The sequence below is a fragment of the Malaya genurostris genome, chromosome 3 (genome assembly GCF_030247185.1).
Source record: "Malaya genurostris strain Urasoe2022 chromosome 3, Malgen_1.1, whole genome shotgun sequence".
Taxonomy (NCBI): Eukaryota; Metazoa; Arthropoda; class Insecta; order Diptera; family Culicidae; genus Malaya; species Malaya genurostris.
The window spans coordinates 182,646,980-182,791,158 of NC_080572.1; the positions used below are offsets into that span (position 1 = coordinate 182,646,980).

Below are 144,179 nucleotides of genomic sequence, written 5' to 3' on the forward strand. Positions count from 1 at the left end.
AGGTCAATAATGACAGATATTGTCAAAAAACTTCAGGATCACAATTTTCAGAGATACAAAAATTCTACTGTTTCAATATACGCTGCTAATCAACCGCAAAAACTGTGGCGGTTTAGAATCATCCTCCCCTACTTCTTTAGTACTAGAAAATATGTGGGATCTATACGTGGGTTGCCTCCGGTAGAAACCTGTTCTATTAAAATGGAATCATTGTTGTTCTGAAAGCAAAATTGGCATCTAACTAATTGAAATGACTACTAAACGTCTAAGCGTGCCCACGAACGAACTTGTAGACCACAGACAACCTTGTAAGCCAGAAACCGAAAATTTACATCCAAAACATCAAAAGCCTTTGGCGTGATGCATGAGCTGACGTTTTATCAAATATAGCGTTCCTTCGAACATATGGATGCAGCGGTGACATTTCTAATGAAAAAGGGATTTTAATGCACTGTGAAAAATAAAAACAAATAATAATAATCTATCGGAAATACCACTTTAAACAATTGCTAGTCGTGCATATTTCCTCCAAAAACTTTGGGCTGTTCGGATTATCCATCTTAAAAAGTTGTAACTGAAGTTGTATTTTTTTATTATAGGTCATGTAGAATCTGTTACAAATAAATCCCAAAGTTCAAAATTAAAAAATAAGTAAAATTAAAGATCATTGCTCGCTGACGCGATATCTAACGAACAGATGTTCCCTTTCTCACCTAGTTCCAGATTCGGATTTATCGCATAGCACATCCGTTATGACCCTATAGTGTGGACAGACACCACGCATAGGTCAAGCTGATTATGTGGGCGACATTGATGAGCTGGATGTTGTCTGTTTAGGGATCCGAGCGGAGACCGAGGGATGAATGTTCAACTTTTCAGCACAGCACTGTCTGACGGACGGCGAAGAGCAACAAGTTGCCGCTGTCAGTTGGGAATTTGTAATAGTTCCTTTCACCGGCTTCGACAGGCCGCTACAACCGGTCACGGAGATTAAGATGCTACTTGGCTTCAAGGTCACCAAGGTTAGTGCATACAATGTTAAATCAATTAATTCCTACGATACCGTTTTTTTTTAACGGGGGCGACTTCAAATGTTTCAAAGAAAATCAATGTCCTCAGTGTACACCTTAGCTGGCGATTGAGGAAACATCCAATAGATGAACCACTAGATACTGAAAACACTTTAAGCTTGAATGTCGTATAGTAAAGTGTGTTGTTAAAGTACAGAGTTCAAAGATTCAATGGCAAAAATAATTGAATCCTGTTAACAAGCTGCTGATTGCTTCATTATGAAGAAGCAGCCCACAGTCGGGATGGAGGCGCAAGGCGAAGCATTTCGAATAACGATTCGAACAAGTAAACTTTAGACATGCATCAGAATGGATCATATAAGTGAACCATGCTCATTGCATAATGAAAGGAATTATTGGAATTTTGAACTATCTTATCTATTAATTGTTTTGAGAGCAGAAATAATGAACTATGGAAATGGTTAGCGAATTGTGCTGGCAAATATCAAAGGTCAAAAAAAGCTGTAGAAGAACCTATGAAGCGCTCGTTGGCACCATACAAAGCTGAAGTAGAAGATCTTACAGAAGACATTCGAGTTTCTAATGAAAAGCACTGCATTAGAGTGAAAGATCTGAAAATGAATAAGGCTCCAGGTCCGGACGAAATCCCCAACTGTGAGCCTGACGTTTAGACGGACATGTTTAGAGCAACACTGCAAAAATGCCTGCAAGAAGGCTACTTTCCTGACTGATGGGAGGTCCAGAAGCTGGTACTGATATCGGAAACAAGGAAACCCTCCAGAGCAGTGATTCCCAAAATGATTCCTACAACCCATCAGTCAAAATTGTCAACATTTTGGCAATGAGTAGCAAATAGTGGACTTCGTTACTTAAAAAATCTATCTGCGAATGGTTCAGAGCAAATGTATTCATAACAAGCTTATATAAACATGTGGGATCCATCCAGGATTAAGCGAATCTATTAGTCGCAAATATAATGTGAATAGTGTGAATCATTCGATTTTTGAGATTTATAAAAATAATGCAAGTGAGCAGATGAAAACTTAAGGGGTGTTACGGTTTAAAGTTTATGGAACAAGAATCAGTTTAAATAGATTCAATTCAAATTCCAATCAGATTTCTATTTCTAATTCAATTCATTTGTTTATTTGTTTAGCAAATGTGAGAGACACAACAAAATCTCACATATCATTACCCAGGCGGAGAATCAAATAGAGATTTGATTAGTAGGAAAAAGCAGTACTGGATCACAGTTGAAACCCCTGTTGTGTTTCATCACGTTCACAGTAGTTCAGTTGACAGACTGATTTCCGCAGATTGGAGAAGGTTGCGAATTTCTCTCTGTCTCTGTTTCTGAAAGCTTGTGTTTTCGTTTTTCGATATTTTCAATTTACTAGACATGGTTTTAGTCTGCCTTTTGTGTGGAACAATGTTATAATACTAAAGTAGAAGGGTCAGAATACGTAGAATCTTGAAAAAGAAATTATTGTTTTTATTTACTTTGTAACGTTGATAATTTAAAATGACTTTTTGAAAAAAGTCGAAAAAAACAAAGATTTTTTTTCTGAAAGTTATAAGTAAAATTTTTCGTCGCATTTTTTATAAAGTCATGTCATTCTTCAACAAACAAACGTATTTGAATGAAAGTTTCACAGATCGTAGATAATACAATAAACTTTAAACTTGTTGTATAAAAATTACAAAAAAGGCGAGTGGGTAATGTCAGAGACATAACTGGATGTCGTGAATACGAAAAAACTGGCACACTCCCATCACTTTTCCGAATATCAGTTAGTTGATTGATTGTATGAATTGTGCAATAATAATAATAATAATAATAATAATAATAATAATAATAATAATAATAATAATAATAATAATAATAATAATAATAATAATAATAATAATAATAATAATAATAATAATAATAATAATAATAATAATAATAATAATAATAATAATAATAATAATAATAATAATAATAATAATAATAAAAATAATAATAATAATAATAATAATAATAATAATAATAATAAAGATTAATCTGTATATATGGCAACACTGTTTCGCATGGCATATTTTCACACGACCCCATACTAGTATAAAGATGTATTCAACATCATCACTTCCATTGCCGTTCGTAATTGGATGTGTTAGTGACGGTGGAAATTATTTTAAGTTCCAGCTTGATGAATCTTTTGGTAGGAAATATTGAGATCTGAGTTGGTTCTCGTGTGTATCTTGTTTCGGCAACAGTTGCTCAGAAAATGGTAGGAAAGCGACAAAATTCAACTAGTTTTTTAGGATGATCTTTAGCACTGAAAAGTGCTTTGAATGGGCCTTGCTGGACTTTTTGGCTACCTTTCTACCGGTTTTCGGTGCCGTCGTGCTGACGGTGTCTCGTGCGTTCAGAGTAGCTGATTCAACTTAAATCACGCTAATTCTCACATCACATTTCATTTTATACCTGCTACTGGCAGCGGTGTACGGACAGCCCTTGCCAAAATTCCTTTTCTTGTACGCAGAACGGGAAACAGTGAGACGACAGGTCCTCGATGTTGCTCTCGTGTGTCTTGTTTAGGGAACAGTTGCTCAGTAAGTTGTAGGAAAACTGATCCACTCAACTTTTATATGGATGCTCTTGTATAGATGCAGACATCTCGCGTTCTGATTGGCTGGTACTGTCATGGGTTAAATCAAACAGGTTTGAACTATTGAAAAACTTCAATGTTGTTGCAATACACGTTCCAGTTGGAAATTTTCGATTCTATTGGTAGTTAGATTATATAAATCCTTCTACAGATCACTGAGCTATGAGCTTTCAAAATACGAGAAAAGCAAACGCGCCTTATGAATTATCCTCTTTGATACTCGTTTATACCAAACATTTCAGAAAAGTTTAATTTTGAACTATTTGAGATTATGTCACACAACTGAAAATTTTATCATAAAATTGTGATCATATTTCCGATGGCATGTAGTAAGAATTATGTTGATTCATTAGATACAACAGGAGATATTCACGATCAAAAGCTTATCACTCTCTCAGAGAGTAAATTTTGAACAGGTGCCCCATAGTAAAGTAGGTCATATTCACGACAAAAAAATGAATTACAATTATTGGGAACGATTGATTTTTTTTCTATGGTTTGAATATTTTAAAAATCGAAAAAATATATCATAACACAATCGAACATCGTTGAATCTAAATCAATTGTTTTCAAAAATTGTATGGAAAAAATATGAGAATAATTGTTTTTTGTAATTATATACAATAAATTTAAATTTATTTTATTATCTACGATCTGTAAAAGTTTCATTCAAATATGTTTGTTTGTAAAAGAATGGCAAGACTTTATAAAACTTACTTACTTTACTATGGGGTGCCTTTTCAAAATTTACGCCATACAAGAATGGGCAGAATTTTATTACGAATATCTCTTGATGTACTTAACCCAACAACGAAATTTTTGATGTGGAACGCATCTTTATTTTCTATATGGGGGTGCAAATTAGAAACTCAAGGAAAAATACACGTAGAAGTGTGGTCAGGATTTAAGCTCTTACAGTTCAGTATATTTTGTATCAATTATTAATATTATTTCATCATTTGATTAGAAATATTTATAGGATTCGATTTGCATGTAACAAGCCACGTGTTTTCAATTATAAGTGATTGAAATTTTGATTAGTAGTGAGTAATGTCCTATTTGGTCTGCTAAAAATCTCCGGCATACCGGATTTCCCTACCATAGACGACGGTTTTGAAGGAGTAAGCGATATATCAAAGGAAAGGCATCGCTCTGATTGGTCAACCGATGCAAAAGCGAAGCTGTTGGAAGCACGTGAATCTATAAATAGAAGCAAAATTATAGCTAACGTTTCAGTCCTACGCGTAGCAATGCTAGAGGTAGGTTGTTGCTAGACAGCAAGTCAAAAAGTGCCATAAAACGATTTGAAGCTTTAATTGGTATACTCTGGTCTTGAGACATGCAAGCTCGAATGAAATTCCATGTAATGTGGTTTCGCCTGAGAAATTGACATCTACAAAGGTAAAGTGCTTCAGATTAATTTCTAATTTATATAAGATGAACTCGATTGATAATGAGAATAAGTTTATCGCTTCAACCGAAATAGCAGAATGGTATAGAAACTTAACGCTATAAAAATAACTGCTTGCATACAAAACTTGAACACAAGCTTGGCGAAGAGACGCTTTAATATCAATAGCGTATCGCAAGTATGTATAAAGATATAATTGCAAACATTTGGGATATTGGTGTAATTTCGACGGCTATAAAACAAACAATGTTCGGTGTTGGTTCCTAATCAAGATCAAGCTAGGCAGACTCTCGTGCAATTGCGGATTCAAAAGTGTGACGATTGATTGAACTGTTTGATTATAGATCATTAGAAATTTTGGTTGCCTTGTTCCACATCAATGGCTCGAACAACCCCATGGGGGGCTGATCCTTGTAGTTTTTCTATAAGTTATCGGAAGTATGATCAGGAATTTTTGATTAAATTTTCAACAGTGTGAGATAACCATAATTGAAAAACAACGTTTTCTAAAAATTTTGAAAATATCAAGGAAAATTCATCACACTTGCTTGCCTTTTTCGCACCCGGACGACGGTTTTGAGGTAGTCAGACACAGATCAGTTCCGATTTTCTACTGGACGAGTATGAAAGGAACTGGATGTCGAGGTGACATTTTCCCACCAACATCAGTAAGAACAAACCAAGTATGAATGAAGCATGAAACGCTCAGGTCGTGCTCACATTTGGACGCCGGGAGGAGAATTTGGTTTTGCCTCTCTCATATAGAAAGGCTATGCAATTACTGTAAAAACCGACGTTTTAACCCAGGCTCTGAGGTCGAAATGTCTTACACCATTCGACTCAGCTCGACGAACTGAGCAAATGTCTGTGTGTGTGTGTGTGTGTGTGTGTGTGTGTGTGTGTGTGTGTGTGTGTGTGTGTGTGTGTGTGTGTGTGTGTGTGTGTGTGTGTGTGTGTGTGTGTGTGTGTGTGTGTGTGTGTGTGTGTGTGTGTGTGTGTGTGTGTGGGTGTGGGTGTGTGTGTATGTATGTATGTGTGAGTGTGTGTGTGTGTTCAAATGAAAGCTGTCATGGTCCCATAGTATGCTATTGAATTTCATCCCGATCCGACTTCCGATTCCGGAGATATAGGATGATATGCACCCACAAAATGGAAAAAAATATGCGCTCACTTTTCTCAGACATGGCATAAACGATTTTCACAAACTAAGATTCAAATAAAAGGTCTTATGGTCCCATTGCAATTTTATTTGGATCCGACTTCCGGAGCTACATGGTAATATGTGAAAAATTAAAGAAAAAGTGTGCACTAAATTTTCTTAGAAAAGGCTCAACCGATTTTCACAAACTAAGATATAAATGAAACGTCTAAGTTTTCTAAAAATTGATAGAACATTTTATCCGGATCCAACTTCCGCTTCCGGAACTAAAGCGTGATAAGTGGCAAATTTTTAATTTCATTAGTATTTTTCCACGAACGATGGCCAAAAACAGGTACAAATCCCATAAAACTGTCTGATAAATTCTTGTAGTTTGCAGAGCTTGTTAATTTGTGGACATGAAAACGTAATTCGGCACTACTGGTCCCCCCTTTTCCTGTTCCGGAAGCGCCGAAAGTGGTGAAGAAAAACTCCAAAAATAGAGGCGAATTCCACAGTAATATTTATGATGTTATGAATAATATGAGAAAGGCATTATTACACCACTAGGTGGATTAAAACAGGTTTCAGGAACTTAGTTCCAGAATACAGGTTAAGAATTCAGAACTTGCATGTTTTAACTGAATTCCGAAACTAAATTCACAAAACTGTAGTTCAAGAACTAAATTTCAAGTGAACTCTATTCTAAGGTCTGAATTTAGCTCTTGAACTCAGGTTCAGTCCCTTATTCCTGAATTCTTCGAATCGGTTCGTTTTAGAATCATTAACCATATTCTCAAAGAATTATGCGAAACTTGTTTTACTATATACGGTCCTTTTTCAACTGGTTGTAGTTCGTAGTTTTTGTAGGAACTTTCTGCTGATTTGCTATATAAAATGCATAGGACCGACTCAGTTTATTCTAGTAGTGAAGAAGGGGAAAGCTGGCACAATTTACATAATCGATCAACTAATTGATATTCGAAGGTAAAAAGAAAGCGATTCATTTTTTTTTTTCGTATCCACGACATCCAGTTATGTCTCTGACACTACACACCCGTACTTTTTTTTTATTTGATGTATAAAAACAGGTAGGTCATCGCTTTATGATTGTGATAAGAATTCTTGTTAGATAATTGTGATCCATTTTTGAAAAATTTCTTTCATTTCGTAAGAGATAGACCATTCTTAAGGTTATACAATGTTTAAACACGAAAACTAACAGTCAAAATGAGCGTTCCAGTATTTTTAAGACGTTTTTTTTAAGGTTTCACACTTTTTACTATAACTTCGGGTAGACAAATCATTTTGCAATTTTTATAATATATATTTTTTCATTCTTAAAACATTTACCTTTCTATTTACATCAATACGAGCGTTCCAACTTTTTTCACGAAGTGTTAATAAGGAGTGTATCGAAAAGTAGTTAGCAACATTGATTATTGAATAAAAAAGCGAAAAAAAAACATATTTTGACATCAGTTTTCGATATATTGTAGAAAATTTACAATTTTATGCATTTCACTGATTATATTGAAGAAAATCCTATTTTCTGTGAAACGCTCGCACTTTGGACTTGACATTCTTCATTGAATTCTACACAGTTACTTTTGTGACTTTCTTGGTGGTAGCTGTCCAGTTTTTTTTAACTCCTGCATGTTTTGGGACACTGTACCTTCCTTCCGAAAGTGCCGCTTGACAATTGCCCAATACCTTTCAATTGGCCGAAGACCCGGGCAGTTCGATGGGTTGATGTCCTTTTCCACGAATTGTACATTATTTTTTGACAATCACTGTAGAACGGAGTTGGCGTAGTGAGCTGAAGCCAAATCCAGCCAGAAGAGAGGAGGAGCCTTATGCTTTCTGTACAGTGGCAGCATTCTCTTCTTCATACATTCTTCCTCGTACACCTTGCCGTTAATTGTGCCCTTTGTGGAAAAAATCGACGACCGCAAACCACAAGTACAAATTGCTTTCCAGATCAACACCTTCTGCCCAAACTTTTCCATCGCCACCGTGGTGTCAGCGTGGTGTCAGCGTCGTACTGGCCCTGGTACGCCGGTTTCGTATAATATTGCTGTCCGGGCAGCGTTCGAGAGTCTTCCTTGGCGTAGGTTTCGTCGTCGATCAGGATGCATCCGTCTTTATTCTGTAGAATCCGGGTTTCTCCTGATGTACTCAACCACTTTTAAGTCCCGGCCGGTCTGTCTGGGACCCGTTTTCCTACCGGATCGGGGCAAATCCTTCATGGAAAGGGTCTTACCGAACTTCTCGATCATATTTTTGACACTGGTGTGGTGCACTTTCACCCGTTTTGCAATGTCGTTGTACGTGACACCACTTTCTGAGCACCAAGTGTGCAGAATTTTCTTTCGCGTTTCCGGATCAATTCGATTCATCATTGAAACGATATACCATACCGAAACCAATCGATTGCGCAGCTGTTATTGACATGTAAACAAACATGTCATCGCAAAACACGCTGCAAAAAATTAAGCCATTTCAGAGTAATACCTGCTTGAATGTTGCTAACTACTTATCGATACATTCCTTAGAGTAGATTTACAGCACAGATGCTACGACTCGCGGGAGCTCGTGATGAGCTCGTACGAGCTCAGAGCTTGTAGGAGCTGAGTTGTGCATGCCTGTGCAGCGCCCTTATTAAATTTTCCTTTGAATTTGCTAGTATTTTAGAAAAAAATAGGAAATTGTGAAGGAAACTCTCATATCAGCGTAGCCGCAACCTTCAGGTATAAACTTTGTTATAGAAGCGTGCACATTTTCGAGCATTAGTCATCGCAACGATGTTTAAGAAACTTTGTTATAAAACCATAGACAGTTCCGAGCATTAGTCAGCGCAGCAATGTTGTAAAAACAAAGCTATTATTTTCACGGACACTGGTCACTGCCTCTGGCCTAGCGACAGTGGTCTCGACTTTCGGTAGAACTTCGGGAGAAAGTCGGATGAACTTTCTACTTGAAATCACAAGCTCGGCTTGTACTAAAATCTTCGGGCTTCACCCGAAAGTAAATGTTAGGAGCTTAAAAACCCATAGTTGGGAAGAGTTAGGAGGCTAGTTCAATTTTAACGAGTGCGCGGTAAATAGCCGTTGGTCTCGGGCGTCGGCCCGTAGACAAATTAGCAGTTCAGTTTTACAGAGTGCGGTAGATAGGCGCGAGTCTCGGGAGTCGACCCGTAGACAGATTAAGTAATTTTTGCTTCGAGTATTCGAGTTAGTTCAGTTCGGAGTATAATACAGTAGCCATAGAAATATGCGTGCATGGTGAGGTTTGAGTATCAAGTGACCTCAAAATCAAGTAAGAAATATTGTTTATAATGGGATATATATTAGATTTCGAAAGGCATCTAAAGAATTGAGTGAAAGATTGCTGTAATGAGTGAAGATTTAACAGTTTCATGTGCAGGTTTGATAGTCACATGCAAAAGAAAAATAGTTAGACACAGCCATTGTTCGTGACACAAAAGTACGTGTTGAAGAATAACTTCTTTTATTAATGTAAACAAGTAAATGTGGAGACATATATCCGACGAGTTCACCATGAAGTGTTGTGAATAGATTTGCAAACTCGTGGAGTATGCAATAGACTGTACTGTAGTAGGACATACGTTCATATGTGCATAAACCTAATGATATGCCGAGCTTAGTGAGACTGCGTGAAGTGTTAGCCTTATTAACAATCGTTAGTGACTTTTTGTTAGATTGTAGGATTCCTAAAACAGCCTAATCCTGCACTATTGAGAATAAGTAGCTGTTAAGTGAAAAGCACAGAAAAAATTGAAACTCAAAAAAAGTGAAATTCGTGATATTAAACTCAAGTACATGGGTGAATCAATACAATGACATAAAAGAGAAACCGAATTGAAGAGTATTACTCCGTATAGAACTGAAAGAAACATCCTCTTCGTTATTCTTCTCCCGCCTCCGCTCGGCCGGGAGGATGCAAGTGGTGACAGCGGTACTAGCCGGAAGTGGCAAGGATACGCCAGGACTAAGGAATAGGAATTCGGAATTAAGGATGTTGGGCGAAGTTGTATTAGTATGATTTGAGTTTATTTTTAGAAAGGAAAAACAGGAACACGTGCCGAAAGAACCAGCTCAAGTAGTGGGGGAGAGAAGCTGCGGCATGAGCACTACACAACCGACCAGATGAAAGGACGGCTTCTGAAGCTACGCAAGCAAGGATGGTAAGACACCATTAAAATGAACACGGTATAGAAGCTAGTTGCGGGAAAAATTTAGAAAAAAACAGGTTTAGAAAAGATTCATTATAACCTGCAACAAGCATTCGCATGCCGCAACTTTAATAACAATTTTATATCCACAGACAGACGTATTGTCGACAGACGGGTTGTCGACCTGTATCTACAGGTTAAAGGTACCTCAACAAAAAAAAATATATAAGTAAACATAAAAACCTCTCGATTAATGGAAAAGTACACGAGACAACATATAGACAAATAAATATATCGCAGAAACACTTAATGAAAAAAACAAAAAAAATAGATAGAAAGAAGAAATATGATAATGGAAAAAAAAATTACGATGCACAAAGTTATGATAACGAAAAAAATATAAGAGAATATGATGCACAATGCGATTATTAAGAGAAAAAATATACATATATACAAATAATAACCATCACAGAATAGACACCAGATCACGTAAGACGTTTATAAAAATAATAACAAGCATAGAATAGAAAAATGTTTACACTAAAAGCACAGAATCATACAAAACGAATAAAAGTTTTTTTTTGGAGTCCCGAACTGTGTGTGTGCCCGAAAATAGTCGTCGCAGAAAGAAGGATGTCAGTAGCTTAGCCAAGCTACCTAAGAGAACGAGAGGGTGTGATCGGATGCGGTGGCAAGTTGAAGACAAAGGGAACCGGGGAATCACCAAGATGTCAGAAGGAAGAACAGTAGAGTCGAAAAATCGAGGCAGAAAATTTATTAAAAGACGGGATAACAAATCGAAATAATGGCAATGCTACAAATTGCTACATCAACAAGTACAAATGATAACAAAACAAGAAGGAAGTAAATGCAGTCAACACAGTTAAAGATGACTTGCGCGGGTATGCAACAGCGTTACAAACTGCTACCCTATAATTTATTCAGTGAGCATCGTCAAAGCTCAGCTGAATACCATAAACAATTATTGGAAAATCAAAGCTTATTAATACGTGAAAAAAATTAAACAGTTGGTTGTTTAAAAATACACTACGAAGAAGATAACCACGAAATCAAATGCAATGCATAAAAGTTGCTAGGAGCCTCAACACATTGTACCAAACGAGAAGCCAGGATGAGAAGCAACAATACAGAATACCAATATTACTACTGACAGCAATCCCAATGATGTCCAAAATGCAAAGGAGTCAACGGTCAATTTTCAACTATGCCCAATGAAGCGAGTTCATAAGCAATGAGAAGCCCTACTACGTATCACCAACACAGAAGAACGAACTATTAGGAACGAGAACGACACGGAACCCAGAGTCCGAGACTAGCAACCGTTCGATCACTCCCACAGATAAAGCAACAATAGAAGCATACCATGGAGCAGGATGGCGTCAGAGGAGAACACACACACACGCGGACCATCGTAAGGTTAGGAAATTTAACTAACGTATAGCCAACAACGAAAAATAAACCAATTGGCAATTGTAAATACGGAAATTTGTGATCCAGCTACCAACCTCAATGTTATAAACCAACGCATTCGACTTGATGTCTATCCTTCAGGTCACATCAAGCTCAGTAAGTAAGGGGGCATGCAGCGCCCTTATCAAATTTTCCTTTGAATTTGCTAGTATTTTAGAAAAAAATAGGAAATTGTGAAGGAAACTCTCATATCAGCGTAGCCGCAACCTTCAGGTATAAACTTTGTTATAGAAGCGTGCACATTTTCGAGCATTAGTCATCGCAACGATGTTTAAGAAACTTTGTTATAAAACCATAGACAGTTCCGAGCATTAGTCAGCGCAGCAATGTTGTAAAAACAAAGCTATTATTTTCACGGACACTGGTCACTGCCTCTGGCCTAGCGACAGTGGTCTCGACTTTCGGTAGAACTTCGGGAGAAAGTCGGATGAACTTTCTACTTGAAATCACAAGCTCGGCTTGTACTAAAATCTTCGGGCTTCACCCGAAAGTAAATGTTAGGAGCTTAAAAACCCATAGTTGGGAAGAGTTAGGAGGCTAGTTCAATTTTAACGAGTGCGCGGTAAATAGCCGTTGGTCTCGGGCGTCGGCCCGTAGACAAATTAGCAGTTAGTTCAGTCTCAGAGTGCGCGGAAAATATCCGTTAGTCTCGGGCGTCGGCCCGTAGACAAGTTAGGAGTAGTTCAGTTTTACAGAGTGCGGTAGCTAGGCGCGAGTCTCGGGAGTCGACCCGTAGACAGATTAAGTAGTTTTTGCTTCGAGTATTCGGATTAGTCTAGTTCGGAGTGTAATACCGTAAGCCGTAGGAGTATGCATAGTGTGCAATGTGAGGCTCGAGTATCAAGTGACCTCAAAAGCAAGTAAGAAATAATGTTTTCGGAAGGCATCTAAAGAATTGAGTGAAAGATTGCTGTAATGAATAAAGATTTAACAGTTTCATGTGCAGTGTTTGATACTCATATGCGAGAAGAACAAAATAGTTAGACACAACCATTGCTCGTGTCAAGATAGTGTTGATAAATTACGACAACAAAATTATATGTTGAAGAATTAGTGTTGATAAATTACGACAACAAAAGTATGTGTTGAAGAATTAGGGTTGACAATATACGACAACAAAAGTATGTGTTGAAGAATAACTTCTTTTATTAATGTAAACAAGTAAATGTTGAGACATATATTCGACGAGATCACCATGAAGTGTTGTGAATAGATTTACAAAGTCAGTGGAGTATGCAATAGACTGTACTGTAGTAGGACATACGTTCATATGTGCATAGACCTAATGATATGCCGAGCTTAGTGAGACTGCGTGAAGTGTTAGCCTTATTAACAATCGTTAGTGACTTTTTTTGTTAGATTGTGGGAAAGAACTCCCAAAACAGCCTAATCCTGCACTACATATTGAGAATAAGTAGCTGTTAAGTGAAAAGCACAGAAAAAATTGAAACTCAAAAAAAAGGTGAAATTCGTGATATTAAACTCTAGTATATGGTTTAATCAATACAATGACATAAAAGAGAAACCGAATTGAAGAGTATGACTCCGTTTAGAACTGAAAGAAACATCCTCTTCGTTATTCCTCTTCCGCCACCGCTCGGCCGGAAGCTATGCACCTGCCTTAAAGAATGCGTTTTATCCCCATACTACAAACAGTTAAGAGAACCCTTACAGTCGCTTTCCATTTGCTTTCACCATATTTCAGTTTCTCAGCCGGTCACAGTTCGGAGTGGAGTTGTGCTTCGACTTGAAATCTCCTCGATGATTCAACTCCAAAAATAGAAGTCCAGTGTATAGAATTTTCGATTAAAATTCTTCAATTTTCGGATGTCACACAACTTCTTGGCCAACTGCTTTTAAACGCATAAAAACCAATTACCTCACGAAAACACTAAATTTCTCGTTAAGAAATAACCAAAACCTTAACATGGTCATTTCGCTCCATCAAGATTGAACCGTCTAAATTGACACTGAACACATTGGCGCGTGATCACCAAATCAAGATTGTGCAGTTTTTGAGGAGATTTTTTCTACCCGATTCGTTTCCCATGTTCCAAACCGTGCGATAAAATGTAGTCGAAATGCGGAAATGCATAACGACAACAAATTTAGCATATAAACTGCCGTTAGCACTAAAACTAATCGTTCATTCGACACATGTTTTCCAAGGATCACCGCAAATCGTTTGGACGAAGCGGTGGTTTCTAATCTGAGGATGAGTCGCGTTCTAAGATAATTTGCATATTCAAAAAATCCGATTTGTATACAACGCAGGGTGAGAAAAAAATGTAGCCAATACCTTTCAACGGTTCTGTAGCTAAAAATTTGTTCATTCAGTCAACGCCAAAACCGGGATCCTGCATCTCATTGCGGAAATCGATCGACTATTTTGACAGACGTACAAGGACCCGACAAAGTTTAACTGGTCAATTCATTGAGATAATTAACGCATCCGCCCCGAAAATTTACCGCTTGTTCGATTCGGAAAGAAAACATTTAATGTCAAAGTACCATTGCATGAATCTGTAGAGCTTTGGGAATTTATTGTTCTGAATAAATGGACTTTTTTGATGTGTAAACCTTAGCCTTTAGAACAATCCGCTGTCGTTGTCAGTAAATTATCAGTAATAGTTTTCACAAAATGGCTCTCGGGACTAAGTTTTACATTGTAATACAATAGTTATTGTCCTCCGTTTAGAGAAGAGATTGGCGTTCAAATTGGCGTCATTTAGGACCCAAGACATCGCAATTGTGTTTAAGTGACAATTTTACATCATCAGAATCTTGAAATTTTGCAAATGCCATTGAATTTTTTCAGCTGAAACTTCTTTATTTTCGAACCAACCCAAAACAGGCTTTACGCAGTATCCATTTGGTGCAGCAGTCGGCTCGCGAGCCACATGCGGCTTTTTCTACAGTTCCGGTAAGGTCCATTTGAAAATTTAAATTATTTTATAAAATTATTGTATGGTGTAAGCCGACAAGAAAATATTTGTGGTTGGTGAAAAACGTGGATGTGTTGCGAATTTTAATTTTTAATGCTTTCGAGCCAAAAAATTTCCATTCCTACGCAGACATGACGCTCCCTTACTATTCTGGCCTGATTTGGCATCTTGTCACTACGCCAAAGACGTTTTGGGATGGTATAAAGCGAATGCAGTCCATGTTGTACCGAAAGAGGCTAATGCACCGAAATGCCTGGAGTTCCGACCTATCGAGCGGTATTGGACTCTCGCGAAGAGAGAACTCTTTCAATATAAACAACAAGCTACAACAAATGAAAAATGTCGAAAATCTTGAACAAAAGCAGCTAAATCTAATCGGCACAGACCCTAATAGCTAGAGTAAATTCAAAAGTATGTAGTTTCTTCATGAGGCCTATTTCAGTAACTGTAATTAGTTTTAAGATGACTAATAATGCCCAACTAAATGAATAAAAATGCATCTTAGTTTGACCTAACAGTAAATTTGCTTCACTCCAAATTTAATATGTATTATTATTATTAATATTGATTTATTTATACCCGGCTTTAACCTAGCTACGGTCTTTCAGCCTCAATATTAATATAGGCTAATATAGGCTGACAATCATTTTGCGAATAATTTTAACTCTGGTTCTTACCTGGCGAACGACCGCAACTTGGTTAAAGCCGGGTATAAATAAACGATATAAAAAAATACTCTGGAAAATGCACCAAAAGAGTAATTTTCACTTCTATGTAATTTGTTTTCCGCTTTCTTATAGAAAGGAAATGGATTTTTTTTGTGACATTCACTCTGAACGCAATGGACACTGGCAACCACGTAGAAACTCTTTACATCGACTGTAGTAAAGCTTTCGACCGTACTGACACACCATTACTTCTATACAAACTACAAATATATGGCAAAGAACATAACCTTCTGGAGTTCATACTTAACGATTCGTGTACAAGTAGTTCGCTTCCAAAACATAAACTCTAAGCCAATTAATGTAACATCTGGCGTACCTCAGGGCTCTCACCTTGGGCCTCTTCTTTTCATTTTACATAAAAACGACATTTCCTTCATATTCAAAAATCTAAAAGAGCTTATATATGCAGACGACATGAAACTCTTCATGGACATTAAAAATATCAACGACGCTGTAATATTCCAGAACGAAATCAATCTATTCCACATTTGGTGCTGCAAAAGTCTACTTCAACTCAATGTAAAAAAATGCAACTCAATAACTTTCAGTGGGAAAAACGAAACCCATTTGATAGACATATTTTTAGGAAATCAAATACTAGGAAAAAGTAAAATTGTACGAGATTCAGATGTAATCTTGGACTCCAAACTAACATTTGTGGAACATTATAACACAATAATCAATAAAGCAAACAGTATGCTGGGCTTTATCAAACGCTTCAGCCATAATTTCCAAGACCCATATACTATAAAATTGCTATACAGTACATATGTCAGACCAATCTTGGAATATTGCAGCCTAGTATGGAATCCATATAACATTATTCACAAAGAACCCATTGAATCGATACAAAAACATTTTCTTTTATATGCACTTCGTAAATTAAACTGGACAGCATTTCCTCTGCCATCATATGAAGCACGCTGCATGCTCATCAATATACAAATACTTAAAGAACGCCGCGACTTTGCAATGCTCTATTTTATCAGCGACATTATATCACAGACTAACAGACAGGACACTCAAATTAGATTCTTCAATCATTTTAACGGTCATTTCGAATATTCTTTTATTTAGGACAGTACTCACATGTGTCATGATGGCGCCACGTTACCCTATCAAAAACATCCTGTCTGTCATCTGGACTGTGTTTATTTTTTTCATTTACCAACAGAATTACCTGTAATGTAATGATTTGTATACGTCCATTCGAATTTCATGCAGGATACAGATTTAATACATATTGCCAAAACTATATACATAATTGTGCCTACTTCTCATCCTCCAACGCAATACAAAATCGAACCCGTTTTGTTACAATATTTACTTGCTTCTGGTCTGCCGCCACCTTATTTCGGGTGAAAACTACCAACACAATAAAAAATAGTCTAGATGAACAACGTTGAGTCAAATAAATGGTTACCTTCCCACATAGCGAAAAAGTTATATAATATATTATCAACGTAATCCAATAATTTATTGTGACGATTCATTTTCAAATATTTTGATGAAATCAGGCATGTACAGATAGTAAATAGTTCGCGCAGTACAATATAGGTGGAACTAGTGCATCACGAAAAATTATTTTTATAAGAATTTACTCATACTGTCATGTCTGTTAGTCTGTGGTTATATCTCAACGCATTCAATCAGCTCCATTATTATCGCAGTTAAATTTTTTATATACCTAGCCGTCAACTACGTTCCAGGAAATTATTTTTAGAAAAACATGCTAGAACAAATTATGCAAAATACAGTCCAGTCAATAGAATAATGCACCATTACAATCAATACTGCAAACATCTTTACCTTACTATGTCAAAAAATCAAATAAAACCTCAGCTTTGTCGTAGAAATAATGCGTAGTATGTAAGTGAACATAGTAAACAATTTATATGTAGTCTACATTTGCTTGACGAAATAAATAAATAAATAAATTGTTGGATAAACCGACTTTTGAGAGGAGCTCTAGCGGCCCTTAGCGTTATATACCATTCGACGAGATTGAAAAATGTCTGTGTGTGCACCTTTCGAAGAATTTTTCTATAAGCTAAATTTTCTCGGAGATGGCTGAGCTGATTTCAATAAGCAGCTACTATATAGCATTTGAAAGCTACTGTTGGGTTATTATTCCGGAGATATTATGGTATAAGTGTCGTAACCGTCAAAACGGTTTTTTTCTATCCGATTTTTTTTTCAGAAATAAACCCAATGATCAAGTTCAAATGCATTATTGCTGATAAATTTGAATTTGAATTCCAAAGAAAATAGTACTCAAATGGTAATAATCGATTTATGACAGGAATGAAAAATCACAACTTGTGACTAAAGCTTGAATATTAACAATACCAAATTAATTCAATGAAATAAAATACATGGAATCCCCTGTTTTTATCCTCGTAGTGGTGCGATGAAGCCTTTTTCATAATTGACAATATGAGAATTTGATATAAGTTCGATTTGAATTAGTTTGACTACTATTCCCGGTGGCGGAATAGCCGAGTAAATTTGGTTGGCCATAAACTTACAAGACCTATATTATGGCTTAGTTTTAACGATTTTGGTGTATTTTGTCTCATCATTTTAGAGGAAGACTTCAAAATTTTAACCCTCTTCAACCTATGATTCTGGGAGTCGGATTACACCAGTCGAAACTCATTCACGTTTGGCACGTCAGTAAGAATGATACACTTCGGTGTTTATTGAAAAAGTTTCAGCTCAGGTAAAGTTTGAGCTTTACGTCTGCTTAGCGGTTTATGTTAAACTGATAGGCGGCATAGTAGTTCAACATGAACTGATATGCACTGTTGAGGCGAGGACGAATCGTAAAGAAAAACATTAATAAAAACGCGGGTGGGTAATGTCAGAGACATAACTGGATGTCGTGAATACGAAAACAAATGACATGTTCCTTTACACTTCCGAATATCAATTAGTTGATCAATTGTATGAATTATGCAAGCATTCCCCTTTTCCACATTTTTCGCAAAAACAAAGAAGGCTTCACTTGATCTCGATTACTGTGAATTTTACACAGCGAAAAGTGCAAAAATCTAACCACACTGTTCTAGATTTGCACTAAACTGAGGATATTTCCTTTCGATTTGCGAACAACAAATCCTAATAGTTCTTCAGAAAACTTTTAGAGCCATTAGAACGACTGATTTTTTATAATGCTCTCCACCGTTGTTTTTTCCCAATGCTAATGACTGGCAGCTGTGACGTAATCGCTCTTGTCGAAAGCGAAACTAGCTTTGCAAACGACACAAAACACATCTGCTCGCAGTGGCGATAGAATCCAAACTGATTCAAATTTTGTTAAGAGATTTCCTTTTATGTGATTTCGTTTGTAGCTTTTTCACTAATGGGCGGTCCTAACGGCTATAAAAATAGCCGAATATAGAATTTTAATGTCGATTATTTCATTTCGGATTTGCATAATTTATTGAATGAAACTATCAATATGCTACTACCAAATTGAGGAACTCACTACGATATTCACCACTTTTCGGAACATTTTTCTTGAACGATTTGTTGTACAGCAGCAGCTATTTTCTTCTCTTCCTTAGAACGCGTTCTGATTGGCTGGTGTTGACATGGGTCAAATAAGATAGGTTTTTCAATAGTGTACTATTGAAATACTTCAATGCTTTTGCTATACACGTTGAAAAATTTCGATTCTATTGGTAGTTAGATTATATAAATCCTTCCACAGATCACTGAGCTATGAGCTTTCAAAATACGAGAAAGGCAAACGCGCCATATGAATTATTCTCTTTGATACTCGTTTATACCAAACACTTCAGAAAAGTTTAATTTTGAACTATTTGAGATTATGTCACACAACTGAAAATTTTATCATAAAATTGATGGCATGTCGCAAAAATTATGTTGATTCGTTAGATACAACAAGAGATATTCACGATCAAAAACTTATCACTCTCTCAGAGGGTAAATTTTGAAAAGGCACCCTATAGTAAAGTAAGTTGTATTCACGACAAAAGAAAAAAAATTTCAAGCCAGTTTGGAGGATCCGTTTTTTTGCATTGTCACTTGAAGAAACACACTCGAAAAAAAATTTGCGCTTACCACTCTTTTACTTACCTTACCCTTTGGAAGCAGAAGTCGGATAGGAATAAAATTTAGGTGTTTTTTTGCTAAGCTCTGAAACTAAGTTTGGAAAAATCGGTCGAATCATCTCCGAGAAAAAGTGAGGTACATATTTTTATTTTTTTAGCACTAATCACCCTGTGATTCTTAAATTATATGTCGGATCAGTATTAAATTCATTAATCTTGTGCGGAACAGTTTTTTGCGGGACAAGACACAAAAATGTTGCATACACTGGCACAATAGGGTGAAGTCATATAATACGCCCTATCAAAGAAAAATACACCCTCCCTCGTTACGATTTAAGAAGTTGAGTAGTTTTCAAAGCATAAATGCTTAGTACAATCTTTCTACTATAGTGCCTATAACCAGAGTGACGACAACTGTTCGTTTGGAATGACACCTTTGTTCCAAACGAGCAAACGACATGTCAACTACAATGTAAAACTATCGAAACTGCCAACAATTTGGATTAATTGTTCTGAATTGATTCCAACATTACGGATGAGATGTCGTCACTCTGGTTATAGGCACTCTACTTTCTGTTATACACTTTGACAGCTGTCATTTGTTGTGCAATATAAATAAACGAAAAAGTTCCTCGAGCTGTTTAGCGCTGAACAATTCGCGTTAATCAATTGTTAAATAGCATATATTCGGTTGGTATTTGAACATTTCGTGTAACAGTTGTAATGTTTCTGTTTATTGACTAAAAAGGTAAGAAAACAACACAGTATCTTCAGTAAATATACTTTTTATTACCAGTGCTTCTACGTACAAAACGCCCCATTGTCGATTCGTCTGTATGTCCTATATGTGGTTTTGATGTTTCTATTTCATATATTTTTTTTTAATTTTTATTGATTTCCTTCATTCAGCTGCCACGAAACACAACCCGCAAAAATATTCGCCGTTCATGGACTGTAGGACAAATTACACTGGCCATCAATTCGGCGCATCGTGGGATATCCAGAACATAAGCAGCTAAAATTCATGGAATTCCGAAACGGGCTAATGGGAGATATTTAGAAACAAAATCAGAAAGCACAGGGGATTTAGAGCAAGTGAAATTAAAATCATTGGGAAGTTTCAAACTCGAAACTTCAGAGTTCTTGCCAACAAAGTTCAAAAATGGTAAGAATAATGAAAGATGATTTTGCGTCTTGTGTTTGTTTTCCCTAATTCACGAAAAACTTCTGACAAACAATTGGTGGTATACCAATCAGAATTGACGATCTAGCGTTCCTCTAAAGTAACGGTAGCGACAGGCAAGAAGCCCTGGCCCCTCCCGAAATTGGACACATTTATAGATTGTAAAAAACATACTATTTATTACACCCGAACCTCCATTTACGTAATAATCGGGACTACGTAAATCGAATTATGACGTAAAAAAAGTTTACGTTATTTGGAATTTTCGACGTAAAAAAAGTTTTTCTTATGTATACGTATTATTAGATATGTATAATGTATTGGATAGTTATGGAACGAAAATTACGAGTATTTACAGGAAAAGGATGTTCTAAGCAGCATAATTTTCAAGATGGCGGCTTCCGGTTTATTGATATTCCTTGAAAACCCTTACAATATGGGTATTTTCGGAACGGGTTTGATGAGTAGTTGTCGGAAAATGATGATTGAGGTGGTTCTGAATTCCAAAATGGCGACTTCCTGTTTATTGATATTCCTTGAAAACCCTTACAATATGGGTATTTTCGAAACGGGTTTGATGAGTACATGTCGAAAACCGATATTTGAGGTGGTTCTGAATTCCAAGATGGCGACTTCCGGTTTATTGATATTCCTTGAAAACCCTCATAATATGGGTATTTTTGGAACGGGTATGATGAGTAGATGTCGGAAAATGATATTTAAAGTCATTTCAAAATCCAAGATGGTGTTTCTCGAAACCAGTAGCAAAACTAATGTTTTCGGAACGAGTTTAAAGAACAGTTCTTATCAAACGTTGTTTGAGTAATTATGACTTACTGTCGAATATTTTATATTATTGTTACTTTTGGAATGGATTTTACGAGTCAATGTTAGGAAGAAAGTTGTTTAAACTAAACTTCAGGAATTTTATTCCAAATTCAATATAATATTAGCTTGACACTTACAATCGAATTGTCAAACAAATACATAAATTGATGAAAATGCTTCGATGTAAATATTTTAGGGTTCATTCTTTGGTGAAAGAAATGTTAATATTTTTTTTTCAGTGTTGTAGTAAGTATAATTTATTTGAATAGATTCAAGTTTTGAACTGCTGTTAAAACTGTTGTTTTCGTTTTCGTTGACTGATTTCAATACCTGAACTGTTATTCATTCTTATGCACAAATCGGTTCATATCAGCATGGCCACGCTTAAGATTCAAATATAATGACACTCGCTAATGGCATATGGCGACGCACTTTCATACGCGAAACATTTGAAACAAAAATGGTGTGCACATTTTTTTTGACACACTCTACCCTATTATTTTGGAACTGGAAGTCGGATCGAGATGAAGTTGAGAAAGTTTGTAATGGACTATTAGACCATTTGAATCAGTTTGTGTAAATCGGTCGCGCCATCTCAGAGAAAATTTAGCACGCAAATTTTATTTTGCACATTTAACTCATAACTTCGGAACCAGTAGTAAGATCCAAACAAAGTTCAGGAATTTGCATCAGACCTGAAGAGTTTTTTTTAACTGATCCAAGTGTGTTAAAATCGGTTTATTCAACTCCGGAAATAAGGTGTACTTATTTTCACATTTTGTATGAGACCTCAAGACCTTTCATTTGAATCTAAGAGTGTGAAAATCGGAGCAGCCATCTCCTATAAAATTTAGTGTAATAAAACGTTACATATACATGCGCATATACACACACAGACATTTTGCGTACTCGACGAACTCAGTCGAATGGCATATGACACTCGGCCCTCCGGGCCTCGGATAGAAAGTCGGCTTGCACAACCTTTTTATACGAGAAAGGCAAAACACATTTAACAAAACTGTTTTCAATTCTAAAGTTTTCTAATTTTTAGCTGCATATTTTACTCAACCGGCAGTTTTTTTGCAAATGTTTCAATATTCTTTACGGATTTAATAGTACACAAAAAGTGATTTTTTTCAAAATTTTGATTCGAATTCCTCTTATAAAGGCGGTGAGGCATAAAACAATTTCACAAGTACATTTCCTACACTTAAACAATAAAGCTTCGGTTTAGACTGACCGATTTAAGAAAACGTACATCATATGGTTTGGCACTGTCAACCATATTCAACATCTATTTCGATTTTGATCACTGTTGAGTCGTGTACATTCCATTATTTTTGCATTTCTCTATAGAAAGAATATGGATTTGTATGAAAATAAAAATTTGTTTAAAGCTCGGAGACACTTATTGTTATATATCATTCAACTTAGCTCGATGAATGATGAACTAAGACATTTTAGTTCTATTTTTAAATAACCACAGTTTTCCATCCAAAAGCGTTCGGTATATGTTTGAAACGTCGACGACCGTATTAGAGAATAAACACAATAACCAAATTGATTTTGGCAAAAACTCATTGAGGATGATTTTCGGACCCACCTTCCTGTACAATTTTTGGCTATATAAAAAGTTTACTATCACCTCCTTTCGGGTGTAACACCTATTACCAGTCACCATGTGTTACATATATAGATAGTGGAAGGTATCAATGGAGAACTATGACTTAAACAATGAAAACCTTAATTATTCAATAAATTGAGAATTAAATTAATTAATATTTGCAAAATATAGCCAATATAATTTTACATTACATTGGACGGATTACAATAAATTTTTTATTCATCAAGTGTGAAAGTACTGGAGTACAGAGTGGAGCACTTGGACTCACAGTATATCACGTGATTTTTAGAGGCACAACATAGTTTGTTTTAAGCGACTCTTCCCATTTCGAAAATATTAATACAATATAGGATACGATCAGCAATCCATTAATATTCAAACATTATTCTCTACGCAATATGCACTAAACCAGCTCCGAAAATACCCATATTGTAAGGGGTTTCAAGAAATATCAATACACCGGAATTCGCCATCTTTGAATTCAGAACCATTCCAAACATCGTTTTCCGACATCTACTCATCAAACCCGTTCCGAAAATACCCATATTGTAAGGGTTTTCAAAGAATATCAATAAACCGGAAGTCGCCATCTTGGTTTTCAGAACCATCTCAAATATCATTTTCCGACATCTATTCATCAAATCCGTTCCGAAAATACCCATATTGTAAGGGTTTTCAAGGAATATCAATAAACCGGAAGTCGCCATCTTGGTATCCAGAACCACCTCAAACATCGTTTTCCGACATCTACCCATCAAACCCGTTCCGAAAATACCTATATTGTACTAATTTCCATGGAATATAAATGAGCCGGAAACGATTTTCATTGTATGCAAAAACCTCTTTTTACGAAGTATTTTCAACGTAAAAAAAGATTACGTTATTTGGGATTTATGTCGTAAGAAGAGTTACGTAAAAAAAAGGTAACGTAAAAAAAGTTTACGTAAACGGAGGTTTAAGTGTATTTTGTTTGCTATACATCTTATAAAACTTAAAAAAGAATTTTGGCTATGTTTGGAAGGCGAAAATTCAAAGAAAATCAATCAAAAGGTATGATAAGAGTTTAGTGCTCCTTTTGATTGCACCGTGAAATTGTGGTTTCGAGTGTTTGGTGGTGATCGAGCCCGCAGCATTAGGGGCTCCGATGCGCTTACAAGGGACAGCGTCAACATTACATGAAATGGTGCTGGATGACTGGAAAGGAAAGGTGCGCAGTCTATCAGATGCCACCGGGATTAGTACAGAGCGCACGTACCATAGTTTATGTAAGACTCTGCAGATGAAAAAGATTTTCGCTGGATTCCGCGGATGCATACTCTGGACTAAAAAGGCGGGTGGGTAATGTCAGAGACATAACTGGATGTCGTGAATACGAAAACAACTGACATGTTCCTAAACACTTCCGAATATCAATTAGTTGATCAATTGTATGATTTATGCAAGCATTCCCCTTTTCCACATTTTTCGCAAAAACAAAGAAGGCTTCACTTGATCTCGATTACTGTGAATTTCACACAGCGAAAAGTGCATAAATCTAATCAAACAGTTCTAGATTTGCACTAAACTGAGTTTTCTTATCTTCGATTTGCGAAGAAGAAATCCTAACAGTTCTTTAGAAAACTTTTAGAGCCATAAGAACGGCTGATTTTGTGTGATGCTATCCACCGTTGTCCTCTTTTCGTTGTTTTTTCACCATTGCAAACTACTAGCAGCTGTGTCGTAATCGCTCTTATAGGAAGCGAAACTAGCTTTGCAAGCGACACACAATACATCTGCTCGCAATGGCGATAGAATCCAAACGGATCCAGTTTTTGTTAAGAGGTTTCTTTTTACGCGATTTCGTCTGTAGCTTTTTCACTAATGGACGGTCCTAACGGCTATAAAAATAGCCGCATGTAGAATTTTAATACCGATTTGCATTTCATTGAAAGAAACTATCAGGATGCTGTACGGGATTCATTCCTGCCTTTCAGAAGAACCAAATTGTAGAACTCACTACGACATTAAGCACTGTTCGGAACATTTTTCTCGAACGATTTGTTGTACAGCAGCAGATATTTTGTTCGCTTCCTCAGAACGCGTTCTGATTGGCTGATGTTGACATGGGTCAAATGAGACAGGTTTTTCAATAGTGTACTATTGAAATACTTCTATGTTGTTTCTATACACTTTTAAGTTGAAAAATTTCGATTCTATTGGTAGTTAGATTATATAAATCCTTTCACAGATTACTGAGATATGAGCTTTAAAAATACAAGAGAGGCAAACGCGCCTTATGAATTATCCTCTTTGATACTCGTTTATACCAAACATTGCAGAAAAGTTTAATTTTAAATTATTTGAGATTATGTCACACAACTGAAAACTTTACAATAAAATTGTGATCATTTTTCCGATGGCATGTAGCAAAATTTATGTTGATTCGTTAAATAAAACAAGAGATATTCACGATCAAAAACTTATCACTCTCTCAGAGGGTAAATTTTGAAGAGGCGCCGCATAGTAAAGTAAGCATGTTTGGCTATGCTGATGCAGATTTGGTTAGACTTTTGGTGTGGGTTGGTAATTGTTGACGAAACCTTCATCTCAATCGAACAGAAACTGACGTCCATCTTGGATTGTCATGGCAAACTTTAGCGAATATCGCTACCACAGCAACATAAGAGCAACGCTACCATCTACGATTTAGGGTTCCAAGGGATGCTTGGAATTTTTTTATATATTACTAGAAATTATCATTAGGACCAAATTGTGTCTGTTGATTATACCTAAATAAATAAATAAAAATAAATAAATAAATTACTTCCCTACCCACTTTGTTCACCCAATTTGGCATCCTCGAACTATCACGAACTCCTTGCGCTTATTTGTTCCAAAATATTAAAAAATTGATGTGAGTTTCATTTTGAAGGTTTCGACCGACCGACTGAAATCGGGAACCACCTAAATAAGTTTGTTTGGCTATTAACTAATGTGTATTATAAATTGGAGTAAGGAGCTCAGAAGACTTTCTGTTCTTCACGAGATCAAACAAGGGAGTTACCTTGGACCACTCATTGTCATGCTGTTCACGTATGATCTTTGCAGTGAATTCTAAAAATCTACGCAAATCCTTGAGGATTGTGGTGGTCTTCAAATTAAGAGAGTTTTATACATATGTAACCGTATAAGCTTATGCAGTTTTAATACTCATCACATACTTGATGTGTGTTTTCTATGGAATGTTAATATTGCCCTAAGTACGCAGTATCATGGAATATGGAGCTACAATTTGAGCCTTGTATCACAATGTTCACATCGATCGGATCGAAAGGGTACGAACGTCAAAAGTGTTTCGCCCTATTTGATCTTCGACTACTTTGGCTTCTTGGCTTCTATTACGCTTTTAAGAAACAAGGTACTAAATGCGCACCCGGAATTAGTTACTTATGTCGTTTTCGCTTGAGAAAACTGAAACTGACCCAGGGTAGTTTCATCAAACAAATACTTCTCACGAAACTGTGTTGATTTCGCACTTAGCAACGGGGGTTTGAGCAAACCTGATATAACATCCAGGTTCGAAACTGACTCGATTTTCAGTTCAACAACGTTAAAACTAGGTTCGAAACTAGCTTCAAACAAACGGTTTGACAGCAGTTAGGGTGAAAACTGGGTTAAGTTTGGCATCAAACGAAAACGACATTAAAAAAGTTAGATGTTTTATGTTCGATCAGAGCCTGCTTCGGGCGCGAACTACTTTTGTTGGATTTGTTGGTTCATCTTGGAACACCCATACAGTCGACTGCTGTTTAGTTTCGGGCTCATATGAGTAAATCCATGTTACTTGACTTGTGTTATACACCAAATTTGAAGCACCACGATTGAATTATTTCTGCGTTTTTTTGTACCAGACGACACGAGAACGAGTGAATATCAAATTATGTGGGATCCAACGTGAACAATTTTTTTTCAGGACTAAAGGACTATTCACACATATCCGGTCCGGTTCAGTGCCGACACGACACCGTGCACGGATACTGATATTATTTCATTCGTTTTCTATTCACGCATTCACACCTATCCGGCACCGTACCATTTCAGTGCAGCTCGCCGTCAGTGTAGCGTCCGTCCGGCAAACACAAATTCGTCGTCACCGATATTTTTTTTATTTTCACTGAAGTCGGTATGTTACTGCATTTGCTGTGCCGGAACGGATACAGCACGGAAACAGAACGGAAGGATTCCGACAAAAAAAGAACACTGACGGCGCACTGAAGGCACTTTCACTGAACCGTCACGGAACTGAAATGTGTGAATAGTCCTTAAATGTTCATGCAAAATAATATATAAGCTTTTCACACTCATGCCCAAGGCTGCCTCACATGACGATCTTCCATTATCAGATATTTCACAGCATCGATGTTTTCTTGCAAAATAACGACAAGCGAACTACGACCACGATTGAATTCGTTATAGCAGATTTTTACAGTCGCATAGGATGGTGCTACACTACCAAAAGTCGAACTAAGTTGATTGAAGCGCTTTTGTCTTGATAATCCACGAAGAAAATCGTAATAAATCATTGCACAATTTCTTTTTTTTTTGCGGAGATAAAATTTTCAACTCACTGTAAACAAAACAAATAGCGCTAAAATAACAGAATATTCTAAATATGGTAATGGTTAAAGATGTCAAACTTTATGATGGGAACGTCAAATCTATCGGGCAACATTTAAGTGTTGCCAAGGTCAAATACATAAGTAACAACTTACGTAGATATATTTTGAAATTTTTCATCTTTTATCGTGCACATATTTGAAGCAGAAAATGAAATATACAGTTCATTTACAGTTCTTTGTTTTTCAATTAACATGCGAAGTGAAACTAAACGAAAATCCAATTATGCAGTTTAATTTTTTTAAGTATCAATACCTTTCAATATAGTTTTTCATTAGTTGTGGAATTTAAAAATTCCATTATTTCTTTCTATAGACATTTGGCGATTTAGGTGAACTGATTTGAACGAACTGATAAATGAAATTCGGCCTTCCAAGCCTCGGATCGAAAGGCGGTTTTCACATTGATTGCATAACCTTCTCTTATGAGACTACTTTGAGAAAATCTCCCATAAAAGCTAATTGAAATAGTTTCCATTTGCAATATTTCAATTTTATTACCACACTGAAAAAAGTAATTTACAACGTGACGTGACGTCAAAGGTAATGCGAAATAAATGAAGTTTTTTTTAGTTTCAATTATAGAAATCTTAACCTTAAAGTCATTGGCTTCTTCGGCCCAGAAAGCTTTCTGATCCTATGTGCGAGGTTGGGAATCGAACCCAGGTGGGCTGCGTGAAAGGCATCGACCAACCCATCAAGCTATACTCGTTCCTTCGAGGTCATTTTATATTTAATGTCTTGGCATGACAGAACTGTAAAATTTGAAAGAGTATTTTTCGTCCTGCATGGAATAATAAAGAAGGAAAAATCTAGCAGTATTTACGTTTATTATATTGATTCTCTTACTAAGCAACTTTCTTCATACATTTCAGTATAGTATTTCCTGTTTACTATATCCGATCCATTAACTGCAGATCGTCAGCAAAGCGTGCCGCACTATGAAAACCCTTCATTAACGGGGTGCTGATCATGATCTTCGGCCGCAGGCCCGCTCATTGGCACAACGAGGGAGGGTCTGAGGCATCCACCGAGGCACTCGCTCTTCTCGCTCATCAATGTGATAATTATCAGAATGTGTATCTTCACACAACAGCCAGTGGCAAGGGTGACAAGTTCACGCTTTTTTTATCTACTACCTAGCATAAACCTGATTCCCGCGTGTTGAATTGACTAGCAGACAATCACACAAACACAAACAGCGAAACAAGAAAAGACAGAGCACCGTGAAAGATAATCCTCGGCTTGTAAGTCGAAGCTTAGTAATCGTTTAGGTGGAAATGAGAGTCGCGATAATTTCCGTTCCGATCAGAAAAATGTCACGCGACATTTGGTTTTGTTGCTTGAAGCAAACCACGTGGCTTCAACAAATTGATGGTGGGTTCACTCAAATTGATGATGCTTGCGCCAGTGGACGTGACCGGATTGAAAATGCTAACGAAGAAGTTTGCTCGGTTTGTTCTTTCTCGGTCTTTTGAATAATAATAGGCAAATATGTACCTTCGAAGGCAAATTTCAGGTTAATGATTAATGACGATGTTTTGTTTTTAGAAAATACTAAGCTGTTTGTTGGACAACACTCAGTGTTCGCCTCGGCCAATTAGCCGAACCACGACGGGGTTAACGCGTTCGCCGAATGAAGCTATTGAAATATAACAAACGGCATGTTTGAATGTCGATATCTACATTGTTTCAAATCTGAAATTTACGTTCAGTTTTGCTTCAATACATCCGTTCAAATTTTAGTAAATATTTGTACATATTATATTTTTACGGTTAGTAAGAACTTATATTGCTTTCTGAAGGGAAGGGGGAACGAAAAAGTTAGTGACAAAACCAACGATCTTGTTAGTTCCAATGAAGGTGGTGGACAGAGACGGGGATCGAGAGAATCGGGCGGATGTTAGTGTCGAAACTGTGGGTGGAGATTATACTTTCTGAGCGAGATATAACAGATTATACTTGTACCTTATGATAAAAAAAGAACCGGAATTTTCATTTTAAAATTCCCGCGCTTGTCCAATCGGTAAACTTTTACTCTCTCAACGTTGGCCACACTTTTATACACATTCTGTCAAATTTTGACGCATATCGTACGATTGGTTTTTGTTTGGCGTCTATACAAAGAAGTTGAAAAATTTTCGTGTGGCGATTTTATAATGGATGACAATTTAGAACAACGGCTCGCCTTCGAAGCGCCATTCGGTCGATTGTTGTGCGGTTTCGACGTCATATTCATAGATCCACACCTTATCACCAGTTATGATGCTTTCGATGAATTTGGGGTCACTATCTCCGTTGGAAATCATCCCTTTGGCCACATCAACACGACGCTGTTTTTGAGTGAAATTCAGCTTTTTTGGCACCAACCGAGAAGCGACGCGTTTCAAACCCAAAACATCAGATAAAATGTGTTCGGCTGATCCATAAGAGATGCCCAACAACACAGCAATCTCTCTAATCGGTACAGAACGATTTTGCAACACGATTTGCTTCGCCGATTCAATGTTTTCTTCAGTAACAGATGTTGTTGGGCGGCCAGTGATCTCATCATGATCCAAGCTTGTACGACCACTTTTGAAGCGTTTATACCACTCGTATGCCTGTGTTTTTCCTAGACACTATTCACCAAAGGCCTTTTCTAACACTTTCACCGTTTCGGAACACTTAAATCCATCTGCAGCACAAAATTTGATGCACGCACGTTGTTCTAAATTTTCATCCATTATAAAAATCACTACACGAAAATTTTTCAACTTCTTTGTATAGACGCCAAACAAAAACTAATCGTACGATATGCGTCAAAATTTTACAGAATGTGTATAAAAGTGTTGCCAACGTTGAAAGAATAAAAGTAAACCGATTGAACAAGCGCGGGAGTTTTAAAATGAAAATTCCGGTTCTTTTTTTATCATAAGGTATAAAAATGGATGAAAGTTTGTATGTTTGTAACGCGATAACTTAGGAACTACTGAACGGATTGCTACCAAACTTGGCACAGATACTTCTTGTATTTCAGAGATGGTTTAGGGAGTATATTTATATGGAAGGGAGCGTAGCAGGTGTCATAAACAAGGGGTCATGGAAAAATTCATATAACTTGACAAGAATCGATTCGTTTTGAAGACCGTAGAACCATTTTGCATATGACTATATGGGGGGTGGATGTAGCAAGTGCCTTTAAATAAGGGGGGTGTAATGTTTAAAACGGCATAGTTCCGAAACTACTGAACGGATTGCCACCAAACTTGTCACAGATACTTCTTGCTCTTCTGAGATGATCATAAGGATATTTTAATGGGGGAGGAAGCGTAGTGTTATTAACAGAGGGAGATCATGAATAAATTTGTCTAATTTGACGAGAATCGATACTTTTTTAAGACCATAGAAACATTTTGCATATATAAGATATGATTATATGGGGGGTGGATGTAGCCAGTGCCTTTCAAAAGGGGGGTGTAACGGCATAACTCCGACACTACTAAACGGTGTAATGTTTGTAATGGCATAACTCCGGAAGTACTGAGCGGATTGCTATCAAACTTGGCACATGTACTTCTTGCTCTTCAGAGATGGTCATAAGCGTATTTTTATGGGGGGAGGGAACGTAGCAAGTGTCATTAACAAAAAGGGGTCATGAAAAAATTCATGTAACTTGATGATAACCGATATTTTTTGAAGATCTTAGAAACATTTTGCATACCGTAGATATAATTTAATGGGGGATGGATGCAGTAAAGGGGGTGTAATATTTGTAATGGCATAACTTCTAAACTTAACTTAACTTAACGGGTTGCTATTTAACCTGGTACCTGTACTTTTTGCTCTTCAGAGATGGTTATAAGAATATTTCCGTGAGGGGAGGGAGGGTAACAAGTGTCCTTAACAAAGGTGGTCATTAAAAATATCTAATTTGACGAGAATCGGTTCTTTCTGAAGGCACTTTTTGCACAGCTTAGATATGATTATAAGGAAATTCTGTGGAGAGAGGGTGTAGTAAGTGCCTCTAAAAAAGAAGTGTAATGTTTGAAACGTCATAACTCCGGAACTATTGCACGAATTGCTATAAAATTTGGAAGAGATACTTCTTGCTCTTCAGAAATAGTCATAAAGGTATTTTTATAGGGGAGGAAGCGTAGCAAGTATCATTAACAGGAGGCGCCATGAAAAAATCTTCATAAAATTTGACAAGAATCGATGATTTTTGAAGGTCATGCAAACATTTTCCATACCTTAGATATGATATAACAGTTCGGCTGAAAAGTTCGTATCGTTTAATAGAAACACACATTTTTTTGCCAAAATTCGTTTTTATTGTTCAACATAATTGCCATCAGAGGCAATACAGCGATTATAGCGATCTTCCAACTTTTCGATACCATTTTTGTAGTACGATTTGTACTTTGTCTCAAAATAGGCCTCAGTTTCAGCGATTACCTCTTCATTGCTTCTAAATTTTTTACCAGCGAGCATTCTCTTGAGGTCTGAGAACAGGAAAAAGTCACTGGGGGTCAAATCTGGCGAATATGGTGGATGGGGGAGCAATTCGAAGCCCAATTCGTTCAATTTCAGCATGGTTTTTCGTTGTTGTTTTTGATAGATTGTGAGCTCACGCTGCACCCATTTTGCACAAAGCTTTCTCATATCCAAATATTCGTGAATAATATGTCCAACACGTTCCTTTGATATCTTTAGGGTGTCAGCTATCTCAATCAATTTCACTTTACAGCCATTGAAAATCATTTTGTGGATTTTTTTCACGTTTTCATCGGTAACAGCCTCTTTTGGACGTCTACTGCGTTCATCGTCTTCGGTGCTCATATGACCAGTGCGAAATTTTGCAAACCACTTACGAATTGTTGCTTCGCCCGGTGCAGAGTCTGGATAACACTCATCAAGCCATTTTTTGGTATCGCCGGACATTTTTTCATCAAAAAGTAGTGTTTCATCAACACACGAAATACCTTTTTTCCATTTTTTTTCACAATAACAAAAGTAGCTTCACTCAAAATGCAATATCTCACAAACTAATAATCAGACAATTGTCAAATTTATACACGTATCTTTTGAAGGTTGGTACTAACTGAAAATGGTATGGATTTAATTCTAGTGGCGCCCTCTCATAGAAACGATACGAACTTTTCAGCCGATCTGTTATATGGGGAGTGGATGTGGCAAGTGCATTTAAAAAGGGGGTGTAACGGCATAACTCCGATACTACTAAACGGATTGCTATCACACTTGGCATAGCTGCTTTTTGCTCTTCAGAGATAGTTGTATTTATTTTTATGGAAAAGAGACGGTAGCAAGTATCCTTAACAGGGGTCATGAAAAAATTTATTTAATTTGACGAGAATCGATACTTTTTGAAGACCATAGATACTTTTTGCGCAACTTAGAATATTCGTGTGGGGTGGATGTAGTACGTCCCTCTAAAAAAGGGGTGTAATGTTTGTAACGGCGCAACTCCGGAATTACTGAGCGGATTGCTATCAAATTTGGCACAGATACTTCTTAATATTCAGAAATGATCATTAGGACATTTTCAGGGGGGAAAATGTGTAGGAAGTGTCCTTGACATGGGGGGAGAGGGTCAATGACAAAATTTGAAGAGAATCGATATTTATACTATAAGGAGGGGTTTTTGGAAATAAATTTTAATCTCCCATTTTTTATAAAACAAGAGAGTGGCAAGAATTTCAAGGTCGAATTTTTATTGAATAATTTCAAACGATATAATCTGGTTCAATTTTTCTGGGAAATTCAACGAACTAAGGGAATATAAACTTTATCTGCCTATGAACGCGAGTGTATTTAAGTATCAGCATAACTACGAAACAACTAAACGAATCGCTACCAAGTTTAGCACATGTACCAAAGGTGGGAATCGATTTTTTTTGAAAAGCCAGATACTTTCCACACTACTCAGGGTAATCATGAAGAAGATCCGTAGTAAGTTCACTGACAACAAGGAAGTTAAATCAAAATGGATTTCAGGATTATTTTGAGGGTGAGAGAGTGGAGTAGGTGTCCCGAACATGGAAAGTGTAAAGGAAAAGCGATTGGGTTTTACGAAATATTGGTACTTCTTTACGAGTACAGTATATTTCTAGCAACTAAGTGATGTTTACAAATATATTCACAAGAGGGAAGGGGAATAAGTATTCTCAACATTGATCTGAATTGGCGATCATACAATGTGCATTTTATTATGCACATTGAAAAAACTGTCGACTCAAGGTGATGGAAAAAATACATTTGTATGAGCTGAATCTTTATTCCATAAGTTTTCCTCCCCGATGAACGGCCAAAATGGTTAAAGCCTTGGTAAAATAAATTATACAAAAACTTTATTCCTTAGTACAAATGTAGTTATGATGTTCAACAGCCTTTCGTTATAAAATAATCATAATCAGATGGAAAATTATGAGCAATTAATGATGTAATAAAATTTTTTATACAAAAGGAGGGAGTACCAAGTGTTCATAGCCATGGAAGCCAAAGGTATTGTAGATCGAATGTGACGAGAAAGTACGGAAGCACGTTACAAGCACGTATACATATGAAACTCGGAGATTAATAAGAAGATATGAATAGAGATTGTGAGATCTGAGATGGGACACTGATCATTTGCAGTCTGAACATGAACGGAGTATTATTCAATCGGGTTTCCGTCTAAGTTATGTTTCACTACAATCAGAGTATTTCACTAAGCAGGACAACTTCGGCCTTGCCTTCACGAAACATTTCCGAGCAACGCCGGGTAATTCAGCTCGTCTTATATAAATTAGGAATTATTCTTAAGCACTCAAACTTTACCCTGGAGTAGTTGCAAATTTATCAGGTGAAAACGATATAACATGGAATTTCATCCGAACTCGCATGGCACAAGATCAGAGCATACCAGTTAAAGCTTCAAATCGTTTTATGGCACTTTTTGTCTTGCTGTCTAGCAACAACCTAAGTCTGGCATGCTACGTGTAGGACTGAAACGTTAGCTATGATTTCGCTTCTATTTATAGATTCGCGTGCTTCCATCAGCTTGGCTTTTGAATCGACCAATCAGATCGATGCTTTCCCTTTGATATATCGCTTACTCCTTCAAAAGCGTCGTCTATGGCAGGGAAATCCGGTATACAGAGATTTTTAACAGACAAAATAGGACACTGCTAGCTATCAATCAACATTTCAATGATATATAATTGAAAATGGCTATGGCTATGAACATTCAAATCAATACGTAGAAATGTTTCCAATCAATTCGTGAAATAATATTACTGATTGAAACTAAACTGAATGAGCTGTAAGTGTTCAAACCTGACCACATTTCTACTTACATGTACCCTAGAATTTATAATTTGCACCCCTATATAGAAAACAAAGATGTGTTCCACATCAATACATTTGCTTGACGAAATATTTAAATAAAAACGTGCTTAATCCACCTAGCAGTGAGATGATACCTTTTTTATCAATCCGCATGTGTTTTTTGCATGAATATTTTTCGGTGTTTTAGTTTTCATTAAATTATTCTAATGTCAGTATTTTTAAGTGGCAATTTGAGATTTTAATCACTCATTACTCTGTAATGTCGAAACGATGACGGATAAATTGCAATAGTTTTTAGTCCAACTTTGAAGCTTTTCGGGATTGTCATCGGCTATATCGCTTTGAATTTCAAAAATTCATCATCCTACAATTCGAGAATCGGAAGTCAGAATTGGATAAAATTGGATTTATTTTAATTTGAACTTTTGTTTCTGAAATTCGATTAGGCTTTTTTTTAGAAAACGACTGAGCTTTGAGAAACGATTTGATACTGGAACCGGAATTCTAAAATCGGTATGGCCGAAGTCAGATAAATTCACCTGAGAAGCTGTATAGTTTACATTTGTTTCAAAATGTTTGAGAATCAATGTAGACATCTTTGAGGAATCGTAGTGCTAAATAAATTTTTGGGTGCCTTACGAAACGAAAACTGAATACAACCAAAAATGAAATAAGTTTATTTGGTTATCGAGTATCCAAATCTGCTAACCCGATAAACCTGATTAATTTATGTGAAATAGACATTTTGATACTAATCACCCTGTATCTCCAAAACCGGAAGTTGGATTTGACTGAAAAACAAGATGTTTTATAGAATCTTAAAAATTTTCATTTGAGTCTTAGATGATTCTTAGATTTCATTTGATTCTTGGATCGGTTCAGCCAACTACGAGAAAAATGAGTTACACAGTTTTAATTTCGTTTCATCCTGTAGTTCCGGAACCAGGGGTCGGAACCAAACATAACTCAGGAACCTTGTTTGGGGGTATATCACTTTTCATTTGAATCTGAGTTTGTAGTCATTCGTCATCTAACACTAGATGTGGATAGACGAATAACCTACTACGACTAATTTCGATTTTGTTTTATTTTTTATTCGCAGTTGTCTACCTACCCAAGCTATGGGTAAAAACCGCCATAGATCCGAGAAGGATCCAAAGGATGCTAAGCGTCTGAAGCCAAGTGATGTACAGGTAAACGACCGTTTGCTGAGTAAAAACCAATATGCTGATCTGCCAGTAGATGTCGAAGAGGAACTGCAGAAGAAGGAAAAAATGCCGCCTTTCTACCTGAAGGGCTTCCCACCAACTCTACGCTCGGATTTCAACACACTGATCAGCAAAGGACTACAGGTAACAATCCGTTTATGTACTGAAGGCTACAAAATAACTGTTCCGGCTTTGAACCACTACAAAGGAGTGGAATGTTATCTGAAGCAGACAAAAGCGGAATACTTCACACACGATATTGCCGCCAACAAACCTATGAAGGTTGTACTTCGAGGACTACCCGACATGATGGAAGCCGAACTAAAGCAGGCACTGTCGGAGGCTGGACTGAAGCCTTTGATGGTATTTAAAATGAAGCGACATAATACGGACAAAAAGTTTAGAGATCAACTGTACCTGATTCATCTGGAGAAGGGCTCCTTCACCATGAGTCAACTGAAAACGATTAAATCGTTATTTACATAATCATCGAATGGCAAAAGTATAAACCGGTACATCGGGATGTCACACAATGCACGAACTGTTTGAACTACGGCCATGGAGCGAGGAATTGCCACATGAAAAGTCGGTGCGGGAAATGTGCCGAACCACACAATACCAACGATTGCCTACTAGATGATATCGCTGTAAAATGTGTGAACTGTGATGGCAACCATCCATCTATTAGCAAATCGTGTCCCAAACGTGCTGAGTTCACAAAAATTCGACACCAGGCGTCCCGCAAACAATCAACGCGCAAGAATGTTCCACAGAAGGATGAAGTTAATTTCCCACGGCTCCCACCGAAGAGGGATATTCCGAATTTGCCGCCACTTCCTCGCAGCAATCCAAAAGATTCAGCCGCTGGATCACAAAAAGAATCGTCCTCAAAAATCCCTCCTGGATGGGGCAATAATCAACCACAAGCAAAGGATGACTCTGGTGATTTATTCTCTGCTGAACAACTGATCGTCATTTTTGAAACAATGACAACAAAACTACGAAACTGCAGAACGCGGTTGGATCAAATCAACGCCTTAGGCAAATTCATCATCGAATATGCAATATAATGAGTTGGTTATAGTAAATTGGAATGCTTGCTCACTCAGGAGAAAAACTGCTGAATTGTCCGACTTTCTTCAAGAGAAGAATGCCGATATTGCTATTTTAACTGAAACTCATCTTAAACCTGAAATTTCTATTTTTATTTCCAATTACAGGATTCACAGGCTCGACAGGACAACTACCAGAGGAGGGGGAGTTGCCATTGCCATTAAACGATCCATTCAGCACAGGCTTCTGTCAGCCTTTAAATTGCAACTCATAGAAGCCATCGGAATTGAGATTACAACGACGATGGGACCCATCATCATCATTGCAGCGTACTGCCCCAAACAAACCAATCTTCGAGATGGTACGTGTGCATCATTGAAGCGAGATCTGGCTATGCTCACTCGACGACAGAACAAATTCATCATTGCTGGGGACCTGAACGCACGGCATGAGCTGTGGGGAAACAGAAGACAGAATCGAAACGGATTCGTACTTTCCGAAGATTACGAAGCTGGACAATACAACATCTTCGCTCCGAATCAACCAACGCGACTTTCCAAATCGAGAGTTCATTCCATTTTGGATATATTCATCAGCAACATCGCGATAGACAGTTCTCCGGTTGTCTTCTACGAGCTCTCTTCTGACCACTTTCCAGTAATATTGACGTTGGGATCTTCACCAGAAACGGTGCCTATTCAACCTTGGAGGAACTATTATCGCACCGATTGGGTCCAATTTCAACATATCGCCGACCAACTTATTAATATCGATTTACCACTTGATTCCCCGATGGAAATCGATGCAGCCCTATCTTCCTTCCAGCATTCAATCACAGTCGCTCGTGATAGGACGGTTCCAGCACAACATATGCCAAGTTCCTCTCTTCAAATCAACAGTGTCACCAAGAAACTCATCCGACTACGGAATATCTACCGGAGGCAGTATCAACGAACTGGCATCCTAGATAGGAAGACTACTTATAACAACTTAACTAGGATAATCCAGGAAAGGATATCTGAGCTTAGCAACAGGAACTTCCAGCAAAGGCTTCGAGAAATTCTCCCACATTCAAAACCCTTCTGGTCCTTAACGAAGGTGCTTAAGAAAAAACCGAAGCCTATTCCTCCTCTGATGTCACCCCAGTACGCAGCTGAAGGAATACCTTTAATCACACCAGTAGAGAAGGCAAATGCGCTAGGCCAGCAGTTTGTGTGTTCTCACAATTTAGGACTTAACATTGTTAGTCCATATGAAAGAGCCGTTGCTGATAGCGTAGCTGAGGTTGACCAATCAGACAGCTTGGTTCCTGAGGAAAGTAGAGTCACTGCGAATGAGCTGATGGCTTTTGTGAAAAAATCCAAAAATATGAAGGCCCCCGGTTTCGACAACACATTCAACATTGAGCTGAAACATTTGAGTATTCGTTCATTTGTCTTCTTAGTTAAAAATTTTAACAGGTGCTGGGAGCTTGGTTACTTCCCTTCAATGTGGAAGTTAGCTAAAGTTATCCCAGTTTTGAAACCGGGGAAAGATCCTTCCCTTTCCAAGAGCTATCGGCCCATCAGCTTACTCTCTGCCCTATCCAAGCTGTTTGAAAAGTCAATACAAAGGCGAATTCTTGCTTTCGCAGATGAACAGGATATATTTCTGGAAGAACAGTTTGGGTTCCGAAAAGGAAGATCCACCATCCACCAACTCACAAGGGTTAACAACGTTATCCAGCAAAACAAATCAGTGTCCAAAACGACTGCCATGGCAATATTGGATATTGAAAAGGCATTCGATAATGTGTGGCACGATGGACTGGTGTTCAAACTGCATCGGTATAATTTTCCCATGTATCTTATTAAAATTATCAAAAATTATCTTGCAGATAGAGCATTCCAGGTTTCTCTGAATAATGCACTTTCAGAAAGATTTACTATTCCTGCTGGTATACCCCAGGGAAGTATCCTAGGTCCCATTCTATACAACATTTTCACATCAGACATCCCACCTCTTCCAGGTGGTGGTGTTCTGTCACAATTTGCTGATGATACTGCCATTCTTTACAAAGGTCGTGTCATTAATGCTCTGAAGAATAAACTACAGACAGGTCTGGACGCTTTAACGGAATATTTTACAAACTGGAAAATTGTGATCAATGCAGCAAAAACTCAGGTCATCTTGTTTCCACATTCAAGATCTCCAAAACTTGTTCCATCAGACGAATGCCGAATACGATTCGGTGATGAGGTCATCCAATGGTCCGACGAAGTTATCTATCTAGGACTCACCTTATAATTAATATAATTATGAAATTGCTTTCAACTCGAAAATTATGCCATCATCTTGTTTATATATGTCATATTCGAACGATTATGTTGCCAAAAACGAACCGTGCTAAAATCGGTCCAAGGCAAATTGTCATGAAAAATGATGCTGTACACAGTTTTTTTGGTACTTAGAAACAATTGTATGTAACAGTATAAAAAATCGTGTTTTATGTTGCTCCCAAGCATTTCTTTGCCAAACAGCGCTCAAAACTTCTACTACTGGAATAAGGGAAAAACTCGCTTACACAAAAACTTCGATATCTCCGTTAAAAATGTACGGATTTTAACAATCTATGGTTTGTTGGATAGGTATTACCGTGCGGAATTTAAGTCTGAAAGTATATTCTGTCTTCATGGTCAATTGTGACAGATACTGTCAAAAAACTGAAAATTTTGACATAAAACTTCGTATAACTCAAAAAGTAAACATCCGATCTCAAAACCATTCAATAGCGTTCTGGGTGACGGGGAGACCTTTCATTTGCGACTAGTTTGATCAAAATCGGTCAAGCCATCTCTGAGATCTCGAACTCTTTGTTGACAACACACATACAGACACACATATACACACACACAACACACACACACACACACACACACACACACACACACACACACACACACACACACACACACACACACACACACACACACACACACACACACACACACACACACACACACACACACACACACACACACACACACACACACACACGGACATTTGCTCAGTTCGTCGAGCTGAATCGATTGGTATATGACATTCGGCCCTCCGGGCCTCGGGCAATTTTTCTAAAGTTTGAGCGAATTCTATACTTATTTTTTATATTTATAAAAAAAGGTACAAAATGTTTTCATCTAATTTTGACAGTGACGGACCGTCATATCGTACTTAACTCTCTCTTTAAACTCAAGATCAATCATCAATCAATGCATTCGAAGTGGCAACCCTAGTCTAATCGTTCATAATAATACTTCTTGCTTTGGTGCGTTACTGACGGGAAATTCTTCCGCACAGATTTTGGGCACCGTGTTCCGAACACCTGTTTACAGTCCTTTAGTTAAATAAATGAAACGATTCAATCATCGCTGACCTTTACATTATCGAGAAATCCAAAACGTATATTCATTTTCCATGCGATCCGAACTCAGCAAAAACTTGTCCACCGAATAGTCCTAGATCATCAACTGGAGCGTAGGTTTTGCCAATCTGCACATCAAAAAAAAAAATTTTTACGGACACTTCTGCCGCAACTTTTACGAGGCAAGAAATCTCAGCGATAAGCCACCGTTCGGTTGAATCAAGTTTTCCAAGACCCTAGGCACACCACATGCGAAACCAAGCGCCATGCGAAAAATGTGCTTGACCGAAAACTTGTCGAATGGATCATTCTCCCGCAGTTGATCCGAACCGCGTGACAGTCCGCGTATCTCTTCTTAGTACACAACTTCACAACCGCGAACCTGAGCCAGCCCAGCAGCAGCAACCTCATCAGCAGCAGCAGCAGAAGCAACAGCAGCCCGCGTGCTGCCCGGTGACACAAGAGTATAAATAAGTCTTCGAAATCAGCATCGTATTTCAGTTCGCTGCTAATTTTTCCGCGAATCGGTTCGTTCTTGTTTCTTCAAGTTTTGGGGGTAGCGCGTTTACGTTTCTGGACGAATATTTCGCGTGGTGGGTCTTTCGATGCCACAGCTGGCGACAAACGGAGTGGCAACACGAGGGGAGAGAGTGAGAGGACGAAATAAGACGTGACATCACTGAAAGGATTATGTGAACTTGGGCAAAGCTGCCAACCAATGGAGTGAAGATCGATTGTGATTGAAACAGGATTATATTGTGATTACGATTCTCCGGGCATTTCGTATAACTGCTTTGTGTTCTTTGTTGTTGGTTTTTTATTTGACAAGATTTAAATTCGGTGCCTGAGAAAATGGTGAGTGATAATGCTTTAAGGTGATATGATTTATTCTGGTCCGCCGATTCTGGTCACGTCGGCGGCAATCTGTTTGAATGGATCAGTGGGCCAAGTTCGGGAATACTAATTCCCGGAGCGGATTGTGTGCGGTGCGGTATCTTTCGGTATCAGCACGATTGACGCCGAAGCAATTCTATCTGACCGGTTCAGAGTTGGGCAATCAACGTGGCGAGTGAGTGTGCGAGTACGAATTTTGCTTGATCTGTGAATCTGGACATGAGCAAATCCCGTCCGCGGTGAAGGTGATGGATTCTGACTCTAGAACAGGATGTGCTCGAGAGTGAAACGGAAAAACTGTCGCCATAAATATGCGTGATTTATAAAGATGGACTCGGTATGCTATTGGCTACGGATGGCTGTGAGTCTCGAGGAAGAACAGTTGGTTGGATTCTGTGATTCACGCATTTGATTGAATCCGGGCACTAGAAGCGTTAATGGCGGGCACTTTAAAATAGGCATATGATGTAAGAAAGGTGGTCGTTGATCGACGCGATAAAGTGTCGCGATTTGATTAAAAACTCACTTTATAGTCAATTCCATTACCGTTTATAGTTCCGGAACTTGTAAGTAGATAGATCTGTAGGTATACTTGCAATCCCAATAGTTTTCTGCTTTTAATTACTGGTGTTCTGACCTAGTGCTAATTTAAATTTTACAAATCATTACAATCAAAATTTATGTGCGGAGGTCAAAAAACAAACCAAACAAAATCATATTCTCGTTAATTTTATGGGTATTTCTTCCAATCGTCGGCTCGCTGGGCTCGCAAGCAGTTTATAATAAGCTCAAGTCCCGACTAGGAAGGTATTTTCGTGTCGGTTGAATCGTAGCACCGGTCATACAATTGTCACGTATGCAGAAACAGAAGATCAAGTTCTGCATCGAATTCTCCTATCATCGATGACAATCTTCAACTGCTCATTCGGTTGAAGAATGTTCATTGACGACAATATCAACGCTTTCGTGATCCTGCTATGAAAAACATAGTTAAGGATTTTCAAAAAAGAAATTAAACATAGATTTACTCTTTTGCGAAATGAAAATTTCGCTAAAGAAATTGAACAAATTAAACCATATTCTAAACCTTTCTGGAAACTTTCTAAGGTTCTTAAGAAACCTCAGCAACCAATTCCTGCTCTGAAGGAAGGAAATCAAATACTTCTTACAAATGGCGAAAAAGCTCAAAAACTTGCTCAGCAGTTCGAGAGTGTACACAATTTTAATTTGAACGTTGTGAATCCTATTGAAAATGAAGTCTCACTGAAATATGATCAAATTTCAAACCAAGTGTTATTACAAGATGATATTATTGAGACGAATTCTGATGAAATTAGGTCAATCATTAGGAAACTTAAAAACATGAAAGCTCCTGGCAATGATGGAATTTTTAATATTCTTATTCAAAATCTTCCCGAGGTTGCCTTGAGACTCCTGGTTGAAATTTTCAACGAGTGTTTTTCTTTAGCTTACTTTCCAAAAAGATGGAAAAACGCTAAAGTAATTCCTATCCTCAAACCTGATAAAAACCCAGCAGAAACATCAAGTTATCGACCAATTAGCTTACTTTCTTCTATCAGTGAACTTTTTGAAAAAAATATCTTGTTGAGTGCGCAGTTTCCAAGTTACTCGAAATTATTGTCCTGGATTTTATCAATTGCAGTAACTACATCTCCGAAACTCAGCATGGTTTTATGCCCAATCGTTCAACTTGAACGAATTTACTCTCCTACACATATTTTATCATCCGTTCTCTTGAAGCACATCTCCAAGTTGACGCAATTTATACAGATTTCTCCGCAGCCTTCGACAAGATAAATCATCAAATAACAGTAGCTAAGGTCGATAGGCTTGGATTCAATGGATCCTTACTGAACTGGCTCCATTCATATTTAACTGGCCGCAAAATGTCTGTAAAAATTAGAAACTGCTCGACGACACCCTTCGCCGTTAGCTCTGGAATATCCCAGGGCAGTCATTTGGGACCATTTATATTTTTACTATACCTCAATGATTTCAATTTTTTGCCTCAATGCTATAAGCTGTCCTTTGCTGACGATTTCAAGCTATATCACCAGGTTAAATCTCAAGAAGACACAATATTTCTACAATCACAGCTTGATTCATTCGCCAATTGGTGTCAAATAAACAGAATGGCATTAAACGCCTCAAAATGCTCTTTTATTTCCTTTTCTCGCAAACACTCGTTTATAAAATACGAATACAACATTACGGGAAAAGTGTTGTAACGCGAAACATTTGTAAAGGACTTAGGAATTATTCTTGATGCCAAGTTAAACTTCAAAAACCACATTGATTATATAATTTCCAAGGCTTCAAAGCTTCTAGGATTTATTTTTCGTGAAACCGAAAACTTTGTCAATGTACACTGCCTTAAGGCATTATATTGTGCACTAGTCCGTTCGACGCTTGAATATGGCGCTATTATTTGGTCACCTTACTATCAAATCGACGATGAGCGCGTCGAAGATATCCAGCGAAAATTTGTTCGGTTCACTCTACGCAATCTACCATGGAACGACCCTGCAAATCTATCTAGTTACCAAGATCGCTGTAAACTTATAGGCTTGGATCTACTATCTGTTTGTAGGAATGTCTCAAAAGCAGTTTTCATAGCCGATTTGTTACAATCACGTATCGATTGTCCCGAACTCTTACAATCAATTAATTTCGACATTCATCGTCGTAGTCTGCGTTATCACCCCTTTTTAAGATTACCTCCCGCCAGAACAAACTATGGATTCAATGAACCATTTACTAGTATGTGTCGTTTATTCGTTAACTTATATAATGTCTTCGATTTTCATGTCTCGAAATGTAATCAAACGATTGTTCCTTAGTCACTTATCATGTTAGTTTTAGAATCAAAGATTGGTACAAATATGAGGAGGTTTTATGCCTGCTGGAGGCAGAAGTTAAAAAATTCTCAACTCCAGTGGGCTTTTCCCGGCTCCACATACATGCATACATACATTATCGTATTTTCGTTGAACCCCCACTCCTCTCCACCATTCTCCATTGGAAACTAACTAGATTCGTCGCCGAAATTAACCCGGTCGTCTCCTCTTTTTTCTCTCTATCTTCCACCATGCATTCTTCGATCACTAATTAGATCTACATGCTGATTCTAAACCCGTCGTTTTCTCTGCCTTCCACCATCTTTTTGGCCACTAATTAGATCTTCATGCCGATTCTAACATCGTTGCTAGCCCAAGCTCGTCTACCAGTAGTCTTACTGCCATGTAAGGCTTGGCTTCATCAACTAGTTATAGGGTTATAGATTTAGTTTTAATTGCTAGTTTCAATTGTTAGTGATAAGTCCAAATGTATCTGTTGGATCATTGTAATCTGATGATACAAATAATGAGAAGGTTTTATGCCTGCTGGAGAGAGAGATTAACAAATTTCATCTCCATCGGGCTTTTCCCTTGTTCCATAAATAAAATTAATAAAATAAATAAATGGGAATTAAATTTTTTTACCAGATCAGTTTGGATTTTGTCATGAACATTCAACTACTCATCAACTTGTCAGAGTAACGAACATGATAAAATCGAATAAATCTTCTGGGTTATCCACTGGAGTTGCTCTTCTAGACATAGAAAAAGCATTCGACAGTGTTTGGCACAAAGGTTTAACGGCAAAATTGTCTGATTTCCAGTTTCCTATTTATTTGATCAAAATGATTCAAAATTATTCAATTGATCGTACTCTTCAGGTTAGCTATCAGAATTGTAAATCTGAATTGTTACCCGTACGAGCCGGTGTTCCGCAGGGTTCGAGCGTAGCTCCAATCTTGTATAATATTTTCACTTCTTATCATCCGAATCTACCCTATTGGTTGTCAGAAATCGCTATTCTGTGACGACACAAGTCTGTTAGCCACGGGTAGAAATCTAAGAGTGATCTGCAGTCGCCTACAAAGTAGTTTAAATATTTTCAGTGATTATCTGTCATAATGGAAAATTAAACCAAATGCAGCAAAAACGCAATTAATTATCTTTCCTCATAAGCCAAAAGCTTATTTTTATAAATCAAGCAATAATCACATTCTCAAATTGAATGGCTTGGAATTGACATGGTCTGATCAAGCTAAATACTTAAGTTTAACGTATGACAAAAAACTCACTTTCAAGGATCACATTGAAGGAATCCAGGCAAAGTGTAATAAATATATTAAATGTTTATATCCTCTTATAAACAGAAATTCTAAGCTCTGTCTAAAAAACAAATTGTTAATTTATAAACAAATTTTCAGACAAGCCATGCTTTATGCAGTACCAATTTGGTCAAGTTGTTGTTCCACCAGGAAGAAAACGCTTCAAAGGATTCAGAATAAAAATCTGAAAATGATTTTGAAGCGCCTCCCTGGTTTAGTACAAATGAGTTACACAGACTCACAAATATAGAACCATTAGATGTAATGTCACATAATATTATAAGCAAATTCCGACAAAAATCGATGCAATCTTCAATTGAATCGAATCGCTCTCTGTATTAGTTAGTAAGTTAGTATATAAGTTCCTTTTCCCCATTACACAATATAAGTAGGTTTAGAATTTTCCCTACTCAAAAATCTCAGAATTGCGGAAGCAAATGATGTCCTCATGGTAATAACCAAATCATATATATATATATATATATATATATATATATATATATATATATATATATATATATATATATATATATATATATATATATATATATATATATATATATATATATATATATATATATATATATATATATATATATATATATATATATATATATAATAAGACTGAAATGTCACCATTTGTGGCTGAACACCCAATTTAAATCTTAATAATTTAATTTTAACTCATATTCCAATTAACAGTTATTTACAAATCCTGTTTTAATCCACCTAGTTGTATAATGAAGCTTTTCTCATGTTTAATACTAAGGTATTCTATTCAAAATGTTTCTCTTCAATTTTTTAACGAAACCAAAGGATTGTTTGTGCGTTAACTAGTATAACATACAGAATGTAACAGTGCTTTGCTCGCGACGACGATTTAAATTTTTATTGTATCCGAAAATATGCAGTAATATTTGGTAGGACCATAAGACCTTTTATTCCCCCCTAAGATTGGGAATAACGGTTTTGAGTCCAGTTTAGAAAATTTACGTTTACGTTTTTAGTTTCACCTGTTTAAGTGATGGTGTACAATATTTTACACACTTTAGCCTATAACTCCGGAACCGGAAATCGGATCCAAACGAAATTCAGAATCACTGAGAAAGAAGAAAAAGAGTAAGATCCATTTTGGAATATATGACCACTATTTTCGGTGCTTCCGGAATCAAAAATCAGGAGCCTGGATAGCCGAAATCGCTTTGTTTGGTTGCCTACTGATAATGGCTATCGATTCGTGTAGTTTTGAGACTAGTTTAGGAAATTTTTTACGATTTTTGTTTCACCTGTTGAAGTGACGGTATCAAATTTTGAACAAAATTTTACCCTATAGTTCCGGAACTGGATGTCGGCCTATTCAGGCCTATTTGCGTACAAGCTTCACGTGGCCGATTTAGCCGATTTTTTAAATAATTTTTTTTTTTTGAGTTGGATCTCGTTGTCACCCTTTTTCTAAGAGGGAGAGAAGGTTCCATTTTCTTCCTGCGAGGATTCGTTCGTGGTTCGTCTCGTCATCCATTGCCGCATCGATGGAATTGTTGTCGATTTCCGTCTTCTTTTCGTTGCTAGTTGCTCTAGATGCACCTTGTTGTACATTGGTTGCAGTTGCTGGTTGGTTAGATGGTTAGCTGTTAATTGCAGCTGGTGTACTTTGTTCTATAGGGATTACGTTGGATGGTTTCGTTGAAGGGGATTCTTCACTGTTGTTGGTGACTGTCACAGGCGTACTGGGGTTGCTTGGGGTTGGTGTGAAGGAAGCACTGTTGTCCTTTGGTATAGTTGTCTCCTTGTCCAGTTTATCACATGGCTTACCGTAGTGAACAGCTTTTTGGCAATATTGACATGTGGCCATCTGATTGTCATAGGTAACAAGTGATTTGCATGTAATTCTTGTATCTTGACCGAAAATCACAAAGGAAGTTATAGGCCTCTTCAAGTGTATGCGTAATAAACGTACGCCATTTCGAATACCGGGGAAAAAATTCTTCCACTTTTCTTTTTGGATAGAGAGAATCTATTCGTATTGGGACATACTTTTGATACCTTTTCTTTGACTCCAAGATTGTAAAAATCGATCACGCCATCTTTGAGAAAAGGGAGGAAGTAATTTGAAATACGATTTATTTACTTATCACCCTGTAATTCAGGAATAAAAATAAAATTCAGGAACATTGTATGAAACAATTATAGCTTTCATTTGTATCTAAGTTTGTGAGCCGTCTCTGAGAAATGTTAGTACACATATTTTACATCTATTAATTATTTTGCACATATCACTCTGTAATTCCGGAACCGGAAGTCGGATTCAAATAAAATTCAGGGCCTTTGTGTGGGGTTACAAGACCTTTCATTTGAATCTAAGTTTAGGAAAATCGGTTCAGTCATCTCCGATAAAAGTAAGTGCAAAAAATGTTACATACATACATTTTGCGTACTCGACGAACTGAGTCGATTGGTATATTTCACTCGACCATCCGGGTTTCGGTTCGAGAGTTGGTTTTCATAGTGATTGCATAACCTTTCTATATGAGAAAGGCAAAACATATTTTACGTTTTTCACTTTGCCTCCTTTAGTGACGGTATAAGTAAGGAGTATATCTAAAATCAGCTCTCCACATACATTTGTGTTGTACGCATGTATTTGTGATGGTTTTTTATACTCATATCACAGCATGCTGTGCGTTTAGCTGTCAGCTTTCATTTGTTTACTTGATTGTGCGGTTGAAATTCAGCGTTTTCTGAATGTCGCGTGTTGAAAAGGAAGTGAAAATTAAGGTTTTGGACACATGGCTTAGTGAGAAGGGTATTACTATGCGAAAATTAGCGAAGCGGTTTGGAATTCATCATGTCAGTGTTAAAACCATCATTAATAAGTTTGCGGAACACTATTCTTTGGATGAGCTACCAGGAAGAGGCAGAAAACCCGGCTTTTCCAACCCGAAATTAGTCCAGAAAGTGGTATCTCTAGCCTTGAAGTAAAAATCAATGTCAATACGTGATTTGGCCAAAAAAGCAGGAACGAGTGTCGGAATGATCCAGCATATCAAGAGGCGAAATCACCTGAAGACCTACAAGAAACAGAAAATCTCGAAACAAAGTGTAGAACAGAAGAAGCGAGCAGCAACAAGGGCGGAAATTGTATTCGCGTCTTCTACAGTGTTCGGATGCATGCATTTTGATGGACGATGAGACTTATGTAAAGGAGGACTCAAAAACCCTTTCAGGTCCACAATACTTTACTGTCGTCGTTGGGGAGGATGTGAGCGATGCGGACAGGTCGATTCAAGTGGAGAAATTCAATCAAAAGGTACTGGTATGGCAAGCAATATGTTTCTGTGGTTTGAAGTCAACCATTTTTTACACTACCGAAACTATAAATGCAGGAATCTATCGATCTTAGTATCTCCAGAAGAGATTGCTGCCTTTTTATAGGAAGCATAGTACACCTCCACTGTTTTGGCCGGATTTAGCGTCGGCTCACTATGCCAGAACCACTTTCAATTGGCTTGCGGAAAAGGGTATAAATTTCGTTGAGAAAAATATCAATCCACCAAATTGCCCTCAACTTCGATCCATCAAACGTTACTGGGCAATCGTGAAGAGGCTCTTCAAGAAGACTTCTAAGGCAGCTGGGAACATGCAGGAGTTTAAAAAAAAATTTGGGCTCAAACGTCCAAAAAATGCAATGCAACACTAGTCCGGAGCTTGATGAAGAGCGTTCGATCAAAAGTTCGAAAATTCGTGAAGGAATAACTTAAATTTCATCCGGTTTTCATTATGCTCAAGTTTAACCTCGTACAATAAAAGATCAATTTTTAGTTTGATTAAAATATCGTTTTTATCATAATTCGAAAGAAAAATTTTTGGATAGCTTATTTTCGATACACTCCATATTATAACAATCTTCACCCTGCAATTACAGAACCAGTTATTGAATCCGGATGAAATTCATGAATTCAATATGGAACCACGAGACCGTTCATTTGAACCGTGGTTTTTGTAAATCGGTCAAGTCAAGTGTGTGAGATCTATTTTGGAGTATATGACCACTATTTCCGGTGCTTCCGGAATCAAAAATCGGGAGCCTGGATAGCCGGAATCGGTTTGTTTGGTTGTCTACTGGTAATGGCTAACGATTTGAGTAGTTTCGAGGCCAAATAAGACACTTTTTTACGTGTTTTGTTTCGTCGCTTTAGCTGACGGTATCACATTTTTAACACACCTTACCCTATAAATCCGGAACCGGAAGTCGGATCCGGATGAAATTTGTTTTGTATGAAACCATGAGACCTTTCATTTGAAGTTAAGTTTGCTAAAATCGGTCACGCCATCTCTGAGAAAATGATGGAAGTAAATTGAAATAGGAAATCTTACACTAATCAACCTGTAATTCATGAACCAAAAGTCGGATCGAAATAAAACTCAGAAACTTTGTAAGGAATAATTATACCTCTCATTTGAATTTAAGTTTGTAAGAATCGGTTCAGCCGACTCTGAGAAAAGTATGTGCACTTGTTTACATTTTTTTTTGCACCGGAAGTGGAGTTCAGGAACTTTGTGTGGGACTACAAGACCTTCCATTTGAAAATCGGTTCAGGCATATCCGAGAAAAGTGAGTGCAAAAAATGTTAAAAAAAATACACACACATACACACATACAGACATTTTTCGTACTCGACGAACTGAGTCGAATGATATATGACGCTCGGATCTCTTGGCCTCGGTTCAAAAGTCGGTTTTCACAGTGATTGCATAATGCATAAGTGATTCAAACAAATTTTGTTTTCAATTTGAGTGGACTGCTGCCAGGCTTTCCAACGTGATTTCTACTTCATATCCCTGTAAACATTTTTAAGAAAGGCATCATTGTACCAATACAAGAATTCAAAAATTTGTAAGTGATGTGGTTCCGATCTATTTGCGAATCAAGAAGCTTGTGCACAAAAATCAAAAGTTTTTAAATTGCAAATCGAAAATTATATGAAGTTTCCAAAAACAGTCTAGATGCCAGTTAATATAACAAAAACAGTGGCTCAGCGGCCGGGACACTATTATTGAGGTATATTCTGTACGTGACTCTCATATATCATAGACTCTGTTTGGATAGACTGAAATATGACAGTCTCAAATCGAGTCACCAGGAAAAAAAACTTTTATTCGTTCGGTTTTGTACGGATATGCACCATTAAATTAGAAGTAAGTAAAACGTACACTTTGAGTGGCAATGGTACGAGACGAAATCATTTACAAACGAGATCATTATAATTATCTGTGCTCGTTTTATGTTCAGATACCAACGAGTCCCCAGTATAGGATTTTATAGGATGCAAGAGAAAACACGTTATCAAGCATAATTTACACAGTGCGAACGATAAAAAAATGTATTTTATAAGTGATCAAATGTTCTAACGTAAAAGCACTCGAAGATAGACTACATGAGAAACCTTTTTCCCATGCCGTTAAAGGAAATAGTTGTATGTTCAATCCTAATTATCTGAACTGATTTGCAGTAACCTTAGAATAAAATAGCTATAAATCATTCTCCAAACAAGTACAAACAATCACTAAACCATTCCTAAACAGTTCTTCGCCCTAGGCTAGTCCAGTTGACGAATTTAACGACTGTTTATTATCATAACACCGTGAAACGACTTTTACTACAACTGAGGGCTATAAAATGTCTTCTCGCTTGTTCATCCATCCATCAGCCGTGAAGAAATCCGTAGGAGTAATGTTGAGAACAAAGAAATAATTACTCTGTTATCCGACTGACTTGTACGCGAGTTGATCTGTGCTTTTTTGAACAACAACCAGAAAGTCTCTGTACCATGTGCCAGAGCCAAACAATTAGCTGGAGGAGAATCGTAAAAAAAGATATCAAATTTGAAACATTTATGAATGATGTTGTTTCAAAGCCATCGTGATATCTGATTGAAGACGGAAGCGGGGAAACGGGGTTAGTAGTCATAGTCGAAACAAACAACCGACAACTTTAGTAGATGAGAAAAACTGTGACTAAAAACTCATATTAACTTAATCAGATAATCCACGAACGGGGGTGAATTCCGATCGGAAAACGCTTACGGCTGTCAAATTTCAACTAAAATAATATCGTTTTAAGTAATCCTATTAAATGATACGCTAAAGAGTAATAGGATGAAAATCGGATCATCATCCTTCTCCCAAGCGTCGTTTGATGAATCTGTCACCTGATCGCCGGTCAAATGCGACTCAGCCAGTGGACATGAATTCGCACTTTTAAGATGGATTGCCCGTCTGAAAAGAAGCTCGAAATGAATGGTGTCTTTGACCCGAACATGCTTAGACTAAGCAGCCGGTTTAGTTCAAAATAAAAAATGATTGAATGGAAATGAAGAAAAAAAGTGGTTTCTTTTTCCTGCTAGTTGGGTGAATTATTTATTCGCTCTCCTGCAGGTTCGTCGCTTGTTTCCCAAGATCTTTTATTATCATGGCGGTTGAACCACACCTCCCGGATGCACAAGTCCCTCTGGCAGCGACACTTCTCTAAGGTGTTCCAGAGATTGTAGACTGGATTAGAGTTTGATGTTCGTATAGCTGACTTTATGAGATATGGACTTTGAGTGATATGTTGCCACCAGACACAAGAGTTCTGAGAACAATCTTGAATGGAATGCAAATTTTTGGTGGTTGAAAATATCAATTTGTCAATTTTTTTTCGATTTTATTGATTTGAAACGGCTCGGCATCCTAAAGTTAAACGGACCTGGCTCCCTGTATATCGTTGTTATCCTTTGCTCTCTAGCAAATTAAGAGGGACGATGGTTGGAAATGTAGTTATGTGGTTTTCTGTAGGTAAGAATAATCTCTGGTAAGCTCTGTTCTAGAGGTACTTGGTTTGATTAGCACCGGTTTAAAGGTAGTACCTCTTATTTCCTTAAGTGTAGATGATTTCTTGATCTTAAAGCTTCTGACCATATTGGCATTAGGCCAGTTGATGGTCGTAAGTGACAAACGATTTACATGAAAATCTTATGTTCTGGCCAAAAGCCACATGAGAAGAAATATAATTCTTTAAGCACATGCGTTACATACGTACTCCATAGTGGACCGATAAAAATCGAAGGGCACTTGCTCATTCAGTAGTACTGCCGGTTACACCTTTTGTTCGTTAAGTTCACTCTTTTCTAAAACGCCGAATTTGTCACACCCTGTATTGTCCATTAAAGGCAAGCAGATTATTCTGTTGACTGTCCGAAGCGGGCTAAAAAGCAAACTGGTCAATTTGTAAATGATAATCTTATGATTCTGTACCTGTATTGAGTGTCATTATTTCAAATGTATTGCATCGAAATTTCAATCATGAATTTTGTCTCATAGGAACAGTAATCTTTGATCACGGAGTAATAATTTTTGAAGACTTAGTCGAACTCCACTTGGACGACCAAATGTAAACATTGATCCGTGCAGGCCAATCTAGATACCAAAAATACCAAAAACAAAAACAAAATAATACCAAACATATCAATAATATGAAAAATACCAAAAGTAAAAAATACCAAAAATAAAAAATAATAACAAAAACACCAAAAATACCAAAAATAAACAAAAACAACATAATACCAAAAATACTAATACAAAAAATACCAAAATTATTTAAAATACCAAAAACACCAGATATACTAAAAATACCTAAAAATACCAAAAATGCCAAAAATACTAAAAATATTAAAAATACCAAAAAAAAATTTAAACAAAATAATATCAAAAATACCAATAATAAGAAAAATACCAAAAGTTAAAAATATCAAAATTAACATATAATAACAAAAACACCAAAAATACTAATACCAAAACTACCAAAATTATTTAAAATACCAGAAACACCAAATTTACTAAAAATACCAAAAACGGCCAAAAATACCAAGAATACAAAAAATACCAACTATAGCAATAATTCCAAAAATACTAGAAATATTAAAAATACCAAAAAAAACCTAAAACAAAATAATATCAAAAATACCAATAATAAAAAAAACACCAAAAGGTAAAAATACCAAAAATTACAAATAACAACAAAAACACCAAATATACCAAAAATACCAATAATAAGAAAAATACAAAAAATAAAAAATATCAATAATAATAAATAATAACAAAAGCACCAATATTACCAAGAATAAACAAAACCATACCAAATATTACAAAAACACAAAAAAAAAACAAAAATATCAATAATAACAAAAAGAACAAAAAAAAACAAAAATCCCAAAAATACTAATACGAAAAATACCAAAAATACCAAAAATACTAAAAATATCAAATATACCAAAAATCAAAACACCACAAACAAAATCGTGACAAAATCTGGACAAATTAAATTAAAAGTAAAACAAATTTGCTCTTAGTTCAATTCAAGATGCATTAGTTATTTTTGAACTGTGCATTATTATTCATCTTAAAACTATTTACAGTTATTTAATTAGGCTGCATTGGAGTCTGTGCAGACGTCTCTGGAACCGATTTAGCTGGAGCCCAATACCGCTGGATAGGTCGTTACTCCAGACAGTTAGATGGATTCGCCTCTTTCGATACAACATGAACTCCATTCGCTTCATACCATTTCAAAGTATCTTGGGCGTAGTGACAAGATGCCAAATCAACCTAAAATAGCGAGGGATCGCCATGGCTGCGTGGAAATAGTAAAAATCACTTCTATAGGTATTTTTCACGGTATAGTTTCTTTTTTTTATATCAGCTCCATAGTGCCTGCCAAGCCATATATTTTTTGGGAATCGGCCTTTTTCTGTGTCCTGAGATGCTCCTCTACGCCGTTCCGTTGCATGCTGTATAAAAAGACATTATGGGAAGCTGCTTAAAGTCATCCAGCACACAAGTTCCATCGTCTATCATCACGCAATAAAACTTCGTCAATTTTTCACGATACAACTTGCGGGCCCTAGTTTTAGCCGTCACATTCTGTTTATCAGTACGGTTCGGTGCAGGTTTCGTCTTGAACGACATCGTACCTTGCCAGTGCTTGAGGAATATGCACGAGAGTTGGAGGCATTTTTACTTTTCTAGCTATGTACCGGAAAACCTCTTCTGTTATATTTCCATCATTTTTGTGTTCTTCTGGTCGTTCCTGATCTTGTTCCACTCACAGCCTTCCTGGCTGTCAAACGTGTATCCAAAGATTTAGAAATGTTTTGGACAATGCTTGCAGAAAAAAAGTTATTTTGCAAGTTCTCTTACTGACAGCTCCGGATTTTCATTGCGACCGCACACAATTGCGTTTCGTACTTACTCTTCTTTTGACGCCATCTTCGATCTAAAAAGTTTAAGTAGCACCAAAAATTGATTTTGCACGATGAGCAAACATACGTTCATCATTCTGCGAAATAATCCAAGCGTACACAGTTCAAAAAAATATTGTCATTTTACATCGTATAAGATGCACATATTTCACACAAATTCATATTCAAGAACATGTAAAATTGTGTGATTTGAAAGTTACACAGCTTGAATTCGAATAAAATAATAAACAAAAGATCGATAGTAGCAGCGCGACTTGAACCGAGAAAAATTAGATCACAAGCACATCGGTTACTCGACCAAACCATAGAGCTTATATCTGTTCATTGATCCATAAAATCCATACAGCGGCAATTGGCAAATTACACTCGGAGCGTGTAAAATTCTGTGCGAGTGGAATATTGCGTCATTTGAAAAATTGAGTAGTTGTGAATTGTACTGTTTGTAAAATTATGTCACCTGTACAATTAATAATTATTTTCTGTGTAATTCCAGAAATATACGTATTTACGGGTATTCAGATTTTGTCGCGAACAAGCCTTACCAAAAATTTTTCATCCATCTAGTGGTATAATGATATCTTTTTCATATTACTCATGTTTTTGCAAATATAGTTAAGGGACTCTTAAAAAAACTTGTCTTTTAATCACAATTTTCACACAATTGTTTTCAAATTAAAAGTTCCAAAAGTACCAAAAATGCCGAAAATACCGAGTATAGCAAAAATACCAAACATACCAAAAATTATAAAAATACGAAAACTTTCATCAATGCTGGAGTTTTCAGAAATTGCAAGAATATCAAATCTGTGTAGAGTTTTCATAACAAACTAAATTCAAATGATAGATTCCCTTTGTTTATTTTCTCTTTCAATTATTACGGAATTCACCCAAACCTCCGTTCGCATACACTTTTTTACCTCCTTTTACGTAATTCTTTATATCTTTTTTACGAACCAAATCCCAAATAAGGATTTTTTTACGAACTAAATCCCAAATAACGTAAACTTTTTTACGAACCTACTTTATGAAAACCCTTCTTAATCCACCTAGTGGTGTGATAATGCCTTTCTCTTCTTTCATAACAGTCTCATGAAAATATGTTTCATACTTTTATTAAAAAATTTTAGATACTAATTTTGACACCAATTGATTCAGATTGATTCGAGTAGTTCACAAAAGCATGCTTTAGTGTTTATGTCACACAGTCAGCATCATTTTTCCAAACAAGTGCTTAACATTTGCGTTGCCTATTTGTATGAGAACAGTGATGCTAATCTAAAAAAGCCTTCTTAGTCCACTTAGTGGAATTTTCATATATCTTGAAAATTCACCATAGGGGGAGTACATGAAATTTTCGAAATCGAAAAAAAATTTTTGATGCCAATAGGCTTAGAATTGCATGAAACGTCGAGATTTAGTGTCATCTCGAAAAAAAATTTTTTGAAAAAGTCGAAGTCCCAGAAAGTTGATTTTTTCAAAAAAAATTTTTTTTTTTTGAGATGACACAACATTTCGATGTTTCATGCAGTTTTAAGAGTTTCGGCATAAAAAAAAATTTTCGATTTTGAAAATTTCATGAACTCCCCCCTATGGTGCTTTTTCAAGATCGAAAATTGTCAAACCTTTACCACCGGGCAGCACCCCTTACGCATGTCCGATTTAGGTCAAATTTTGCATGAAGGCTTTTTTCGAGGTGCTTAAACTTTTGAGCACTAGAGATTAACGAAAATAGAGGTGATTCCAAAATTTTGGCACCCTTATATATATAAGAGCGATAAAAATCAAAGTGTTTTGTCGGGTACGTCACTTATACAATCATATCTCCGGAACCAAAAGTCACAGTCATTTGATCTTCGAACTTGATCAATGGTCCGACAGTAGCTTTCAAACGAGCCCAAGTTTGTCAAAATCGGTTCAGCCATCTCTGAGAAAATTGAGCGCGTTCAAATATCTTCGAAAAGTGCACTCACACACACACACACACACATACAGGGTCCGGCACTCGAAGTGTAACCAATTAAAAAAGCCATAAATTCAGCTTGGAAAATTACTTTTACTTAATTCAAAGTACAAAATGTGTAAAAATAATACAAAATTCAGAATCAATTCACTTTTGCTCGATATGACCACCTTTTGCCTTGACTATGGCCTTGAGACGGTCAAAAAACGAATCGCAAGTTGCCGAATGTGACTTGCAGGTATTTAAGCCCACTCGCGGACAATAACTTTTTTCAGCGCCTCGAGACTGGTGTATCTTTTAGTTCGGACTTTGCTCTCCAAAATGGCCCAAAGAGAATAATCCATTGGATTCGCATCTGGTGAATTCGAGAGCCATTGTGTGGACGTGATGAAGTTCGGAACGTTGTTTTTCAGCCATTCTTGGTTCACTCGAGCTTTGTGAGACGGTGCCGAGTCCTGCTGAAACATCCATGGTCTGCCACCGAAATGTTTGTCTGCCCACGGCTTCAAAGCAACCTCCAGAATACTTTCCCGATAATATGTCGCATTTACCTTGACGCCAGGCTCGATGAAAACGATTGGAGAGCGCCCATCTGCGGTTACAGCGGCCCAAACCATTATCCGTTGCGGGTGCTGCCTCCTGGTGGCCAATCGATGACTCAAATTCTCGTATGGTCGGTCAAGTAAACCCTATCGTTTTGAGAGTTTACGAATTGCTCAATTGGAAAAATTTTCTCGTCAGAAAATACAATGTTCGGAAATTGACCGCTTTTGGCCAAACGAAGCAACTCCTTCGCTCTCTCAAGTCAAGATTTTTTTTCGCGTTTACTTTTGGCATAATGCTTTCTTGCGCTTGTAAACAATACAACTCCGAACTGTCATTTAGCAAATTTCTAGAGAGCTGATGCCCGTGCGTCAGCTGCGCGAGCGGTCTGAAGTTGGTTACACTTCGAGTGCCGGACCCTGTACACACACAGACATTTTCCGATCTCGTCGAACTGAGTCGAATGGTATATAACATTATGGGTCTCCGAGGCTCCGTTCGAAAGTCGGTTTTTCCAGCAATTCTAATACCTTTCTATAGAGAAAGGCAAAAAGTAGTTTTTGCATAAATTCAAAAGATTCCCGGGTCATTAATATTCCATGGAAACCACTACAATATGAAAAAAACGAGTTTGAAGAGTAGATTCCGGAAAATGATGTTTGAGGTTGTTTTGAAATCCAAGATGGCGACTTCCAGTTTAACAATATTTCTTGAAAACGCTTCCAATACTTGTATTTTTGAACGAGATTTAATGAACACATCCCTGAAAACGATGTTTGACCAAATACATATAATAATACCCCTAGGTTCCATACAAACAGATGACTATATTTTAGTTCATCGATTAATCAAGTTGGCCTAGACCATTCTTCTATTCGGTTTTGTAAAGGGAAAATAAACGAAAATATTAGCAACTGGCAACATTACTTCAAGTTGCTATGGTTATATTTAAATTTATTATTTTGTTGGAATACTTCTGATCATTCTTAGTGAAACAGATAAAAAAGTTAAGGTCCTAATACACAACCGGCTTCACGGAAAGTTTTTCGTCAATTTGTGTAGAAATTTGCAATTAAATTCATTAGGATTCCTAACTGGATTCGAATTTAAATGCAACAAACATCCCAAGCGATTATAGCGCTTGAACCGGAATCTATTTAGGAATCGTTATGAATTTCATTTCAAATTTATGACGACCTTAAATCTGTTTCGACCCAGATTGAAAAAAAACTGCAGGTACCAGTATGGGAGCCTTTAGATACTTATGTACAAAGGGAACCAAAACCAAATATTGATAATTGTGCACGCAACTGTACACAAAACTAATGTAGTTGATGTAGTGTAAATGTTTTACAGCGATGTATTTTTATTGAAAATTTGGAATCAATAGATAAGTTAAAAATTATACATTCTGTCGAACTATTGCAAAATGTGTGATCATTTACCAAGAAAGCATGTTTATCTTCCGCACGGATGAAGTTAGAAAAATTTTTATTCTCTTTAAACAACCCGGCTAGCTTTGCATATCTGCATTTAGATTCAATATTGCATTTATGTTATAACTTTCCTTTTGTTTCGTTTAAAAGACCCCACATTAAAAATCACTCATCAATTTCATCTGCTGATCTATGGGAAAATCCATTATTATCAAATTGAATCTATTAATATAACAAACCTGAAAAGAATCAGTAGGAGCAGCTGAACATATTCGTCGCTGAACTTTTTTTTACTTTTGCATAATAATAAACAGTAACTATGGTGAATTCCGTTGCCAGTTCCAAAGAAAATTCATGAAAGTACACTGTCACTTTGACAGTGTGCTATCCCAAGTAGCAATCCGCAACTAGTTCTGATACGACAAAGTCCAAACTATGTTGCAACAAGAGCACGAATATGTTTTTTATGTTATACTGGTTAAAACATGGTGACAGCAATGTTTCATCATAACATAACTAGTTACGAAATAGTTATTTAGGTTTCCAATAATAACATCTTTGTGTCATATTGAATTAAATATACTTTACAAGCTATCGTTACTTAATCCAAACATATCTTTAATCACAACAATGCTTCTAGCTACTAGTTGAAAATAAGTTTATTTGACTTCAATAGTAGCAACCCGTAACTAGTTTTGATACCACTTAACCCAACTGTGTTGCAACAAGAGCACGAACATGTTTTTTATGTTATACTGGTTAAAACAAGGTGACAGCAGTGTTTCTTTATAACGTAAACATTGAACTAACTATCATTTGTAAGTTATCGTTACTTGATTCTAACATATCTTTAATCACAGCTATGCTTTTAGCTACTAGTTGAAAAAAGGTTCATTTTCCGTTGCGAAATCATTATAAATACGTAAGCGTATATGTAAATCGTTACTGTGAATTGATGTAGTAATAACTTAGATATTATAAGATTATAACATATAATTTCTTCATTGATTCAGATAGTTATCGGTAGGTTTTCCCAACGTTATGATAACGAAAATGCAAACAAAACAACTTTTGTTGGCTCGAATATGGCGAACACAATATGGAGTCTCCAGAAGTGTATGAAACATAAATAAAACCAGGATAATACTTGTTTCAAAACTACTTTTTGCCGAAAATAGTGAAAGGCAGAATAGTCATTTTTGTTCTATGCACTGTCATAAACACGAAGAAAATAATATAGGGATTGAACATCGATTGTGATAATATTATAATTCTTATGATATATGATTTAAAAATGATGAGAAATCACTCTACTTGGAATAATTTTGAGCATTCTGAACATAGTGTTATTTTCCTGTTTTTTTGTTATATCTTTATAAACAGATTGATTGAAGGCGCATAAAAAACAGTTAAGTAAAATTTAATTCCGCTCGACAGTTTGAAAATCGTTGTGAAATTTGTACCTTGTATCAAGTTTGTGATTTAAAGTACTCTTCTGTTTTTTTTATTGATGATAGAAAAGTGTTCTGTATTCATTCAATGTTTATAATGTCGATGGTGACTAAGTTTCAACTAGTTTAATTGAAAACAAGTTATTTTCAAGTTATGAAAAAATAAGTTCTTTCAGTATGACATTACAACGTAACGACAACTTATTTTTAGCCGACCTAACAACTAGTAGAAACTGCGCTTTTTGAGTCATGCAAGTGGTTAGATATTAGTAACAATCACTCAAATATCTGGTTGCAAACTAGTCACAAACAAGCTAGCGTAACAAAAATTGTTACTTGGGATGGCAGTGTACCGCATATGATAAAATGTGTCCTCGAAAATATGTCGGAGTACTCCGTATTATAATTTGTATTTGGTTTGACTTCGTTTCGAATTCCAGCGAGCTTCGGTTTATCGATATTCCTTGAAAATCCTTACACTAAGGTTATTTTCGGAACGGATTTGATTACTAGATATCGAAAAACGATGTTGGATCTCGAAGTTTAATGAAACCATGATACATAGCAATCTCAGTTTGTAAAAATCGGTTTCCCTGAGGAAAATTAGTGAGTTTGATTTTGAACTTTTGTATCGCTATTGGCCTTCAGAAACCGAAATCGAAGGACCAGTGTAGACGAAATCGAAAACGTTCAAATGACGGATTGAAATTTTGATAACTCATAAACCCTTGAATTCCGAAACCACAACTCGGATTCGGACAAATTCTATGCCAATCTATTCATCTTTTAGAGAAAGCGTGAGTTCCTTTTTTTGAGGTTTCGACCACTATTTTCGGTATTTCCAAAGCCGGGAGCTGGGATCCTGTACAGGGTAACAGACACGTATGCTCTAGATATTGAAAATCTTCTATTTATCATTGTGCCACTCCCGAACCGGAAGTCGGATCCAGGTGAAATTCAATAACGTTTGATGGATCGGTAAAACCGTTCGTATGAACTTATGTTTGTGAGTATCGGTTCAGTCATTTACGAGAATAATCAAATGTATATTTTTTGCACATACACGTGCGTGAAGAAACAGATGTCAAATGGGTTAGTGCTGAGCTCTCATGCCATATTTTAAGCAGAACCACGTGGATGATAAAACCGAGCGCAAGTGCACTTCGGAAGCGTGTTTGGCTATGCCGATGCGAAATCGGACTAGCTTTCGACGTCGATTGGTAGTTGTTGAGAGAATCTGAATTCAGTACCTGGCATTAGATTGATCAATTCGGGATTAGTTTATTTGGTATTTAAGACACATAACCAATTTAGAAATTCTTTATTTTTCTTGTCTTAGACTGGTCAGCGAATAACAGTTTGTGTGGAACTGTTATAGCACCTAGCAGTTCAACATAAACCGCTCAAAATCTTCTTGGGTTAACTCTTTTGGATTACATCAAAGTGCAATGTCCTTGCTGACGTGGCGAACATTTTCTGTGAACATTGTGTCATATTTTTATAGGACTTCTCGAGAAAGGAGAGACTGTCAACAATATTTTGTCATTCCTTTCGTGACCGTCGTATCGATCGGATGGTAGTTTGCATTAGAGCAGCTGTGCGTTAATCCATTCTAATCCGTTTCAAGGTCATTTAATATCAAATCTTTTGTATTCGCAAGCTTGTGCAGTAGATCAATACAGTATAAACAATAAATACTGTTAGACAGTGCCGGGTGCTATTGTGTTAAAACAATACGAACAGTGAACGGACGTTTAGTGTGGTGCCGTGAACCGGTGCTGTGTGCATATTAATTCTCTGAGGCCGTTGTAACTAACGCTTGGCCTCAGCGGCCGAGTTGCTACGGATCATTAGCTAAGTATTATTTTTTTTTTCCTTCGTGTCCCTTTATCGTCTTATATTTTGACTCCCCCTATAATTTGCGCGGAACCTCAACCGCGCTATGGCAAGTCCATTAAATTCTACCCTGCCCCCCGAAGATAAAATGGAAACAGATTCTAAATCTGCTCCAAATAGTAAGACTCACCGGGTTAAACAGTATCCCGAAGAGCCTTCACCCTCGGCCGGCCTTTATGTGGTTTATTTTCGGACCAAAGAGAAGAATAAACCGCTTAATATTTTGAAAATATCTAATGACTTGACGTCGAAATATCCAACATTGAAATTTATCTCAAAAATTCGTCCCGATAAGATCAGGGTCTCGTTGACCAGTCTGAAACATGCTAATGAGATCGCTCGAAACGATCACTTTACGCGGGACTACCGCGTTTATATACCAGCTCGCGAAGTCGAGATAGACGGAGTGATCACGGATCCCAGTCTGACATGCGAGGACATTCTCAAACATGGGGTCGGATGTTTTAAAGATCCCTTGCTTAAGAATGTCAAGATACTGGACTGCAAACGTTTGCATTCAGTATCGATCGCCGCGGATGGGACAAAGTCTTATCCCCACTCGGACTCGTATCGGGTGACCTTCTCCGGCTCGGCTTTACCGAAATTCGTTCTCCTGGACAGGGTTCGTCTACCTGTACGACTTTTCGTACCACGGGTAATGAATTGCACTAGTTGTCAACAACTAGGACACACAGCTTCCCATTGTGGAAATCGGCCCCGCTGCTCGAAGTGTGGAGAGAGTCATGCGGATGGCGTTTGCGACAGAGACATTGAAAAGTGTCTTTACTGTGGGGCGGCCCCGCATGACCTCACAGCATGTTCTGCGTATAAATTGCGTGGAGATCATTTGAAACGATCTCTCAAGCAACGATCAAACCGCTCGTTCGCAGAAATGCTGAAAATCGCCACACCACCTGAACAGAACCCCTACACCTGTTTGTCTGCGGACGATTGCGACTCTGACGATCCTCAAGAAGGTACATCTTCAACTGTCCCTCGTAGTTTTAGGAAGAGGAAAAATATATCATCTCCTAAACTCCCTAGAAAGGGTTCGAAGATATCTCTTGAAGGCCCTCCAAAAGTAACAGCAGAAGGAAGTGTTGGTAAAAAAAACGAAAAGAAGAAGCCAAAAGCTCCTAGTTCCGGAGACTTGAAATCGGAGAAAGAATATCCAACACTTCCGGGGACACCCAAAACCCCGAAAGTCCCCAAGGAACCAGAAAACACATCAAGTGCTGGACTTGTAAAATTCAGTGACATTGTGGACTTTATATTTTCCGTCTTCAACATTTCTGACCCCCTAAAAGGTATTTTGATGACTTTCCTGCCAAAAGTTAAAATGTTTTTGATGCAGCTGACTGCAAAATGGCCCCTCCTCTCAGCAATCGTTTCCTTCGATGGCTAATTTTTCGAACGAGGTCAAGGATTCGATCACTGTTTTACAGTGGAACTGTAGAAGTATCATCCCGAAAATAGATCCTTTTAAATACTTAGTAAATAATCTGAAATGTGACGCATTTGCATTGTGCGAAACTTGGTTAACTTCTGATGTATCACTAAACTTCCACGATTTTAACATTATTCGCCTGGATCGAGATAATCCCTACGGAGGAGTACTTTTGGGGATAAAAAAGTGCTATTCCTTCTTTCGAATTAACCTCCCCTCGATATCAGGTATTGAAGTTGTCGCATGTCATGTCACAATTAAAGGCAAGGACCTTTGTATTGCTTCCATCTATATTCCCCCTAGAGCCTCAGTTGGGTACCACTTGCTCAGCAGTATCATGCAACTTCTTCCCGCACCGACGTTAGTTTTAGGAGACTTTAACTCTCACGGTACGGGATGGGGTTGTCTTCATGATGATAACAGATCAGCTATGATCCATGATATTTGCGACAACTTCAATATGACAATCTTGAATACGGGAGAAATGACACGAATTCCCGCACCACCAGCAAGACCAAGTGCGCTGGACTTATCCTTTTGCTCGACATCGCTACGGTTGGATTGCACGTGGAAGGTAATCCCTGATCCCCACGGTAGCGATCATCTGCCTATCGTAATTTCAATCGCCAGCGGATTAAGACCATCGGAAACAATCAATGTTTTGTATGACCTCACACGAAATATTGATTGGAAATGCTACGCAATATCGATATCTGAGAAACTAGAAACAACACAAGAGCTTCCTCCGGAGGAAGAGTATACGTTTATGGCTGGCTTGATTCTCGACACTGCGATTCAAGCTCAGACGAAACGTGTACCCGGCGCGAATACCAACATTCGTCCTCCCAACCCGTGGTGGGACAAAGAGTGCTCATCACTGAACGCGGAAAGATCTTTAGCATTCAAAAAGTTCAGAAAATATGGAACACCTGATAATTATAGAAATTACGCAGCACTAGATAAGCAAATGAAGAACTTAGTTAAAGCAAAGAAACTAGGTTACTGGCGACGGTTTGTTGACGGATTAACAAAAGAAACATAGATGAGCACTCTTTGGAACACAGCCCGACGAATGCGCAACCAAAACACAACGAACGAAAGCGAGGAATATTCTAACCGCTGGATATTCGATTTCGCTAAAAAAGTATGTCCTGATTCTGTTCCGGAACAGAAAATATCCCGCGCCGCGACTTCGAATACAAACGAAACACCGTTTTCGATGGTAGAGTTCTCACTTGCGCTCTTGTCGTGTAACAATAAAGCCCCGGGGTTAGACAGAATTAAATTCAACTTGTTGAAAAATCTTCCTGACTCTGCCAAAAGGCGCTTGCTGAATTTATTTAACAAGTTCCTCGAGGGTAATATTGTTCCACACGACTGGAGACAAGTGAGAGTTATCGCCATTCAAAAACCTGGGAAACCAGCTTCCGATCACAATTCGTATCGACCGATTGCTATGCTTTCCTGTATCCGGAAGTTGTTCGAAAAAATGATTCTCTTCCGTCTAGACAATTGGGTCGAGACTAATGGTTTACTTTCAGATACACAATTCGGCTTCCGCAGGGGTAAAGGAACGAACGATTGTCTTGCGTTGCTCTCAACCGAAATTCAAATGGCATTTGCTCGTAAAGAACAAATGGCATCAGTATTTCTAGATATCAAGGGGGCTTTTGATTCAGTTTCTATAAATATCCTATCTAAGAAGCTGCACCAGCATGGTCTTTCGCCGGTTTTGAACACCTTTTTATATAATCTATTGTCCGAGAAACACATGTATTTTGCACATGGTGATTTGTCGACAATACGATTCAGTTACATGGGTCTTCCTCAGGGCTCATGCTTAAGCCCCCTTTTATACAATTTTTACGTAAACAACATTGATGAATGTATCAACACATCTTGCACGCTAAGACAACTTGCCGACGACAGCGTTGTGTCCATTATAGGACCCAAAGCTGCCGATCTCCAAGGACCATTACAAGATACCCTCGACAACTTGTCGACGTTTGCTCTTCAAATGGGTATCGAGTTCTCTACGGAGAAAACTGAGCTGGTCGTATTTTCAAGAAAGCGAGAACCAGCACAATTACAGCTTCAACTAGGGGGTGAAACCATAGCTCAGGTCTTCACATTTAAATAACTCGGGGTCTGGTTCGACTCCAAAGGCAACTGGGGATGTCACATTAGGTATCTGAAACAAAAATGCCAGCAGAGAATCAATTTTCTTCGCACAATAACCGGAACTTGGTGGGGTGCCCACCCAGGAGATCTGATCAGGCTGTACCAAACAACGATATTGTCCGTAATGGAATATGGATGCTTCTGCTTCCGATCCGCCGCGAACACCCATTTCATTAAACTGGAAAGAATTCAGTATCGTTGTTTGCGTATTGCCTTAGGTTGCATGCAGTCGACTCATACGATGAGTCTCGAAGTGCTCGCGGGCGTCCTACCGTTGAAAAATCGATTCTGGGATCTCTCATATCGATTGCTAATCCGATGCGATATCTTGAATCCAATGGTGATTGAAAACTTCGAAGGGCTTATCGAGCTTAATTCTCAGACCCGTTTTATGTCCTTGTATTTTGGTTACATGGCTCAGAATATTAATCCTTCTTCGTTTGTTTTCAACCGTGCTCATTTCTTGGATACTTCTGATTCCACTGTGTTTTTCGACACATCCATGAGAGAAGAAATTCGTGGAATCCCGGATCACGTACGCCCTCAAGTGGCCCCAAATATTTTTTATAATAAATTCAGAACAGTCAACTGTGAAAAGATGTTTTACACTGACGGATCAAACATCAACAGGTCCACAGGCTTCGGAATCTTCAATCAGAACATCACCGCTTCGTACAAACTCAGTGATCCGGCTTCAGTCTACGTCGCAGAATTAGCTGCTATTCAGTACACCCTTGAGATCATTGAAACCTTGCCCAAAGACCATTACTTCATTGTCACGGACAGTCTAAGTTCAATAGAAGCTCTCCGCGCAGTGAAGCCAGGAAAGTATCCCCCATATTTCCTGGGGAAAATACGGGAACACTTGCGAACTTTATCTGAACGGTCTTATTTAATATCGTTAGTCTGGGTCCCTTCGCATTGTTCCATTCCGGGCAATGAAAAGGCAGACTCATTGGCTAAGGTGGGCGCATTAGAAGGTGATATTTACGAAAGACCAATCTGCTTCAATGAATTTTTCAGTATCTCTCGTCAGAAAACTCTCGAAAGTTGGCAAACTTCATGGAGCAATGGCGAACTGGGACGATGGCTGCATTCCATTATCCCTAGGGTATCGACGAAACCTTGGTTCAGGGGGATGAACGTGAGTCGTGACTTCATTCGTGTGATGTCTCGGCTCATGTCAAACCATTACACATTCAACGCGCATCTCCGGCGTATTGGAATCGTGGAGAGCGGTCTCTGCGCTTGTGGTGACGGTTATCAGGACATCGAGCATGTCGTATGGACGTGTACGGAGTATCGTGACGCCAGGTCTTTATTAAAGGACTCCCTAAGGGCCCTAGGTAGACCACCTGAAGTTCCGGTCCGAGATGTGTTGGCTAGTCGGGATATCTCTTATATGCTTCTTATATACCAGTACCTCAAACACATTAATATCCAAGTGTAATCTGTTATACCTCGCTCAGAAAGTATAATCTCCACCTACAGGTTCGACACTAACATCCGCCCGATTCTCTCGATCACCGTCCCTGTCCACCATCTTCATTGGAACTAACAAGATCTTTTTTTGTCACTAACTTTTCGTTCCCCCTTCCCCCGTCTCTTCACCATCTCGATGGCAACTAATTAGATCTCTGTAGTTTTCAGACATTTTGTTTCCATACCCCCTATTTACCTCGGTTTCCACAATATTTACTTTTTTTATTTTTTCATCTCTTCGTAACATCACCATCACCGCCTACGGTCCTACGCTCCAGTCGATGACCAGCATGCGGGCCACCCGCCGGGCCTTCGTAGCCTGGGGGTGTTTCCCGCGGTCCCACACGAACTGAAAGGAAGCGGCCATAGATAGCACCAACTGGAAGTCATGCAATATTCAATTCACCGACCACTGCCGAACGCCAGCTAAAAGCTTTTTCCAAAAATTCTACACGACATAATCTAATGATACTATTCTAGTTTTAAGTTAGTCGTTAATTAAGATTAGGAAATACCCTTGGCATCTTAGAGCTTAAGCAGTGTGCCTAAAAATATATATTATACTATTGAATAAAAAAAAAAAAACAATATTTTGTGAATTTACAACTATTTCCATGCACACATTTTGAAGCAGTTTAGCATCGATGATGGTTTCAATCAAACTTTCGATTCAACCCATGTCTATTTCATGTTACTCTTGATTTACATGTCGTGCAAATTTCATATTACTTCACATTTCGCATCGCTGTGGAGTGACCCCACATGAAGCTAAGAAAAAACTGCGAGATCACACGAAAATGGTACAAAACAAAGATTTAGGGCTACATTTGCTACTTCATCCACGTTTGTCGCCCAAATGGGTTCCATCGGAATATTATCTGTATCCTAACCTTAACAGATGGCAGATAAAAAAATAACTCAACTCGGCCATGCAAATTAAAGTAAGTTGATGGGTGTCGCCATGATGAATGAAAAACTGACCAGAATAAATACTAGCTTTTGTTACACGCAATTATATAGCTTTATCTGAATCTCAAACAAAATGTGCAAAAGGCAAATTATAATTTGATAAGTTGGCGTTAGGCAAAAAATAATTGAGATATACTGAGATCGAGCATGTTATTCGATGCCACAGCACTTGATAAAGTCGACCGACCAAACATTGACCTTTAACACTAATTACTTATTAATAGTCACACATTATCGAGTGGAATCTGTGTACAAATTACAACTTATGCAAGAAACTATTTAATTGCACACATTCGGTACTACGCACGCGAGTAACTGAAAATCAGAAGAAACCCTGACAAAAAAAACGCAACTACCACAGCAGACAGGCACGAAGAAGCCAAGGGTCGATTTATCGACAGCAAAAGATGATCTGCGGTGGACCAGATTCGGTTCAACCTGTTTAGCCTTGACCAACCTCAACTAGCAGAGGAGAAAAAAAGTGAAGTTTCCAATTCGGCGCTCCTCCTTTGGAGAAACCAGTTAAGCATCGAATCCAGCGATGAGTGATAAAAGTGCATCGATTCATTCGAATAGCCGCTTATTCGACGGGTCGCTTTTTGGCACTGAAACTTTACGTAACGCCCCACGGTCCGTGCTCAGACTTCTGATAAGGCCACGATGATTTGGTCCGACCTAGTGTTTGTGTATGCACTGTTGGCACTGCAACATGTTGAGAAGATGTAGATTGCTCCAAAGACGCTCCCATCCGATGCGGACAAGGTACGAGACACGTGACAACTTGTCGTCTCAATTAATCTCACCTAAATCTACAGCATCTCACAAACGTTGTGTTCGTCCGACAGTCACTCCGCCGGCTTGCCCTCTCGTCGAGCCGACCGAATCTAACCCGGCAGCGAGTGCAGAGACCCACAAATGGCCGGGCGCATCTTAAGTGCGCTCGGTTATTGCGGCTCTTGTTCGGACCTAACTGCGTCGGTTAAGCAAAATATACAACAACAACAACAACAACAACATCAACATTCATCATGTAAATATTTATGGGAGTAGTTTTCTATGAAAATAGCGCACTGGACTAGCATACGCAATTTGGAGAAGTTTTATGCTCGAAGCAGTTGCTTGGAGCTCTTTGATTGTGGGTTGCACCAGTTTTGGGAGCTATTTTGGGAGTCATGCGATGCGGGGATTGCCTGGCGCTTAGACGATTAGTTTCGCTGCGTGCGCCCTGAAGAGCATGAAGCCTTGAAAACAGTGACAACCAAATGGTGGAGTCAACAAAAAAAATGAAATATAGCGCTTCAAGATACTCACGTCGGTTCACTGGATTGTTCCACTTGACTGTTGAATACCGTTGATGAATGTGTATTTGGGATTTGATAGGAATTATAATCTTATATGAATAACGAGTTCTCTGATAATTCGTTTCATGTTAAGTCTAGGTCGGGTGTTAGAAATAAAGACTGTCCCAGAAAGTATGGACGCAACCAAAAAACGCTGCCAGTTCGCAATGGTTCAGAATCTGTCAATTTTTATGGCTGCGTCCTGTTGTTTACACTCTTCTCTAACCACTTGTGCAGTTGTTTATTCGTTTTCATTAGTTTGTTCCGAAATGTGTGGACTGTCAGCAGAACAACGTCGAAAAATTGTGTACAAATGGTGCACAGAACGCAGACTGTCACTGTGAAAGATAGCAAAAATGGAAGGAGTAAGTGAAAAAGCCATGCGAAATGCAATCAGGAAGTTCGGTGAGGATAACACCTTTGAGGATAAACGTATACTGAAGGCGTTCAAGCAAAAGAAGGAGGTTTCAGTTCGGGATATGGCCAAAAAAGTAGGCACTTCGAAGTCAAATGTTCTTCGTGCTAAAGAACGTTTGAATCTTCGAACCTATAAGAAGCCGAAACATACCAAAACGTAGTCCGAAACAAGAAGTATCGATCGGGCCGAGGGTTCGAAAGCTGTACAATACGATTCTTGCTGGAAATTTGAACTGCATAATCATGGACGACGAAACCTACGTGAAACTCGATTACAAATCCTTGCCGGGACCACAATATTATACGGTGCGAGAAGGGCAAGTGTTAAACCAGTCCGAGACATCGATTCAAGTCGAAAAATTTGGTAAGAAAGCTATGGTCTGGCAAGCAATTTGTAGCTACGGTAAGATTTCGAAACCCTGCATCACCACTGCTTCGATGAACAGCGAAATATACATCAAGGAATGTTTACAAAAACGACTTCTACCCATGATTCGAAGCCACAAGGATCCTGTTGTCTTCTGGCTAGATCTTGCTTCTTGCCACTACTCGAAATAAACGGTAGAATGGTATACTACCAAAAATGTCACTTTCGTCCCAAAAGACATGAATCCGCCAAATTGCCCACCCATTGAGGAATTTTGGGCATTAACGAAGGCACATCTTAGGAAACATGTCTCGGCAGCCGAAACCATTCAACAGTTCGAAAAATATTGGAAAAAAGTGTCAAAACTTGTCGCCAAGAAGTCTGTACGGAATTTAATGAGGAACGTTCGCAAGAAGGTGCGTCAGCTAGTCTACAATGGCTAAGTAGCAAATGTTGAGAATAATATTATGTTGCTGTAGTCTAAAATTATCAGTATATCGAATAAAATTTGAATATCTAACACTTGAGAATTATTTACAGCAAAATCAAAGTGCGTCCATACTTTTTGGGACAGTCTTTATGGTGTAAGTAGTGGTTAGTTTATCATTCAGCACTATGCATTACAAGTGTTAGTACTCATCATTCATTTCTCTATTTATTACGTCAGTTGAATCGAAAATTCGAATTGGGAAGTGGCTTTATGTTTAATTTCCTGCTTCAAATAATTTTTTTGTGTACTTTATCAGTGGAGTAATTCCATATCAAATCGAAGGTCGATTTATTTTTGTGTTTGGCTCAAATTTTGTATAGGTATTCTCTATGACTTTGACTCTTACCTTTGAGAAAGGCGTAAGCAAAAATTCTTTAAAAATTTACAAAATGCTATATTTCGTTCGTAACAGTTTATTCGGTTGATTAGTTGTTTTCGGCAATGTTGTTGACAATTATTCAGTAATTATACCATTCGACTCAGTTCGTCGAGTACGCAAAATGCGTATGTGTGTGTATGTGCGTATGTGTGTATGTAACGTTTTTTTGCACTAACTTTTTTCGGAGATGGCTGAACCGATTTTCACAAACTTAGATTCAAATGAAAGGTCTTGTGGTCCCATACAAAATTCCTGAATATTATTTCCGACTTCCGGTTCGGGAGTTATTATATATATATATATATGTGTTCTAACTTTTCTCATAGATGGCGGGACCGATTTTCACAAACTTAGGTTCAAATGAAAGGTCCTGTGGTCCCATGCGTAATTCCTGAATTTCATGCGGATCCAACTTCCGGATCCGGAAATATAGGGTAGAGTGTGTTAAAAATTTTACACTATCACTGAAAATGGGGAAAAACCTGAAAAAAAATTCTAAATCGACCTCAAATCTTTTCCAATTGATAGTTTTTATCAGTAGACGGTCAAACAAACCGATTTCGGTTATTCTTTTAAGAATCGAAGAAAATTATTTGAAGAATACCACAGTATTATATACGATAGTATGATTGATATGAGAAAGGCATCATTACACCACTAGGTGGATTGAAACAGGTTTTTAAGACTAACAATTAGTCAGCCTTTCAAGGCTATACAAAGAGTGATATTCTAATATATTCTAATATAAATTCAAGACTAAGAAATTAACCAGCCTTTTTTAAGGCTAGCCATTCAAAGAATTATTCTTCGAATTTGTCTACCACAAAATCAGTTTTTATCAAGACTTATCCAAATCAGGAGTCTAATCGAAGACTGATTAAGCCTAGTTAATTTATATTTTTCAAAAATGTCTGCGTCCAACCGGAAAGGCAATAAGCCTAAGGCTGAAAATAATTCAATACGGAAGTAATCTCAATCCGTTATTCTATTTTTTTCAAATAACATTGACGATTTTATAGAATCGGAATGTAAAAATAAAAGACAACGGACGGACTTCCCGTCCGTCCGTTGTCTTTTTATATATGGCAGTGGATAATTGCGATAGAATCTTTTTACTATTGTATGGCACCACAGTCTCTACACAATAACAGATCGGCTGAAAAGTTCGTATCGTTTCTATGAGAGGGTGCCACTAGAATTAAATCCATACCATTTTCAGTTAGTACCAACCTTCAAAAAATACGTGTATAAATTTGACAGCTGTCTGATTACACCCAAACCTCCGTTTACGAACACTTTTTATACGTTACCTCTTTTTACGTACCTCTTTCTACGAACCAAATCCCAAATAACGTAATCTTTTTTTACGAACCAAATCCCAAATAACGTAAACTTTTTTTACGAACCTACTTCGTAAAAAGAGGTTTTGTCATTCATCGAAAGCGATTTCCGACTCCATGGAAACTACTACAATATGGGTATTTTTGGAACGGGTTTAAAGAGTAGATTTCGGAAAATGATGTTTGAGGTATTTTGGAAATCCAAGATGGCGACTTCCGGTTTGTTGATATTCCTTGAAAACCCTTTCAATATGAGTATTTTCGGAACGTGGTTAATGAGTAGATGTCGGAGAACGATATTTGAGGTGGTTCTTAAAGCTAAGATGGCGACTTCCGGTTTTTTTATATTTATAACAATTTTTTATTCAGTTTTTGTTACACAATATAATTTGTTTATTGTTAGATCTCGTTGTCACCCTTCTTCTAGGGGGAGAGGAGCTTCCATTTCCTTCTAGCGAAGATTGGAGGTCATTTTGTCCGTTGCTCATATCATCCATTGCTACATCGTTGGAATTGTGAGTGGTTTCCGTTTCCTTGTTTTCATTGTTGATCGCAGTCTTGGGTTCATTTGCTGTTGCTGTAGATGCGCTTTGTACATTGATTGCAGTTGATAGTTGGTTAGATGGTGAAGGTGCTTTTGAAACAGGAGCACTACATTCACTAGTCTCCGTTGTTGGGTGGTTGTCCTTGTTTTTGTTTGTTTTGTTTGTTTTCGCAGTTTCAGTGCAAGGTTTGCCGTAGTGTGCAGGTTGTTCACAAAACTGACATGTAACCAATTGATTTTCATACGTAATCAACGTTTTACACGGTTGTATCCCGTCTTGACCACAAATGATGTAAGATGAAATTGCTTTACGTAGTTGCATACGTACCACTCGCACGCCATTCCGGATACCCGCGAAAAAATTCCGCCATACTTCCTTTTCGATGGAAAGAACTTCACCGTACTGCGACATACATTCCCGAACATACCCCTCGCTGGTCTGCGGGGGAAGGTCATGCACGCGTACTTCTATGGCATTGTCAACCATGTACACAGGGATTTTATATTTAACATTGTCATGATCAATACTGTGCACCCCGTTATTAACCGAAGCAAATGCAATTGCATCTTTTTCACGTTTAAACATAATGTACACACAGTTCGACGCCTTGTTGAATTGAATCTCACTTACATCATTAACGTTTAGATTCATTCGTTCCTTAAGCAAGATTTCAATTTCGGTTGCTGCAGGTCTAACTTTGCAGCGCTTGAAATCAATACAAATTGAATTTTGCCTTGTAGGCCAAGTTTCAAGCTTTGTTAAATCGTTTTTGCCCATTTCGTACACTCTATTGTTCACTGCACTGTATTGTCTTTGTTTCTGTCGTCGCGACCGTAAGAAATTTTCGACTGTGTCGTTTGCGATGCGAGCACGAACTGACTTCCGGTTGATTGATATTCCTTGAAAACCCTTGCAATATGGGTATTTTCGGAACGGAATTGATGAGAAGATGTCGGAAAATGATGTGTGAACTGCTTCTGAAATCCAAGATGGCGACTTCCGGTTTGTTGATATTCCTTGAAAACCCTTACAATATGGATATTTTCGGAACGGTATAGTGTTTTAAAGGAATACCAAGTTAAAGAAAAATGGCAAAAACTTTCAAAAGATACTAATAAACCGGAAGTCACTGTTTTGCATTTTAAAACCACCTCAAATATAATTTTCCGACGTCTACTTTTAAATCTCTTTCCGAAAGTACCCATATTGTAAGAGTTTTCAAGGAATATCAACAAACCGGAAGTCGCCATCTTGAATTTCAAAATTACCTCAAACATCGTTTTTCGACATCTACTTATCAATTCCGTTCCGAAGTTATCCATATTGTTAGGGGTTTTAGGCAATCTCAATAAACCGGAAGCCGCTATCTTGGATTTTGAAACGAGCCCAAACATCTTGCACTTACTCTTCACATCCGATCCGAAAATAAACATATGATGCGCGGTTTTCACAATAATCACACAAAACTTTTTTTACGAAGTAAATCCCAAATAACGTAAACTTTTTTTACGAACTACCTCTTTTTACGAACCCCCGTTTAGTTCGTAAATGGAGGTTTCGGTGTATTAGTTTGTGAGATATTGCATTTTGAGTGAAGCTACTTTTGTTATTGTGAAAAAATGGAAAAAAAGGAATTTCGTGTGTTGATGAAACACTACTTTTTGATGATAAAAAGTGCCGCCGATACCAAAAAATGGCTTGATGAGTGTTATCCAGACTCTGCACCGGGCGAAGCAACAATTCGTAAGTGGTTTGCAAAATTTCGTACTGGTCATATGAGCACCGAAGACGATGAAAGCAGTGGACGTCCAAAAGAGGCTGTTACCGATGAAAACGTGAAAAAATCCACAAAATGATTTTCAATGACCGTAAAGTGAAGTTGATCGAGATAGCTGACACCCTAAAGATATCAAAGGAACGTGTTGGACATATTATTCACGAATATTTGGATATGAGAAAGCTTTGTGCAAAATGGGTGCCGCGTGAGCTCACAATCGATCAAAAACAACAACGAATTGATGATTGTGAGCAGTGTTTGGAGCTGTTATATCGAAATAAAACCGATTTTTTTTCGTCGATATATAACAATGGACGAAACATGGCTCTATCACTTCACTCCGGAGTCCAATCGACAGTCAGCTGAGTGGACTGCACGCGATGAACCGAAACCAAAGCGTGGAAAGACTCAACAATCGGCCGGTAAGGTTATGGCGTCCGTATTTTGGGATTCGCATGGTATAATTTTCATCGACTACCTTGAAAAGGGAAAAACCATCAACAGTGACTATTATATAGCGTTATTAGAGCGTTTGAAGGACGAAATTTGAAAAAAAAACGGCCTCATTTGAAGAAGAAAAAAGTTTTGTTTCATCAAGACAATGCACCGTGTCACAAGTCGATGAAAACCATGCTGAAATTGAACGAATAGGGCTTCGAATTTGCTCCCTCATCCATCGTATTCTCCAGATTTGGCCCCCAGTGACTTTTTCCTGTTCTCAGACCTCAAGAGAATGCTCGCTGGTAAAAAATTTAGAAGCAATGAAGAGGTAATCGCTGAGACTGAGGCCTATTTTGAGGCAAAGGACAAATCGTACTACAAAAATGGTACCGAAAAGTTGGAAGATCGCTATAATCGCTGTATCGCCTCTGATGGCAATTATGTTGAATAATAAAAACAAATTTTGGCAAAAAATGTGTGTTTCTATTAAACGATACGAACTTTTCAGCCGAACTGTTAGTTTGGGTTCCGGCTCATTGCTCCATTCCAGGCAATGAAATTGGTGCTATTGTTGCTATTGAAATATATGAGAGACCGATTGCTTTCAACGAATTCTATAGCGCGTCTTGCCAAAGAACACTTGCCAGCTGGCAAGCTTCTTGGGATGAAGATGATCTAAACAAATAAACATCTCCTTCGAATTGGACTTTCCGCACGGAGAACCCTCCCATCAAAAAATTACGATATCGCAGTTTTTGATTTTTGTGATAGTTGATTCAACTAATTACTTTTTGATTCAACCAATATGGTTTTTGATTTGCATATATTCAAGTAGTTGAAAAATGTGTTGTTTTGAATGCTGTCAAATGCCGGAGATAGCTGAAAGCAAAACAATAATCGCAATGGAAAATCAACTTTTTTTTTAGTTGAAATTTGTTCGCGTCGCTTCAAAATGTCAATGAAAACAACATCGATGGTTAAAGCGTTTGAGAAAATTGTATTCTTTCGATGTGAAGAAATTTATGATTCCATGTGTTTATCGAACAGCGGTGTTGTGATAAAGTTAACCTTGTTTCAGTTGCAAAAGATTTGGTGACAAATTAGAAAACGTTTACTGATTTGGTGTTACAAAAATCGAACAAAAATCAACATCACTCAGAGATCAGATCAGTTGTGATTTCGTAACGATGATTTATCCTTTGGTTAAGATCACTTGTGATAAAATCAGTGGTGATTTTTTATGTACAAGATCAGTGATCTTAAAATCAGCAGCGATCGGTGTTTTTCCAGCCCTGTTAATAACTAATGATATTTCTAGTCAATATGAAATACTGTTTATATTGGAACAACGATACTTATTTCAACTAGATCATGACGTATATCACTAAGTATATTTTACTATCGCAAATCAATAACATTGTTCAAGTTGATTCAACTGTCTGCAATGTCTAAAACAACTAAAACCGATTTGTTTTTTCAAATAACAGAATTTTGTTTGAATGAATAACAACGCCAATTATTTCAACTAAAATATTTGTTGAAACTGAAAGGTATGTGTCCTCACTAATTGATAGCATTTTTTTTTCAACTAATTGAATTAGTTGTTTCAACCATCGTTTCTACTAATCGAAAAGCAAAAATGACAGTTTAGTTAAAACAACAATCGATTAGTTGTACCAAATTTTAACCAATCAAATTCAGAAAATCAACTCATAGTCTGGTTGAAATGGGATCGCGAGTGGTTCCGTGTACATGAAACTTCTTTATCATTTCATTGAGTTCATTGGAGTTCCAATTTAAATTTTGTTCTATGTTAGACTGTTTTCTCTTCCATGAGTTCAGCCAATTGCCAGCTATCTTATATTTAATAAAAGTCATGAACTTGAAATAGTTATAAGATCATGAACAAAATGAATGTATTTTATTTATTGTGTTTAGATTAACTAATGAATGTATCGATGATAGCCAATTTATCTAATGCCTCCCAGACGTGTGGTTTGACATCAATATTCTCGTGGTTAAAAAGAAGGAGCATTATTTGCGTAAAAGTTGAAAAAATGTTGAAAAAAATCGTTTCTTCGCGGTTTTGGTTGCGGTTAACTGCCGGATCTCGGCAGGATGTCAAAGCATTTTTTGTAAAAGGCAACATAGGATTGAAGGAATGATTCTTCCATTGAAACTTAACTATTTTTGTGTATTTTTGTGTTGCCATTTGAAATTTGCTCAATTTCAATGGATTCACTAAGTTGTTGATTTTAATATTTTCATTTTTTGAGTTTCACAAAACTTGCCTTTAAACAGCAAAATAATAGCATAATTTGATATTAATTGAAAATTTGATGAGTCGATATCACATTAGGATTGCAATCTGATGTTGCTATCATAATCAGATTTCAATTTGTTCACATTTTGATGTTAGACTTTACTCGGCCATCGTACTCCCAGTGATGCCAAATCCTTGCTCTCTTTTTCACGCTTCCGAAGTGCAATAAACTAAACTTGTTTATCTGGTGCATTATGTCGAAAAACGAAAAATATTAACGATGCGCATTGCTCAATATTCTTAACACACAACAGAAAATGTAAAAACTTTTTTTAACGAGCTTTTTCGATTTACGAACCCCCGCTTTAGTTCGTAAATGTAGGTTTTGGAGTAAAATTTTCTGCAAAGGATTGCTTGATAGATCGCAGTGCCTCTATTGACAGGTTGTCGTAGATTGGGTTCGTTTCCAAAGGATAGGTTAGGTAGTTTGATCACATTGGAAACACAACTTCTATTTATTATCTGTTCTACAACTCTAGTAGCTGAAGGCGATGATTGCTTTTACATACCTAATAGTGTCTCCTCTAATTGAGTTTCAGTAGCGTAGCTTCTTTGACGCAGCATCGATTCTATCAGCTCATCATGCACCGGGAAGCCAAGCGACGTGCAATTCCATGTTCAAAGTAGTTAATCGTGATCCTGGGGTGATCGGGGCATCATAAATAAGAAGTCATAAATTAGTTATGAATAAGCATTCCGACGCGATGGTAGACGTCAATCAATGAAACGTTGCAATTTGTGAAGCCTGTAAACGGAATATTCAGAAATTTGTGAGTTATTTTTGACAGTTTAGATTATAGCGTATAAAATTGTTTTGCTAACCTCCCAATCGACACATACTTGATTATCGATCCAGAACACATAATTGAAATTCTCCAATAAATTACCCAACCACATGCAATTTAAAAATGATTCACACTAAACAGGCCCGTAGCGCTTCTTGACCTTAGACTCCCACCATGCAAACATGGGCATAGACGGTCGGTTCGTATGTGTCCATATGAACCTACATGATGTACATCATCCACGACACAAACACGCGACAGCATCTCCGACATCATAGATTCGATGCACTGGAATTAAATTCGTATGCGGTGAGACATGCCATCGCTGCGATTTCAGTGATTGAAAAAGTAGCATAATCTAACTGATTAATTGAGAAAACGTGTCCAGATGGAAACTGATCAGTCGGCGATGGATGCATCATTGAAAGGAACTGTGCTAAAGTGTCGTCCAAGTTCGTTCGCTCGGATGATCAAATCAACACTTGTTAACAAGTTGTGTAGAAGCTTTCAACCTACTGCCTGCTACTACTACTAATACTATATTTAGTGTCCTACTATGTACCTGTCAATCGAAGTCTGCCGATCGCTACTACTTCGTACAGGCTGATTAAACGGCCTTGAGTGGTTATCTGAAATATATTAGTCGCGCTTCTAGCGACTATGATTAATTTGTCGCCGGCCATTTGTTACCCTTCGTCCTGACAAGACGAACGACGAATTACGCGCAGTGCTGATGGCGACGAGATGAGATTCGGTTTATGTACGGAAGTGCAACTCTAAAAGGGAGATCGAGATCGACATTCAAACATAAATCAAACGAAATTTTAGGAACGTTTTTATTTTTTTTAAACCTCAATATAAAACGAGAAGCCGTCAAATTTGACACCCTTCTACAAGGCTGGTGGTAGACATGTTCAAAGTCACATTTATTGGGCTTTGCCAGGCAGCAGCAGTCGATTAGACACTAAAACCGCCATTGCCATTAGCATAATGCGGTGGAAGCATGTAACGTGAGTAAAAACTAATTTCTATCCAAAGACCTTCTTCGACATCCTGTCAATGGCCAATTTAATCAAATTATCATAGTGCTGACCGAGTCATGCTCGCTAGTCTGAATGACATATTCAAAACAGCTCGTGGCCGGTGGGAAAAAGTTCCACCCGCTGTTGCGCATACGACAGAATAAGTAATTAGCATAAGCACTTGCAGTCGGGCAAACGCGCAGCATCGATCGCAATCACGTCATCGTTTTCCGGCAGGTCACAAACCTACAAGCTCTAAGGGAAAACTCAACTATGCGCCGTCAATGAATCTTGGCTGTGACTGTGTGATTAATCGTTTTCCCTCAACTTTCGGTTTCATCCAAGCTGGGCTCAGCTCAGCTTTGGATGATTAATTGGTCAATTTCTTACTGCGATTTGGAGGTCGTCCTTTAAGCACAATAAAAATGCCACCTATTGGATGATTTCTTGCACAGACCGTTTGTCAGGTGCTGTTATTCATCTCTCCTGCCTCCTGCATCAACCGCAACGAAGGTCACCGCTTGCATCTTCGGTAGGCACACCGAAGATTTCTCTCCCGACTGCGGTTGCATAATACCAAGCGCAATCGGGAGAAGTCCCCTTCGATGCAATTACTAGCCGATACGTCGCATTGTCGATGCTCTGATGTTGCTATCAGTAGCGTGGCAAGGTTTCAGAAGGTGGATAAAATGAGCGTAGAAAATACGTTTCTACACTATCCGAAGCAAAGAAAAGCTATAATAATACGTTTTGTTTGTTCTAAATGTATGCACTTATTACATGCAGTTTGGACATCAAACAACCACAACACAATGCACAGTGGGAAAAAAAACCAGGAATCCGGAAAGAAATAGGGAACCATGGAAAAAGGCAACAAACAAGAGTGTTTCTTATGTGAAAAATCCATGAAATTCAATGGAATGGTTTTTAATAGCCGCACGAATCGCCATGCTGCTCGTTTTACCCCATATGTCCAGCAGTTTTAGAGGTTTCTGTAGTATTTGTTCTGTAACTTGGAAATAAATCGAATGTGGTCTACTGAAATAGCTTGATTTTGTGTAAAAATGTCTGGAGAATCGAATGGTAGAATGTACACTGGCCGCAAGAAACGTTTTGGCGTCTATTTTACCCCATTTCCTCCATTTCATGAATGTACACTGGCCGCAAGAAACGTTTTGGCGTCTATTTTACCCCATTTCCTCCATTTCATGATATTTTATTGTAAATCGTCCTCAAATCTCGGTAAAACTTATCTGAAGTTTACTAAATCTAAAGACTGTCTCAGAAAGTATGGACGCAATCAAAAACCGCAGCCATTTCGCAATGGTTCAGAATCTGTCAATTTTTATGGCTACGTCCTGTTGTTTACACTTTTCTCTAACCACTCCGAGATTTGAGGACTTTCAGCATAACAACGTTGAAAAATTGTGTACAAATGGTGCACAGAACGCGGACTGTCACTGAGAAAGATAGAAAAAATGGAAGAAGTAAGTGAAAAAGCCGTGCGAAATGCAATCAGGAAGCTCGGTGAGGATATCACCTTTGAGGATAAACCGAAAACGGGTCAAAAAAAGGTCCTGCTAACCCTCAGTTGGATAAACGTATACTGAATGCGTTCGAGCAAAAGAAGGAGGTTTCAGTTCGGGATGTGGCCAAAAAAGTGGACACTTCGAAGTCAAATGTTCTTCGTGCTAAAGAACGTTTGAATCTTTGAACCTATAAGAAGCAGAAACAACCAAAACGTAGTCCGAAACAAGAAGCTTCGATCAGACCGAGGGTTGGAAAGCTGTGCAATACGATTCTTGCTGGAAATTTGAACTGCATAATCATGGACAACGAAACCTACGAGATACTCGATTACAAATCTTGCCGGGACCACAATATTATACAGTGCGAGAAGGGTAAGTGTTAAACTAGTCCGAGACATCGATTGAAGTCGAAAAATCTGGTAAGAAAGCTATTTTTTTTTTTATTCATTAATAATATATTTAAAGGCACACTGCTAATGCTCTAAGATGCCAAGAGTATTTTCTTATCTTGATTAACGACTAACTTAAAACTAGGGTATTATCATTAGGGTAGTGACGTATTCCGGTCGCAATGGTCGATTCTGGCAGATTCAGTTGCAGTTGCAGTTGGCGATCGGCAATGGTCGATGGATTGAATGTAATACGAGTGTCTTCCAGATGACGATTCTACGTGGGTCCGCGAGAAACACCCCCAGGCCACGGATACCCGTCGGGTGGTCCGCATGTTGGTCATCGATTGGAGCAGTTTTCCGTGGACGATGATGGTGATGTTACCTAAGAGATTGAAAGAAACATGGAGAAGTAATTTTGTGGAAAACGGAGTGAAAAAAAGGGAGTATGGGAACGAATGACTGAATACGACAAAGATCTAATTAGTTGACATCGAGATGGTGGAGAAACGGAGGAAAAGGGAACGAAAAAATTAGTGACAGCAAAAAGATCTTGTTATTTTCGACAGAGATGGTGGACAGACTAGGGATTGGGAGAATCGGGCGAATGTTAGTCTCGAACCTATAGGTGAAGATTATTCTTAGCCTCGACAAGAGAGAGGATATTACGAGTTACACTTGTATATTAATGTGTTTAAGGTACTGGTATATTAGAAGCATATATAAACTATCCCGACTCGCCAACACATCCCGAACCGGAACCTCAGGCGGTCTACCTCGGGCCCTAAGGGATTCCAGTAGCTGCGACCTGACGTCACGATACTCTACGCACGACCACACGACATGCTCGATGTCCTGATAACCGTCGCCACAGGTGCAGAGACCGCTCTCCGCGAGCCCAATACGCCGGAGATGTGCGTTGAAGGTGTAGTGATTTGACATGAGCCGCGACATAACACGAATGAAATCGCGACTCACGTTCATCCCCCTGAACCAAGGTTTCGTCGATACCTTAGGGATAATGGAGTGTAGCCATCGTCCCAGTTCGTCATTGCTCCATGAAGTTTGCCAACTTTCGAGAGTTTTCTGACGAGAGATTCTGAAAAATTCATTGAAGCATATTGGTCTTTCATAAATATCACCTTCTAATGCGCCCACTTTAGCCAATGAGTCTGCCTGTTCATTGCCTGGAATGGAACAATGCGAAGGGACCCAGACTAACGATATTGAATAAGACCGTCCAGATAAAGTTCTCAAATGTTCCCGTATTTTCCCCAGGAAATATGGGGGATACTTTCCTGGCTTCATTGCCCGAAGAGCTTCTATTGAGCTTAGACTGTCCGTGACAATGAAGTAATGGTCTTTGGGCAAGGTTTCAATGATCTCAAGAGTGTACTGAATGGCAGCTAGTTCTGCGACGTAAACTGAAGCTGGATCACTGAGTTTGTAAGAAGCGGTGATGTTTTGATTGAAGATGCCGAAGCCTGTGGACTCGTTGATGTATGATCCGTCAGTGTAGAATATCTTTTCACAGTTGACTGTTCTGAATTTGTTATAAAAAATATTGGGGGCCACTTGAGGGCGTACGTGATCCGGAATTCCACGAATCTCTTCTCTCATGGATGTGTCGAAAAATACAGTGGAATCAGAAGTATCCAAGAATAGGACACGGTTGGGCACAAACGAAGAAGGGTTAATATTCTGAGCCATGTAATCAAAATACAAGGACATAAAACGGGTCTGAGAATTGAGCTCGACAAGCCTTTCGAAGTTTTCAATCACCTTCGGATTCAAGATTTCGCATCGGATTAGCAATCGATATGAGAGATCCCAGAATCGGTTTTTCAACGGTAAGACGCCCGCCAACACTTCGAGACTCATCGTATGAGTTGACTGCATGCAACCTAAGGAAATACGCAAGCAACGATACTGGATTCTTTCCAGCTTGATGAAATGAGTGTTCGCCGCGGATCGGAAGCAAAAGCATCCATATTCCATAACGGACAATATCGTTGTTTGGTACAACCTGATCAGGTCTCCTGGATGGGCACCCCACCACGATCCGGTTATCGTACGAAGAAAGTTGATTCTCCGTTGGCATTTTTGTTTCAGATATCTAATGTGACATCCCCAGGTGCCTTTGGAGTCGAACCAGACCCCGAGATATTTAAATGTGAAGACCTGAGCTATGGTTTCACCCCCTAGTTGAAGCTGTAATTGTGCTGGTTCTCGCTTCCTTGAAAATACAACTAGCTCAGTTTTCTCCGTAGAGAACTCGATACCCATTTGAAGAGCCCATGTCGACAAGCTGTCGAGGGTATCTTGTAATGGTCCTTGGAGATCGGCAGCTTTGGGTCCTATAATAGACACAACGCTGTCGTCGGCAAGTTGTCTTAGCGTGCAAGATGTGTTGATACATTCATCAATATTGCTTACGTAAAAATTGTATAAAAGGGGGCTTAAACATGAGCCCTGAGGAAGACCCATGTAACTGAATCGTATTGTCGACAAATCACCATGCGCGAAATACATGTGTTTCTCGGACAATAGATTATACAAAAAGTTATTCAAAATTGGTGAAAGACCATGCTGATGCAACTTCTCAGATAGGATGTTTACGGAAACTGAGTCAAAAGCCCCCTTGATGTCGAGGAAAACTGACGCCATTTGTTCTTTACGAGCAAATGCCATTTGAATTTCTGTTGAGAGCAACGCAAGACAATCGTTCGTTCCTTTGCCCCTGCGGAAACCAAATTGTGTATCTGAAAGCAAGCCATTAGTCTCCACCCAATTGTCAAGACGAAAGAGAATCATTTTTTCGAACAATTTCCGGATGCAGGAAAGCATAGCAATCGGCCGATACGAATTGTGATCGGAGGCTGGTTTTCCTGGTTTTTGGATGGCGATCACTCGCACTTGTCTCCAGTCGTGTGGGACAATATTACCCGTAAGAAACTTGTTAAATAAATTCAACAAGCGCCTTTTCGCAGGGTCAGGGAGATTTTTCAACAAGTTGAATTTAATTCTGTCTAGCCCCGGGGCTTTATTGTTACACGACAAGAGTGCGAGTGAGAACTCTACCATCGAAAACGGTGTTTCGTTTGTATTTGATGTCGCGGCGCGGGTGGTCTTCTGTTCCGGAACAGAGTCTGGGCATACTTTTTTAGCGAAATCGAATATCCAGCGGTTGGAATATTCCTCGCTTTCATTCGTGGCGTTTTGGTTGCGCATTCGTCGGGCTGTGTTCCAAAGAGTGCTCATCGATGTTTCTTTTGATAATCCTTCAACAAACCGTCGCCAATAACCAAGTTTCTTTGCTTTGACTAAGTTCTTCATTTGCTTGTCTAACGCCGCGTAATACCGATAATTATCGGGTGTTCCATTTTTTCTGAACTTTTTGAACGCTAAAGATCTTTCCGCGTTCAGTGATGAGCACTCTTTGTCCCACCACAGGTTAGGAGGACGGATGTTGGTTTTCGCGCCAGGTACACGTTTCGTCTGAGCTTGAGTCGCGGTGTCGAGAATCAAGCCAGCCAACAACGTGTACTCTTCCTCCGGAGGAAGTTCTTGTGTTGATTCTAGTTTCTCAGATATCGAATTTGCGTAGTATTTCCAATCAATATTTCGTGTGAGGTCATACGAAACATTGATTGTCTCCGATGGTCTTAATCCGTAGGTGATTGAAATTACGATAGGTAGATGGTCGCTACCGTGGGGATCGGGGATCACCTTCCACGTGCAATCCAACCGTAGCGAGGTCGAGCATAAGGATAAATCCAGCGCGCTTGGTCTTGCTGGTGGTGCGGGAATCCGTGTCATTTCTCCGGTATTCAAAATAGTCATATTGAAGTTATCGCAAAGATCATAGATCGCGGTTGATCTGTTGTCATCATGAAGACGATGGGGTTAAAGTCACCGCACCGTGAGAGTTAAAGTCTCCTAAAACTAACGTCGGTGCGGGAAGAAGTTGCATGATACTGCTGAGCCAGTGGTACCCAACTGAGGCTCTAGGGGGAATGTAGATGGAAGCAATGCAAAGGTCCTTGCCTTTCATTGTGACATGACATGCGACAACTTCAATACCTGGTATCGATGGGAGGTTAATTCGATAGAAGGAGTAGCACTTTTTGATCCCCAAAAGTACTCCTCCGTAGGGATCGTCTCGATCCAGGCGAATAATGTTAAAATCGTGGAAGTTCAGGGAAACATCAGAAGTTAGCCAAGTTTCGCACAATGCAAATGCGTCACATTTCAGATTATTCACAAGAATTTTAAAAGAATCTATTTTTGGGATGATACTTCTACAATTCCACTGTAAAACAGTGATTGAATCCGTGACCTCGGTGGATGAGTTAGCCATCGAAGGATACGATCGCTGAAAGAAGGGGCCATTTTGCAGTCAACTGCTTCAAAAAAGTTCTAACTGTAGGTATCAAAGCCATAAACAGGCTTTTAAGGGGATCAGAGATATTGAAGGTGGTAAAAATCCAGTCCACAACATCAGAGAATTTTATGAGCCCAGCACCCAGCTGATTCTCTGTTGGGTTTTCAGGGGCACTTGGGGATTTTGGTGTCCCGGGAAGTGGTGGGAATTCCTTCTCAGAATTGAGTTTTCCGAAACCAGGAACTTTTTGCTTCGGAGCTTTTTCTCCACTACTCCTAAATATAAATGTTGGAGGCCCATCGGAAGACATCTTCGAACCCTTACTTGGGAGCTTATGAGAGGATTTGTTTACTCTTTTTCTAAAGCTATGAGGGACCGCCGAAGATGTACCTTCCAATGGGTCGTCAAACTCGCTCTCGTCAGTTGACAAGCAGGTATAGATGTTCGTTGATTGTTTAGGGGGTGTGGCAGTCTTGAGCATGTCAGCAAAGGAACGCTTGGAGTGTTCCTTCAGGGAACGCTTCATGTTATCCTTGCGCATTTTGTACGCAGGACATGCCATTAGGTCATGCGGACCCTCCTTACAGTAAAGACACTTTTCAGTGCGTTTACCGCAAGAGCCATCCGCATGAGACCCCCCACAGTTAGCACAACGGAGCTTATTGCAGCAATGGGATGTTGTGTGTCCCAGTTGCTTGCAGTTGGTGCAGTTCATTAAACGCGGAACAAAAAGACGAACAGGGAGGCGCACTCGGTCCAGGAGGACGTAGTTAGGTAAAGCCGAGCCAGCGAAGGTCACCCGATACGAGTCTGATTGGGGATATGATTTGGTACCATCCCCCGCGATCGACACTGAATGCAATCGCTTGCAATCCAGTATCTTTACGGTCTTAAGTAAGGGGTTTTTAAAGCAACCCATCCCGTACTTAAGAACGTCTTCGCATGTCAAACTGGCATCGGTGACCACGCCGTCAATCTCGACTTCACGAGCGGGGATGTACACACGATATTCCCGCGTAAAGAGCTCGCATTGAACGATCTCGTTAGCCTGTTTTGCACTGGTTAACGAGACCCTAAGCTTGTCTGGGCGCACCTTGTCGATACTCTTAACGGTAGAGTATCGCTTTGACAGTTCTCTCGATAATTGAAGAGTGTTCAATTTTTTTCCATTTAATTTGGGCCGGAAATAAACCGTATACGGTCCGGCCGGGAGTGCAAGTCCATCGGGATAATTTTTAACGCGGGGTTTGTTGCTATTAGCAGTTGTATCCATTTCATTATCTGGTGGATCAGGATTATGTTTCTCAATGTTTATCATGACACGGAATTGTATCCGTGCGGGTAAGAGATCTGGGGTACTATCAGGTAATTTAAACGACAGATAAAATAGGAAAAGAGAATATTACTTATCTTAAACAATAGCCACCAATGCCTGGCCTTGGTTAATCGGTGTGCTCCGTAGCAAAGCTCGGCCGCTGGGGCCACGCGTTGATTGAATTGTAACTGTGCCCGTGTGCAAAAAAACCTCTAGGAGGAAAAAAGCACACAGCACCGGGTCACGGCACCACTCCAAACGTTCGATCACTATTTAAAGTCTACAGACTTGCACTAGCACTTGAAATCGCCTAACGGTATTGTTTCTATTGTTTCGTGTTTGTCTGGTACACTGCTCACAGTAACAAAAGATTAATCTTTGATTGACCTTGAAGCGGATTAGCACGGCTATATACACACTTGCTCTACCACGAATTAGCATCCGAACGGTACGACGGTCGCGTTAGGAATGGTAAGAAAGCTATGGTCTGGCAAGCAATTTGTAGCTACGGTAAGTTTTCGAAACCCTTCATCACCAATGCTTCAATGAACAGCGAAATGTACATCAAGGAATGTTTAAAAAAAAACGACTTCTACCAATGATTCGAAGCCATAAGGATCCTGTTCCTTCTGGCCAGATCTTGCTTCTTGCCACTACTCGAAATCAACGATAGAATGGTATACTACCCAAAATGTCATTTCGACCAATTGAGGAATTTTGGGCATTAACGAAGGCACATCTTAGGAAACTTGTCTCGGCAGCCGAAACCATTCAACAGTTCGAAAAAGATTGGAAAAAAGTGTCAAAACTTGTCGCTAATAAGTCTGTACGGAATTTAATGAGGAACGTTCGCAAGCACCAGTCTACAATGGCGAAGTAGCAAATGTTGAGAATAATATTCTGTTGTTGTAGTCTAATATTATCAGTATATCGAATAAAATTTGAGTATCTAACACTTGTGAATTATTTACAGCGAAATCAAAGTGCGGCCATACTTTCTGGGGCAGTCTTTAGCATATCTTATGTAAACAAAGTCTGTATAATCGATTGCCAGAATGCCGCACCAAACGTTTTGGTGGCTATTTTACCCCAATTCCTATAATATGTGAAATTTTCATCTAAATCACCCTTAAGTCTTAAGCGAACCACGTTGAAAGCATACGGAAACTATCTTATATTATGTAAAAAAGTCTGGAGAATCGAATGGTAGAAACTAAATTGGCCGCACGAAACGTTCTGGAGACTATTTTACCCTGATTCCTCTATGTTATGATCTCTTATTGTTATGCTAGATTTAGTAAACTTCCAATAAGTTTAACCGAGATTTAAGAACGATTTACAATAAGATATCATGAAATGCAGGAAATGGGGTAAAATAGGCACCAAAACGTTTCGTGCGGCCAGTTTAGGTGCTTCCATTCGATTCTCCAGACTATTTTACATAAGATAAGCTAGATTTAGCAAACTTGGAAGAAGTTTTACCAAGATTTAAGGACGATTTACTGTAAAGATCTCATTAAATGGAGGAATTGGGGTAAAATAGCCACCAAAACGTTTCGTGCGGCCAGTGTGGATTCTTCCACTCGATTCTCCTGACTTGTTTACATGAAAGTAGGCTATTCCAGAATACTCGACTTCTTTTCAAGTTATAGAGCGAATGTTATAGTAAACCCTAAAACTGCTGTACATTTGGGGTGAAACGAGCAGAATTGCTATTCGTGTGGCCATTGTAAATCAATCCATTGAATTCCTTGGACATTTTTACATAAGAAACGCTTTAGTTTGTTGATATATCTCAATTGGTTCATGAGTTACAGAATTCTTTGCGGTTTTGCGGTCATAGATTTTTTCCCACTGTGCAATGTAGCATTTTTAAATCTGTACGATACAACATAAAGGGTGACAAAATCATAACATGCGTGCTTCAATTGTATGTTACTTTCAACACGTCTCCAGTATGAAGTAGAGATGGTCGGGTTTCGGGTATTTGTACCCAAAACCCTACCCGGACCCGACGGGTATTGGTCGGATTTGGGTACAGAAAAAGATATGTTTGTTGGAGTCGAGTAGAGAAAGGGTGCCGATTTTTTTCATTTTTAACGGGAACAGGTCGGGTTAGGGCTAAAAAATTTGGTCGGGTTTCGGGTTGTTTTTCGAGTTTCGGGACATTTTTTGGGTTCGGGTAAAGAGTTTTGTTTTTGGCGTTAAAAATGCCTTACTCTTCACTATATGGGGCCGGGTGTCAATTAAAAGTTTCAAAAATAGTCGCGTAACCCGGTCATTTGTTGATGGATTGTTATAATTTAACAACCAATCGATTCGAAAACTTTTAACTTAAACATGTATGACGACGTCGTTTCAGTATTTCAATAGCTTACTATTGAAAAAATGGTTGTAATCGACCTATGTTTTCATCCACCAATCCCTGTTGTACAAAATGATGTCAACTTCTTGTTCGGCATAGGAGGTTTTGCGTCATGCATAAAAAACACCGCATCGTTCTGCGTAGTATGAAGAGAAATATATAAATATATGCTGCACAATATTTCTTTGCCTAGTTGATGTTTGACTGCGAATGAAACAAGTAGCTCGTCCAGTGAGCTGATGACTGGATTGTATATGTGGTTATCGGTTCTTTTGAAATATCCCATGTATTTAGCAAATCGTTGGGACACTTCGCTTCCCGAGGCTGGGTGTCAATTTAAAACATGCAAAACTAATCGCGTAACATTTTTCTGTCATAATTTGGAACGCTCATAACTCAGTCATTTGTTGATGGATTTATATAATTCAACAACCAATCGATTTGGAAACATTTAACTTAAACTTATGAGATAACGTCATTTGAATATTTCAATTGCATACCATTGGAAAAATTGGTTTGAATTGAGTATTTTATTTTGGTTCTCTGGAAAATATCAGGCTAATTTAGAATTATCGGCGATAGGGTTTTCGGATCTAATTTGCAGCGCTTGTTCCTCGATGATTTGTTAATGGATTTTCCTCATTTAAATGATTCCAAAGCTTCAATATTGTTATCTTAAAAATGTTTTAATTTGTCAACGGATCGGTTTGCATACTTAAATCTTCATTCCCATACGAACAAAACGGTGGCGCAAAAATGGATTCAGTATAAAGTTGTGTTATGATGGTAATCACAGATACTTCTTCTTTATTATATGTGACTGAACAAGTTGTCCCACCAGGAATTAAACACTTCAAAAGATTCAAAATTAAATTCTGAAACTTATCTAAAAGCGGCCTCCTCGGTTTAGTAGAATAATTGAGTTCCACAAGCTCACATATACAGTACAATTAGATGCAATATCATATAGTATCAAAGATAAACTCAAGGATAGTTTACCTGCGATTTTACATGTTTCGTTTGAATAGGATCCCTCGTAGAATTTGATTAACCGCCAGTTTCAGTTTAATTATTATTTGCTTCAAAACAATAAGCGTCTGATGGCTACACGCGTTGTAACTATGACAATGTTTATTCATGTGTTAATAACATCAAGTTACAAAATTTCGGAATTTTGTTGAGTATCCATTCCGTATATTCCTAAAATGCCAAAGCGAAAATCAATGTAAGTAACTAAATATTTTATGCGGACTGTTTCACATTTTGCTTCCTCGTATTCAACTTTCTTTGCGTTTCGCCTTCGGCTCGTCAGTGCTTAAAGCATTGTCACATCTTCGTATTGTTGCCATATTATTTCATTTGTTCAGGTTTAAATGTTTAGGTTGTTTGTGTCTAAAATTGAGCTTTCAAGTAACTTTAAATTCATCATAATTGACTTCTAGTTAAAGGACGTTATTCAAAAACTTAACAATGTAAAAAATTGTGGACAGGGATCAAAATTGAATAGAATTAATTATCAAGAAAGAATCTAATTGTCAATTTTATCATTCGCTAACAATCTAAGCGCTTAAACTAGAGCAAGTTTGTAATTAGTCAATTGAAAAAGTTTTTAGTTTAGTGTATCATCATCATTATCATCTTTATTTTTGTATTTATTATGAAGACCCTAGAAACGTTCCATTTTTAATGTTATTGTGCTCGGTCGTGTCTTAAATACAACACTCTAATTTTTTTATCGGGTACGGGACGGATTCGGGTTTGGAAGAATAATTTTTGTCGGATTCGGGTCGGGTACGGGTAAAAGTTTGTGTAAGGATGGAGAAACCAATTCGACTCAAAATTGGTGGTCTTCAAAGAATGCACATCGTTCACATCGTTGTTACTCGGAAACTGTCAAGAAATATCCAAGAAGAAGTGTTTAGAAATCTATTATAATTCCGGAGCCCAAAAACAGGATCCGAAAAAATATCAACAACAGATTATGAGATCGCAAAGTCACTTATTTGATTATAAGTTTATGAATATTTGAGAAATCTTTATAAAATAATTGTAATCGATGGAACGATCAATATAATTAAATGTTTGAAAATGATTTTATGCAAATGTTGGCCGCGGCTCAGTTTTAGATGGCCTATGCACAAGGTCCAGTTTTGGCACACTCTCTCCAACATGTCGGCGGGTATTTCACGAATAATGCCACCGGCCTATAATCCACACCAAACAATGACTTTTTTGGGATGCATTGGTAGGTCTTGGAATGCTGGTCCTCACTCCAGATGCGGCAATTTTGCTTGTTGACGTATCCATTCAAGTACAGTAAAGTACACACTTAGAAAAAGTTACATCTTTATGGATGCACGTCACGATTCACTTACATTCACAGTACAAAGCATGTACAGATAAGATTCGATTTTCTGCGATAATTGTCAACTTGCGATTATCTCTTGGGAAATTCCACACAGCAACGATCATTATCAGACTGTAAATTTTTTAAGGGCCGTGAAATACTCAGAGTATGAAGTGGAGCGAAGAAATGTAGAAAAATTCTCTCGCGGTTCATGCATTGAGAGACACGAGTTCGTGTAGTATCTTCTACCGGATTGAAAATGTTGTATACAATATAGATAGCAATATAGCAGCTTCCCAAGTAGCAATTCGCAACTAGTTCTGATACGACAAAGTCCAAACTATGTTGAAACTATGTTGAATATGTTTTTTATGTTATACTGGTTAAAATATGGTGACAGCAATGTTTCATCATAACATAACTAGTTACGAAATAGTTATTTAGGTTTCCAATCATAACATCTTTGTGTCATATTGAATTAAATATAATTTATAAGCTATCGTTACTTAATCCAAACATATCTTTAATCACAACAATGCTTCTTGCTACTAGTTGAAAATAAGTTTATTTGACTTCAATAGTAGCAACCCGTGATACCACTTAGCCCAACTGTGTTGCAACAAGAGCGCGAACATGTTTTTTATGTTATACTGGTTAAAACAAGGTGACAGCAGTGTTTCTTTATAACGTAAACATTAAACTAACTAACATTTGTAAGTTATCGTTACTTGATTCTAACATATCTTTAATCACAGCTATGTTTTTAGCTACTAGTTGAAAAAAGGTTTATTTTCCGTTGTGAAACCATTATAAATACGTAAACGTATATGTGAATCGTTACTGTGAATTGATATAGCAAGAACTTAGATATTATAAGATTATAACATAATTTCTTCATTGATTCAGATAGTTATCGGTAGGTTTTTCCAACGTTATGATAACGAAAATACAAACAAAACAACCTTTCTTGGCTTGAATATGGCGAACACAATGTGGAGTCTCAAGAAGTGTATGAAACGTAAATAAAACCAGGATATTACTGTTTTAAACTACTTTTTGCCGAAAATAGTGAAAGGCAGAATAGTCATTTTTGTTCTATGCACTGTCATAAACACGAAGAAAATAATATAGGGATTAAACATCGGTTGTGATAATTCTATAATTCTCATGATATATGAATTTAAAATGATGAGAAATCACTCTACTTGGAATAATTTTGAGCATTCTGAACATAGGGTTATTTTGTTGTTTATTTTTTATATCTTTATAAACAGATTTTGATTTAAGGCGCATGAAAAACAGTTAAGTAAAATTGAATTCCGCTCGACAGTTTTTGGATCGTTGTGAAATTTGTACCTTGTATCAAGTTTGTGATTTTAAGTACTCTTCTGCTTTTTTATTGATGATAGAAAAGTTTTCTGGATTCAATCAATGTTTATAATGTCGATGGTGACTAAGTTTCAACTAGTTTACTTGAAAACAAGTTATTTTCAAGTTATGAAAAGATAAGTTATTTCAGTATGGCATTACAACGTAACGACAACTTATTTTTAGCCGACTTAACAACTAGTAGAAACTGCGCTTTTTGAGTCATGCAAGTGGTTAGATGCTAGGACAGGACCTAACAATTGTTAATCCACTTTTAGGACCAATTTCGGACCAGCTCGTGATTGGTTGAAATTGACATAAGCAAGTACAAGATGTTGAAATCAAGATTACTGCAGGGTAGTAGAAAAAGTGTTGTCAGTATCGTCGGTAACAATGTAGCTTGATATTGGATATTTTATTTTTCGGGTCATCTTTTCAAAATTATTAATTTCAATAGGATTTAAGTTCAATTTGTTTTTAAATCCTGTCCTAAATGCGGAAAGTATACGAGTACATTTAACAATCACTGGATGATACAAGGAGAAAGCCTGAAATCACGATGTGTGATATGGACAAGAATATTGATTATGTTGGTTGAGAATAGCACCGAATCTTTCGATACTTCTGTATGTTATTATTTTTCTCAAATAGAAAATGTTGAATACTTTAGTTAATAAAGCTGGAAAAATTAATTACCCAAAATTGAGTGTTTTAGAAAAAATTTATTTAGCTGTTTCAACTAAACGTTTTCTTCAAAACAAACATCTGATCAAAATGAATCCAGTGTTTTTAAATGATAAATAATTGCATGTTATCAGGGGAGAAAGTTTTCAGAATGAATAATTATCTCTACTGGCAACAGTGATCGCGAGGCATTTATTATTTACAGCCAGTGCGGTAGAATTTCATTTTCAATCGAATAATATAAGATGAAAATGAAATTTATGGCCGCTGACCGTCAGCATATCCCTACTAATTCATTTGACTTTTGCTGCCATTTTAAAGTGTAGCTCCCGGAATTCATCGTCAGTTGGTTAATCGTTGATAGTCGTTTGAAGTTTTGCTTGCTCAGTTTCAAGTGCCAAGTAGTGTAGCTCTTTCATTGCCTTCGCTCTTGGTAGTAAGCAGATTCGAACGAATAGAATTATAAATGGAGTAAAGTATTGAAAATGAAAACTGAAGGAGGAAACAATTAATTTATGTGTATTCTGTGATTGATATTTCAGCTATCTGGTTTGTCTTGAACCAATTCGAATATTTACATTAACCTCATTTGAAGGCCGCTCTCACCCTATTGAAAGAGATATTTTGTTACTTCAAGAGATCAACTGACGGTGGTTAAACTAAGCCTCGATTGAAGAGAAACGAGTGATGAACTGAATGCTGCTCGTTCGGGCCGTCAGCAAACATTGTGTGTGTCAGAGAGTGAAGTTTACTGCATTAGAGAGATCGTCAATTTGTTCCACATTCAGTTTCAATTGAATTGAATGAAGTTTTACAGCACTGTTTACAGCAGGGAGCAACCGGAATAAGAAGAGAAATATTTTTCTGGAAAAAGAAGCCAGTTGTCTGGTCCTGTCCTAAGTTAGATGTTAGTAACAATCACTCAAATATCTGGTTGCAAACTAGTCACAAACAAGCTAGCGTAACAAAAATTGTTACTTGGGTTCTGTCAAATTTTCGGCAATCACCAACACTGCTTACAGCTTTTATTGCTGGTAGAACAGAATTTCAAACAGTCAATTCAGTTTTACAAATAATAATGTAAAAAAATTCGCGTTTCTGGAATCATTGAATTTGTACTCCGAAACTGCACGAAAGGTGTAATTTATCGTTTTGCAAGGTTTCTCTAAATAACACGAATTTTGTTTGTAGATTTATTTCAATTAACATAGATTTATTCTGATTTTGAAGCTACTAACGGACTCTTAATCATAACAAACTGAATCACTGAAACATAGTAATAAAACATGTTATTTTCTCGTTAATGAATTTTACTCGGATAGTGGTTTGACAATCACAGTGTGACGTTTATATTTTCATTTATTATTTCCGGGATTGAACCAAAAAACTTGTTATAATAAAAAACACATCCGACGCTTACAAAAGCGAATCGAAAACATCTTTATAAGCGCTTCATTTATGATTTTATGAGCGCATCACAGCTGTAGCGCATCCTTCGTACCCGGGTAGAAGTGATTTGCAAACCAGAAACAAATTTTATTATTAAAATCAAATACCTCAACGATAGAAATTAACATTATTCAGTTTGGAATTAGCTCTTAAAATACCAAAGATCATAACAAAGTCTGCATGAGACAATGGCAACAAAATATAAAGTTCTGTTATTGTAATATCAAAATATGAACAAAATATTTATAGAGGACGAATATTTCAGTTATTTGATATTCTAGCATTTAGAATAGAAAAATATCATAACCATTTATCTTATCTGCTTCTGATTCGGTTTATTCGATGGTATTTCATTTCAAAACAGAACTACTGGATCAATTGAAGTTAATGAAATTTGAATAACTTATCATTAACGGATTTACCTATAAAAACTAAGTTTGATGCTAAACAGATATTGTAAAATTTCTTGATTACTTCAATGAAATATCAAGAAAATATCTATGACAGCACAGAAACATCAAGGCAAGATATGATGGTAAAATTTGTTATTATTTTGATCATTGTTTACTATTTACATCTACTCGGGTAATCTTAGAAAAATAATTTGAAACTAGTCTATTTCTTTTATTAGGCAAGGAATTTGAGATTCAACTTTTTGAATAATAAATGTTGATCTAACATCCAACCAACACAATAGTTGTGCACTCGACTAGATTGGTGAGCTGACATCCCACTTTGTTTTGATTAGATTTTTATCGCCCCTGAAATTGTTTGATAATCAATGAAACAGATGGCATTGAAAGAAAAAATGAACGACGTTTTCGACAACAGAAAAATGGCCATGAAGCTCAACCTTACAGATCGACTAATATGTTTAGTTTTGAGGATATAATTATCCGGAATCATTAGTCGGTGGCATCCATTAATCCTAGTAAGCGGGGCTGTAAATTATCGGAAAAATTGAATACAGATGCATTCAGTAGCTAACAACAACAACAATCGATGACGGAAAACGTGTTGTCACAAATAATGATGTATAATATTGACAGTTGCACACAAAAATTAATGTGTTATGTGATTTCGCTTTGCATGAACTGGATAAAGCTCGCTTTGTTAATGCTTGGAAATAATCACATCACATGCCATACGTGGAAAGTCCTTCAGTTCTTGCTTGGTGCCTAATGACATCTTATAGAAATTTATAATAAAATAACTTCAAAGATAGGTGTACAGTGTCAATCTCGACGGAATTGTTCTTGGCGACTGTTGATATACTAACGCTGAACACATTTGTTCCTAATGATAACATATATTGTTCAGCAATTTCTCAAAGCAACCAAATGTTTTTTTTTATAATTAGTTGGTTTTTATGTTTCCTTTTTCTGTCCTATAACAAAAGTTCCGGAGCTGTGGAAGCAAATTATTATCCAAATCAAGTAAACAATAGAGCTGGCATGACGCCATTATGGTTGAATACTTTACTTGAAAATTACAAATATAAATTATACCATGATCCAACAAATATATATTGGAAATACAAATTAGTTCGGTCCGTTTTCAAAAGATGACTCTGGCTGTTATGAATATTGAACGGTAACAGCTGATGTCGATAGTTTCAAGATGTTAGACATCGGTCATTAATATTCAGTTCAAATTGTTTCGAATTTTTTTTTTTTTTTAAACTTGTTAATTATGAGCAGTTTTGTGTTAACGGTAACCGTTTATACATTTCAAAAACAAATTACAAAGTAAAATTTCAAAATTATAAGAATATTTAGTTGTGTTAAATTTAATTGGGAAAACTTAAATGTTTTTGGTGTTTCGAATTTCTGTCTAATTTTTGAATAATTGATCACAAATGCGACGCACCCACTCCGCTACAGTTCACCTTAATGTCATCAATAGAACAAAAACTACAAGGATCAGCCCATGGGGTTGTTGGAACCATTGATGTGGAACAAGGCAACCAAAATTTCTAATGATCTACAATCAAACAGTTCAATCAATCGTAACACTTTTGAATCCGCTATCACGCACGAGAGTCTGCCTAGATTTATCTTGATTAGGAACCAACACCGAACATTGTTTGTTTTATAGCCGACGAAATTACACCAATATACCGAATGTATGCTATTATATCTTTGTACATATTTGCGATACGGATTTGGATATTAAAGCTTTTCTTCGCCAGCGTTAAGTTTTTCTACCATTCTGCGATTTCGGTTGAAGCGATAAACTATTTCTCATTATCAATCGAGTTCATCTTATATAAATTAGAAATTGATCTTACGCACTCAACATTTACCCTGAGGTAGTTGTCAATTTCTCAGGCGAAACGACATAGCATGGAATTTCATCCGAGCTTGCATGACACAATACCAATTAAAGCTTCAAATCGTTTTATGTCACTTTTTGTCTTGCTGTCTAGCAACAACCTACCTCTAGCATGCTACGCGTAGGACTGAAACGTTAGCTATAATTTTGTCTAATTTATAGATTCGCGTGCTTCCAACAGATTCACTTTTGCAGCGATTGACCAATCAGAGCGATGCTTTCCCTTTGATATATCGCTTACCCCGATATGCCGGAGATTTTAAGCAGACAAAATAGGACACTGCTCGCTACTAATCCAAATTTCAATCATTTATAATTGAAAATACGTTGCTTGATATATTCAAATCGAATCTTAGAAATATTTCCAATCAAATAATGAAATAATATTAATAATTGATACAAAATATACTGAGCTGCAAGTGTTTAAAACCTGACCACATTTCTACGTGTATTTTTCTTGAGTTTCTAATTTGCACCCCTATATCGAAACCAAAAATGTGTTCCACATTAAAAGAAGAAGAACTAACGAACAGTTTGAACCCAAATTTGAACCTTTGAGAAGGACTCCTATCGTACACTCAGAAAAATCCTCACTTCAATGCTACGTGAAAACGTATGTGATTTTTATCCATATAACCTTTCTTGTAATACTTATGTGAAGTATAGGTGGCACAGAATGAACTCATGAACTCTTAGTCCACATTTGTACCACGTAGTCCCTAGTGACTTTTACGTAGATTCTATAGAATAATTTTGTGAAATTCACACGAAGTTCATTTAAATTGCACTGTAAAATTACTTTCATCCGAACTTAATTTTTAAAAAAAATTTGTGTAATAGTGACATTTTTTTTATGTAATTGTTACTATATTGAATCATAATATTGCATGTAGATATTAAAAACTAATAGTCACAGTCTAGGGGATTTGCCTTTTGAACTGTAGAAAAAAATTGAATTGTGTTTCTGTTTCGTATTTTTGGTACACAGAATTTGCGTAATACCGATTGGTCAAGCTAATAAGTGGTTGAGGGTTGGTTTCGTAGATCCATTTAGTAAACTAAATAAAATATGCTATATTAGCTTATAATCCACACTCCTGCTAGGTACTATTATTAGATCTGAAAGAATAATAGAAATAAGCAATACTTCATAATTATTGATAAAACAAATGAACAATTATTTCCCTTAAAATCACTGTGATAAATATTGTAGAAGGGTCAAACTTAAGCCATATTGCGTTTGCATCCGAGCTTAAATTGAACATACGGTTGAAGTAATGAATTCAAGTAGGTACGTGACATATAAAATATATGTGACTACAGCAATATTTCTGACATACGGTCCATTTAATATTCAATCATGATCCGATGGTTGTTCAGAACATCACGTAAACTCCGGTGATAAAGCCATTTTTGGAATCTACATGATTTTTTTTCCATATGATTAACGTGTGGAATTTTTTGAGTGTAGGAGATCGATAAAGTCGTTTGAAATTCCTGGATACCAAACGGAGAACCCGAAGATCACAAAATTACAATATTGCAATTGTTGTTTCAACTGAAAATGTTGTTGATTTAACTAACCGAACAAAAATTTCACCTCTTCATTTCACCACAAACGTTTCATATTGAAAATTTCCAATGGCAAATGAACGTCATTTTTGTCAGTTACGTAGTGGCCGTTTCATGTAAGTGGAAGTATGCAGAATAATATAAGGGTTAATTGTAAAACAAGTTTTCCATTTAATTTAGTACAAATAACTGAATAATTGGTTCAAATTACTAAGACATTTTTGATGGTAATTTTGCTGCGATTGTATAATTGCTCAGTTGCACGAGTGACACCACATTGAAAAGTTCCATTTTCCACTTAGGGAGTATTGTTACGTTGCATTATTCGTTCGTGGTGCGTGTCCTTGCTAGATGTCATTGCTAAGCTGCCAGTACGATAAATCAAAAATGACAGTTTAATTAAGACAACAATCGATTAGTTGTACCAAAATTTAACCACTGGCTTTTCCGTGTAGGTGAGCTGCTTGAATATGAAGAAAACGAACTATCTAGGACGCTGCACTGGGTGATTTCTAAGATTTAAGAAGTGTGAAGAATTTTTAAATGATGATGGAAGTATATATCAGACTGAAAGTTGAATCTAGGCGAATTGTATTAATCATAAATGCAGTAAAACAATGAAAGGACAAGGATCTAAAAAAACTCTAAACATCTCAAATGTCAATTGACGGAGCCAGCGTTGAGATGGTTGACGATCTCGAATATCTGACTCAATGGTGAGTTTAGTAATCATTCGTTCCTACTTAAGAGTCCAAGAACAGTATTTCACCGTTCCATTTACTTCCTGCAGTCATGATGTCTGGACTATTTTGGCAGAGGAACAACGTGTTATCTAGAGAATGTTACAGCATATCATCAGTGAAGGAGTTCAGATGGAAGACGACTTATGAATTACAAGCTGGAAAAACATCTACCGAATGTCAAGCAAAGTATGGATGGCTACGATGGGCTGGACATGTCATTAGGATGCCAGTCGACAATCCAGTGGAAAGGGTTTTGGAATGCGATTCGGTATACACAAGGAAAAATAGTTTCTTTTTTGTAGCGAGCAAGGTGAACCGATGAAGTGGGTGGCATCGATTCTATAATCAGCTTCGAAGCCTTGGATGGCTGACAACGACCGACCATGGATCGAATTAATGGAAGACGCATAGTAGCGAATATTTGCATGATTTTTACACAACTTTACGGTCTCATACATTAAAATTCTATCCTATTTGACTTAAAAACCAGATCATTTAATAGATTAGCATAAGACCGAAACATTATGATTAAAAATGTTAAGTCCAATCGGATTGTCCGCCGAATGCCTGCACCATTCAAGATATGATGCAAATCTGTTTTAAAATCACAAGCTTCGAAGTTGTCAAAATATTCACCAGGACCTCCTAACTCGCGATTGGTTTGTGTACAACGAACTTCGGCATGATTAAAACCAGACTCCGGTTCCAAGGTCCATCGATCATATCAATATGCTAATCAAACATCGAACGCATATTCACTCTCGTTTTCAACCTTCAGACTTCAAGGAAGGAAGATTATCGGGGCTGCTAACTATTTTATCGCGATACGTCGTAAACAAATCAACGAAACTGGATGTTCCACGTTCCTCGACATCGACCGACGAGTTTCGAAAGAGAGTGAAACCGTGATCTGCTGGTTGATGGAGCGATGGAATCCTCAAGGTCTGCTGCACACGAGATAACTCCACCGAACCACACGCGTGCAGCCGGCGGAGGATGACTCCCGACCCGGTGCCGAAGGTTGTTTTGTTTGGATTTACGGTAGCTGTTGCATATGGACCGTTAATTATTTTCAACCGTGTGGAGTTCAATGATGCGTCTCAGCTGAAGGTTGATAAAAGCTAATCGTTTCATTATTGTTGGCCTCTGATGAGCTGGTGTTTCCCGAAACCGATGACGATGACGATGAACGGAACTCGGACGGAGATTGGATGATCCGGCCCAAACGGTAGCCGTCTGAGATCTCCGTTCAATGATCGATTGCTGACAGTCGAGTGATGAACGATCTGAACGAGAAAAATCCCTAACGGGGGGGCAATCGGCAAAGAGTACATATTGACATTTAACGAACCGATTGGCACTTACTTGTACGTACAAGGCAAAATGCACAATGATTGAAAAGTGAGGTGCCGCAGGTTGACCACAAACAGAACAACAAAACATATTAATTATTCATAAGTAGACGATAATTGAAAGCAATTAGATATTGTTGCTGCGTTCATATGTACGATGCCTTTTCAATCCAAATTTAACAAATCCCGTAAGTCGATCCGACACCTCGATCTGTTGGGAAGATCTGAAGCATTTGAGTTCTATCCGAGGAAATCTTCATTAGACTGGCGACTGATATTTCATAGAATTTGTTGTTAGCTGTAAAGTGATTGGTCATCGTGGACACAAAGCGATTGATGAGCGATGTCTGTTACGAATAGATTCAGCACCATTGCGTTTCTACGGAACAGGATCAAGTTCAAATATATTGTACAGTGATTTATTTGTGAATCCAATACCAATGAAAATCCTTCTTTTTCTTTTAAATAAATTTCATCTCCTTCAAAGTAATCCCCTGTCGACAAGATATTTCGCTGACGCTTTCCATTCCTCGTAGAATTTTTTAAATATATTATTTATTGTAATATGAGTCAAAATTTAATTATTTAGATTACATGATTTGGTTATTACCATCAAGACATCATTTGCTTCCGCGATTCTGTGATTATTTTTAAAAGGAAACTTCTAAACCTACTTGTATTGTGTAAAGGGGAAAAGGAACTTATATACTAACTTACTAATGTCGTTTTCGCCAAACCTAACCCAGTTTCCACCCTAACTGCTGTCAAACCGTTTGTTTGAAGCTAGTTTCGAATCTAGTTTTAACGTTGTTGAACTGAAAACCGAGTCAGTTTCGAATCTGATTTTTATATCAGGTTTGCCCGATGCTAAGTGCGAAACCAACACAGTTTCGTGAAAATTGGTAGTTTGATGAAACTGCCCTGGGTCAGTTTTAGTTTTCTCAAGCGAAAACGACATTGTCGGAATTTTCTTATAATATTATGTGACATTACATCTAATGGTTCTATATTCGTGAGTCTGTGTAACTCATTTGTACTAAACCAGGAAGGACGCTTCAAAATCATTTTCAGAATTTTATTCTGAATCCTTTAAAGCGTTTTCTTCCTGGTGGAACAACAACTTGACCAAATTGGTACTGCATAAAGCATGGCTGGTCTGAAAATTTGTTTATAAATTAACAATTTGTTTTTTAGACAGAGCTTAGAATTTCTGTTTATAAGAGGATATAAGCATTTAATATATTTATTACACTTTGCCTGGATTCCTTCAATGTTATCCTTGAAAGTGAGTTTTTTGTCATACGTTAAACCTAAGTATTTAGCTTGATCAGACCATGTCAATTCCAAGCCATTCAATTTGAGAATGTGATTATTGTTTGGTTTAGGAAAAGAAGCTCTTGGCTTATGAGGAAAGATAATTAATTGCGTTTTTGCTGCATTTGGTTTAATTTTCCATTTTGACAGATAATCATTGAAAATATTTAAACTTCTTTGTAGGCGACAGCAGATCACTCTTAGATTTCTACCTGTAGCTAACAGACTTGTGTCGTTACAGAATAGCGATTTCTGACAACCAACGGGTAGATTCGGAAGATCAGAAGTGAAAATATTATACAAGATTGGAGCTACGCTCGAACCCTGCGGAACACCGGCTGGTACGGGTAACAATTCAGATTTACAATTCTGATAGCTAACCTGAAGAGTGCGATCAATTAAATAATTTTGAATCATTTCGATCAAATAAATGGGAAACTGCCGAATGCTTTTTCTATGTCTAGAAGAGCAACTCCAGTGGATAACCCAGAAGATTTATTTGCTTTTATCATGTTCGTTACTCTGACAAGTTGATGAGTAGTTGAATGTTCATGACGAAATCCAAACTGCTCTGGTGAAGAAATTGAATTCTCGTTTGTATGAGACATCCTTTTCAAAAAGATATTTTTTTCAATAAGTTTACTGATAGAAGAAAGTAAATTAATTGGTCGATAAATTGATGGTTTTTATCAGGTTTGAGAATAGGAATTCAGCGTTTTTCCATCTTTTGGGAAGTAAGCTAAAGAAAAACACTTATTGATAATTTTAACCAAGTGTCTCAAGGCAACATCGGAAGATTTTGAATAAGAATATTAAAAATTCCATCCTTACCAGGAGCTTTCATGTTTTTAAGTTTCCTAATGATTGATTTGATTTCATTAAAATTCATCTCAGTAATGTTATCTTATAACAACACTTGAGTTGAAACCTGATCTTATTTCGTAGATACTTCATTTTCAATAGAACTAAAAACGTTTAAATTAAAATTGTGGGCACTCTCGAACTGCTGAGCATTTTTTTGGGCTTTTTCGCCATTTGTAAGAAGTATTTGATTTCCTTCCTTGAGAGCAGGGATTGGTTTCTGAGGTTTCTTAAGAACCTTAGAAAGTTTCCAGAAAGGTTTAGAATATAGTTTAATTGTTCACCTTTTAGTGAAATTTTCATTTCGCAAAAGAATGAACCTATGTTTGAATTCTGTTTTAAGATCCTTAACTATGTTTTTCATAGCAGGATCACGAGAACGTTAAGGAGCAAAACTTTTTGCAAGCGTATGAGTAATGTCAAAAATGTGTGCGTAAAAACAAATTCCGGCGCTTCTTTTTTGATTTTAAACAATAAATCTTTCATATGGTTGAAAAATAAACCAATCGGATCATCCTGCTTAAAATTGCAATTCAAGAAAAGAGAAATCTTAGTCTAAAACTCTTCCGCTTTCCTTAAAACTTCTTGAGAAAAAATATTTCAGTTTCAGCTTACTAACACATTTGATTAGCAACAAACACATTGCTATGTGGATATCCTTTGCAGCAATTATTGCGATATAAAGATTTACGTACCTTCTGTAAGTAAACCCGAAAAAAGGAACCTTTAATTCAACACGCGAAAGGTAATGGATATGGAATGTTGTCGTAAAACTATTTATTTTTCCTGAAAACTGCTTTTGTAACAGAAAATATTTAGTTTTGTTTATTTTGTGCAGCGCAATCTAATACAAATCCATTGAAGCAGTGTTGCTAACTTTTTTATTAGGGAATTATTATTATTATTACGTTCAAAAAATGTAAGCAATTTTCCATTAAACGTTGGTAAAAATTTATCAAAACTGATATTTCATCCAAAAAGTCATTACGTTCATTTGAGAATAAATTATTGCTCAAAAAGATTGTTTGAAAATCAATCGTGCAAGCCACTTTGATAAACTGGTTGCACTTCATATATGAATACATAGATCTATGACATACGTACCGAATAAAATGTACGTAATACACAAATTACCAACACAAGTTAACTTTGTTTACTCTTGATTCTTAATATTGTCATCGACGGACATTCTTCAACCGAATGAGCAGTTGAAGATTGTCATCGATGATAGGAGAATTTAATTTAGTTTGAGCTTTGGGAACTGAAAGATTTCTAGCTTCAATAATATAATGATTCAAATTATCAATTGCTGTGCCGATGTCCGCAGAATTTTCTAAAATAGTTTCATGATCCACATGATTTTCAATGTGAGATCTGTAATCCAACCAATTAGCTCTATGATAGTTGAATATAGAACTAATTGGATTAATTATAGCTTCGTTGGAAAGTCTGAATGTTACTGGAAGATGGTCTTAGTCAAAGTCAGCATGTGTAATGGGTTCACTACAAATGTGACTTTGATATGATAGAACCAAATCAATTGTAGAGGGATTTTTAACGGAAGAGAAACAAGTCGGATTACTGGGATGAAGAGCTGTGAAGTAACCAGCTGAGAGTTGATTATGAAGTATTTTACCATTACTGTTATTTTGCTACAATTCCACTGGACATGCTTTGCATTTAAGTTCACTATTACGAAATGATTATTAGCACAAACCGGTACCCACGAGGTACCGAAATCTTGATGAGAAATCACTCCTAACTTTTTATTAAATGATCAATAACGACGCTGGCTACGACCAAAGACTGTGCTACTGAGGGAAAGGAAGGAATGTTAGTCCGATACTCGTTGCTTCTAGAGATCGCGGGTACCACTGTACATATCTCCACGAGCATCACGGGATAGGAGATTTGTTAGTAGGGAGGGAAAGAGATCCGGATATGTTTTGGTAAACAATATGATCTCAACAAAACCTGATTTACGATACTCAGGAGAAATATAATAAGTAAGAAAAATATAAAATATCTCCAAGGAACGCTCTCACCAGTATCCCTTTTCTCCTGCTCGCTCTGCTGTCAACAACGCGAGATGAAACACGACCACTGAAAGAATAAAATAAAAACAATGGGTCAGCTGCAGACCAACCCTAGACCTTCAGCTGAATGACACGATCGACTTGTAAACTTTCACATATTCCATACACGCTCTTTGAACATAACTCATGGTTTGAGTTGCGATTACTCAAATTCCTAAACTGGAACAATATGTCAAAATTGTAGTATGGATTTGAGTAAAATAAACTCGTTGCAATGAGTTCTCTCGCATTTATTAATACATTAGAGTAAGTGTTGAGTTTTTAAACATTTGAGTGAAAAAAATACTTGCAGTTCAGTGCGTTTTCATTCTCGGAATATTCTTATCGAAATAAAGAATGCAAAAATACGTCGTTTTCCATTGCCGTTCCTAAATCCTGTTTTGAAAACATGAATCAACGTCAATCGAAGATGTTTGTGGTTTCAATTGTGTTTAGTGAAAAGCGCAACATAAGAATATCAAAATAATTCAATTTTGACTCCAAACCGATCAAAAGGAAACGGTTTTGAATCACTATTTTGCGCATTCAAAAGAAGGAAGAATAACTTTGTATATGAAAATTAACGAAGAAAATTTTTTTTCATTTTGAGAGCAAGGAACTCAAATTTTGAGTTGAACTTACTCAAATTTTGAACAAAATATTTTTTTCTTATTTTGAGTAAAAATTACTCAAGTTTTGACAATTCCGTCCCTTAACGCAAAAATGAGTAGATAGGTGGTAACTCAAGTTTAGAGTACGTGCACTTTTTATGAATTTGAGTGATGTGTCACTCAATTTTGAGTTATGTTCAATGAGGGTGTAGATATCCGACAACACCGGCAATGACATGCAGACAGCGCTTCGATCGGTTAACAGGTTAACATCGTTGAATTTTGGGGCGGTAAATTCTCAGTTTCCGCCGCTTGAGCATCTTTAGTTTCGCGGATCAATATTATTCAATAAATAGAACTCTTACTACTAAACACACACTTGCCACATCTGCACTATCACTAAAAATAACTGTTTCAACCAAATTTTTAACTATACGTATCAAACAACACATTGAAATTATTTTTTTTTGAGAGCAGCACCAGGACACCGCATCGCACTCTTAGTGATGCCACCTCTCACCCCTCACTGGTATTCAATACCCTAATCACTGGGAACTCAGTTTTACCACTCTTTCACTGAAAATTCAAGGAAGAGGAAACATAATGCGAAGCGTATCGTGTGCATCCGATATTACACTACTGCCAATAGTTAATACAATCCAATTCAGACAAAATTTCGTCAAACTCAATATAAAAATAATTCTAGTGTTATATTCTCTATAAACCCAGTAATTTGACTCCTTTTTGAATAAGAAAAGAAATTTATAGTTTCCTATAGTTTGATTAAATTCCTTCGAAATCGTTTCCTTCTGACTGTGCAACCGCATGAAGAAAGGTGTGTTAAAACTGCATTTGACAGCGAAATATAACCAAGGAATAAAAAATTTCGGCTTCAAGCCAACTGTATGCAGATGACAATCGTGTCACGGGGTGTAATTTACAAGTCTAAACTAATCACGGTTAGCTGTTTTGCTCGGATAATTTAATAAATATGAAATTTTTGGCGAAAACTAATTAGTAGTACGAAACTGTCAGCTGTTTTTATTTTTTTTTCATAAATACGTTTATTTCTTAAGGCAATTTACATAAGTTTTTCTTCGCCGTATCATCACTTTTACATAGAATTCTTAACCTAATATAATACTAATATAGTCACAGCGATTTGAGTTTAATAAAACATATTCCTCTTATATTTTAAATATCACATTAGCTATTTCGTTATTTATTATTAAATCTACTTAAGAACATTATTTGAACCAAGCGATTAACTGCTATAAATTATAAGATAAGCTTAAATTTTTATACATTCTGTTGTTGATTTCGTAACCTTTTTGAGTTTGTTTGTATCAGCACATCATTTTTATTAAAATTTTGCTATTGGATGAACTAATGGACACAGTAGGAGTCAGAACTAACCCTCAAAAGGGTCAATTATTAAATTGAAACTTCAATTGTCTTTATGAAATGATAAAGAAGTTTCATGTAAGAAAGGTCACGACAAGCAAGAATGTCTCGAACTGGGACATTGGATAGTCTACCTTGGGTACGCAGGGAATTTATTAGTTGAGGTCTGACATCACGATACTCCACGCATGTCCAAATGACATGATCAATATCGCGATAGCCTTTGCCACAAGTACAATGATTAGTTTCGGAAAGTCCAATTCGAAGGAAATGTGCATCTAAGGTGTAGTGATTGGACATGAGTCTGGACATCAATCGAATGAAGTCCCTACCCACATCCAGCCCCTTGAACCATGCCTTTGTCTATATTTTAGGAATAATTGAGTGCATCCACCGACCCAGATCATCTCTATCCCAAGATGCTTGCCAGCTAGCAAGTGTTCTTAGGCGAGTCGCGCTATAAAATTCGTTGAAAGCAATCGGTCGCTCATAAATTTCACCTTCAATAGCACCACGTTTGGCAAAACTATCGGCTCTTTCATTGCCTGGAATGGAGCAATGAGCCGGGACCCAAACTATTGTGATTTGATAATTATTATTCAATATGTCGTTCAGACACTGTTTTATTTTGCCCAAGAAAAACGGTTCATTTTTGCCAGAAGTGTTTGAGCGAATGGCTTCAATTGCACTCAGATTATCTGTGAAGAGGAAATAATGGTAAATAAAGGGATTTCCATAGAGCGTAGGTGATCCGGGATTCCACGCGCTGCATGGATGTGTCGAAAAATAAAGTTGAGTCAGGGACATTTAGGAGGCTGACACGGATAGGAATATATCTTGAAGGGTTGATTTCCTGTGACATATGGTTAAAATATACAGTCATGAATCTTGTTTGAGATTAGCTGTTTTTATCTTAGTCCTAAAAATTATCTTTAAACGATACACAGTTTTGTTCACATATGCTTCACTCATTGTAGAACTTTTCTCCATTACCCAACGGAAATATATACTAAAAATAAGACTGGTTAAGTGAAAATAACGAAAAACAAACACTGGCAATACAAGTTCTCAGAAACAGCTACTAATTCGCAACCTTTTTAAATCCGGGGAAATCGTTCTTCCAACTGAACTACTGTAGTTGTTATGAAACACAGATCAAGTTAACTGCAAAGGTGCAAAATCAATTGACATAGGATTTATTTTTTATTTTTTTTTAACTTGGTGGGTAGTAGAAAAAATAATATAATCATAATGGGCATTCCACCAAAATAGTTTGGGAACCACTGATCTGCATCAAACGCAATAATCTTATAGCTCTTACTATCCTGGATGATGAATTTGGCTTAAGAACTCACAAACTGTCTACTGAAAATTCCAATTTCTTCATTGCCATCTTTTCAGAAACGTGCCATTTTGATTTTGTGCACGTTACTTGCCACAGCTAAGGCAGATATTTCTACGATACTCCGAGGAGGTAACTCTCAGAATGACATCGGATTCGATGGGTATCATTACGATAAACCTAAGATACCGTTCGAAACACCAGTCCGACCTTCGCCTCCTTCACCACCGCCTTCGCCGACAACAGAGAAAAAATGTGCCACATCAGCTGCAAATCCCGACGGAAGTTGTGGCTATGACTACCCGAAACCAACGCAGAGCTTCACTCTGCCACCGAGACCGCCGAGCACGACAACTACGAGGCCGACTACAACGGTAATTAGATGACATGATTAGAATGGTTCATTTGAATAATTGTACGTGCTTTATTTACAGACTACAAGGAGAACCACTCCCCCGGTAGAATATCTGCCGCCGTCGACGACTAGAAGAACAACAATACCCACAAGGCCACCGACAACAACTACAACGGTATAGAAGACCATGAGCATATCGAGGTCTTATTCTAAGAACCACTTTAAAGCATAACTGATGAGATGACTATGCTTTCAGACTACTCGTAGGCCCCCAACAACTACACGAGGTCCAGAATGTCCACCTTCCTCGCGAAATCCCGACGGAAGTTGTGGATATTCCTATCCCAAACCTGATCAGTCTTTCGAACTGCCTCAACGGGAAACGACTACAACTACCCGGAAGCCCACTACGGCTACAACCCGCAGAACAACGCCTTCGCAAGAATATCTGCCGCCCACCACAACTACGAGGGTAAGGGATATTCGAACCACAGATGAACGTTTGATCGTAATAGTGTGTTTATATTTAGCGGACGACCACCACAACACGGCCAACCACCACAACCACTCGAACGACAACCACCACGAGACCTACTACTACAACAACCAGGGTAAGAGAGACACATTATTTCCAAATTCTTGATTGATAACCACCTTATGATCAGCGAACTACGACAACCACACGTGCTTCAACCACATCGGGATGCTCGCCTGGAGAGCGAAATCCGGATGGGTCTTGCGGATACGTTTATCAAAAACCTCAGCAAAGCTTCACTGTTCCTCAAAAAGTATCAACAACGCGGCCAACAACTACTACAACCAGATTGACAACAAGAAGAACGACTCCTTCACAGGAATATCTTCCGCCTTCGACGACAACTAGAACAACTACCACTACGAGGGTGAGTTCCGGTTTTGGTTAAATACCTTTGTTTCATGTTTGCTTTCTAGCGCACTACAACGACGACTCGAACAACCACAACCCCTCGTCCAACAACCACGACTTCAAGAGTGATTCAAACTACCAAATGTCCAGCATCGGAACAAAACCCAGACGGTTCCTGTGGTTATGTTTACGAAAAACCAGAGCAAAGTTTCACACTCCCTCAACGGGTAACTACGACTACCAAAGCCACAACAAGACCAACTGCCACGACACGAAGAACGACTCCTTCTCAAGAGTACCTACCTGCGTCTACAACGGGTCGAACTACACAACGTCCAACGACAACAACCACAAGGCGTACCACAACAACTACTAGGCCAACTACTACGACAACCAGACGAACAACTACAACGACACGCCCCACAACGACAACCCAACGGTTAACTACGACTCAAAGAATCGTTCAGACTACCAAGTGTGCCCCTTCGCAGCAAAATCCAGATGGATCTTGCGGATATGTCTACGAAAAACCGGAGCAAAGTTTCACATTACCTCAAAAAGTATCCACCACTCGTCCAACTACTACTACAGCCAGAACAACTACAAGAAGAACAACTCCATCCCAAGAATATCTTCCTCCGTCAACTACAGCCAGAACAACCACACGCCCACCCACAACCACTACTAGGCGCACTACAACTACTACTCGACCGACAACCACAACTCGTCCAACGACAACAACTCGAAAAGTTATCACGACGACCAATTGTCCGGCTTCACAACAGAACCCAGATGGATCATGTGGATACGTTTATGAGAAACCAGAACAGAGCTTCACGTTACCCCAGAAAGTGTCTACAGCTCGTCCTACCACTACAACAGCTAGAACTACAACCCGACGTACAACTCCCTCGCAGGAATATCTACCCCCGTCTACTACAGCAAGAACCACTACAACTACTAGACGAACTACCACTACTACCAGGCCGACGACAACCACAACTAGGCCAACTACGACTCGAAGAATAGTCACCACCGAAAGGGTAAAACCAACAACCAAGTGTCCACCATCGCAACAGAATCCCGATGGATCTTGTGGATATTTCTATGAGAAACCCGAACAAAGCTTTACACTGCCACAGAAGGTTTCAACTACTCGACCAACAACAACAACCCGAAGGACGACTCCATCGCAAGAATATCTACCGCCTAGTACAGCGAGAACTACAACACGACCGCCAGTAATCACAACTACTACCAGGCGAACAACGACCACTACGCGACCGACAACTACAACCACCAGACGAACAACGACTACCACTACCCGTCCGACAACCACAACGCAGAGGCAAATACAGACAACCAAGTGTGCCCCATCGCAACAGAATCCGGATGGTTCTTGTGGTTACGTTTATGAAAAACCAGAACAAAGTTTTACCCTTCCGCAGAAAGTCTCCACTACTAGGCCTACGACGACGACGACGCCGAGAACCACAACCACCACCAGAACTACAACACGACGAACAACTCCATCGCAGGAGTATTTACCTCCATCCACAACGGCTCGAACAACTACAAGGCCTACCACTACTACCACTAGGGTAAGCCTTTAACTTCAACATTTCCCTGAATAAATCGTTTGATTAAGATGTATGGCCATTCTTAGCCCACAACCACTACACGTCAAACAACAACAACAACAACGCGACGGTCACCTCCAACCAGCCAGTGTCCACCGTCTCAACAGAATCCTGACGGTTCCTGTGGATATTTCTACGAGAAACCAGAAAACAGTTTCACACTTCCGAACCGGGTGAGCACCACGAGACCAACTACCACTCGCTCCACAACACGTAGAACAACTCCTTCACAGGAGTATCTTCCACCTTCTACCACAGCTAGAACCACTACAAGGCCAACCACAACGACTACCAGGGTAAATGTCGAAATACTATTTATACACTAATCACTATTTTTAACTAATGTTTTCTCCAGCGAACAACTACTACAACAAGACCAACGACGACAACACGACGCACCACTCCATCTCAGGAGTATCTTCCGCCTTCAACAACGCCTCGTGCAACAACGACAAGGCCACCCACTACAACCACTCGGGTAAGAAAAATGTAATGAAAACTTCTCGTCGTTCAGATTACAGTAGTTTAACATTTGCAGAGGACCACCACCACTACGACCAGACCTACAACTACTACACCCCGTAGAACAACACCAGCTCAAGAGTATCTACCGCCAAGTACAACACCACGGCAAACAACCACTCGTCCAACAACCACTACAACTCAAGTAAGCCGCTTACAGCAACCGAACACTAATGAATTTTCTATAACCTGATTTCTTTTTTGTAGCGAACGACGACAACCACTCGTCCAACAACGACAATCGCACGACGAACAACACCATCTCAGGAATATCTACCTCCGAGTACGACGGCTAGAACCACGACCACACCGCCTACCACTACTACAACAACGAGAGTAAGTAATGTTTTAGTGATCATGCTACAACAAGCGATGTCAGATCTACGGAAATCTACGAAAATACTACGTAATTTTGTCTGATGAGCAAAAATAAGGTCTTCTCTTGTACGTTTCGTTGCTCGAGCATCGCTGGTTATAACAAACAACAATCGAAGAACTTCATTCCACGCTTCAAATTCTGATGGATCTCTTCTTACAGCGAACAACAACCCGACCTTTTGTAAGTACGACAACCGAAAAGAAATGTGCCACGGGAACGCTCAATCCCGACGGAAGTTGCGGTTATCCCAAGCCACCAACTACTTCGGCGCCTGAATATCTGCCACCGGAGCAAAGTACCGGATATTCCTATCCGAAACCTGCCATACCGTTTAACTTCTAAAGCTGCCGAATCGTGTGCTCTCAACCGCCACTCAACATGCGAACACCCCCTGTAAATAGACCTCTGTTTAATCAAAGATGAATCCTTTGTCGACTTTTCTGTTTTCATCATCTACCCGTCAAAACAACTTAGTTCTCTTCATTCCGAATTAGTCTAGTAAGCAGTCTTCCTCTGCATCAATGACATTTTGACGTACACTGCCTGAGCCGGTCGTTTGTCAACTCTGCCAGCAATACCAATACCATGGTTTACTCTTAAGTTCACGTTTACGATTTAAAGACTACTGCGACAAAATTTGCTTGCTGATGATGTTTCCAAATGTCACGGTAGAAGACGGAGATGTTGCTGTTGTTGTTGTTCTTGTGCAGTAGAAAAAAAAACAAGGAAACTTGATACTTGTAAAATAATACTCAATAGCAATAGTAGGACATTGATATGTTTGTGTAAAAACGGAAGAAATTAAAAAAAATATTGTGATTCTAGCTACGTGGTAGTGTTTCTACATGCGACACATGCATAAACTTAGATGGAAATATAATAAATTGAAAAATAATTCTCCGACTTATAAACTTTAGATGAGTGAACATACCAAATTACCTTGATTTGACGACCGCATGCTGGAAAAGACATTTGAAGCAGTTCTACGAAACTAAGATGGAAATTTTCGGATTATCGGATGCTTCCCGAATGTGTTTATAAATCCAACTACAAAAGTTCGCAAAGAATGTCGATAGACCGAAAGTTGACATCGTGGATTTTAAAACTACAAACTGCTAATATTGTATGTTACAAACTTATTGCAACTATTATACATTGAATCACTAAATCGATTTGCACCAGCTGTAATATCTGCAACAGTTAGCGAACACTGAAAACCACCAAAAGTTCAAAAAATTGAAAAAAAACACAGAACATAAACAGAAACGTTGGGGTCTAAAAAAACATCTACTCTATCTATTACCGTTTTCGTTTTAGAACCTACACGCGGGCAACTCTGACTCCGAGTAAAACGAACACATGGTACGCGCCCTAAACAACAACTCATATATAAAAAAATAAACAAACTCGCATGGATGCGTGGTGCGACCCGAGAAAAATTTCAGAGCGAAACTACGCGATTGGAGTCCGATCTAGAGCGACCCCAGGTTGCTAAAACAAACTCATCAAAAGTTGTTTTGGCGACTCTGGGTCAGCTCTCGGGCTGCTCTGATCAATAAACGAAAACGGTATATGCTGCTTCGATTTGTTTACTTCTGATTAGTCTGCGCTGAGATACAGTTGGTACCGCAAATCATGATTTTTAAGAAGCGTCTTCAAAAATACCTCTTCACCGACTTATTCCTCAATATTTTTCCACGATAAAATTTCAAAATGTTCTTCGAATGATGGTTTGTATTAACGTTTGAATTTATTTTGTTGCACGATAATTCTGAAAAAAAAATCGCAAAAAAGATGTTTTTTCATCATTTCGACCCTACCCCCGTAACCCCAGTTTTTTATCATAAACGTTTTCATGTCCAAACTGATTTTTTTTCCAGTGTCTTTTTATCTAAAACTAAACTAAACTGGAAGCATTTACCATTTCGTTAACATTTTGATGTGACAACCAATCGGTAATCGTATTAAGTAGTGCTAATATTGTATGTTACAAACTTATTGCATCTATTATACGTTGAATCACTGAATCCATTTGCACATTCGTAATGATCCTACAACATCAAATAAACTATGATAATCAACTGATAGTCAAGGCTTCCAGCTGTTAGCGAACACTGGAATTTTTGTAATTCCAATATTCGAATCAAAATCAATTTAAATATTTGAAATCGATTCACAAAAAAAAACATTTTGAATTTGGATGAAATTTTGTCCCAAGATAGGTCCTGTCCAAACTAACTTTTTTCCAGTGTCTTTTTATCTGAAAGCCGCAAACATCCAAGAATCGAATAGAACTAAATTTGAAAGGAGATTTCAAAGAATAATCTATCGCTATTTTGACGATATTGGAATACAGAACAAGGAAAGTTTTCATAAGAAAATTTTTTTTCCCTAAACTTAAAAGTGCCCATCTTGGTAAGGAGCATACAGGGTCCGGCACTCGAAGTGTAACCAATTGAAAAGGCCATAAATTCAGTTTGGAAAATTACTTTTACTTAATTCAAAGTACAAAATGTGTAAAAATAATACAAAATTCAGAATCAATTCACTTTTGCTCGATATGACCACCTTTTGCCTTGACTTGATGACTTGAGAGAGCGAAGGAGTTGCTTCGTTCGGCCGAAAGCGGTCAATTTCCGAACATTGTATTTTCTGACGAGAAAATTTTTCCAATTGAGCAATTCGTAAACTATCAAAACGATAGGGTTTACTTGACCGACCGTTCATACGAGAATTTGAGTCATCGATTGGCCACCAGGAGGCAGCACCCGCAACAGATAATGGTTTGGGCCGCTGTAACCGCAGATGGGCGCTCTCCAATCGTTTTCATCGAGCCTGGCGTCAAGGTAAATGCGACATATTATCGGGAAAGTATTCCGGAGGTTGCTTTGAAGCCGTGGGCAGACAAACATTTCGGTGGCAGACCATGGACGTTTCAGCAGGACTCGGCACCGTCTCACAAAGCTCGAGTGAACCAAGAATGGCTGAAAAACAACGTTCCGAACTTCATCACGTCCACACAATGGCTCTCGAATTCACCAGATGCGAATCCAATGGATTATTCTCTTTGGGCCATTTTGGAGAGCTAAGTCCGAACTAAAAGATACACCAGTCTCGAGGCGCTGAAAAAAGTTATTGTCCGCGAGTGGGCCAAAATACCTGCAAGTCACATTCGGCCAAACGAAGCAACTCCTTCGCTCTCTCAAGTCATCAAGTCAAGGCAAAAGGTGGTCATATCGAGCAAAAGTGAATTGATTCTGAATTTTGTATTATTTTTACACATTTTGTACTTTGAATTAAGTAAAAGTAATTTTCCAAACTGAATTTATGGCCTTTTCAATTGGTTACACTTCGAGTGCCGGACCCTGTAATTACCTATTTAGGGAAAAAATTCACTCCTATAAAAAATGGACCTTTGTGTTAAAATTGCCCTTCCTATACAGAAAGGATATGCAATCACCGAGAGTCGATGACTCAAGCTTTAGTTTTATGATCCTATAGAATGGTATTGAATTTCAACCCGACCCGATAGATGGTTCCGGAAATACAGAGTGAGTTGTGCTAAAGATTTCAAACTATCATACAGAGGGAGGATGCACAAAAGACAAAATATATACTAAATTTGAATCAAAACTGGTTCAATTTGTTCTCTAAAAAGGAACTCACTTCACTTTCTTAAAAAGCAACCAATTTTTACCAACTTAGATTCAAATTAAAGATCATACGGTCTTCTAGAATACTGCAGATTTCCATCCGAATCCTACTTTCGGTTCCGTAAATACAGGTTGATGTGTGCCAAATTTGAGAAAGATATCATCACACCAGTAGGTGGATTAAAACAGGTTTTTCTACCTTTTTTATATAAATATAAAACCTGTTTTAATCCACCTAGTGGTGTAATGATGCCTTTTTCATATCAATCATACTATCATATATAATACTGTGGCATTCTTCAAAATAATTTTCTTCGATTCTTAAAAAAATAACCGAAATTGGTTTGTTTGACCGTCTACTGATAAAAACTATCAATTGGAGAAGATTTGAGGTCGATTTAGAATAGATTTTTCGCTCTTTTCAGTGATGGTAAACATTTTTTAACGCACTCTACCCTATATTTCCGGATCCGGATGAAATTCAGGAATTACGTATGGGATCACAGGACCTCTCATTTGAACCTATAACTCCGGAACCGGAAGTCGAATCCAATTTATATTCAGGAATTTTGTATGGGACCACAAGTCCTTTCATTTGAATCTAAGTTTGTGAAAAACGGTTCAGCAATCTCCGAGAAAAGTTAGTGCAAAAAGACGTTACATACACACATACGCACATACACACACAGACATTTTGCGTACTTGACGAACAGAGTCGAATGGTATATGACACTCAAAAGTCGGAATATGTTTCAAAAATCGGTTTTCACAGTGATTGCATAACCTTTCTATATGAGAAAGGCAAAAATAGGTAGAGAAATCGTTCAAAGTTTAAAAAATTTTTCCGAGGCCCAGAGGGTCGAATGTCATACCTTATGATAAAAAAAGAACCGGAATTTTCATTTTAAAATTCCCGCGCTTGTCCAATTGGTAAACTTTTATTCTCTCAACATTGGCAACACTTTTGTACACATTTTGTCAAATTTTGACGCATATCGTACGTATAGTTTTTGTTTGGCGTCTATACAAAGAAGTTGAAAATTTTTCGTGTGGCGATTTTTATAATGGATGGTTTCGGCTCGCCTCCGAAGCGCCATTCAATCGATTGTAGTGCGGTTTCGACGTCATATTCATAGATCCACACCTTATCACCAGTTATGATGCATTCGATGAATGTGGGGTCACTATCTGCGTTGGAAATCATCTCTTTGGCCACATCAACACGACGCTGTTTTTGAATGAAATTCAGCTTTTCTGGCACCAGTCAAGAAGCGACGCGTTTCAAACCAAAAACATCAGTTAAAATGTGTTCGGCTGATCTATAAGAGATGCCCAACAACACAGCAATCGCTCTAATCGGTACAGAACGATTTTGCAACACGATTTGCTTCGCCGATTCAATGTTGTTGGACGGCCAGGGATCTCATCATGATCCAAGCTTGTACAACCACCTTTGAAGCGTTTATATCACTCGTATGTCTGTGTTTTTCCTAGACACGATTCACCAAAGGCCTTTTCTAACATTTTCAACGTTTCGGAACACTTAAATCCATTTGCAACACAAAATTTGATGCACGCACGTTGTTCTAAATTTTCATCCAGTATAAAAATCGCCACACGAAATTTTTCAACTACTTTGTATAGACGCCAAACAAAAACTAATCGTACGATATGCGTTAAAATTTTACAGAATGTGTATATAAATGTGTCCAACGTTGAGAGAATAAAAGTTTACCAATTGGACAAGCGCGGGAATTTTAAAATGAAAATTCCGGTTCTTTTTTGATCATAAGGTATACAAATCGATTCAGCTCGACGAAAGATAGAAAGATGGCAGTATTTTCAAATTCAAAACAATTTCGTATTTAAATTGATTTATACTGCTTGCAACAATAATTGTTGGAAGAACACAACTTCTTACACCATTATACCATTCGAAGAAGTCTGGCTTAACCGATTTCTACAAACTTAGATTCATATGAACCTATAATGACAAAAACTTTAAAGAGGAACTCACTTCTACATCCCATCGAATGCTCAATCGATTGTTACACGTTTAGATCGAAAGGAATAATTTTACGGTTTCATACAATTTCTATCTTCGATTCGTCTTGCAGTTCCAAAATTTTAATTATAATTTATTTAATACGACAGTCTTTAAAATAATTTCATGAAAACTAAACACAACGAAGGATATTCAGGCGAAAACCACATGCTGATTGGTAAAAAAAGGTAGATTAAGCACAGTGTTGAATTCGAATTGTTGTTGAAATAGTATTGGCAGTTGGCAGCACCCTCTCAAAATTCAATGAAACTCTCTGGACATGAAGACTTTGTCACAAATTCCACTTTTTCCAGAGATTGACTGTCTTTCAATGAGGGCCAAACTTTTTTTCAAGTTGTTACCTAGCTTGGGACAAAACATCATCAAAATAAAAAAAAATTACAGGGTTGTGTACGAAATACAACCGATAATAATGACATTAAAATGCAATTTTAAAACACTCTCATCAACAGATTTAAATTTGAAAAATAGGCAAATCATTGTGACACATTATTTAGGATTTTAACGCTAATTCTAACGTATGCACTGAAGAAAATCGACTTTTTCGGTCGATGCACATGATGCACAAACATTTTTTCGTTTTATTCATCGGTTCCTCCTCAGTTTTCGCGACAAAATTGTTGGAGTAGATTTTACGCTTAAGGTTGGTCAAGAAATTATCGATGGGACGCAACTGGGGGACAATGGGCGGGTTCGCCGACTACATCGAAATCCAGCCGACTAAAATAGCAAGAGTAAGGTTGCTGTCAGAGTGAAAGCGTCACGCGATGTGTCATGCGAGCTAGTTGCATTTGGTCAAAGCAAACCTGTCAGAGTGAATGCGATGCGAAAACAGTACATCGCATTGAATCGCTTCGCTTCGGTCCGCGTTCCGCGCTCACTCTGACATCAACCTAAGAGTTGTACAAAGTGTCTCAATTTACAAAGTGATTCGAAATTTCCCACGATTTTTCAACACCACGACATCGATTTTTTTTATAAACCTTATAACTTTGAAATGAACTAGAATTTTTAAATTCGGCCAATTTGAAAACGTTTGCTTCTAGTTTTACATTTATTTCTACAATTTTGATAAATTAACGTTTTCGGATGATTCATAATCAAAGTGTGGTACGAAATTCCCCAATTACCCCTGGTATAACAATTACAACACGAAGAGCGGAAGGGAAATTTCGAGCAAGACTTATTTTGATTAACAGTATTGTTTTATTTTATGTTGGAGTATTTTCTTTAACGAATAGTTTAGAAACAATTTACCCAAAAGTGATTATTTTTAATCTGAAACTTGCCATTTTCCGCAAGTTTTTGTTCATTCTATCGAAATAACTAGCTTAAACAACAATATTGTTCTCGAGCAGGGCTATTTTCGATAATAGAGAAATTACTTAGCTGTCAAAATTTGAACAAAAGTTAAAATTTTTCGTGCAATATTTCACATCCTAAGAATCCTCGAGAATATCTTTCTTAACATATGCAGGCAAATGTTAGGAATGAACCAGTGAAAAGTAGTCATGATACTGGGATATCAAGCAATCTGCTAAAAACTTTTAAGTCAATTTAAGGATTCAATCACTCCAGGAAGAACGATGAACCCTTCTGACTACAGCTCCATACCACATTGGGTGAGAAACGATAGAATATCCTTCAATTTTAAATGCCCATACACAGATTCTACCATTCATGGAGAACCAAAAACCAAAAATACGTAATTACGTCAATGCGGGACAGTTACATATTATATGATATGAAATAGCATAATCAAACATCACGAATCGACTAATATTCAGCACGCAGAACAGTAGTCATATGACAGTTGAGTTATCAATGTCCAGAGCTCTGATCAAAACATTGCAATGATGCTTGGAAAAATGCAGTAGACATTTTAACTTTTTTATATAGTTTGCAAGCTTCGCCAGTAGCTGACATGATTGGATGTAGCCCAAGAACGAATTTTGTTCTTTATCCAACCCATAAGAAGTAGGCAGCATTTGAAATACTGAGGTCTCCGGTTTGAGTTCGACATGCAATCACTACACACTTGAAAAAAGCGTGTAAATTTAGGTCTTCCGAGACCGATGCCCAGTGAATTCGAACATCGGATGGACCGTGCACGAAAGCTTATTATTGCTCTTCGACCAAATTTAACGATGACATTGTGTATCGCTAGAGTAAAAGAGTTAAGAGACACCAAACCAAGGGTATAGCGTAATGAGTTACTCTATGCCTTTCATGCAGCTGGGTTCCATTCCCAGCCCCAGATCAGAGTAAGAGTTTTTCTGGCTCAAAAAGGCGAATGACCTCAAGGTTAAAACCTCCATAATCGAAGCAAAAACAAAATGTCCGATGCTCTTTATCACGCAATCGGGAGACGTCGGACCGATAATTCCTCAATTTGGTATCTCTTCAGTCTTTTGCGCTAGCGATACATAATGTAAATGTTAAGCTTTTCAAAGGTTGACGCAAACGAAACAGAATTGTCCGATGAGGGCCCAACTGCAACCCTGCGATCGGGCCGATATCGTGCTAAATCGGACCGATGCGGTTTAACAAAGTTCACTGGGTATATTTGAGCGTCAAAAACAAGTCCCTGCTAGGCCGCCAGGTTTTCGTGACCATCATCTTTTCCGGAAAGACGAAAACAACGAAGAAGTATATAAGTTCGTTGTTGCTAAATATCTGTGATATTTAGCTGTGAAAGTTGATAATTTTATGTTTGATTATAAATGTGATATCGTTATGAAACGTGCGCTGCCAAATTGTAATACTGCCTTTCACAATCAATGAAGCGTTGTATTTTACTTCATTTTGTTTACTTTGCTCTCACGGACTTGCTAGCTTTGATGGCCCCGAAGGACTGAGATGTTGGTTACGATAGCACTAGCTGGAGCGCCTTATTGTTGCCACCGGGCTGGTCGAAAACGACCTCATTAAATTTTGACATATTTTCAAGGGCTGAAAAATGTAAACTTACACACCTGCAGGAAGCCGTGATATGTTTGATATATATATTTAAATCATTCTTTTTATATTCAGTCATTATTAAATGATATGATAATCACTCAAAACTATGCGAAAATTTACTATCATGCACAGCGAATGGTAACCATCTCAAAAAAAAATTAGACGTACTGAACATCAAATGCAATAATTTTCTTTTTTCAAGAAATATTGCAGATAAATCACATGTTCTTACATCGAAACAACGTATTTAGTACACTACATCACCTTAACTGAATGCTGTATATGATTCTGATATGAAAATATGCATCTTTCCGTGTAATATTACAACCTTTAGAACTACACAAAGATGACGATTAGATTTTAAAAGCCCGAAAGTTCAAGGTAAGACAACAAAATAAAGGGTGATTTTTTAAGAGCTTGAGAACTTTTTTAAACAATAAAACGCATAAAATTTGCAAAATCTCATCGGTTCTTTATTTTAAACGTTAGATTGGTACATGACATTTACTTTTTGAAGATAATTTCATTTAAATGTTGACCGCGGCTGCGTCTTAGGTGGTCCATTCGGAAAGTCCAATTTTGGGCAACTTTTTCGAGCATTTCGGCCGGAATAGCCCGAATTTCTTCGGAAATGTTGTCTTCCAAAGCTGGAATAGTTACTGGCTTATTTCTGTAGACTTTAGACTTGACGTAGCCCCACAAAAAATAGTCTAAAGGCGTCAAATCGCATGATCTTGGTGGCCAACTTACCGGTCCATTTCTTGAGATGAATTGTTCTCCGAAGTTTTCCCTCAAAATGGCCATAGAATCGCGAGCTGTGTGGCATGTAGCGCCATCTTGTTGAAACCACATGTCTACCAAGTTCAGTTCTTCCATTTTTGGCAACAAAAAGTTTGTTAGCATCGAACGATAGCGATCGCCATTCACTGTAACGTTGCGTCCAACAGCATCTTTGAAAAAATACGGTCCAATGATTCCACCAGCGTACAAACCACACCAAACAGTGCATTTTTCGGGATGCATGGGCAGTTCTTGAACGGCTTCTGGTTGCTCTTCACTCCAAATGCGGCAATTTTGCTTATTTACGTAGCCATTCAACCAGAAATGAGCCTCATCGCTGAACAAAATTTGTCGATAAAAAAGCGGATTTTCCGAATGGACCACCTAAGACGCAGCCGCGGTCAACATTTAAATGAAATTATCATCAAAAAGTAAATGTCATGTACCAATCTAACGTTTAAAATAAAGAACCGATGAGATTTTGCAAATTTTATGCGTTTTATTGTTTAAAAAAGTTCTCAAGCTCTTAAAAAATCACCTTTTATGTATGATGTAACATGGTTTTATCACAGGCCCGTACCCAGGATTTCGTTTCGGGAGGGGCCCAAAGATAAAAAAATAATGTTACTGAAGATTGATTATGTACCTAATTCTTGGTGTACCTTTTATGGGTGTTTTTAACATACACTTTAAACTTTTCTACTGGAACTGTTACATTTCTTTACGTTTACTGTCTTGTTATTTCTTTAACACATGTCTGAGACCTTCTAAATATGTATACATAAGTTTTTGATTTCGGGAAGGGCCAGGGCCCCTCGGGCCCCCCCTCTGGGTACGTGACTGTTTTATCAATTCACGAATAGTAACAGACAGTTCAACTGTCTTCGGTCGGAATCTTCGCTACGCTGGACAGTCCAACGAATTACAGATTAGTGCTGCAGCGACAATTTTAACATAATCATGGGCTCATGAAAGACAACCTTAAGTGGTAGTAAAATAACAAAAAAGAATTTTTGCAACTCTTTTTGATTTTATAAAACTCTAATAATACATCACAAGACTACTGATTGCATTCTAAAACAACAGCTAGGACGAATCATTGCCAAAGCAAATAAGGTCTCTTATCTAAGTAAATAAATAATATGTCATAGTTATGGTAATAATAATACTAATAATTTGATTCAGACAGCATCATTTGCATTGAAACTCAGGACGTTCAACTTTCTGGAATGATCTTCAATTGGACTTTCAAATGATCGTGCTTCGATGGGCAAGTTTGGGCTTTGCTGAACGTGTTTTCTTCCAACATGCTGATGGAAAATCGGATCAACCGTCGTACTATTCGCAGGTATTTCTAGCGACCTAAAAGTTTCCACGTTGACTTTCGGAAGCCGACGTGTGACTGGAACCGGCGGAAGACTGGTAGTGGTCGTACTACTAGTATTGAACAATTCGTACGGGAACACCTCGAGGTAGTTTCGTGGAGGTTCTATCGTGGAATCAGCCTTGTTACGTTCTGGGTCCGGAAGAGTATCGCCTCCGGGGAGACTAAGCCGATTGATGTCATAATCGCTCTGATCCGGTTCGTACTTACGATCTGCTTCCGAGGATGCTGTCCTGGGATAGAGATTTAAATGAACCATCAATTTTCCCGGTTTCATAGTGGAATGGTAAGACGAATGCGAGGAGCGGTGACGGCTCGTTGAACTGCGAAAATAGCTGTCCTCCATTGGGTACTGTTGGTTCGGAACTGCATGCTTTATCTGTGCAAAATGGTGGTTGTTGAAGTACGGGTGAAAGTTAATGCTAGAATAATTCGGAGTTGGTCTTTTTCTGGTGGTCGGGCGTCGAAAGCTGAAACTTCCGTCAGTCATCGGTTGAATATCTAGCATGATTGAAAACGGCATTCCCCGGGGAGGTTTCTCTTCTGTGCTGGGTTTCTTTTCGGGTGCGAATCTGAACTGATTGGTGGCAAGCAAGTTGATATCACTTGGATTTGCTGGACGGAAATTGTACAGAGGATCAGGCATGTACACACTGGGAACACTGAGCTGACTGTTGATGATCTGTGGTTTCGAGACACGGAGTTCGTGTTGCTTCGATGCATCGCCGAAAAGTGTTGTGATATCTCCGTTCTTTCTCGGATGACGATAAATTCCGGTGAACTTCACTTTGTGATTCCTATACATTGGATTGCTGAATTCTGATGGGTGCTGTTCAAGCTGCGGGATGTACCTAAGATTTTGATTTTTTGTAGACGAAAGTTGTTTGAGCACGTCCTGAATGTTGTTCACCAATCCACGGTGGTTTCGTTGTCTAGTCGGGTTCAAGCCTTTGAAGTCATCTCCAGCATAGGACCGATTCTGTTTTGTGAATCCTGACGGAATCGCTGCTTCGATAATTTTAGGAATTCTAAACGGGCGTGGAGTGTCAAGTGAGGCAGCTTGGAAATTATCTGCTAAAGGCGAAACGTCTGAAAATTTCCGCACGCTACCCAGTTTTGGTGGCTTGAGATATGCACTTGGAAAAAGTACCAAATTATCGTTCTTTTCTAAGGTTGGTGCTTCGGAATCCAACCGGTGCAATCTGCGCTGTACAACAGCTTCAGCCACTTCTTTTGACTCATTGCGGCCGTCAATGGATTGTTGGTGCAGCGAATTGATTTCATTAGCAGAGAATGGTGTCGTCAGTATGGAGTGAGCCATACTGGACTCAATGCTGGTTTCGTTGGAAAAACTTTCCGCTATTAGCTGCCGCCTGCTGGACTCCGAGTTATTGACGATGATAAATAGAATGAAGAAGATAACGAATGCCATAGCAAGAATTCCATACAAAGATATCTTTCGATGCCGGTAAGAAACATGACGGGAAACTTCATGTGGCGATTGGTATCTGAAACAACAAAGAAGAATTAGTTGAAAATCTTCAAAAGGTTCAAATATTCAGAAAAGATAATACAACATAGCACTGACAATACTAAAAATACATTAGACACAGTTGATTAAGATGATTCTTTTTCTGTGAAATTTTCACAGTTTCTGTGGTATACCCGCCATTAAATTCCGTACGGAATCTTCTGTTACGCCCGCGGTGACGATTCTCCATCTTGTCTTGAAATTATCGGTGCAATTTGCTTTATTCTTAGTTTCAAAGAGTTTTCGCTTAACTAGAGCCTAGTAAATCGCTAGTGGGCATAGCTCTGGACAGTTTGGTCAATTGGCTATTTATGGCACGTATTTGACCTCTTGTACATTATATGATTTCAGGGCGGATTTCGCATTGTGACTAATGGCCAAATCAGATCGGAAGAGTCTCGGTCTCTGATGAATGGTACAAACCACTTTCGCAGACAATTTTTCTAGTACTCATCCTTATTGATTGTGTCGATACAAACGAATCTTTTTCATTTTAAACCACAACTACATATGAGCCGCCAAATCAATACTTCTTCTACTACAATTTATTCGGAAAGTTGAGCGCTTTCTTTGTCTGAAAATGGTATGCAACCGATAAATTTTTGGATAAACTAAAATGATAAACTGTTGGTTTTAGCGTTTGTTAGTTGTGCCTGTGATTGTGAAGTATTTGCACCCACGCCTAAGTTCTGTCCAGTTAGAATCCGGAATCACTTATTGCAAGAATTCTTTTACAGTTGTTTGTTTACATAAGCACCCACTTTCTGTGGTATTAATTTCACGGTGTTTCGTGCAGTGAGTCAAAACATATTCCAGATGGAAGTCAAAAACAGAGAAAAAAATTTGCACAACCACTTTGATAATCCAAAGTGGTCCGCAATAAAAATCCCGTGAAATAACGACGGCGACGAGAAGATGTTTCTGCGAAGTTTAAGTTTGCTTTTATGGATGAATTTGTCAAAAAAACTGATGATTTGGCAAGGGATATGCAGCTGCGGAGCAAAAACCACTTGTTCTTGGACTCGAATCTGTACAAGAAAGAATGCCGCAAGAACTGCGTACTATCTTTTATTAAAGCCCGTAAAGGTCCCGTGAAGTGTTGGCCAGATTTGACAAGTTGCCACTACAGCCGGGAAGTACCGCGATACTAACGTAGATTTCATCGATAAAAACATAAATCCGCCAAGCAGCTCGCAGCTCCGGTCCATCGAGAAATATTGGGAAATAATGAAGCGGAAGCTTGAGAAGAGTGGATAAACGGCTTGGGATGCGACTCAGATGACCAAAATATGAAACAAATATGCCAAATAAGTTGACTCCGGAGGTGTGTAGCGTTTAATGGGAGGAATCAAGAAGAAAGTGCGAATTTTCATTAGAAACGAAGGGTAATTATTTGTACAGTGTAGTACAGTGAATTAGCTTTGTTTTGCTGTATTAACCTTATTGGTTTTGTTTTATTAAGCTTATTTCTACGAAGGAGTGTAACTCAGTTTTGTCATCCACTTACTAGACAAGCTACCTATTTCGTTCTCAGGAAGCCACCGACTAGAGTGGAAATTGTGACATAGCATATATTTATAGATTCCGTATTGTGCGAAGATTAATACTGTGAAGAACAGAGCGATACTTTTCCATGTATAACGTGAATCCTCCCTACAGCGATCGGAACAGAACTGCTACTGAATGAAATTCGGTGTGAAGAAACGATCGAAACCGTCGGCCGTGTGAGAGAAATCAAAAGGATGACATCATTATGGCTTGCTGTGATTGGTTCGTGCAAACATAGGTCGATTCAAACCAATTTTTCAATAGTATGCTATTTAAGCTAAACATATTTAAGTTAAACGTTCCGAATCGATCGGCTGTTAAATTAAAAATCCATCAATAAGTGAATGAGTTGTTATCGTTTAAAATTATGACATGAAAAGGTTACTCGACTAGTTTTGCATTTTGTAATTGATGCCTGGCCCCGTACAGTGAATAGTAAGGCATTTTTATTGACAAAAACGTTGTATTCGCGGCAAAACACAATAGAAAAATTAAGGCAGAATAGATTTCCGTCTAGAATCTATTCTCTGATCCTCTCAGCATAACACCTTTTTGACACAGGAGGACAACCAGTTTTGTACTTTTCGTGAATGGCCTATGCAGAGAACAGTCTTCGTCTGAAGTAATGTATGCAACGATAGATTCCCTTCAGTTACGGCAAATGCTTATGCAGTTTTAGGACTTGTAAAACACAATACCAGGAACAGTTTACGTCGCCTTAGTACGCAGTATTTTGGGATACGGACTCTTTTTCTAAGGCTTCCATCACTTTACCACAACGTTCACAACGATCGGATCGAACGCGTGCAAAAATGTTTGCAACATCGCGACTTCCTTGAAAAAATCGTTTTCAGGTACCTTGCTATGAAAATCGCTGCGCTCTATGTTACAAATGATTAAATATTTCTCCATCGACTCTTTGTTTTCGACTTGCTCTCAAATAATTTCATGTTTTCGGTGGTTATAGTTGAAGACAGTTACATTCAATGTAGTTATAAAAATGTATGGGTTTTCACTTTGAACTCGAAGATAATGCAGAATTTCCAATATAAGGTTTAACACGTTACAATCGAACGAATAACAATTATGTTATCGAAATGAAATCGTGCTTCAAACTAATTGTCCTAAAATACTATGCTGATGAGTGTTGTATTCAGTATTTCAATCACTGAAATCACGGATTCCCAGACAAACTGATACGATTGCTCAAGGCAGCGATGGATCAAGTGACGTGCGTTGTTCGATTATTGGGGATTAACTCGAATTTCTTGGAAACTCGCAGCCAAGGTCGGGCGGTTACGGTGGGCCGGGTATGGTATACCTCCTATGTACAGCAGAGACCCGCTTGGTCTAACGACTGAAAGAGTAAGAGTAAGAGTACAGACTCGAGGGCTTTGGAAAATTCCTTATTTTCTGATTTCACTATCACTTCATTTCTCTATATTTTTCTAGTCTGTTTTTCATCGGGGCATGAAAAACACTACATTCAGTTCATGAAAACCTAATAAACCCATATCATGCTGGTGTAATTACCCGAGCTTTGAATTATCTCGTATTTTCAATGATAAAATACAATCCAGCGGCCTGATCTTCGTTTTTTGCTGTCTCATTCACAAATGATCGCATTAAACACAAACTCAGAGGGAGCGGATGCATTTTCGTCATCAACTTCAACAAAAGAGAGTATCGATGCCAACGTCACTCATTTCCCTACGACAAGACAAAACCAAAGTATCATTTGCATGGAAATTTAGTCGAATATCAATTCTTATTCTTTCTTCAAAATATTGAAAATCTATGAACTATGAATAGTGTATAAAAAACTCCTTAGGTCATCGTGCGCGCATGTGGTTTTAGGATATTTTCGATGGAAAATTTGAAAAAAATGCCGAAACCAAAAACATACAGACCTTTGAAAAACTTTTATCTATATGCAGGGTGAAAATGGCTGGAAAATTGGGAGGATTTTCCGAGTGTTTTCGAAATTATGTCAGATAAATGTGTGTTTTCGTGATCGATCCCAATGCAATGATATGATTTTTTTTTCATATAATCCTTATGCTGGCTAAAAGGATTACATTCGGACACATTTTTGGAAAAGCTTTTTTTGCTATTCATGGAAAATCAACAAATTTAATATAACCGATTTCGTTGTATTTTGCCAATTTGCCAGTGCTAAAGTGTTGTAAAGTTTTCTAAGTTTTCCACAGAATAAAATTCATTTTTCAATGAACTGAAGAAAATCCGCATCGTTGCAAAATAACTTGTATTTTATTTAGCACTTCCAAATCGTCAAAATACAATGAAATAAGTTATATGATAATTTTGCATTGTCGCTCGGAACCGGGAACTGGCAACCGGTATAGCTTAAACTCAATTTGTTTGGCCAGCAACTAACATAATCTATAAATTGAATTAGTTGTGAGCCAAATTAAAAAAAAAGTGATTAATCCACAGAGCAGTGAGATGATACCTTTTCGCCTTTCTCTATAGAAAGGTATTAGAATTGCTGAAAAAAACGACTTTCGAACGGAGCCTCGGAGACCCAAAGTGTTATATACCATTCGACTCAGTTCGACGAGATCGGAAAATGTCTGTGTGTGTGCACTTTTCGAAGATATTTGAACGCGCTCAAATTTCTCAGAGATGGCTGAACCGATTTTAACAAACTTGGACTCGTTTGAAAGCTACTGTCGGGCCATTGATCAAGTTCGAAGATCAAATGGCTGTGACTTTTGGTTCCGGATATATGATTGTATAAGTGACGTAACCGACAAAACACGTTGATTTTTACCGCTCTTATATATATAAGGGTGCCAAAATTTTGGGATCACCTCTATTTTCGTTAAGTTCTAGTGCTCAAAAGTTTAAGCACCTCGAAAAAAGCCTTCATGCAAAATTTGACCTAAATCGGACATGCTTAAGGGGTGCTACCCGATGGTAAAGGTTTGACAATTTTCGATCTTGAAAAACCACCATAGGGGAGAATACATGAAATTTCTAAAATCGAAAATTTTTTTTGATGCCAAAACTCTTAAAACTGCATAAAACATCGAAATTTAGTATCATATAAATAAAAAATTTTTTAGAAAAAATCAACTTTCTGGGACTTTTCATATTTTTTCTAAGTCTCAAAAAGTCGATATTTTCAAAAAAAAATTTTTTCGAGATGACACTAAATCTCGTCGTTTCATGCAATTCTAAGCCTTTTGGCATCAAAAATTTTTTTTCGATTTCGAAAATTTCATGTACTCCCCCCTATGGTGATTTTTCAAGATATATGAAAATTCCACTAAGTGGACTAAGAAGGTTTTTTTTAGATTAGCATCACTCTTCTCATACAAATAGGCAATGCAAATGTCAAGCACTAGTTTGGAAAAATGATGCTGACTGTGTGACATAAACACTGAAGCATGCTTTTGTGAACTACTCGAATCAATCTGAATCAATTGGTGTCAAAATTAGTATCTAAATTTATTTAATAAAAGTATGAAACATATTTTCATGAGACTGTTATGAAAGAAGAGAAAGGCATTATCACACCACTAGGTGGATTAAGAAGGGTTTTTATCAATCCACATATGTTTTTTGCATGGGTATTCTTCGGTGTCTTAGTTCTCATGTCACTATTCTAATTATCGTCGTTTTGAGCGGCAAATTGAAATTTTAATCACTCATTACCCTGTAATGTCGAAACTGCAAATAGTATCGAATTTCAATCTTAACGTGTGACAATCGATTGAACATTCCATGAGATGTCAAAGTAAGTTCCACTTTAAAGTTTTTCGTCTTTATTTATGGTACTTCCAGAGCCGGTATTCTGGAACTAGCGTAACCCAAACTGATTCATATGGCCATACATTCATTCCATCTTCTATATCTGTATGAATTTTAAAAACTCATCATCCTGAAATTCCAGAATAGGATAAAATTAACCAATTTTGTATAGAACCACAAGTCCTTTAATTTGAATTTTTGTTTTTGAAGTCGATTTAGCTTTTTTGAGAAAATGATTGAGCTTTGAGAAACGATTCGATACTGGAACCGGAATTCTAAAATCAGTGTAGCCGAAATCAGTTAAATTCTACTTAAACTTCTAACGGCAGAACAGACATACCTCAACGCGATCTGGAATAACTCCGGTGTGTTTGGACCGCTGCGGTTCCGCATTAGTCAGCATGGACTAGAAGAAAATCTGATTTTTTTTGACACTGGACGCATGAAAATTGGTCAACTGTATCAAGAGTTATGATTTTTTGAAAAAATAGATTCGATGAAAATCCCTACCCGAGCGTTTGAGTGTTAATCATGGTACCGGCAATGGATTTGTATCCGTGTGGAGCATTGAGAAAGAATTATGTTGTTTCGTTTAGTCAAACTCGAGATTTTCATGATTAAGTTCTACCCATTCTTCCACAGAGGAAATTTTGAAAAGACGCTTCATAGTAAAGTATTCACGTCAAAAACAATGCATTCGATTTTCTCAGAAACTTATAATCTTATAATCTCACAGAACTCTATTTATCATCAATCAACTTCCGGTTCTGGAATTACTAACTTATCGGTATTAAAACTTCAATTTCAAGAGCGTGTTTCTCTCCATAGTGCTGAAAAATGACCAACTAGCCGTATAGTTTTAAAATGGTGCACGTCTATTTAGTTCATGGTACACAAATTTGATAACAATCTTCGGAAATACCGGACAGAGTAGTCGAAATCTCCTGAAATGAAACTCACTTCATTTTCTCGGAGATGTCTTAACCGAATTTCACAAACGCCTAGTATTTTCGTGTAGTCTGTCAATCTGTTCGACTTAAACGCATCAATTTATAAGCCGTATGAGGGAAATATCAGGATTTATTTTGGTAGATGACGAAGGTCTAATTTTCTACCAAGATAACCCCGATGATTTCAAATCTTGATATTCATCTATCAATTTCAAATCCAAACATTCACAAATATTATGCTTCGTGTTAAATTGCAGAAGGAAACTATTATGTATTCTATCAAAATATTCTATTGAAAGATATTTCTGAAAATTGAGACCATTATTCCAGCACAAGCAACATAACGATTACGTTTTTTTCGATAGTTTAGGATCGAGACGTATTTACTTTTCATCGGCAGTCACCATTTAAAACGAAACCATTACCTGACGTTCTTTTATTTATCAAATCTAACTCAGTTAGTCCGATGAATCATTGTTTAAACAAAATGCCGAGATTGTACAGGTCGTTCCAATTATCGCTAAAGATGTGCATCAAATCACTGCATGAATTCACTGAGAATGTTAGAGGATAGAAAGCGACAGTCGGAAGTTCAGTCTACACATTCAACATAGTTTGAATCTGTATATGCTTCCATCAGAAACACTTGAACATAGATTTATTCGAGAATAACTCACGTCGTTTTTCCAGAGAATCTAAGTATTAATAGATACATGAATGTCAAACGAAGTTGACCAAAATATAACGTTTCGAACATATTTAATCTCAGCTTTGAATTAGAAAAAAAACAGATCTCACTTGTACAAACCGAACTGTGACAGCCAATTGTTACTGTAAGCCTTCACGTAAACACCGCCAGTACTCATAGTTTCTTGGATTTTTTAGCACTTCATTGAAATTATTGCCGCTGATCTTGTAGTCCTTTTCGACTGGCTTCGAGTTGGTTGATCGTCCAATATCTTAGATTTTTTTAAACGCGCAACCGCTGAGAACCGACCGATTCATCGCGAATAAAAGCATCAACTGAAATCATATCAAACTTTCGAGGACACTTCACGCCGGTTGACGATGTGGCGGCACCCACCACTCCACTGAAGGAAGTCAAAACTCGGCGATGAGCTTAATTTCCATTATCCTACTTCCATGCTTCCTTTCTTAGAGGGCTACCGGAGGAAGATGCTCCACCGAATACGACTTCAACTGTTTCCACAATAGCTGATAGTACTCTTAATGACAAACTCCTACCATAGCTCTCACACTGCACCGACGGTAATCGCCATACAAACCCGAGTTGTTTATAATTTCCACTGCCGTGAATAATTCCGAGTATGTCACAAAACGTTGGCTTCCTCCTCCTCCTCCTCAGAATGTCGCTCAAATCGTCGACACAACACACATCGTCAATCGTCAACCAAAAGTGCCACCAAGCGCGAAATTATCCACCGTCGGAGCAAGAAAATACGAACGACGCAGACAGAAAAAACACATCGCGTACTTAATCACGACGCCAGTAGCGACGTTCCTAATTTGCTGTTAACCAAGCGATAAAAATGCTTAGTTTTATGAGCCTAACACCATACATTTTGCGTGCTAGTGATTTTATACTTGGTGGAATTTCAAATGTTTCCGAAAATTTCGATTTCGTTCGGAAGTTGGTTTTGCCAATTGTTTCATGTGCCAATGAATTTAATGCCAATTGAAAGGTCGCAATCCGCCAGTTTATCGGTTAAATATGAATTGTTTCAACAGTATTGTCAACAAACTAAACCTAACGTTATTGATTTTTCTAGAGAAAACCATGATTAAAATATCGGTCATCTGGGCAATTGTATTTCTGTATTTATTTTTGTAATTTTATGCGTAGGATCTGTTGCAAACTATCTCATAACAAAATAAAGAGCGCATTTAAAGTGAGTTACCGTTTGTTGCAAACTGAATACTAATTTCGCACATAAAAATCGCACCTACTGAATTACAGACATACATGTCTCGATTATGTAAGGCTGCAATTTACTGAATACGGGTATTATCGAGCAATCGATTTATCTTTCAGAAGAAATAAAATGATTCGATTTTGTTTTCTTCTCTTTAGATTTGACCGAAACATCAACATTTAAATTTGCATTTTCATGTCATGTTACTTAAGATATGAACAAACCATTGGGAAATTCGTGAATAATTTTCCAGCAATCAGGCAAACGTTCCACTTGAGCCAAAAGTCAATACTCAACTCAATAAGTCGTTTGACTGACACACAGATTTTTCTATCCTTGTCAAATTCATTTGGCGTTTATGAAGTACCAACTTTAAAAAAAACTATGTATGAAATTTCATGACATTTTTATTATTCAGAAAAATGAGTCAGCCACATAAAAGAGGATACTTTTGTCATTTTCAAACCAATTTCGTGTATTAATTTATCATTGCTTCTTGATGAAAAAATACTGTACAACCTCAGAAATGGCTTTAAAAGTGTGATCCGGACTCTGTTTCTGCGAAAAGAACTATGGGTTATTGGTTTGCTGAATTTAAATATGGTCGTACAGACACTGATGGTGATCTAAAACAAGACCTGACAACTGGGGGGCTGCTTTTGTTCCAAAATGGACCAGTTTCTGATTGGCTGATTTTGATGTTGCTGCCCACACATTGTGAAAAGAAAAAACTTTTGCAAGGTATCCGAGCAATGATGCCAAGTATAAAGAAAATCAGAAAACAAATTTATTAAAATGTATAATTTTAGCTCACCAATGAAAATGAAAATTTTTAGAGAATGTTTTACTTTTTTTTTCAATCTCATTTGTAATAAATCTTTACAGTGGCAGCACTGTGTAATTAAGATCAATATAAAGCCGTTTTTCTTTTTAGTGAATTAAAGTGTAACCAAAAAAGATTAGTCAAATTAGTGTAAATTCGAAAGTGTGTTTAGTTTTACGAGAAGAATGAAGTGTTGTGTTCCACACTGCGGTCGCACTAAGCATTTCTATCCAAACTTGACTTTTTCCGGTTTCTAAAAGATCCGGTAATCAGAGCTGCTAAATGTCACTATCAACGAGCAACTTTGCACGACGAAGATTGGAAAGTTTTTGTCACTGGAGTGCTGCCAACCAGGCTCTACCAATCGTCATATATTGAGTGTCTGAGAGCCGATCTGTCATAACTTAAATTCTCTTGATATTATACTCACCAGGACGCTCATTGATTGTCAATGCGATTGATATTATCTTCATTTCTCCTGTCACTGCTTGATTACGGTGTGATTAAATATTAATCAAGCAGCATAAACATTGAATTAAATTCATGTACACCAATAAACTACGAAATCCAATGACTTTTTACAAAGAACAATGAACTTTATCAATTTATGTTTATGTTAGTAATCTCATGAAATTTTTGTACGTCAACAGGAAATAGGAGAATGAGAGAGAGAATAGAATGCGTTACCTGCCTTTGACTGAGTAGACTTCTACTTGGTCATTGAACTATCGAGTATCTCATTTGACAGACACTTTGATCGTACCGATTACAGTTGACGATGATTTTAGTCAGTCTGTCAAGGTCATTTACATGACTGACAATTTGCAGCTCTAATACGTCAACAATGGATTCGATTTTGCGTTCAACATGAAATATTTCGTGTTTTGTCATCGAAGCAGAGATGTGAATGACGTAAGTCAAACTGTAGAAATGAAATATAATAATAAGATTTTTTATAGATTATAGGCAACTAAATCACATGGGCATACCAAAATTATTAGAACGCTGAGATGAATGACTTTACTGTTTTGTAGTTTAATTCTACTAGTTTTATTTACCAAAAACAAAACGTAAAACATTTTTTTCTGAGCTATTCGCATGTTTATGTTTCCTGTTATTCAGATAATATATCATTACGTTGCGTTTATTAAAAACACTGTTACCATCGATGGCATATTGGAAAATAGAAAAAAATCTTTTCTAGATTTTACAGGTTCATTGAAACATCAATTCGATCAAAAAACTATTAAAATTTATAAAATTGTTTCAACATTATTATGCAGATTTTAAACACCATTGCGATGTTTCTCATGAAAAAGAATAGACTGTTATTTCTACGTTTGAAAATTTCAGGTGTACAAATACATGTTTCACCATAAAAATACAGTTGGTTATCGATTTTCAATATACAAAAACACAAACGATGAATTTTACAATATGTAGCATTATCATTGATTCATGTGCAGAATATTTTTGAAGATCTATGTTTTTGTTACGAGCTGTTGTTTTGAAAATCAAATGTGAAACTTATTCATTCGAAATTATGTTTGTCAAGTGTTTGCAAACATCAATTCAATTCTTGTTTACTTTACGTGATAGTTTCCATGAGTAATGGGATGGATGCATGAGCTTTGTATCAGTTACATAATCGCTTTAAATAAAGCAGACGCTACTAACTGAGATTTTTTTAAATAATTTTCATAATACGTCTTTTATACGGTCATATATTTATAAACATAACTATGTTTTAGGTTATTATTTTAACTAATTTCACAATTGATTTTCCAAGTTTATATGAACGTTCGTAAAACATATATAATTTAAGGAAGCTTCTATACTAGAGGTAGATGGGAGAAAGCGCACCCCCTAAGGAAATGTTTCTGTATCTTAACTAAAGAAAAAAAAACGTGAAAGTTTCATGTGTGACTACCTCCCGTCATCAATGCTTCACATACATACGATCGTAGAAAACATTAAAAATATTAATATGATCAGTATCTAACGGGGAAACAGATTGGAAAACCGACATGTGAACACAATGATGTAATGAAAACCGCGAAAATGTTACCGCAGAGACGGGACTCGAACCCTTAGTCGATACGGGACTGTAAGTGAATACCGTGGTGGCTAAGTACAGCGAAGCATGCTTAGTTGCGTCCAATCAATTGAACTCTCTCTTCACGTGTTTTCATATGCAGGGTAGTTTAATTGGTAAAACAATTTCCCCTGTTAGGAGTTAGCTACGGGTTCGTGTCCCGTCTTTGCGGTAACATTTTCGCGGTTTTCATTACATCATTGTGGTCATATGTCAGTTTTCCAATCTGTTTCCCCGTTAGATACTGATCATATTAAAACTAGCTCAAGACGGCTCTACGTCTTAACAAAGACTAAAAACAAATCGATGAAAAATATCCTTTTTAAATTACGCAGAGTCACAGGTATCTAGAGGCAGGATGATCTTAAACAACGGGTGAACATCCATCAAGACAACGGAGCGAAACACATGACAACAATGGCGCAAAATGCACTCTTATAAAGCTTCTTCGTCTTATCTAAAGAGAGTTTTAGCATTTTCGTGGATGAAATATTTTCCAGATGGAAGGTTGCTTACTATTATCCTTTAAATTGATAACTAATGCATAGCTTTTGTAAGCGAATTCATAAGCATTTTGCCCTACAAAACTCGGGCCATTTTACCCCCAAAATCATGGAACGATAGTTTTGACGATTTTTCCATAAAATTGTTGATCAACATTATTGATTTTTAGTTATTTTTCCAGACATGGTTGAACTATTGCTACTAAAATTTTATAGTAATCTACTGTCATGGCAGACTTTCAGTTTCATCAAAGCAAGAGGTGCATTTTGCCTCGGGGGTGCGTTTTACCCCCATCGTAATATGTTCTACGGTTTGAAAGAACAGTGGTTTCTTAGCATTTTCAGGTGAATATAACTGCTTTGATCCAAACATGTTCAATTTTCTTGTGTTTATTTGTTTTAATTTCGCAGAAATCAAAATAGACATTGATTGCAATGAAGACGCCACCTCCAGTATCAAGCTACTCCTTCTTGTAAGGTCTCTAGATTTATTTAGTTTATCCTCACCGGTGAATAAATTGCTCAATTGCACAATAACTCCACGCAATGCGACCAGCATAGTCACCAAAAAAAACATTGCATATATTGCCTAAGCAAAGGCGAATAATATATAAAGGGACGAATAACGTGGTGAAAACATCGCATCTCAGTGCCATCGATTATATCACTTTCCGTTACAAAATTGAAACATTTTTATAATTACGAACTGGAATGGTAAAGAAGGTATGTATCTCTTTTCTGTTTAATTCGCGATAAATTCCACTAATAACATATTTTGATTTGTAAGATGGAAGATTATCATTAACTTCAAATTCCACAATTCAGAAACAATGAGCTGAGCAGAATATTTAGATTTACGTAAAACTCTACCATGTGAAGTTGTGAAAATAGTACATTTTTCGATTGTGTGATTTTGAATATTCAATGTTGTAACACTTGAACCTAACTGGTGTATTATTAGGAGGTTTTTTTTCAATAGGGATCACTGTATTGTCTGAAAGTTGTTATGACAGTGGCATTTCGGTTTTTTTCTCTAATTACTAGATTATTCAATAATCATTTTGAACTTTCAAACTATTCGATTAAATTGTAATCGATAATCTGGGTTATTATTCGACATCTCTAATCATAGCTAACGTTTCAGATTCACGTTAAACATCCCTCTAAAAAACAATGTAGAGAAAAAATACATTGAACCGGTGGTCCGATGAATGTTCAATAAATCGTCCAACGGGAGGCCGATTCGGGACTTTCGTTTGCCTATTTTGAAACAGTCCTCTTAGAAAAAATAAGCTCAACGGTTGTCCATCGTTGGTCGTTCAACGGGAGGCCAACACAGGACCTTCGTTAGCCGATTTTGAAACAGACCGTTGAACCGAGTACCATTTTTTTCGTTCAACAAACCCGGCAGACAGAGGTCCATTGTTGAGCCGTTTTTAATATGAAGAGTTGGAGACCCGTTGGACTAGTTTTAGTGGAAAATTTCTGATGTTTCTAAGTACTTTTGTTTTAATTAACATTACATACCTTTAGAATAATTCTACTTCACGTAGAATAACAACACAGCACCCAATTTTCATTCTTTTTCTAAGATAAAAGAAAACAACAACTTCATTCGTGCCGTGACTATCGGATCGATCGGACGTAAATTCTGCTTTCTCCAATCGCGTGGTGAATTGTTTTATTCCGTTATCAAGGTCATTCCGTATTCTATTGTCTGCATCAGTGCGGTCGAGTGATAGTTCTAATTAATCCGTTCTCAAGGCCGACTGTGAGCTTGTGTAAAGCAGCACTGCGTGTGGTACCGTTAGCCAGCGCCAGCGCTGGGCGCTGCGTATATATCGTTGTACATTAGAAACAGTGATAAATATATATAGTGATAAAAGGATTGGTTTCATTGGACAGTGTAGTGAGAGACTAAAAACAAAGTGCTTTTTCCTCAAAGAGGTTTTTTGCACTTTATTGAACTGGAATATTCACCGGTTGCCTAGGACCGGGCCTTGTCGGCCGATCACCCTTCGAGAGCTAAAGCTAAGTATTTTTTTTTTCTTTTTCCCTGTTGTTCAGTACCATTAGATTTTTACTGCCCCCTAATATTTACCCGCACGGACACATTTCCGTGCCATGACAAAAGGCACAGAATTGCCTGACCTTCCCCTAGATGATCAAATGGATGCTTCTGATGGCAATAAATCTCGCATTAGAAGCTATCCCGATGGGCTTGCACTCCCGGCCGGACCGTATGCGGTTTACATCCGGACCAAAGCCAACGGTAAAAAATTGAACCTTCTAAGACTTTCTAATGACCTGTCCTCGCGATACAATACTGTACAAAAAATTGAGAAAGTACGCCCGGACAAGCTTAGGGTCTTGTTAGCCAGTGCAAAACAGGCTAATGAGATCGTTCAAAGTGAGAATTTCACGCGGGAGTATCGCGTATACGTACCAGCTCGCGAAGTCGAGATAGACGGCGTGATCACCGATCCGAGTCTGACTTGCGAGGACGTTCTTAAGCATGGGGCAGGCGGTTTTAAAAACCCCCTACTCAAGAACGTTAAGATACTGGACTGCAAGCAATTGCGTTCAGTATCGACCGCTGAGGATGGGACTAAGTCCTATATCCCATCAGACTCGTATCGGGTGACTTTCGCTGGCTCGGCTTTGCCTAATTACGTCCTCCTGGACCGAGTCCGTTTACCTGTTCGTCTTTTTGTGCCGCGGGTCATGAACTGCACCAATTGCAAACAATTGGGACATACAGCATCCCATTGTTGCAATAAATCCCGGTGTATAAAGTGTGGAGGGAGTCATGCGGATAACTCCTGCAGTGGAGACAATGAAAAGTGTCTCTACTGTAAGGAGGGGCCGCATGACCTCTCTGATTGTCCCGTGTACAAATTGCGTAAGGATAAAATGAAGCGTTCACTCAAGCAACATTCCAAACGCTCTTTTGCAGAAATGTTGAAATGTGCTACGCCACCTACCGAAAATCCTTACGCATACTTGTCAACTGACGAGAGCGAATATGATGACCCCCTCGAAGGTACATCTTCGGCTGTCCCTCATAGCTCATCAATTAGGAAGAGAAGAAATAAATCTTCTCAAAACCTCCCTAGTAAGGGTTTGAAGATGTCCTCTGATGGGTTCCGAAAAATTACAACAACTGGTAGTGATGGCAAAAAACCAGAGAAAAAAGCTCCAGGCCTTGGAAAATTAAATTCCGAGCAAGAATTTCCATCACTTCCTGGGACTTCAAAACCCCCGAAAGTCCCTAAAGATCAGTCAGAAAATTTACCAAATACTGGGTTTGTTAAATTCTCTGATATTGTGGACTGGATCATGTCTACTTTCAATATTTCTGAACCTCTTAAAAGCCTGATAATGGCTTTTATTCCTACAGTTAAAACATTCTTGAAGCAGTTGACTGCAAAATGGCCCCTTCTTTCAGCGATCGTATCCTTCGATGGCTAAGAAACCCACCGAGGTCACGGATACCATCACTGTTATACAGTGAGTGGAATTGTAGAAGTATCATCCCAAAAATAGATCCTTTCAAATTTCTAGTAAATAATCTGAAATGTGACGCATTTGCATTGTGCGAAACTTGGCTAACTTCTGAAATACCCTTAAACTTCCACGATTTTAACATTATTCGTCTGGATCGAGATGATTCCTATGGAGGAGTACTTTTGGGGATCAAAAAGTGCTATTCTTTCTATCGCATTAACCTCCCCTCGATACCAGGTATTGAAGTTGTCGCATGTCATGTTACAATCAAAGGCAAGGACCTTTGCATTGCTTCCATCTACATTCCTCCAAGAGCCTCGGTTGGGCATCGGCGGCTCAATGATATCATAGAGCTTCTTCCCGCACCGACGTTGGTTTTAGGAGACTTTAACTCACACGGTACGGGATGGGGCTGTCTTCACGACGATAACAGATCAACTATGATCCATGATATCTGCGACAACTTCAATATGACAATCTTGAATACGGGAGAAATGACACGAATTCCTGCACCACCAGCAAGACCAAGTGTGCTAGACTTATCCCTTTGCTCGACATCGCTACGGTTGGATTGCACGTGGAAGGTAATCCCTGATCCCCACGGTAGCGATCATCTGCCTATCGTAATTTCAATCGCCACCGGATTAAGACCATCGGAAACAATCAATGTTTCGTATGACCTCACACGAAACATTGATTGGAAATGCTACGCAAATTTGATATCTGAGAATCTAGAAACAACACAAGAACTTCCTCCGGAGGAAGAGTACACGTTTTTGGCTGGCTTGATTCTCGACACCGCGACTCAAGCTCAGACGAAACGTGTACCCGGCGCGAAAACTAACATCCGTCCCCCCAACCCGTGGTGGGACAAAGAGTGCTCAGAATTAAACGCGGAGAGAACTTCATCATTTGTCGAGTTTAGGAAAAACGGAACACCTGATAATTTCAGAAACTACGCGGCATTAGACGCTAAAATGAAAAGCTTGATTAAAGCGAAGAAAAGCGGTTATTGGCGTCGATTCGTTGACGGATTATCGAGAGAAACATCAATGAGCACTCTTTGGAACACAGCCCGACGAATGCGCAACAAAAACACCACAAACGAAAGCGATGAATATTCTAACCGCTGGATATTCGATTTCGCTAAAAAGTATGTCCTGACTCTGTTCCGGAACAGACAATCATGCGCGTCGCTTCATCAAATAGAAACGAAACACCTTTTTCGATGGTCGAGTTCTCACTTGCGCTTTTATCGTGTAACAATAAATCTCCGGGGTTAGACAAAATCAAATTCAACTTGTTGAAAAATTTGCCTGACTCTGCCAAAAGGCGCTTATTGAATTTATTCAATAGGCTTCTTGAGGATAATATTGTCCCACATGACTGGAGACAAGTAAGAGTTATTGCCATTCAAAAACCAGGGAAACCAGCCTCCGATCACAATTCGTATCGGCCGATTGCTATGCTTTCCTGTATCCGGAAATTGTTCGAAAAAATGATTCTGTTTCGTCTAGACAATTGGGTCGAGACTAATGGCTTACTTTCAGATACACAATTCGGCTTCCGCAGGGGCAAAGGAACGAACGATTGTCTTGCGTTGCTCTCAACCGAAATTCAAATGGCATTTGCTCGTAAAGAACAAATGGCGTCAGTTTTCCTAGACATCAAGGGGGCTTTTGATTCAGTTTCCATAAACATCCTATCTGAGAAGTTGCATCAGCATGGTCTTTCACCAATTTTGAATAACTTTTTGTATAATCTGTTGTCCGAGAAATACATGTATTTCGCGCATGGTGATTTGTCGACAATACGATTCAGTTACATGGGTCTTCCTCAGGGCTCATGCTTAAGCCCCCTTTTATACAACTTTTACGTGAACAACATTGATGAATGTATCAACACATCTTGCACGCTAAGACAACTTGCCGACGACAGCGTTGTGTCTATTATAGGACCCAAAGCTGCCGATCTCCAAGGACCATTGCAAGATACCCTCGACAACTTGTCGACATGGGCTCTTCAAATGGGTATCGAGTTCTCTACGGAGAAAACTGAGCTGGTTGTATTTTCAAGGAAGCGAGAACCAGCACAATTACAGCTTCAACTAGGGGGTGAAACCATAGCTCAGGTCTTCACATTTAAATATCTCGGGGTCTGGTTCGACTCCAAAGGCACCTGGGGATGTCACATTAGGTATCTGAAACAAAAATGCCAACAGGGAATCAATTTTCTTCGTACAATAACCGGATCATGGTGGGGTGCCCACCCAGGAGACCTGATCAGGTTATACCAAACAACGATATTGTCCGTGATGGAATACGGATGCTTTTGCTTCCGATCCGCGGCGAACACTCATTTCATCAAGCTGGAAAGAATTCAGTATCGTTGTTTGCGTATTGCCTTAGGTTGCATGCAGTCGACTCATACGATGAGTCTCGAAGTGCTCGCGGGCGTCTTACCGTTGAAAAACCGATTCTGGGATCTCTCATATCGATTGCTAATCCGATGCGACATCTTGAATCCGATGGTGATTGAAAACTTCGAAAGGCTTGTCGAGCTCAATTCTCAGACCCGTTTTATGTCCTTGTATTTTGATTACATGGCTCAGAATATTAATCCTTCTTCGTTTGTTTCCAATCATTTCTTGGATACTTCTGATTCTACTGTGTTTTTCGACACATCCATGAGAGAAGAAATTCGTGGAATCCCGGATCACGTGCGCCCTCAAGTGGCCCCAAATATTTTTTATAATAAATTTAGAACAGTCAACTGTGAAAAGGTGTTTTACACTGACGGTTCAAACATCAACAGGTCCACAGGCTTCGGCATCTTCAATCAAAACATCACCGCTTCTCACAAACTCAATGATCCGGCTTCAGTTTACGTCGCAGAATTAGCTGCTATTCAGTACACCCTTGAGATCATTGAAACCTTGCCCAAAGACCATTACTTCATTGTCACGGACAGTCTAAGCTCAATAGAAGCTCTCCGGGCAATGAAGCCAGGAAAGTATCCCCCATATTTCCTGGGGAAAATACGGGAACACTTGCGAACTTTATCTGAACGGTCTTATTTAATATCGTTAGTCTGGGTCCCTTCGCATTGTTCCATTCCAGGCAATGAAAAGGCAGACTCATTGGCTAAGGTGGGCGCATTAGAAGGTGATATTTATGAAAGACCAATCTGCTTCAATGAATTTTTCAGTATCTCTCGTCAGAAAACTCTCGAAAGTTGGCAAACTTCATGGAGCAATGGCGAACTGGGACGATGGCTACATTCCATTATCCCTAGGGTATCGACGAAACCTTGGTTCAGGGGGATGAACGTGAGTCGCGATTTCATTCGTGTTATGTCGCGGCTCATGTCAAATCACTACACCTTCAACGCACATCTCCGGCGTGTTGGGCTTGCGGAGAGCGGTCTCTGCACCTGTGGCGACGGTTATCAGGACATCGAGCATGTCGTGTGGTCGTGCGTAGAGTATCGTGACGCCAGGTCGAAGCTACTGGAATCCCTTAGGGCCCGAGGTAGACCG

General features: G+C 37.9%; 2 protein-coding genes across 2 annotated transcripts; one reads left to right on the plus strand and one right to left on the minus strand.

The window, feature by feature from the left end:
• The first annotated feature begins 41,462 nt into the window (after window positions 1-41,462).
• Window positions 41,463-114,025, plus strand: LOC131435229 (mucin-2-like). The gene is made up of 12 exons (XM_058602894.1): window positions 41,463-41,804; window positions 109,408-109,722; window positions 109,783-109,878; window positions 109,960-110,175; window positions 110,234-110,314; window positions 110,369-110,605; window positions 110,655-112,190; window positions 112,256-112,525; window positions 112,585-112,707; window positions 112,768-112,896; window positions 112,959-113,087; window positions 113,290-114,025. Exons 1-12 carry the CDS (start codon window positions 41,802-41,804, stop codon window positions 113,470-113,472), a joined length of 3,318 nt encoding a protein of 1,105 aa, XP_058458877.1. The 5' UTR covers window positions 41,463-41,801; the 3' UTR covers window positions 113,473-114,025.
• Window positions 114,026-123,645: 9,620 nt separating this feature from the next.
• LOC131439195 (uncharacterized) lies at window positions 123,646-132,645 on the minus strand. The gene is made up of 2 exons (XM_058609929.1): window positions 132,578-132,645; window positions 123,646-125,481 (listed from the first exon to the last, which is right to left on the minus strand). The coding sequence occupies exons 1-2, from the start codon at window positions 132,643-132,645 to the stop codon at window positions 123,771-123,773; spliced, it is 1,779 nt and encodes a 592-aa protein (XP_058465912.1). The 3' UTR covers window positions 123,646-123,770.
• Between the last annotated feature and the right edge of the window lie 11,534 nt (window positions 132,646-144,179).

Coding starts and splice junctions, on each gene's coding strand:
- LOC131435229 (XM_058602894.1), top strand. Junction 109,723..109,782: donor CTACGAGGCCGACTACAACG/GTAATTAGATGA, acceptor CTTTATTTACAG/ACTACAAGGAGAACCACTCC. Junction 112,708..112,767: donor CACCCACTACAACCACTCGG/GTAAGAAAAATG, acceptor TAACATTTGCAG/AGGACCACCACCACTACGAC.
- LOC131439195 (XM_058609929.1), bottom strand. CDS start 132,645: ATGAGTACTGGCGGTGTTTACGTGAAGGCTTACAGTAACAATTGGCTG. Junction 125,482..132,577: donor TCACAGTTCGGTTTGTACAA/GTGAGATCTGTT, acceptor TTGTTGTTTCAG/ATACCAATCGCCACATGAAG.